This window comes from Lissotriton vulgaris, chromosome 4_1 (assembly GCF_964263255.1).
Source record: "Lissotriton vulgaris chromosome 4_1, aLisVul1.2, whole genome shotgun sequence".
In the NCBI taxonomy this organism is placed as follows: Eukaryota; Metazoa; Chordata; class Amphibia; order Caudata; family Salamandridae; genus Lissotriton; species Lissotriton vulgaris.
In genome coordinates this window covers 1904295417-1904439595 of record NC_141691.1, presented here as the reverse complement: position 1 = coordinate 1904439595, position 144179 = coordinate 1904295417, and the positions used below count along the sequence as shown (strand labels likewise).

Here is a 144179-nt window from a genome sequence, read left to right as displayed (position 1 = left end):
TACAGCCTATGTCATTGAATGGTTGTATTGTGAAAACTCTTGCTTATGCCGATGACGTGGCTATATTGACTCCGAATCCGGATATAGCTATGGTAGGAGTGGAGACAGAGGCACATGCCTTTGGGCTGGTTTCAGGATATAGCTTAAATAAGACAAAAACTCAGATAGTCTTGAATAGTTTTGCAAGTAGTGTGGATAACAGGGTGGTTAACAGTGCAACCTACTTAGGGATTGAAATCTCTACAAATTTGGAGGAGGTGGTCGAGTTAAATATGAGTCCATTGCTGGCGAAGGTTAAAAGGGATTTAGAAAGAATAAATAATTTACACTTGTCATTGGTTGGGTGCACTAATGTGTTGAAAATGGTGGTTTTGCCTAAATTTTTGTATTTATTTAGATCAATTCCTTTAATTTTTGAGAATAAATGGATTAATATGTTGGAGGGTATAGTAAATAGATTTATATGGGCTCATGGAAAGACCCGCAGGGCTTATACATTTATTACTCTGCCAAGGGATAGAGGGGGCTGGGGTGCACCAGATTTTAGATTATATTATCTTGCTGCTGCCCTCCAGTATATGCAGGGGCTAATAGGAGGGGGCGGTGGGTTACCGAAAATTACTACTATGTCAACTGAAGTCTACGCAGCTGTATTAGGCCAAGATGCAGAAAACTGCTTCCTGTACCATACGGACCTGGGTTATCTTAGAAGACAGTCATATAAGACCCTTAGTGCTGCGCTTAAAATCTGCAGTTCTTTTTTAAAAAAGACAGGTATGGGAAGATTCAATAGATATACCAAAATATATCAAAATAAATCCTTCCCTGCAGAGATCTTCGCTGATTCAGTAATGGCAGGCTTGGAAGATAAAGGGATACAACAAATTGGGGATTTAAGAAATTCAGTGGGGATAGTTCAATTTGAGGATTTGGTAAATAGATATAAAATAAGTAGAAGTGACTTTTTTAAATACCTTCAGGTTAGGAGTTTTTTGAGAAATAAGCAAGGGGGACCGGCGGGATTTGAATCTAATGATTTGATGGAAGGGATAACTACGGGGGAGGAACATTCCATTAGGTCGGTATATGCCCTTTTGTCAAAAAGCAGACCGGATGACTTGGATAAACACAGGGATAAATGGGTGGAGAAAGTAGGGATTACTTCTGAATCTTTCCATGAATCCCTGGAACTAGGTCGGTCCATTCTCTGTTCTGCTCCCTTGCAATCCCAACATTATAAAACCTTATTCTCACTATACCATACTCCAGCCAGGATTGCGAAATGGGGGGGTACCGAGGGTATTACTTGTCCCAGATGTAACTCGGTTGATGCGGATATTGTGCACATGTTTGCTACATGTCCTCAGTTATACACGTTAATCAAGGATATTGAGTACTTTTTGGATAACTCATTAAGGATAAAGATAACCCTTACAGCAAGCTTAATTATGCTGGGATTTGGTACTGAAAATACCTCAATGGATCCAAATGATGCAATGTTTTTGTTTACGGTGACTGCTGTTTTTAGACTAATGCTAGCTAGAGTATGGTTAGACAAGAGTCCTCCATCCATGCAAACATGGTTATCAAATCTAATTTCTATACACAATTTAGAGAAACATATCTATGCAAGAAAGGGTAGGATTGGGAGGTCTCGGGGTATTAAAATCTGGGGGCCCCTAGCGAGGTGGAGTGCAGGGATAGGTTGATGGGGGGTGGGGGGGGGGTTGCTATTTTTGCTATTAATATGGTTTTATGTTGACTCTCTAATGCTATTGAAATTCTATTATATTATACATTGTTGTAATGGATTTTCTTTTCTTTCTTATTGTGAGATGAACAAATGTAAGATGGAAATATGTTTATTCTTTCAAAATGTGTGCTTTGGTTGTAAAGTATAAAATAAAAATATATTTAAAAAAAAAAATTACAGAACATGATTACTTACAGGGTTTGTCGAATTATGAACAAATGTACTGTTACAATCACTTTGCACATCACTATTTACATAAATCTGCTCAACCTAGAAATGTTTTTAAGTATAATCAATGGGAACATTGTGCAACTTCACCTAAAAGCAGTTCGAAAACATTTTATGAGAAATTCCCATACTTCTCAGGGTTTAACACAAGTGATGCAGAACCGTTTTATTTTAAACTGTTAAATGAGACAGGGATAAAAACAATGGTAACAAATACTAAATTGATCTATTCTGAAACATTTTATGAAAAAATGATTACATTTGGTTTTGAATTCTGGAAAAACAACATTGAAACAAAAACAATCTGGGGTACAAAAGATTGGCAGGTACATGGTTTAGAAGCACTGTTTGGAGCCTGCATGATCCCAGAACAAATAATATTCTTGAATGACACCGTTCAACAGACTACTTGTCTTGGCCTAGCTAAGATTAAAGACTTAAACGAACCGTCTATTCCAAAGCCCATACCTGATAGTAATAGCACTACTGATATGGAGATAGACGTATCCCATATAAGTACATAAATTCCATAAGCCCAGTCCTTAATATCGAACAAGCCGTATCCGGGTCACTTTGGTGAAAAATAGAGAGTTCACTCCTGTCCTCCGAGTGCAGAGAAAAGAAACAGCATTCCAGTACAGCATTAAGGACTGGGCTTATGGAATTTATGTACTTATACGCTTGGAAAAAACTTGGAATTGATATATGAGCTGTTGCTGGCTATGGAATAAAGCATTCTTCTCATTATATCTACGTAATTCCTCCTTTTGACTTATATGCCCTGACGAAGTCTTTTGGTTATCACGACCTAGACGAAACACGTGTTGGCAGCGGTTATTAAATTCGTTATTGGTGAAGATTGGATTTTATTGAAAATGAAAATAAATGAAGATCAATGAAGATATTTTGAAGCCTTGGACTCGATATTTGTCTTTTGATATTGAGAACTTTTAGCTCAGGATTTACTGTTTGTCTTTTAAGATGGGTTAGTGTTTAAAGATGTTGGGGTATTTTAAGGAGTAAGGGTGGGTTATGATTATGGGGTGCAGGGGTATTTAAAGGGAGCAGGGTGGGATTAGCACACAATATGAGACATGACATGAAAGGCGGAAGGTACCACATGCCCCCAGCATTTGTCATGCCCCCAGCACACGCCCACAGCATAACGCAGACACGCCCACAAGGGACTACTTTGCTGGCACGGTTCGTTTACCTTTTAAATGTATATGGTGGGCGTCTGCATAGCCTATGTCCTTCTGCTGCAACTGCCCTTCCCAACGCTGTATTAAGTATTGTGATTGGTGCTGTGGTTCCTGAGATTACCCGCCTCAAAGGTTTGGGCTCTCTCTTTATTATATTAGTATATATATATATATACTACACGAACACTTACCCAGTCGAACAGCATTCTGGGAGCTGTAGTTGTGAGAGAGCTGCAGTCGAGTTCTACCATGTGACCTGTGGTCAGCGGATTTCCGCCAAAAGGCAGTGCTTCTGGACACTTGGAAGGTGAGGGTGGAGTCACTCTTTGCGCAGGCAGCAGCATCTGAAGAAGGCAGGAGCCGAAATGCATTATGCGCAGCTGTAATTGACTGAATACATTTCTTCCAAAGTTACCCCCTGAGTGGCCTTTCTCCTATTCTTCGCGGAGTGGGACCAGTTCTGATATTGTACGGGCCAGTCAGAGGCTCGTGAGAGGTCCCGTTACTAGAAGAGGCTGGAAACTTTACTGACTTTCGCTGCTTGCAGCGACCACACGTTTTCAAGGGATTGAATTTTTCCAGCTCACCCCGAGGTGCACGCCAGCATTTCTGTAACTACTGCACAGAGCAGCTTGTAACCTACAAGGAGACGGAGTCACTGTGCTACTGTCTCGATGTTCCAGCATGGCGCACACACACCCGAGGTTGAACGTTGAAGGGGACCGGAGGAAGATATTTCTTCACCTGATGCAAAAACTCTCAATTGAACACTCCGCACCTTTTCCAGAAATCATAAAACCCTTTAATTCTACAAGGATTGTAATTTGCAGCAACTGCCCACGAACACTTACCCAGTCGAACAGCATTCTGGGAGCTGTTGTTGTGAGAGAGCTGCAGTCGAGTTCTACCATGTGACCTGTGGTCAGCGGATTTCCGCCAAAAGGCAGTGCTTCTGGACACTTGGAAGGTGAGGGTGGAGTCACTCTTTGCGCAGGCAGCAGCATCTGAAGAAGGCAGGAGCCGAAATGCATTATGCGCAGCTGTAATTGACTGAATAAATTTCTTCCAAAGTTACCCCCTGAGTGGCCTTTCTCCTATTCTTCGCGGAGTGGGACCAGTTCTGATATTGTACGGGCCAGTTAGAGGCTCGTGAGAGGTCCCGTTACTAGAAGAGGCTGGAAACTTTACTGACTTTCGCTGCTTGCAGCGACCACACGTTTTCAAGGGATTGAATTTTTCCAGCTCACCCCGAGGTGCACGCCAGCATTTCTGTAACTACTGCACAGAGCAGCTTGTAACCTACAAGGAGACGGAGTCACTGTGCTACTGTCTCGATGTTCCAGCATGGCGCAAACACACCCGAGGTTGAACGTTGAAGGGGACCGGAGGAAGATATTTCTTCACCTGATGCAAAAACTCTCAATTAAACACTCCGCACCTTTTCCAGAAATCATAAAACCCTTTAATTCTACTGTAGAAAAAGGTAGGGCTAGGACCTTTCTCAAGATTTGCCCGGCGCTAACCGCCCTTGTACCATTCAAATTTACCAAGCAATGAGGCAGGCGCCGGAGACCAGAAGGCAGGAAACAGAAGTTTTATTCCGACGGAGCAGAACACATCAGATCAGACAACAAGGTATCGTCTCGAGGTGCTCTAACAGCCTCTCGGAGGCCTGGCCTCTTATACACTGGTTTATGGCATGTGACCTTCCTTTATTACAATCAGAACATTGTGAAGTAAGGAAAAAGACATCCCCGTAATCCTCGTGTCAATCCCACCCCCATATACCTTCACAATAGAGGTCCTCAACCTGCTGATAAGAGGAGGGGGTCATCACGCAGCTGAGTGTTTCGCCAAGTCTTAGGATGTGTGCGCCTGATCATATCCCAGGGGGTGGGGAGGCCCTGATCAACAGCGTGTCCTTTGAAGAGGGGCGACTCCATACAATGAGGGGCAGTAAATGGTATCTCCCAGCTTAGGCGATGGCCTCGGACTTGTGTGGACAGTCGGACACGGGGTAAGGGGTCATCAATGGAGTGGTATTCATGCCGCGTGGACAATTGAGCGCGGAGGGAAGGTTTATCAACAGAGGGGCATTCATGGGAGGAGAGGAGGTGCTGGTCAGGCGCTGGCGTGACTCCCAAGGACAGGGTCATGCAGAAGGGTTATGCTCATAAGGGGAAGGGAGGGGGAGCCAGGGTGCGCGGAGGATGCTTGCTGGGTCAGAGGGGCGCGCTGGCAGTCGATCGCGGACAGAGAGACCATGTTACCTAAAATGGCTGTTATGCATGTTGTACGTGGGTGACAAGCTGGCGCAGACGATGTTTAGCCCGCAAACTAAAATTCCACAGTCCTCCCTTTTAACATGTCTCGCCAACTTGTCAGTTTGGATTTATCCCCATAAGGCCACGTATTTCGACTTCGTAGAGGGGACTCATGTGCTCAGTTCGGAAGTCCAAAGTCTTTGGGCACATACAGTTAGAAATGAAGCTGCACAAGGAGGGTAGACATTGAATACCCAAGCAACACCCACATAATATCACAACAGGTATCAGCACAAAGGAAAACAACCTCCAACCCCAGTTCCTCAAGTTGTCCCAAAACCAGCTCCCAAGCGACCATCCTTCCTGCTCTTGGTGAACCTCCGAGGAAAGTCTGTGGAGGTGTTCAATGGCTTTGTAGACTGAAGGCGAATTATCTGGCACGTATGTGCAGCAGCTGGATCCGATGATGCGGCATGCTCCGCCTCGGTCGGCTAGGACCACGTCTAGGACAAGGCGGTTTTGAAGGGTCACAAGGCGGACCGCCTGAAGTTCCGCCGTGTTGTTGGCGAGGATGCCAGCCGTGATGTTGATCGTTGTTTCCACTGCCTGGGTCAGGTGTCGGATAGCGCGGCTGTTTGCCATGGGGCCCCACAGAGGAACAAGTCCCTTAGCTGCATCTAGGAACTGTGCTCCGGTGGAGTCGGCTTGTCCAATGTCATCTGCACGCCTCTGCCGGTGATGGTTGGCAGGGGCTATATATGTGGGTGGAAGAACGAAGGCAATATAACAGATACCCTTCCAACCTTTCGGGAGCCAGGTGTAAGCTTTGGTGCCGCACACAAAGTACATATTTGGAGAAGCAACAAAGGAAGGGGAATCAACTGAGTTCAGTGTTCTGGTGATCCGGCAGGAACTGCGACCCACCAGCTGTGTTCCCTGGCCTTCGAGACACACAAGACCTGTGACATTGATGACTGAAAGAGCCACGGTCAGAGTGGCGGTAGTTTGTTTCTGCAGATGAGAGAACGTGGACCTAGCCGGATTGTGGAGTACCTGTACTTCGACTCGTTCTTTGGCTGGAATGTCTTTAAGGAAGGTGGCGCCTGTGAGCGCAGGGCACAGGGCAGCAGAGGTCTTTCCAGTTCTGTTCAGCCAGAACCCAGAGTAGAAGTGCGACACTGTCTGGCTGGAAGTGGCGTTGTCCTTGTGGCTCTCTTGCATGAGGATCAACCAGGCGAGGCAGGAGCCGTGAACTGAGAAAGGAGAAGGGATGAAGGGGATGGAGTGTCCTGTGGCATGCGGGAGCAACCCACAGATCCAGCAGTTCGTAGCATTCGCAGCAAGGTTGTGTTGGTGCAACAGTTGCACGAAGGAATTGTTCCAGAACTCCTTCCGCCTTTCTCGGAGCTGAGGCGACAGAGAGATTAGGTGATGCTCTTTCAGGGGTGTTGGTTGTGCAGTAGGTAGCAATGCCTCATGAGCCGGTGCGCTTTCCTCCAGAATCCAGAAGGAGGTCATGAGGAGGAGGCAGAAGAGGAAGACAATGAAGAGTGCGATTGTCTTTGATTTGTGCAAGTTGTCAGTCTTTGGATTTCTATACTGGGTATTTCCCGTTGCTTCCATCATCTTCTTATCTGGCGCTTCCATCATCTTCTTATCTGGCGCTTCCATCACCTTCAAGGGGCTCGGTAGTGGGCAGAACCACAGACTTCGTTTAGCTTCTCTCCCGGTAACCCTTGATTGTGCTTAGGTCACCGTTCTGAGATTCAACTTGGTCCGTGGCCTACTTAGCCGAAACTCCCTCCTTTCGACGCAGGAAATACCCTTCCCTGGACGGCACAGTGGGATCAGAGAATTTTGCAAGTTCGAGTGCCTCAGTATCGGGATAACAGTCCAATATTGGTCGATCTTTGCTCAGGAGCTCTTCTTGGGTGCTGACACTTTCTGTCGTGGCCAGGTTCGCAGAGACCTTCCGGCAATGATGCGCGTGCAGCCAGTGCTTCTTCCCCTCCACTCGAAGCGCCGTTCGGGTGGTAATCAGCACCTGCCAGGGGCCCGTCCACCGAGGTTCCAGACTCTTGGTCCGCTGGAAATTTCGTATTAGGACGAAATCTCCCGGTTGGATGTCGTGGCCGGGGCCCCTGGAAGCATCGGGGATGGCCTGCTGCACCTGTTGATGAATGACAGACAATGTTTTAGTTAACTTGCACAAATAATCAGATAGTAGGACGTCTGGGACATCATGAATGGAGGTCGGTTTGGGAGCAGTCCAGAGATTCATCGGTCGCCCAAACACGACCTCGTAGGGGGTCAAATGGTGCTTGGTGGGAGTGGAACGCATCGATAACAAGGCCAGTGGGAGGGCATCCGGCCAGTTAAGTCCAGTGGTGGCCACTATTTTTGACAATTTCAGCTTCAGTGTGGCATTATGGCGTTCCACCAGACCGGCGGATTGGGGGTGGAAGACCGCATGAAACCTTTGCTTCACCCCCAACCCCTTTAGGATTAGTTGGATAACCTCAGATATGAAGTGGGGGCCATTGTCGCTCCATAAAATTCAACAAAGGCCATAGCGAGGGAAGAATTCCTTCAGTAGTACTTTGGCAGTAGTCATGGCAGTGTTGTCACGGGTTGATAGGCCTCTACCCATTTGCTGAAGGCACATACGATGACTAGTACATACTTCAGGCTTTGGCATCTCTCTAGTTGGATGTAGTCCATCTGAAGGACCTCAAAGGGGTGATTGGGGGTCCCAGACCCTCCCCGGGGTACCACAGTTCCTTTCCCGGGGTTGTGTTGCAGACAGATAAGGCACTGCTGAACTAGGCGTCTGGCTGAGTCAGGGATTTTGTCGTTGTGCCAGACTTTGGAAATGAGTTCGATCATGGGTGCAGATCCTATGTGTGCGGGGAAGTGTGCCATCGTCAGTATGGGGATCAGATATGAGTCGGGCAGCAACCACTTGTTTGCATCCTTCGTTCGCCAGCAGCCCTCTTCATCCTTCAAACCCACCCTTAGTCAGCTCGTGAGGGGTGCTGGCCGACTGTATGTCTCTGATCATTACCCTTGTGTCACTCCATTTTTCTGCTTGTGACCGGGTCACATACATGCGTGCCACCGTCCTATTCTCAGCTGTGGTTCGTGCAGTGATGTCGGCCAATGCATTCCCTTGTCCGACTAAGTCTGTCACCCTTTTGTGTGCCTGACATTTGATCACCGCTAATCGTTTGGGGAGGAGAACTGCTTCGATCAGAGCGGAGACTAGATCTCCGTGGAGGATCGGGGTGCCGTGGGACGTCAGGAATCCCCTCTCCCTCCACAGGAGTCCAAAATGGTGGACCACTCCGAAGGCATACTGGCTGTCTGTGTATATGTTCGCGGTGGTCCCCGTGGCTATGATGCAGGCTCGAGTGAGGGCTATCAGCTCTGCTGCCTGGGCGGATCGTTGTGTGATGCAGGCTGCCTCAACTACAGTTCGGGCTGTCGTTACTGCATAAGCAGCTGAAGTGGTGCCATCTGGGAGTTTGATGCATGAGCCGTCTACCCATAGCTCTCCATCGGGGTCAGTAAAAGCAGTGTCTCGGAGGTCAACCCTACTCCTAGTCTGTTCGTCCGGGAGGGTCACACAGTCGTGGATGGGAGGAACGTCGGGGTCATTTTCAGGCAGGGGCAACAATGTGGCAGGATTCAAAGTCGTGCATCTCTTTAGTGTGATGTGGGGTGCAAGTAGCGTCAGTTCGTACCCCGTCAGTCGTGCGCTAGTCAGGTGTTGAGTCTTGGTTTGGTTCAGGAGGGTGTCGACAGCATGGGGTACTAGCACGATGAGGGAGTTGGAAAGTACGATTCCCTCGCTCTGACGGATAGAGACAGCAGCGGCAGCTACCGCTCGAAGGCAGGCAGGCAAGGCTCTGGCTACAGGATCAAGAGTGGCAGAGAAGTAGGCACAAGGGCGCTGCTTAGGACCAATTGATTGAGTTAGGACAGACAATGCACACCCCTCCCTTTCGTGGGTGAAGAGGGAGAAGGGTTTGGAGTAATCCGGGGTTCCTAGGACAGGCGCTGAACAGAGGGCATCTCGTAATTCCTTAAAGGATGCTTGACACTCAGGGGTCCAAGGGAGCGGGAAGGAGGCATCTTTGGTTAATAGGGCAAGTAGAGGTTTTACAATGAGACTGAAGTTAGGTAACCACTGTCTACAGAAAGAGGTTAGGCCAACCAAAGAGCGGACTTGCTTTTGTATTTTTGGGATGGGGGTGTCTAGGATGGTTTGGATTCGGTCGGGTGTAAGTTTCCTCCCTTCTTTGGACAGGAGATGGCCTAGGTAAGTCACTTGTGGCTGGCAGAATTGTAACTTCTTTTTGGAGACTTTATGGCCATTTTCTGCAAGAAAGTGTAGGAGTTGGACGGTGGCTGTCGTTGCAAGCGGGGTGGTGTCGGCCGCCAAAAGGATATCATCGACATATTGGATCAACACCACTCCATCTGGTAGCTGGAAGGCATCCAGCTGCCTTTTGAGGGCCTGGCTGTAAATGCTGGGACTTTCAGTGTACCCCTGGGGAGCTCTACAAAATCGGTACGAGCGGGATTTTAAAGTGAAGCCGAAGAGATAACGGCTGTCTGGATGGATGGGGATAGAGAAAAACGCGTTCTTAAGGTCGATAACAGTGAAGGTGGTGGCAGTGGACGGGATGAGGGTCAGAATGGTGGTGATATCGGAGACTACAGGATATTGGGGTACAACCACTTTGTTAATCTCTCGCAAGTCTATGATGAAGCGGTACGCTTTCTCATCTCCTTCACCTTGCTTCTTAACAATAGGTAGGATTGGGCTGTTGCAGACGTTGCTAACCACCTCTTCAACCACTCCTGCATCTACCAGAGACTGAATGATCGCTACCAGTGCCTTCTCACCCTCTGGCGATATCCGATATTGCGGGAGTTTCGGGAGCATAGCGTCCTGTCGTACAGTTATGTGAATAGGATCAATCATCATTCGCCCCACATCAGAGTCATTTTTGGCCCACAGGTACGGAGGCAGGGTGTCAAGCAGGGACAGGTCAGCGTCAGTTATGGAGCACATGTGTCGTGGGGGACGGGATCTGGGCATGTCTGGGTTGTCGTACAGGATGACTCGTATTCCATCTGGGGAACACCTAATGGTAGCTCGAAAATGTTTCAGTAAGTCAATGCCCATAATGGCGTCAGGGGAGTTGGAGGAGAGCAGAAATGTTGCGTCAGTGGTGTTGTTTTCTAGGTCAAAGGTAATAGGTACGGACAGGGGGTTAGTGGAGGGCGTTCCATCGAAACCTATCGACGTTATGTGTGAGCCAGACAAGGGTGCCCTTGGAATCAGTCGTTTTGATAACACACTACGTGTCGCCCCAGTGTCTACCAAGAATGGAGACTCTGTACCCAGGACCTTAGCGGTGACATAAGGACCTTGCTGGTCAACACAGAGCTCGACTGGATCCCTCCCTTGCCCCTGGCAGTCCTATGCAAAGTCGGGGGTATTTTCACCTTCGGACAGCTGATATTGGTTCTGCCGAGGACGGTCAAATGTGTTCGATCTCCCTGATCTGTCATTGTTGGTGTCGTTAGTGTGCCCTCGTCCTTGTACTCTATTTCTCGGCCCTCCTGCCACATCCCTGGAGTCCCTATTTCTATTCATCTCTAGCAGAACCGGACACTGGGATTTCCAATGGCCGAACCCTTTGCAGAAGGCGCATTGGTCATTGCTAATGTCTCTACGTCCAGTGTGGGGTGTTGGGGTGTGATCTTTAGAAGGTAGATCTCTGGGGGTGGTTGATTGGTAGTTCCCCCTTTGGTGTTCTCGTCCTACCGTTATACCTTGTATCTGGGCTATCATTACCCTTTCTTTTAAATCTTTCTTCTTTTTCTCGGACGCCCTATCATTCTCATTCTTTTGGTGCTCGTAATACTGAGCCATCTGAAGGATAGCTGCGGGTTTGGAGGCCCCCCAACTTCTCTCGCTCGTCTGCAGCTTTTGGGAGACTTCTTGTGTTAGGCCTTTTACGTAATTTTGTACAAACAGGTGCTGTCCGGTTGCGGTGGTAATGTCTTGGCCACTGTAGTCGGAGAACACTGTCTCGAATTGGGAGAAGTATTCTGACACATCTTCCTGCGGTTTCTGTCGACAGGCCGTGACTATCGACCAATCTACCTTTCTTTCTGGGATCAGTGTCTTTAATTTCTGGACTAGTTTGTCTGGGAGTTCCAGTATGTCTTTTACTGGTTTCCTTCCAAGCTCCCGTTGTCTATCTAGTTTACCGAGTTGGTCCCAGGTATGTCCAAACAGATCCGTGTGGTCAGCCTTCCGGATTTGCTTCCACACGTCAGCTGGCAGGCATAACCCAAAGAACAAGTCAATGTCCGCTAAAGTCATTATTGTCGAACCCAAGGCTGTGCCTAATTCGGAATAAAATGCCGTCGGGTTCTTTCTTAAATCGGGCAGGGTTTGTTTGAAGGTTAGGATATCTTGTCGGTCCCATGGTTGGTAAACCCAATTGTACACAACCCTCCCTTTTGCATCTGCATCATTAATATCATCGCTCGTTCCCTTGCCACGTGGCGGGATCCAGTAAGGGGCCGCTTCTCTGATAGGCATCATAGTATTGGCTACTTCTACCGAGGTCGTTTCAGGGACTGTAACCTTGGCTTCTGGTTTTTGTTCCGTGAGGCGGCGGAAGACCTCAAGCATCTGCATGAAGAGCTCCGTCGCCTCACGCTCAGTCCCATCTCCAACATCAATCTTCCTATACAGCGTTGTTAGTTTAGCGGGACCCTTACTTTGATACCTATCTTCATATGCGTTCAGGGTGTAGTAGCTGAATCGCAAGATGAAATGCCGTCTGTGGCTGTCGGCATGTGAATTATATACGCTCATTGTATAATCTTCGCTCTCCCTTCGTTCTACTAATGCCTTTGCTATTTTGTCGATCCCATCCCGCTCATCTTTGCTCAACCTATTTGGTCTGGCTGGTGGTTGTTTGCTAGCCTCGGGATCGTCTGACGAAGTTGTTAATGTGGCTGGTGCGGAGGCCGTGAGGGCCGGTGCACTAGCGCCAAGGTCGTTCTCGTTTGCACTTAGGGCCTGCGGGTGTTGTTGGCAGGGGGCATACGGAGGGGGCATGTAGATGATTGGGGGACCTAGTAGTAACTCATCGTTCGCCCGCTGTTTGGAGGGCAATTCAGGGTAGAGCGCAGAGGGGGTCCTAACAGGACATTGGCCTGTCGACCCTGATTCTTGGTTTTGTGTAGCTTCCTTTCTTTCTTTTATTTCCTCTTCTAGTTGCTTTGCGGCCAGGTGGGCTGCCTTTCGTAATTCTTTCCCTATTTTTGCTTCTTCTCTTTTCTTTCGTTGTTCCGTTTCTTTGCGCCACATGCCGATACTGTCGAGCATAGTGGGCGTAGTTTTATTTTTCTGGAGCGCTATTTCTAATGCTTTTATTGTATGATCATCAAAGGAACCTATCAGTGGCCACTGACTTTCAGGGTTCTTCTTTGTATATTTATGCCATAGCTTAGTATAAGCTATAGCGACTAGTCCATGTTTAGTGAACATGTCCTTATTAGGGGTGCCCTCCAATGGGGCTGGATGGTTCATCTCTAATAAGCGGTCCGGGCTAAACAGGCTACCAACCAGTGGGGTGAAGATAGGCATGACGGATTACAACGGGGACAAAGGTCTGCACTACCTATCTTATCACGGCGGGCAAAGACTAGACAGAATATTTCTATTCTCTGTTGTTTGCCGGCGGTGAATACCTCAAACGAACCAATACCGAACAATCGGTCAATCAAACAATCAGTGGGGAGAATAAGTGGGCACGAAAAGTTATCGTTACCCACTCTTTCTCTACCTGCAAAGAGAGACCTTGTTCTTCCCTGTTTGCAGACAAAGAATCTCCAGACAATAATCCACGAACGACAGTTCGGGAAACAGTGGGGGAGGAAGATAGGCACGACGGATTACAACGGGGACAAAAGTCTGCGTTACCTATCCTTCACTGTTTGCAAAGAGAGAGCCTGTTGTTTTCTCCGTTTGCAGACAGCGAATCTCCAGAGTTTTCAACAAAGCGTAATACTAGTATTATCCAAACAAAACAATCTTTTCTCAATTCGTCGTGTTTACACGACCTTACCCGGACCGCATGGACGGTTTCCTGTCCTCTGGATCCAGCGCCCGATCGTCCTCTCTCCTTCGTGATGCCCGTGGCACTCCTGATGGTTCCCAGTCAGGACCGTAGATCACTCGAGAGAGGTCTGGTCAGAACTAGTGAAGGTCGGATGATCGGCTGTCAGACGAGGGTCTATCGGACACGAGCTCTTCCCGATCGTTGCAGTCGTTCACTCTGTCGTCAGGACCTCTCCCACTGGATCCACGTGTCGCTGATGGGCCCCACGCTTTGGGACGCCAATTGTAGAAAAAGGTAGGGCTAGGACCTTTCTCAAGATTTGCCCGGCGCTAACCGCCCTTGTACCATTCAAATTTACCAAGCAATGAGGCAGGCGCCGGAGACCAGAAGGCAGGAAACAGAAGTTTTATTCCGACGGAGCAGAACACATCAGATCAGACAACAAGGTATCGTCTCGAGGTGCTCTAACAGCCTCTCGGAGGCCTGGCCTCTTATACACTGGTTTATGGCATGTGACCTTCCTTTATTACAATCAGAACATTGTGAAGTAAGGAAAAAGACATCCCCGTAATCCTCGTGTCAATCCCACCCCCATATACCTTCACAATAGAGGTCCTCAACCTGCTGATAAGAGGAGGGGGTCATCACGCAGCTGAGTGTTTCGCCAAGTCTTAGGATGTGTGCGCCTGATCATATCCCAGGGGGTGGGGAGGCCCTGATCAACAGCGTGTCCTTTGAAGAGGGGCGACTCCATACAATGAGGGGCAGTAAATGGTATCTCCCAGCTTAGGCGATGGCCTCGGACTTGTGTGGACAGTCGGACACGGGGTAAGGGGTCATCAATGGAGTGGTATTCATGCCGCGTGGACAATTGAGCGCGGAGGGAAGGTTTATCAACAGAGGGGCATTCATGGGAGGAGAGGAGGTGCTGGTCAGGCGCTGGCGTGACTCCCAAGGACAGGGTCATGCAGAAGGGTTATGCTCATAAGGGGGAGGGAGGGGGAGCCAGGGTGCGCGGAGGATGCTTGCTGGGTCAGAGGGGCGCGCTGGCGGTCGATCGTGGACAGAGAGACCATGTTACCTAAAATGGCTGTTATGCATGTTGTACGTGGGTGACAAGCTGGCGCAGACGATGTTTAGCCCGCAAACTAAAATTCCACACTACAAGGATTGTAATTTGCAGCAACTGCCCAAGAACACTTACCCAGTCGAACAGCATTCTGGGAGCTGTAGTTGTGAGAGAGCTGCAGTCGAGTTCTACCATGTGACCTGTGGTCAGCGGATTTCCGCCAAAAGGCAATGCTTCTGGACACTTGGAAGGTGAGGGAGGAGTCACTCTTTGCGCAGGCAGCAGCATCTGAAGAAGGCAGGAGCCGAAATGCATTATGCGCAGCTGTAATTGACTGAATACATTTCTTCCAAAGTTACCCCCTGAGTGGCCTTTCTCCTATTCTTCGCGGAGTGGGACCAGTTCTGATATTGTACGGGCCAGTCAGAGGCTCGTGAGAGGTCCCGTTACTAGAAGAGGCTGGAAACTTTACTGACTTTCGCTGCTTGCAGCGACCACACGTTTTCAAGGGATTGAATTTTTCCAGCTCACCCCGAGGTGCACGCCAGCATTTCTGTAACTACTGCACAGAGCAGCTTGTAACCTACAAGGAGACGGAGTCACTGTGCTACTGTCTCGATGTTCCAGCATGGCGCACACACACCCGAGGTTGAACGTTGAAGGGGACCGGAGGAAGATATTTCTTCACCTGATGCAAAAACTCTCAATTGAACACTCTGCACCTTTTCCAGAAATCATAAAACCCTTTAATTTTACAAGGATTGTAATTTGCAGCAACTGCCCACGAACACTTACCCAGTCGAACAGCATTCTGGGAGCTGTAGTTGTGAGAGAGCTGCAGTCGAGTTCTACCATGTGACCTGTGGCCAGCGGATTTCCGCCAAAAGGCAGTGCTTCTGGACACTTGGAAGGTGAGGGTGGAGTCACTCTTTGCGCAGGCAGCAGCATCTGAAGAAGGCAGGAGCCGAAATGCATTATGCGCAGCTGTAATTGCCTGAATAAATTTCTTCCAAAGTTACCCCCTGAGTGGCCTTTCTCCTATTCTTCGCGGAGTGGGACCAGTTCTGATATTGTATGGGCCAGTCAGAGGCTCGTGAGATGTCCTGTTACTAGAAGAGGCTGGAAACTTTACTGACTTTCGCTGCTTGCAGCGACCACACGTTTTCAAGGGATTGAATTTTTCCAGCTCACCCCGAGGTGCACGCCAGCATTTCTGTAACTACTGCACAGAGCAGCTTGTAACCTACAAGGAGACGGAGTCACTGTGCTACTGTCTCGATGTTCCAGCATGGCGCACACACACCCGAGGTTGAACGTTGAAGGGGACCGGAGGAAGATATTTCTTCACCTGATGCAAAAACTCTCAATTGAACACTCTGCACCTTTTCCAGAAATCATAAAACCCTTTAATTCTACAAGGATTGTAATTTGCAGCAACTGCCCACGAACACTTACCCAGTCGAACAGCATTCTGGGAGCTGTAGTTGTGAGAGAGCTGCAGTCGAGTTCTACCATGTGACCTGTGGTCAGCGGATTTCCGCCAAAAGGCAGTGCTTCTGGACACTTGGAAGGTGAGGGTGGAGTCACTCTTTGCGCAGGCAGCAGCATCTGAAGAAGGCAGGAGCCGAAATGCATTATGCGCAGCTGTAATTGACTGAATAAATTTCTTCCAAAGTTACCCCCTGAGTGGCCTTTCTCCTATTCTTCGCGGAGTGGGACCAGTTCTGATATTGTGTGATCAAGCACTCTGTGGAGTGCGAAACGCGTCACGGAGAGATTTATGAAGCAATAAATCTTTTTTCTTGGTAACCCTGGAGTTTGCTGTGTGATCCTTATCCGAGTGCTCGAAAGGAACGCCGCTACGCTTTGCATATTGATTCCGGCTGCTCCGCCGGTTCGAGCCACACCCACGAAGGCGAAGGGTTGCAGCAGGAGCGCTGTCAAAGTGAAATATATATATATATATATATATATATATATATATATATATATATATATATATATATATATATATATAGATAGATAGATAGATAGATAGATAGATATATGTTTTTGTGTATGCATATGTTTGTATATAATCATCACTTAAACCTACTTGTGATCATGCTGATCAAACAGGTGTTTTTTCTTGTGTAGGATGTCGAGGCTAGCCATGGGTCAGCTGCTGCTGGGTATGTTGGATACCTGTGCTGTGGTGCACACACTGCCTCTTTCATCCCCAGAGCACCTGCTGCTCTTGTAGAGCATAACCCTTACTGGTGTTCTGCCTACTGCCAAGATGTGGGGGAGGTGGGGCTGCAACCGGACAATGGATTCCCCCATCTCCATCTCACTGAAGATGGGGCAGGGGAGCACCCCTGTCTGCCTGCGTCACCTACAGGGGGTGTTGGTGGTGCTGCCTTCTTCCGCATCGGCTTCTGCCAATATGAGGTTGTTGGACTGTGAATGGGAAGGACATAAACAGGAGGACAGACAGATAGGCAGGTCAGAAAAGGGAACAAAAACACACAGTAAAACGTACATACACAGAGGGAAAAGTCAAACAGTATTAAGGCAAAGGTGGGATTGGGAATTGGATGACCAGATGGGGTGGGTTGGGATGGATTGGAGTGGGATAGAATTACAGCAGGGTGAAAGGTAGGCAGGAGAAGGCAAAACAAAATGGGTGCATGCTTGAGCACTGGATAAATCAGTGTGCTAAATCACAGTCCGGGCACTGCAAGGTGCATTTTCCACCAAATTCCTAGAACTCCGCAGAATCTTGTGTATTTTCTTTTGTAACTCCAAGGAATCCAGTGGAGTGACATTTCTCAAGTTCCACCCACCCCTATGTTTAACAGCATTTGGCACTCACATCTACAAACCTTTAAAAACGTTATACATTGGAAGAAAAGCATACTACATTACCAAAACTACATGCAAAATAATGCGAATAGTTGTACATACTTGGATATAATTTTACAGACTGCGATAATCTGTTTGAATCCTAGATTTTCCTTTGTTATTCCATAAATAAGTTTTTGTCAAAATCAAATGATTCAATGTACAGTTCCATAAGTTGCAAAAAAGCTCAAAAAATCTCTTTGCCCATTCCCTAATATTTAAGTAGCATAAATGTGCAAAACTGATTCATTTTTGCACCAGTGCATTGAATATGTTATTGGATCCTCAATGACATGAGGATTTCTTAGGCCACAGTTACCAATATTACAAAAACAAGACTGGTCATCTTTTGAATAAAGATAGCTTACATTTTAAAACCAGGACGCTTAGAATACAAAAACAATGCAATTGTATGTTTGATTTCATGTTCTCCGTAGTTTCAGAGTGCGGTCCTATCGCTGGGTGCAGGCCGTGATCTTCGCCATTCATCAGATTAACCACAGCTCAGGGCTTTTGCCGAACACCACCCTGGGGTTCATGATCCATGATTCCTGTGGGGTCATCGTCCGGGCCCTGGAGGGCACCGCATGGATGCTGACCGGAGAGGGGGAGCCGGTGACAAACTACAGGTGCCACCACCAGACACAAATGGCTGCTGTGATCGGGGACGCATCCTCCCTGGCATCTATTCCCATGGCCAGAGTTCTGGGACTGCACAGATACCCACAGGTACCAATCACAAGTCAGTTGAATATGACCTTTATTAAGATAAATGAAGGGAATTGTAGAATGAAATAGAAGTAAAAGGCAAATGCAGATTTACTGACCACATGCACAAAACAAGACGGTAAGGCTGATAGCTCAGTCTTTCTAGAGCTCAGACCTGTTGGTTTTGCCAGTGCTTGTTACATGGTGCCCTCTGACTTCTTCAAAAATAGAATGCCTCTCCCATTTAAGTATGTTGTAGAATGATGTATCAACATACCCCACATTAAAATACATCATAAGGCTGTTCACTCAGAGTTTTCTACCTGCATAAATCACGTGGCCTGCAGATGTGTACCTAATGTGGCTTTGAACACCTCAGTGACTTTAAATAACCTTCCAGTTTACATCGGGCAGTGACATATTATAGATATCCATCTAGTAGTGCCATCACAACTCAACAATTATATTATAATCCATCAGTGTTGGCATCACATGATAAATAGTAAATCTCACACTTTCTGCATCTAAAATATACTTAACAGAGCACTTTACCCCTCATGGACACATCGATTATTGAAGTTCCACAGGATATTGTACCGACTGTAACTACCCCCAGAGGGGAGGACAATATAATTGACTTGCTGGACCCAGATGAAGTGCACTCGCAGAAAATAGGTGCCCTTGTCTCATCATTATTGCAGCCTCTAATGGAAAAATTGTCATTAATGCAAGTCAGATTAGAGAAATTGAGAGGAATGATAATGCCCACCGTAGGACGTACAGAGAAGGAAGTAGTAACTGGGGGTCGCACAGATGGGCTAGGAGGGGAGAGAAGTGACCCTGTTGCCTGCCCCAGCCTGGGAATAGCACCAGTAATGGGCCCGACTATCCATCCTATGGGCCCAGATAACTCAAGGGGAGGTTTAGCGAGTGAAGGATTCATAGCCAAGGCAAACGTACAAGGTACATCGCAGGGCAATGACAGTGTTAGGAATCAGCATGAGATGAAGAACCCATATCCCCACTTAGATTTACCCCCCGAATGTACCCCGTATGTGGTCGTTTTGACTGGTGTCCCAGAATTGGGAGAGGGTAAAACCGAATCCTATGAGCAACTTAAAAACAAGACAATACATTGGCTAAACCTGAACAAACCATTGCCCAATGATATAAGGTGTAAAATTCTATTAGTAAGAAGAGTGAACTGGGTAGGAGGCAGGTGAAAAAATATAGCAGGAGACTGCCTCTGCATCAATTTTAACGACCCCAGTGTGGTGGGGCATTTCTGTTGGGGGCCCTGGATAAACTCGATCATCTGTCCAAGCTCGGAATTTAAGACACTTTCACATCCCACCAGCTTGCACTCCGAATTATGAACGTCACAATGGTCAGGGGGTCAGTTTTGGTAAGCTATACAGATCTAGAGCGGGTGTGACAGGGGTGAGGAACGACCCCTGGGTTGGTACATCAGGCGGGGGAGATACATACGACCAGCAGAAAGTGATAGTAGGGGAGGGGGCTGGGTTGCCACTACCCCTGCACAATAGATATGCACCACTTGAATGGGGCAAACACCTCAGTGAGGTGCAGGGGGTGGATCAAGGTCAGGAGAATGCCCCGAGTACCGCCCGCTAACCTTAAAATCATAGGTGAAGGAACAGGGAAGGGAAGTTATGTTTAACATGCTTCGTCACGCACCGTGCAAAAAAAGGACAGTCGGAATGGAGACATCTCTAAGTAACGAGAAATCCAGTATAGGCTCCGGCCCTGTTATAGATATAATAGGGAACACCATTAACCTAGTATCCTGGAATGTTGCAGGCTTGGCAACAAAATTTCAGAACCAGGAGTGGCTGGAATATATCAGAAAGTTCTAAATAATGTGTTTCCAGGAAACTTGGGAGGTAGACCGCACTAATTTCCTTTTGATGGGGTCCAATCTTTCTGGATACCGGCAAGAAAACTGATGGCCGGAAGAGCGAAGGGAGGTCTTCTAATATTTATAGATGTATCCTTGGGGGGGAGCTGGGTTAACTTAAAATGGAACTCAGAAGATCTGTTAGGGCTTGAGTTTAACAATAGGGATTGTAATATAAATCTGGCGAATTTCTATAATTCAAAAGGCTCCAGAGCGAGAGAGCTTGAGGAGAGATTAAGCCAGCTGAAGGAGCCAAAGAAGGGTTCAATGGTACCAATGTTATTAGTTGTGGGGGATTTTAACTGCCATTTGTGCCCAAATCTGCTACCCATTAAACCATTAAAAAAGAGTGGACCTCCTGTAATCTTGAGGATGGCTCGCACTTTGAGCATAATTGGAGGGTAGGAGACTGAGTAGGCTGATGAGCAAATACACGCTCGAACACACAATGGATCAACTGGTTGTAGACCCCAATAGGCGGGTAACCCCCACTTTTAAAGGAAGGGGCTCTAGCCCCTTCATTGACTTTATTTTAGTGTCACAATTGCTAAAAAAAAGGTTACAGGGTTTTTCTATAGAAGCGAGTAGTTTCTGTGATCACAACCCCCAGCACTGTCCTTATTGGCACCAAATACAAGCAGGAAAACCAAGAGGGAGGGGGGGCTTAAACAAAGAAAAGATCACTGACCAGGGTAGGCATTTGAAATGGGTGAGAATTAACGGGGAAGATATTTATAGATCTTTTGTAAACAAGGGCGGACTCCTTATAGAGAAATGTTTAGACCTATTAGTGGAAGGGTCACATTTAGTGGTCGCTTTCGAAGAAATGTGCCAAATAATAGACACCCTCTTAAAAAAACAGGACAGGGAAAGTCTAAAAGGGACCCGAGATGGTTTGACAAAGCCTGCTCTCTCGCCCAAAGAAAGTGGAGGGCTGCCCTGAGGCGTGACCCAAGGGACAAACTAAGGGTTACGCAATGTAGGCTACACTATATAAAAAGGAACTAAATAGACGGAAAAGGACACTCCAAATTCAAACTTGGGAGGACTTAAGAGGAGCCGCGGAAAGGAAGGATTTAACTGCCTTTTGGAGTATAATCAACAATCCCTGTTTCCAAGAGGCCAATAGCCCACAGATTGGCTCCAATGTCCTTCCGGAGCAGTGGGTGGCGCACTTTTCCGGTCTTTACAATCGGAGGCACAAGGGGCATTTAGATAAGGGCGAGGGGGCCGGGCAATGGATCGTAACATTGGAATTCTCTTTAGAGGAGGTCATTGTGGGTATCAGGGCCGTACCAAAAATAAGGCACCAGGATCGGATGGGATCCCGCCAGACCTCTACCTAAGTAAAGTGGATTTGTGGGCTCCAATTTTAACAAGAATATTAAATGCGGCCATAGCTACAGGGCTCCCCCATTCGTGGTCTTCGGCCACAATAGTGCCCATTTTTAAAAAGGATAACAAAGATAATCCCCAATGTTACCGCCCAATCTCCCTCATAGATGTCACTGCCAAAATCCTGGGACGTGTAGTCCTTAACCGTTTGATGACTTGAGCTGAGGACCAGTATATTATTTCTGACGTCCAGTGTGGTTTTAGGGCCAACAGATCAACCACAGACCAATGTTTAAACCTTTATCTATTGGTGGCCAAATATACGATCGCTGGCACGGAAGCGGTCTATTTGGCCTTTATGGATCTCACCGCAGCATTTGATTGTGTCAATAGGGAGAAGTTGCGGGGTCTATTGAACAGTTTTGGGGCAGATCAGGATCTTATATAGATCCTAAAAGCCCTACATTGGAATACAACGCTAACCTAAGATATAACATGGAAGTGGTTGCACAGACCCTTTTGTTTGCATGAGTGGTGTACGACAAGGATGTATCCTGGCCCCATTCCTGTGCTCGGTGTATATAAATGGTCTAGAGGAAGCCTTATTAAGCCTAAACGTAGATTCACCAAGAGTGGGTAGAAGAGCAATCCCAGTTTTACTCTACACGGATGAAGAAGTATTGTTGGCTAGTTCTCCACGGGGATTACAGACACTAATAGATGGCTTTGTGGCTTTTATGAAGGACCTAGATTTATCAGCCAACCTAACCAAGTCATACGTCATGGAAGCAGGGCAAAAACCAAGAAAAAGTTTTAAATATAGAATAGGAGAACACAAATTGGATGCAATCCTTCTCTTATTGGGCATTTTATTGGATGGGTGCTTAATTTTTAAAGATTTACTTGAGGAGCGTTGCAATAGGTTAATGTCAAGCACAGGGGCAATGATGAATTTTGGCCATAGATTAGGCCGGTGGTCCCTGGAGCAAATGATGAACTTATATAACTCTATCTGCTACTCTAAGGTAGCATATGGAGCGGAGCTCTGAGGATTCGCCAACTTAGATAAATTGCAGGTCTAGGGGAACAAGTATATGAGAAGGCTCCTCAGGTTCCCAAAGGGTGTTCCCGCCTATATTGCTCACGAAGAGCTGGGGGGGGGGGCTTTATAGAGGATAGGATCCAATTTAGACCCCTGTTAGCATTGCTCAAGATTTGGGACAACCCGGAGGCTGAACTGACCAGACAAATTATTATGGACTGTCTTGGCAGGGACAAGGGAATGGACATCCCCTGGCTGAAGTCGCTCAAGGTTGTCTTCGAAATAATTAACTGTAAGAACCTCTTCCCAAACCCGGCCAGAGGTGTAGACCGGGATAAGGCCAGTGTGAAGAAGAGGATCTTTACTTATAGGATAGCCTCTAGAGAGGAGATGGAATGGGGCAAACAGTCAGTCAGAGCCTACAGCTTAGTGAGGTCTAGCGAAGGAATGGAACCATACCTCGCCCTTACATATAACGCTCAGGATAGATTTTTAATAACACGTTTTAGGTTCAACATTTTACATTATTTATTAGCTGAACCAGCAGGTTTTATTAACTATGGAGAGCCAAAGGGTCAATGCGGCTGCGATCATCGATCTCCGCAGGATACCCTTCATTTCGTATTTTTATTTATTGCCCAGGCGCCTATATTTAATAAACTGGCTGAAAAAAATGAAATTCGGACATGCCAAGGTTGCCCTTCTACATTTACAAATGGCGCAAGACCCCTTTACCCTGCTTGCCATTACAAGTTTCTTAAGGTTAGCATTGAAATTAAGACAGACAAGAGGATCAGGGAAAGGAGTGGGGAGTAGACAGGGGATCACTGAATTTTAATGAACTGTAATGAATACTCCTGTACCCATTTTAAACTATTTTTCTGTATAGATGTTAAGATTGTCTGTATCGTTAGTATTTTTAACTGAACTTTTATGGTGTTTTGAATAAGGCTGAATAATCTATCTATCTATCTACTTATATAGAGAAACTTACTGGCAAATGACTTCCGACACCTTGAGACAGCATTGGTTCTATTGGATGCTATATAAATGGCCTAACTAATTAACTAACCAAATATAGCCAACAAACCAAACTGGATGGGAAACATCTTATCCTTACCTGTTGTGGACACTTAGAGGCCACCACACTAAGGGCCAGATGTACGCCCTTTTTTAGCAGTTGCAAACGGGAAATCGGCCCGTTTGCGACCGCTAAATAGGTCTGTGCAATGTACAAACCCTATTTTGCAAGTCGGTAACCTGTTACCAACTCGCAAAAGAGAATTTGCGACTCGCTATTAGGAAGGAGCATGCCAAGTGCGTCCCTTCCTAATAGCGAGTAGCCCTTCTATGTACAATTGCTTTGCAACCACAATTGCGGGAGCAAAATACTCAGTTTACCGCCTACTTCGAGTAGGTGGTAAGCCACTCACAAATGGAAAGGGGCCCCCAGAGGACACCTCCCCCTTTGTGACGGTCATCGGAAATATTTTTTAAGAGCAGGCAGTGGTACCATGGACCACTGTCGACTCTTAAAAAATGAAACAGAAACGTTTAATTTTTCTATTTTAAGGGATGCATTTAAAAAAAAATGCTTTATTTAAAAATCATTCAGAAAAGGGGGTGGTGATGAACAGAGTGTCTGAATTAAGCAGACCACTCTTACCCAGTCCAAAGATCAGAGCTTGATCCATCACTGTTTTTTAGCTCAATGCACCATCCCAGCTCAGAACCTGGCTACATGCAAATTAGTCTGTTCCTGTCCCAGTGCATGATGGGAACAGGGCAAACCAAACTACCAAGCCAATTCTTATACTGGGAAGGAAACAAGCTACCGGTTGCACTGGGCCAGGGACAGACTGATTTGCATATAGCCAGGTTCTGAGCTGGGATGGTGCAGTGAGATAAATAACGGTGATGGATCAAGCCCTGATCTTTGGACTGGGTAAGAGTGGTCTAATTAAATTAGAAACTTTGTTCATCACCACCCCCTTTTCTGAATTATTTAAAAATCAGTCACAGACATGGTGGTCTGCTGACCCCAGCAGATCACCATCCCTGTGTGTGCTGGTCATTCCCAATGGGATCATAACCTGCGACCTGCCTCATGAATATTAATGCTACCCCATTGGGAATCGCAAATAGTGTCTGAGACAATGTTGTACATTCCGTTTTGCGAGTCTCAAAACTTCGCAATTTGGCCCATAGAGTGTCATACAGAGATCCCTGGTGCAGGGAGTGTTAATTTCCTAAGCCCAGTTTTAATGATCCTGGAGGCCCCATTAACTCAGGAGGTGTGGAATTAATAGGGATTACAGACTGAATCCTGAGCATCCCTTGTGCAATGAAGAACTACCAAAGGAATTGTTAATTCCGTATCTGATTCCTCTGGCATTTCCTTAATTTACCCCACTGTTTTTAGCAGCTGAATCCACTGTGGGAAACCTGACAGGACAGTGATGTTTCAACTGACCTTTTAGGAATTCTGGGAACTTGTCAAGCTAAGTTAAAATCCGCTAATGGGCTGACGTCCGTTTCACTGCCCACTTTGTCTGTTCAAGAAGCATGAAGCTCCATTGAGAGGTGCATAAAGCATATATCATTGTAGAGAACATTCCACCAAACCCCAGGAGTGGTGTCCAGCTGCAGACCACAATACTATCTTGAAAAGAAGTGTGAGGTGATGCCCTGTTAGAGCTCAATTTCTGCTGGTGGTTGCAGGTGGTGGCCACTAGCCATCACCTTTTGAGGAGTAGGAATTACTTATGTTATGTTATGTTAAATTGTATTTATAGAGCGCCAATCACCGGAAGGTCAGAATCCTTACACACAAACACACAACGGAGTGAGCTTATCCAAACGCCTCTGTAAACAGAAGGGTTTAAAGTCTCCTCCTAAATGGTAATAGCCTGATTTCCTTACGCATACCGTCAGGTAGTTTGTTCCAGATCTGGGGAATGATGACTGAGAATGCCCGGGCCCCAGGGTCGTTCTGTTAAACCGTGGACAGGCTAACAGACAGGAATCTGATGACCGGATGACCGGAGAGTGTGACCGGGCACATAAGGCCTCAGGCGATCTTTGATGTTTTTGGGTGCTTCTCCAAACTGGGACTTATGCGCAATGCACAGCCTCTTGAATTGAACCCTTTGCTTGATGGGAAGCCAGTGTAACTGCTGCAACAGAGGGGGTAGCATGGGCTTTTCTTGGCAACTTATAAATCAACCTTGCCGCATCATTCATAACCACTTGTAGCTTCCCCAGAAGTTTGTCGGAAAGCTCAATGTAGACTGCATTGCCATAATCTAAGCGTGACAAGATTAGTGCCGTCACGGCAGTCTGCATGGTGGAGAACGACAGCAAGATCACCAGTTTCCAAAGTTGCCGCATTAGGCCAATACAACTTCCCACAACAGCAGATACCTGGCTATATAGGGTTAATCCAATGTCCAACTTTATACCTAGGCTCTTCACTGCAGGCACCGGAGTTAGAGTGGTGCCCAGCTCTTAGGGCCAATAAAGACTGGACTAGGGCGAAAACCCCTGTCGTCAGAGCCAGTACTTCTGTTTTGTCTGGATTTACCTTCAGGGAATTAGAGGTCATCCAGTTCATAGTGAACCAGAGGATATTCTGGGCATTACCCTGTGAGGCGGAGAGTTATCAATACGCACAATTAGCTGGGTATCGTCAGCATAATTAAACACCTGACAGTCTGTTTTAGGTAGTGCGTCTATCAGAGGCTGTAGGTAAGTATTAAAAAGTAGAGGCGATAGCACAGAGCCCTGTGGGACCCCCCATTGTAGGCTGCCCTGCCTAGATGTACAGTATCCCACTTGGACTCTTTGGGACCGATCCATCCCAGTAACTCCCAGTTGGCGAACATGGGCTAACAACTGTACATGGTTCACTGTGTCAAATGCGGCTGAGTGGTCCCATAGGATTAAGGCTGAGGAGTTTTTTTTGTTGGCTGCAAGCCACTGGTCATCCAGCACTGAGAGCACCACCAACTCAGTGCTGTTATGCGCCCTGAAGCTAGCTTGCCGAGTGTGTAACAGCTGGTGTTGTTCAACTACCGAAAGTACTCTAAGTACGTATTGTTCAAGAACTGTAGCCAAAAAGGGGAGTCTGGAAATGGGTCTAAAGTTTTTAACGGTTTTGGTGTCCGCCCCTTCCTTCTTTAGCAATGGGATCACCAAGGCTTCCTTAAACTTGAGTGGTACCCTTCTTGTCGCCAGAGATAGATTTAATAACGACAACACCTCAGCCTCAATCACTGAAATGATGATTTTGAACACCTTCGGTGGGCACGGGTCCTCAGGTGACCCTGATTTTACTTGAACTGAGCTAAATCATGTGGTTTGAGCAAAGGGAACACCGAGAGAGCAGTGCCCTGAAAGCCAGGTGCGTCCTCCACTACCAGGGAGCATATCATTTGCCACAGAGCAGGGGAGAGAAAAGGCAGACAGGGTAGAGGAAAGGTGTTATGCATGCAGCAATACAAGTCAATAGGACAATATGGATGTAAGTGCATTAAGTGGGTGCTTTGTACCACTAAGCCATAATTCAGTTGCAGCAAGTTTCAAAGTTTTCACAACTAGAACCCTAGTTACAATCTAACATAGTGCCAAGTACCATAAATATCAGTCATTTACTTAAGTTTCTTTCTGAAGGAACTAAAACCTTCAACGGATCTATTGAATGTACAGCTATAAACATTGTGCATAAGTGAGTTCATGAGTGTACAATTCAAACCGTTCAGTGGTAATGATAGTAGAAAATATTGATTTACAATTTTTTCTTTTGTGGGAGCAAAACTGTAATCCAATATTTAGAACACCCCAGAATTCGAATTACACAAAAAATATCTCAGACAGTACTCTCAAAGGTTCATCGTGCACGAAAAGACACCCTCCCCAACATCAATTGAGCAGTGAGTGGGACCACTCAGTAATTGAGTAATTGAGTTCTACAAAAATGTATTTAGCTCAAACATCAGAGGAAAGTTAAAAGCTTTTATTACAAAAATCTTAAAATCAAGTGGTACAGAATAAATACCATGAAGGCTCAAATGCAAAAATATTCAGAGTATTTAGGGAGTAGATAAAGAAAGATGACCCAAATGAGCAACAAAATCAGAAAAGAATGGGACAACATCCCTAATAGGAGAGAAAAGTCTTCTTCTGGCTCACCGGCAAATTCATACACAATTCTTGATACTTTAATAACAAATTAGAGAAATAGAAGACTTATCATGGTATGATCTAAAGAACAACTCTCTTGGCAATTCAGAATATAGCACGTCTTTGCCTAAGTACATAAGCATTATTACATTGTAAGAAAGCATCCAGCAACTAACATGCTGCTACCATCCAGAGATGTTCAAACTAACATGAAATATTTCAACAGTGAAGCTTCACACAAATGAATAAGACTATGCCCATGAATGGAACAACAGAAGGGCCTTAAAAACTATAACAGTTAGGAACACTAGAAATGTAATTCAAAGCACATCAGTAAAAACTGATTACATCAGCTTGTTTTCTCTCTGTGAGGAGAGAAGAAGTGCAGTGAGACAAGATTTGAAGGGGTGATTTCAGGAGTGAATGACATAAGACCAGCATTCATTTTATCCAAGATGGCGTTTTCATATAAATGGCCATTAATAAACACACTTCTGTATATCATATTAAACATGTTTCCGCTGTAATCATGTTCATTTTATCATTTGCATATTGGATCCAACATAAAAATCATTATTCATTACTATTAATTATGGCAAAAATATAATATAATACCAGAAAAAAAAACTACCACAGTTTTATTGCATTCGTGAATACATCAAATTATGACGTTCGTGATCAGGAGAAAGCTGCTGATTAAATATGATGAATTGACTGTATCATGGTGTCATGCACAATACATTTAGCTACTGCATAGTGTGTGCGTTTATTTGCCTCTGCTCTCGTATGCTAATTAGTTTAAAGATAATTGTGGATATGTGTTCTATGTACATTTGGCAGTAGCTTTTTCTTTACTCCAATTTTGAATTTCTTTAGCTATAGGAGAACATAATTTTGTTTGTACTTTTGTCTAGTTCTTTGATAAATAAGATAAGGAAACATATCCTTTTAACTACATTCCACTTTGGTGCTCCAGGAATCCTCTTGTAGTGCTTATGTGACAGCCTAAATGTTCTTATTGATGAAGACCAGGCTATTCTCAGTGGTGTAACACCAAACAATGCAGTCTGTATGAAATCTCTAGTTGGCAATGGTTTGTACCTTTGTCCAAATAGGGACCTTTGCTTCTAGTCAGGGTAAGGGTGTTATGCCCTTAAACGACCCCTGCTCACTCCCTGGGCAGCTTGGCATAAGCAGGCAGACTTATCTCATAGGCTGTGTGTAAAGCATTTGTACAGACATACAGTAATACAGTGAAAACACTACAAATGGACTCCACACCATTTTAGACAAATAGGACAACTTTATCTAAACAAAACAAGACCAAAATCCACCATACATATATCAAGATATCCCCAAAAATAGGCCAACAGTGAGGTGCGCGGCGTTGGACGTGGAGTCACATGGACCTCGAATAACAGTACCGGGGCAAACAATGAAAACAAATATAGTGCATGGCTTCAGGGAGGTGATACTTAGTTGGCACTGTGCGGCGGTGGCTCCTTATGACCACAGGGGAGGTGAGGCATTGGTTCCTTACTGCGATGCAGGTGAGGTAAGGTGTTGGTTCCTTACTGTTGCTGGGAAGATGACGTCGCGGTGTGGGGGTCGATGGATTCGGGAGGTCACTCACATCAGTATCGTCATCGCGATAATGAAGCACCGGCAATGGTGAGTGGGGGCGGTGCATCGTGAGTGTCATGAGTGGTGCCCTCGGCTCCTGTGCAGGCAGCAGCCTCGGTGATGACGTCTAAGTTAGTGTGGCAGGCGTCGGGCTGCAGTGTAAGTCGGGGTGGTGCATCGTGCATTTTCACGAGTGGTGGCCACAGATTTGTGGCAGGTCGTGGCATTGCTTGCCAGTGTCATTGTTGCAGTTTCCCTCTGTGGCAGCTGAAACAGCAGTTCTAGATGCAGGTGGACAGAGGAAGATAAGTCTTTGTGTCCCTGAGACTTCAGAACGGGAGCCAAGCTCTACACCAAGACCTTGGAGACCTTCTTCAAGCAGGATACACAGCAAAGTTCAGTCTTTGTCCTCTTCTTGGCAGAAACAGCCACTGCAGGCCAACCCCACAAAGCCCACAGCACAGGAGGAGTACTTCTCCTTCCGCGTTCCCAGCTTCTCTGCTTGGCGAAGGTTCTTCTTGAGTCCAGAAGTATTTTAAAGTTCTGGGGTATGGACCCCAATATTTATACCACATTTCCCTTTATTCTCTTGTGGCAAAGTCTCTGTGATTAGTTCTGTCCTCTCTGGCCCAGCTTCCCAGCAGGAGGTGGAGACAGCATTGTGTAAGGCAGACGAGGCCTATTCAGGTGCAAGGAAATCTTCTCCCACCACTCTAAAAGCAGCCCAGGTCTATTCAGCCCATCCCAGCCTCATCCATGAATGGCAGGACATACTCACCCCTCCAGTGGCTGTCTACAGTGAATTCAGATCCACAGTTCCTGTCACTCCAAAGTCAGACAGTCAATCCACAACCCAGAAGAGGCGCACAGGATGGTTAAGCAAGAAAATGCCTACTTTCTAAAAGTTTTAATCCTATATAGGGTTCAGCCCTTAATCAGTAAGGCTAGGCCATGTGTACTTCAGGATGTACGATAGTACAACGCGATCATTTTGATGGCGGTACTTTACATCACGGTTTTCACAACGCAAGTTGTTACAACGACTTGCGTTGGAGGGCGCCGATTGAGGATTAATATGATTTTCTATTCCAACTCCAGCCCACGTAACAGTAGGGAAGGTGTTGGAATAGAAAATCACACTATTCCTTAAGCAAGAGCGTCATCCAGCGCAAGACGTAGTAATGACTTGCGTTGTAATAGCTGCGTGGTAAAGGTCGTGAGGTGTAAACACTGCGTTGTAAACGATGATTCCTGTACTTCATAATCAACACAACAAATGCTAGTATTGATAATCATTCAATCAACCTTTTATCTTGAAGATCACACACTCAAATTGCTATGATCATTTGTATTTACTCAAACAATATTTTTCAATTGTTGAAAATGAAAAATATTCAAGTCATCAATTTATACAAATCTCATTACGATCAATAACCTTACAATACACAGAAACAAACTAACTTACAATGCATACACCACTGAACAAATCACACTAACAATAGATATCATATATATATATAACAACATAATACAAATCGAATATTTGTATTTCTTTTTGGTTCTGTACAGATAAGGATTATTCAATACAAAAAATATATGTATCGCCCTTGTTGAATACCATCCAGAGAGTATTTGGCATATTTTTTACAAGGGCAAACCACCAAACAGTGACCCTACTGAGCTCATTCAAAAATGATTATGACTCTCTATAATTTAATTATACATGAGCAACAGTTGTATAACATGCACATGACACTTGCTTGGCTGAAAGAAAAACTGTTGACATGTTTCAAACCCTTCCAAGTGCCTTTAAGGGTTCTCTTCAGGACTCAGAACACAAAAGAGATGAAAAATAACAAACTACACTATTGTTAGCATATTTGCTATTCAAAACATTCACTCAAACTCCCCTCATTCACATCGCACTCACAATCCCTCTCTTTCTTCTCCCCGGGTAGTAACATCTACTTTGCCGAAATGTAGGAACGCAGGGGATCTTTTACAATGATCAACCAAAAGGATCACAATTCTGCAACTGCTGATGTCAATGAAAAGGGGACTTACACCAAACCAAGAAGCCTGTCGATGGCTATCTTTCTGTTTTTTCAAGATTCAAAATTATCTGTAAAATAAACCCAAAGAAAACAGCACTTAATTCCAATCCTTAATAGTATATTCAAACTTTAGCGATATGCATGAAGTCCTCTGGTACATCGAGTCCGTAACCAGAGCCGGTGTATCCAGCACCTTATTGCATTTGTTACTTAACCGATCCTCGTTCGTAAAAGGTGTCACTTCGTTGTGCCCGTTTGTTGATGAAAAATTAGTCGTTCGTATAATTATTTTCTGAGGGTTAACCACATCTTCTAAGGTTACACACATCTGTCTACCGTCCATCGTATTCATTACAATGAACTAAAGGTTCAAAACAACTTAAAACCCTGTGCACATGGCGACCTTTGACGGTATACTTCAAAGAGTATAGTTCTCTACAATCTCCATAATTGTGTCTCCCAAGGTCAGACCACAGCCTACCTATACTGCAGTTGTTTCTTCTGTAAACAGCAAAGCGTCCAATCTCTGTCTCAATCTAATTTTCAGAGACGGGTGCGATGACTCGCAAGGCTCGAGTGAAAAGCGGCTTGGGTTTTAATTTACTTCCGGTTTGGATTCCAAAATTCCAAAGTAGCTCCTATTCTATCCTATGGGACAAATAACCTTTCCATTGTGAAAAACAAAACACACTGTATTTCACTATCAGGACATGTCACACACCAGCACATGTCCTACCTTTCAAATATACAACACCTTGCCCTTGGGGTACCTTGGGCCTACCTGGTGGTGCCTTACACGTAAGCAAATGAAAGGTTTGGGGCCTGGCCAATGGGAGCACTAGCCAGGTCGACATGGCAGACACAACTGTGGCCAGATACTACTTTGCAAGGTCTGAGAACCCTTTAAAGGGCTGCTTGTGTGGGCGGCACAACCAGTGCTGCAAGCCCACTAGCAGCATTTGATTTACAAGCCCTGGGCACACACAGTGCACTGTACTAGGGTATTAGCAGTACATCAAATAAGCTAAGCATGGAAATTCTAATCTATGGACACAATTTATACAGGGAGCACTTGCACTTTAGGATTGATCAGCAGTGGCAAAGTGCCCAAAGCATCTAGACCAGCAAAAACGAAATTTAGCACATTGCAAAAATACAGGAGACAGAGGCAAAGGAGACAGGGAAATGACACCAAGGACGCCAGTTCTAACACAGCATTTCAAATTCTTGCTATGATGGCTCATATCAAATATGTAAATGCCTCAGGGTGAGTGGGGTACCTAGGGAAGTGGAGCCCTCTTGTGTGCCCTTGGCTGCTACTATCACAAGACACTGGGATGTTACAGATCTTTGACAGAGATATCATCAATGATGTCTTGAATTATGTGGGTAGCTAGCCCAGACAGCTATCATGGAGAGCTGCATTGGGCATCTGTGTTTTGGTTTTGTGGTGTCTAACATTAATACACATAATTCTGATTTTCTCCAAATGAATGTATGAAATGCAGACTGGAAGTATCGGATGCAGTGAGTGGGGATTGCTTCTCAGTGTGGTCATGGAATGGAACCTGGCTCAGGCTTTTGCTCTCTGTGCATTGCATCATGAGTGGGTAGTGCACATGATGGCTACACAGGGGATCCCTGGCCATATTACATATAAGGCCCATGTCCTACTCTGTACTGAAGTACACCCTGAACTAGGAGCACAGGGTGCAGACCAGGACACTTTGCACTATTACAATGAATTCTCTGGTCAGAGTGGAGGTGCAAACTCATGCCTGCACTCTAAATTGCTCACTAGTAAAAGGTGAGTAGGCTGTTTAAAGCAGCTGGTCTGCCATTCATTTGCAGCCGGAGGTCAGGCCTTAGTTTAAAGAGGGTTAGGGATCCTTCCGCCAGCCGGTGCCCCACCCTGCAGGAGAATGCCTGTGGGTGGGGCTACTCTGATCCCTGCAAGGCCCTCTGTGAGAAAACTCTCTGGGGCTTAGTAACTGTTCGCAGCATCTATATGCTGCACCGTTATTGCATTGTCTAACTGCTCATTTTTGTCTGCTCTCACATCTATAATATGGTGCAGATGCAAAGGCAAAGTGGTCCCTCATTTGCCTGGAGGCATGCCCCCAGGCGAATTAGAGAACATTCTCCATGATCGCGCTAGCACAATGTCTGAGCTGGCATTATCCATATTATGTACCCCTTCTATAATACTAAAGTGCCACATATGTGCAAGTGTTCATTACATCACCAGGGCATTTTTGTAATATGGCCTTCAGAGGGATGTAGACCCAGGGATGCCTGTGCTACCATCTTACCCTGGCTATCACATTCATAAATGAAACCTGTATCCTAACATGGTAATCTCCCATTGGCCACCAAGGGCCACCTACATAAAGGCCACTCTACTTCATTGTGAACTTGGGGCAGCTGTGGCTCCGAACTGATTATAATCTCTGAAGGGACACCTTTCTTTTACTGGTCTGAGCTTAGCCCAACTGGCATTACACCAACAGACGATGACTTCTCAATTGTTAATCATCATCATAAAAAACTATTTTATACCTGTTTGACTAATTCTTCATGGAACCAGACCCTTGTTAGAACCTGTTTTATATTATGTTGAATATATGAACACTTCTTTCATTCAAACTCCTCAATTAGTGTCTATTTGTAAGGGATTACATCTAAATATATTTGTTTTACTGCTGAGTGTGACCATAAACACATTTCTGTAATAGTTACATTTCACAACAAGATGGGAATCTGGAGAAAACCTGAATCTATGAAAAATGTCCTACAGTCAGCATCATAATTCTGGTATATTTAGAGATTACGTGCTGCTGTTATTTAAATACACGAATGATCTGAAGGTCAAGTACACTGATTTAAGAATTTCTGCAAGTAGCAGTTCATATCTAATCAGCAGTAACTCCTACCCGTTGACTACTTTGCTATTTTGTTTTTTTAAGGTCAGTTATGGAGCCACTGTACCGCTGTTGAAAGACAAACACAATTTTCCATCCTTCTTTCGTACAGTGCCTAATGATGAAGTCCAGTCCAGGGTTATAGCCTTGCTGGTGGCTCGTTACAAATGGAACTGGGTGGGAATCCTGGCAGAGGAGAATGACTATGGCCTACAGGGCAGCCAGATCCTGAAAGAAGCGTTTGAGAAAGCGGGAATCTGCACTGCGTTCTACGACACTCTACCTACCGTGTATTCCAGCCTGAAAAGTAAAAGCATCATCAACACCATCCAAACCACCACAGCCAAGGTGATAATCATATTTTCTTCTGATGATAGTCTCTTTCCATTTATGGAGGATTTTTCAAAGCAAAACATTGCAAGGAAGATTTGGATTGCTAGTGACGGGTGGTCTGTTTCTCCCATATTTGGCCGACAAGACTTATGGCGAACGATTGAAGGTACCATTGGTTTAGTAGCTTCAAGAGGAGAAATGCCTGGCTTCCGAGACCACGTGTATGGCATGCACCCTGATACTGTGGCAAGTGATGTCTTCATCCATGAGTTCTGGGAGGATGTCTTTGCGTGCAGGTGGCCAGAAGTGAATTATACAACTGATAAGTCAAGCAAGGGAGCCATTGCTTGCACAGGATCAGAAGACCTCAAGAATGCAAATAACTCTTTCTTTGATTTTCTGAATCTTAGAATTACATATGCCACCTACAATGCAGTGTTTGCTATTGCGTATGCCCTACAGGACCTGGACACTTGTCAGGATGGAAAAGGCCCTTTTGTCAATAGGACATGTGCCAGTCTTACTAAGTTCGAGCCCTGGCAGGTAAAGTCTATGGAATCAAGCTTAATATTTTAAGTCTCACACTTAAAGTTTACAAACACAAACCATTTTGCAAGCCTACAGTATGTCTATAATATTATATAGAAATGTAATTTACTCTATTAGAAACACTTGCAGTATTGTAGGACACAGTGTGTCTAATGCATATGTATATTATGCAACTACTGCTGTCAGAGAGCACATGCTACAAACATAATGACATATTGTAAGATCTACTTACAGTTCTGTCAATGATAATATGCATTTATTGATATTGTTTTTCTTTTTTTAAATGACACATAATTGTCAATCATAGCTCACAAAGGACATGCTCTTACAGGCACTCTATGACCTTGACATTAACCCTTTACTTGCATAATTCCTGGGCCAGTCAGATACTAGAACCTCCTGACTTGATGCTATATGATTGATCCAGGTCTGTTTGTGGTAAAAGAGAAAGTAAGAGCTTGCAATGATGAACAGCCTCTTCGTAGTGTCCAGAGGTTACTTGGATCTGATTCTGAATTCATAACCATGCCTGATAAAGGTTATGGCTATACAGAAAATGATGATTCTGAGGCAGGCAATCTGCTATTTCCTTTTAACTCCAGTATTGGCTGTTATTTTAACCTAAAACATGCTAGTGCTTTGGATACCTTACCAGAAGGGGACATCCTTTAGCTATCTTGCTCTGCCACAGAGGAAGAGTCTTAATTTACCACACTGTTGAGCAAGGCTAAAGGAGCTCTAGAGCTCACCTTTCTCTATGAGTAGCAAAGTCCAACACTCTGGTAGCAGATTTGCAGGCTGTCTCATCAGCTGTTAAGCCCTTGCTTCTTTTAAGCAAGCTATGTTTCGAACCTGTCTTGGTTGCCTAGGTGAAGCATTTCTTGGGAACAAGCAGGCCACTAAAGGTCTGGTCTGGATGATCCAAAGTTTTTGTCCTCACACCCATAGCTAGAGATTAGGTTGGTTCAGGTTTCATCCTTCAAGATGAACCCTAATGCATTATACTCTAACCAGCAAATGCTCCATGTTTACTGGGGTTTATGTCCATGGTTTGTTGGAACTAGCAAAGCAGGTAACTGGTAAGTCTACTGTAACAGATGAAGGAGCACTTTTCGGATTTGGTCAGTGACATCTTGTATGTTTCAAAGTAGATCCTGAAGTATGACACCGACTTGATGGATAAATAGCAAATAATTGGCCATGCCCAACATACCACCCTGCTTTGCCTGAATGTGTTCCACTGACATTTAGGGAGATGTTCAAGCCACAAAATCCATTACGCTTTCATCTTTTTTCACTCCTCCAAATCCAACCAAGGAGGGAGAGCAACTGCATAGAATGGACCCGCGTTGCACACTGTCCAACTACATCAACCACTCTCTTCAGGATAGAGTTGATGATCAGCTGTTTCTGCCTTCACCAGCGCTAAGGAGTAGAAGGCAGTGACCAAATACATTATTTTAAGTTGTGTCATTCCCCTGGCATTTATGCCCATTCTGGTAGAGCCAGGGCTGCCACCTTGGCTTCTTCTACAGGCCTCCTGAATGCAAACATCTACCGGGCAGCAACATAGTCATCACTAGTTAAGTTTACCAAGTCTTAGTGGAGGGAAGCTGAAGGCACACACCATAAGTGAATACTACTTCTGGTCGAAATCCCACACAGGTTAGCAGCCTAGCTGTTCTTCTCTCCCCCAACATAAAAGCCACATGCCGGTATCTACGGGCAGCGGACGCTCTGAGGGCTGGTGAAACACGCCGACTGCAATCTAACCGCAGCGCCTGGTAAAGGGCTCCCGCGACTGCTATCTTGCGACTTCACTATACTTAGTATTTGCTATTGCCACAAAATATTGTTTTTTAACTCGCACATCATTGCTTTAAAAATTTCTTTTAAAGACTGTTGTTTACCTTGACTTTGCCCGCGAACTTCCCTGATCCACTGATTTGTGTCAGATTGAGTGGAGGGAAGCTGGATGCACACACCGGAAGTGAACATTACTTCCGGTCGAAATCCCACACAGGTTAGCAGCCTAGCTGTTCTCCCCTCCACCATAAAACCCACATGCCGGTTGCTACACAGAGCGGGTGCGCTGCCGGCGCGCCAAAGACGCACTAAAGGCAAGCCCGTCTGCGCCCATCCAAGACTGGACCGGGCCCAGGGCCATGCTCCCAGGCCTTTTTGATATGGATCTTCACAGTAAGACAATACCCTACACCAGTAAACATCTCAAACATATACTCAACACCAGCAATCATGCACAGAGCTGCCCTGGAGTCCACAGCCACTCAGTTCACCACCCGCTGCCCAAACTGCCCATTCTCACTAGAGAACTTCTACTCACCCCCCGCCAACACACACCAACTCACAGCCCATACACCAAGGAAAAATTTGCTCAGCTCTCATAAACGCTCGCTCCCTTCCCAAACATGAATACGAAATACTGAACCTCCTAGAAGACTATAAGCTAGACATTCTTCTTATAACAGAAACCTGGGGTGACCCCTGTTGTGGTCCAGACTTCTCCACAGCAACCCCTGACAGCTACTCCTCCTGCAGATTCGACAGAACTCGCAAAAACGGAGGAGGCCTTGCACTCATCCACCTAGAAAATTACTCAGTTAGGACTGCATTAATCCCCACCAATATTTGTGAAGCTTTCACCTTCACGATCATGGTCACCCATTCCCTTCCGTTCAGAGGCCTCCTCTTTTACTGCCCGCCAGGCTCCGGAACAGAATTCCTCTCAGCCATGGGCTGCCTACTAGAGCTAGTAGCAGGAGAATGTAATTTGTCCATCCTTGGAGACTTACATTTTCATCTTGAAGCCCATGATGACCAAGGTACGTCAGCCCTTTTAGCCGAATTAGAGGCTGTAGGCCTCTCACAATTAGTAACTTCCCCCACACATTTCACCGGCCACACACTGGATGGACTGTTCTCCAACAATCAGCAAATCTCCCTAGTGAACGTCCACCCGTTGCCATGGACAGATCACTGTGCAGTCCTTTTTGACATCCAAACTAAAACGAATACCACCCCTCATACCAACTTTCTTACCCCCAGGCAGTTCAAAGCGTGGGGTAACATCACACCACTAGATTTTAAATCCCACCTGCTCTCCACTCAGCAAGACCTTCCACACGACCCTGAACACACAGCCAACAACTACACACAACGGCTCCAGAACGCTGTTAACATGGTGGTCCCCCTCAAAATTGTATTCAACAATAGAAAGACTCCATCCGCCCCTTGGTTCACAGAGACACTAAGACTTGAGAAACAAAGATGCAGGTAGAAAGAATTGGCGCCAAAACTATGATCCAGCCCATAAAATCCTCTATAGAGAGACACTAAACAAATACAAATGCCTCCTAATTACAGAGAAAAGCAAATACTACCTTAAACAAATTGAATTGGTGCAAGATTGTGCCAAACAGATGTTCCAGGTAGTTACCAAGGTATCAGGACAAGGATCCAACCCCCCCACATTCGCCTCCCAAACACCTTGTAACTCGCTGGCCAGCTATTTCCCAAGAAAAAGTCAGTCACATCTACGCCTACTTCACAGCCCACACTACGACCGACAACCCCACAGGAGTTCCCAGAAAAGTCAAAAACCCTCCCCACCCCTGCAAAATCACTCCAATCAACGAACGAACCTCTCACACACTAGATGAATTTAGTCAAGTCTCCCTAAAAAAGATCTCTCATCTAATTACCACAGTCAAATCCGGATTCCCCAATGATCCTTGCCCCCCTTCTGCTCTCAAACTGATCCCTGACATCATAGGCCTTACCCTTGCAAACATCTGCAACTTGATGTTCGGGACAGGTACATACCCTCCCATCTGCGAAAAACCAGTCATCAAGCCTCTATTAAAGAAGAACAACCTCGATCCCACAGATACTAAAAGCTACAGACCAATTGCCTGTCTTCCATTCCAAGCAAAAATCGCTGAAAAAATCATGAATACACAGTTAGCACTCTTTATTGATGAAAACAACATACTTGATGACACCCAATTTGGCTACAGAAAGGGCCATGGTACTGAAACAGCTCTCATCAAAGCATCCGACGAAATCAGGAAGATACTTGATGGGGGAGGTGCTGCGTTCCTCGTGCTTCTGGACCTCTCAGTGGCATTCGACACGGTCGACCACGTAACATTGATCGACAGTGTCGCAGTCATCGGCATTACACATAAAGCCAAGGCCCTCCTAGCCTCCTTCCTCTCCAATTGCACTTGATCAGTGACACTCAGTGACCATCATTTGCCCTCCCATTTGGTGTGCCCCAAGGATCCCCGCTAAGTCCGACCTTGTTTCATCAAATCTTACAACATGGGCCTAACGTCATATGCCGACGACACGCAACTGGTACTAGCGGTCCACAATGATGGAGGGGCAGTGGCGGCAAACTTCCAGAGGGAATGCTATCCATCATTGCCTGGATGGCAAACAATTGCCTCAAAGTAAACTCTGACAAGACAGAGATGATGATCTTCGGTAACCTCTCCCATGCCTGGTTTCCTTCTTGGTGGCCAGCTAAGTTAGGATCACCTCTGACCCCTGTCACAAAGGTAAGGAATCTAGATGTTATGTTTGACGACAAGCTGTCATTCATACACCATGCCAACGCAGCCGTCTCAGCATCCTTCTACATTATAAAAATGATAAAGAAACTTCTACCTTTCCTCCCACCCGCGCTGGTAGGACTCTCATTAGCACACTAGTCATGTCCAAGGTCGATTACTGTAATGGCTATTACATCAATGTCCACGAAAGAGTCCTAAACAAGCTACAACTAGTGCAGAATTCAGCCGCCGGACTTCTGACAGCCACCCCCAAATTCACACCAATATCCAACCTGGTACGACAGCTCCACTGGCTGCCCGTCAGGAGCAGATCCAAGTTCAAGGTGCTATGCATTGCCTACGAAGCAGTCCATGCCATCTGACCGAAGTTTCTAAGGAAAACTCTGTGCTCCTACATCCCCAGCAGTAAACCTCATGGTTGTTCCCGAACCAAAAAAGCCTCCTGGGATTACAGAACATTTATGTTCGCCACCACCAAACTATGGAACAAGCTTCCCCTCCCCATCAAGACCAGTCCCACTCTGCTAATAGCCTTCCATACCAGCCTTCCTCCGCCCAGTCCACAGCGCCGAGGCACCAAAGGGTATTTGAGCGCTTTATACGTTGCACAAATAAATAAATAAAATAAATAAATAAATAAATTAGTGTCTCATGTCTAAGGCACACAGTGATGGGCACTTTGCCTGAGATATGCTGCATAACTTCTTTGGTTAACTGGCACTACTGCGAGGAAGTGAGGAATTTGCTGGAAGATGTATCTTTCAGGAGAAAGTGTTACTTAGTCCCCTGTCCTGTTGTGTTAGTGCTGTACATTTTCAGATCTCAAGGTATATAAACATGGTGTGTGCTGTATTTTTGCTGTCCTTGCATGTCCTCTCTGAATGCCTCTTAGGGGCATATAAAACATCCAGGAACTGACATCAGTGCACCGGTTGATGCCCACTATACTCAAATATGGTCATTAGTGGAGGCAGAGTCGAGGCTGGCGTTACATGGCACTACAAGAGCCACTGGAGAGCTATTGCTGGGGAAAACCCGTTTTGGACAAACCTCAAACTTGATAGGATCATTCAGAAAGTGAAGATTCTGCAAAAAAAGTATGTATCCTCGAGAAATATTTTTAACAAAGGTTAGTAGCTATTTCTTTTGGTCAAACATGTGTCATATGTGCCTTCAGAACAGGCCTTTGGCGTTTCTGTTACATTTACAGATGTGATATACAAAGTGCATGAAGCGGACATAACTTTTACTTTCAGTTTGAGATGCCTCAGTGTCTATTGTGATTAATTCATGGATGAGTTAGCATAATGCTGTCTGCTCACTTTGTGAAAGAAATACCCATCCTTGTTGACATACTTGACAAAGGGCCTGTCCTCTTACAGTATCATTAGCTAATTGTTCCTGTTATCAGTCTTTTATGATTAGTTGCTGCGCAGACTGTGGTGAGGTACTTTCCTGAAGACTTTTGGAAGCGATAGAGGGATAAAACTCTAAGGGCTCGATTCACAGAATGAATTTAAGACTCAATCCTAAACTTACTACTATTTTGGTATTCACAGAATGCACCTACTACTTTTGGCATTCACAGAATCAACTTACTACTTATGGTATTCACAGAAGTTAGGATTTTGTCTTAAGTTTGTCTTAAGAAAAAGTTAAGACAGACTTGAGACAGATTTAAGACAAACTTAAGACAGACTTAAGACAGAGTTAAGACAGACTTAAGACAGACTTAAGACAAAATCCTAACTTAAGTCTGTCTTAAGTTTGTCTTATGTCTGTCTAACTTAAGACAAAATCCTAACTTCTGTGAATACCAAAAGTAGTAAGTTCATTCTGTGAATACCAAAAGTAGTAAGTGCATTCTGTGAATGCCAAAAGTAGTAAGTGCATTCTGTGAATACTAAAATCGTAGTAAGTTTAGGATTGAGTCTTAAATTCATTCTGTGAATCGGGCCCAAATTGTTGCAAGGAAACATAGTCCAACATGTCCCTGACACTAAATAGGGAATTGTTGTTTGGAATTCTTTATTTAACCCCATTGCACAATTTAAACTCCGTCCATGAAAATGAAAACCTCACATTTTATAATCGAGCACACTTCCTGAATCATCACACCTCTTTTGAATGTATCTTACATCAATCCTGATTGCCTTCATGGGTAGAAGACCAAATCATTAAATTATGTTCAGAGTCTTTGCATGGATCTTGTTCATGACTGGTCCTGTATAATCCAGGCCCTGGTCACAAAGAAATTAAATCTTTGCCAACATGTGCGTACTTTCAGCGATTTACTAAAATCCCAGGCATGCACGAAGCTTTACTTGCAAAGTTAGGAATATCCCCGCGCGAATGTATTCCCAGAACGTTTGTGTGTTTACTTCCTCTATGTGAAATGCCTAATTTGTAAAAATTATAATAGTAATAAGTGCCTGAGCCCAAACTATTGCTCGGGAGACCACTGCAGCTTGAACACCTAACACAGGAGCAAAAACGCCACTGCCACCGTTACCTACTGATCTTTACATGTCAACAAATGTGACAGTATGTATTTGTCAACTAAACATGTAAGAACGGCCTAGGCGAGGTATTATTATTTACATTTTTTGTGTTACATTTCTTTATTGAGTTTTCTAAAAAAACATGACAACATATAAATACAATATATTACACAGTAAGTGCCAGATAACCGATGAGTTCAGATGAGGTTGACATGACATAATAGTGGCCCTATTACATAAAGTGCCCTGATGGCGCAACTGGCATTTGGGTCCGATTTGCGCGCCACCGGGGCACTTTGGTATTATGCAGCCCCTTCTGTAATACCTATAGTGCTGGTGCACATAAAGCGCCAGTGCTATCTTCAAAGGGGCGTTCCCTTATTTGTATGGGGGAGTGCTCCAATCAAATGAGGGACTCCCTCATTGGTATTACCGACATGGACGCAGAGGCAATGAAGCCCTCAGAAGGTGCACTCACAGTGTCCCACCTGAGAGTAGTCCTCTGCAGGGGGGTAAAGAGAAGGGTCCTATGGACCCCCAGATGTCCCCTTGCAGGCGGGTAAAAGTCAGTCACTGACTGCGTCCGCCTGCAAGGGGATCTGTATTCCCCTTTAAAAGTGCAGTCAGTTTGCCGCCTGCACAGTGAAACTCGGAGCAGCTTTAAAGCGGCCGCTCCGTATTTCATGTGAATGTGCTACCCTCAAGGCAGCACGAGTTCATGGCTGTCCTGGGATGCAGCGCATTCCCCATAATGCAGCGCATTTTCCTTCATTGCACCCGGCACATCTTTTTAAAAGTACGCCCGCGCAATAAAGGTAAATGCGCGGCATGTGTAATGCAGCCCTAGAAATCTTCATCGCTAGCATACACAAGTAATACCCAGCCATATGTATATCCAAGTCAATTATTAACATCTTTCATGAAACAAATCTCATAAAACAACATTAATATTTGCTAGTTTTAGTGAACCCAAATTATTGCTTACACCCGTCCTTTTAGAGAATTACCTCCCACCATGTAGCCCGGATAATTATTAGAAGCACATCCTCGAGCCCCCACACTCCTTTTTTTAATACAAACGTTATACCATAAATGTTATCCACAAGGTGAGAGGTAAAGAAGTATTAGTAAAATGTATCATTCACAGATCAGTCTAGTAGAGGGGGGAGGTGAGGTGGACAAGTTATGTCCTATGGAGGGTTAAATTGAAAAATTGTATGAGTTATTGGTGCTCAGACTTTCTATCCCCTCCCTTCTCCTCTGTATTCTTCATCTGTTTGATCCCACCTGAGAGCGAGTGGCGGCCACTTCCATGGAGCTAAAATGTCTGGTGGACCTAATTCCAGGCCGTGTGTAGTACTAGTCTCTGTCAGTTAGGATGGGGATCCTCCATTAAACCTCCCCAGGTGCCCTCAAACTGTGACTGTCCGTCATTTATTTTGTATATTCATTTTTTGAATGCCCCCATTTCATGTACATTGCTCAACCAGGTGTGAAATGTCAGAGCTGTTGCCTTATTCCATAACTGTAGTCTCATAATTGTGCTAATGCCAAGGCTGTCGATATCCACCTCTTTCTGTGAAAAGACATTGAGGGCAAGTCCGTAGGGTCATATAGATTTGCCACCCAGGCAATAACATCTGTCTTCACGTCAAATTGTGGTCGTACAGCATTCCAGATTTGTCTCCAGTAGTCATGTTTTCAAAATTCCCACAATATATGAACAATGCCAGCATTCCCTTTTCCAGCAAGGAGAGCCCAAGCTCAATTTGGTCTTGTGCATTTTTGCTGGTGTCCAATGCCAATGATGGAGTATCCTAAAGTAGATATACTTCAGATGGACCTCCCTCAACCCCTTGTGATGTTCTTCCAGTATTTTATCCCAATCCCCTTCCTGAAATTGTATTTGTAAACGCTATTCCCGCCATAACTGAAGTGTTTCCAAGGTCTCCTGTGGGAACGCGCTGTCAGTTAGGATGGAGTACATGCCTGACATTGTCCTTCTATATTCTCTCAATGTGTACAGATAGATTAAGATTGTAGATTGTGGCAGGTCTATAGGTCTATAGGTGAAGTCCCTAGTACCTTCCGTAATGAATGAGACAGTTAGATGAGAATGTGGGATGATGTGAATACGGGCAAGGTTTGTAAATGGTGCTCTCAAACCGTCATACAATATGTTTCTACAGATACAATTTTGCAAACCTTCCAATTCCACCAGCAGGATTCTTCCCCATCTATTAGAATTGCACTGTTCTGCCACAACAGGGCCTTTAGATGTAGAAACTCAGATGTGTTTGTCAATTTCTATGCCGTTCATCACGCCTGTTGCTAGGATTGTATGGGAAGCATGGGATTTGTTTGCAAGGGAGATGCATGCTGTCTTGTATAGTAAATCACTGGTATTAAGTATGTCTTCCCTGTGAGTTTTGAGCATGTATGCAGAGTGTGCCAACTGGTTCAATCCCCAGTCCCACTCCACGTGTGGAACCCATAAGCCTCCAGATGTATTGGTTGCAGATAATGTTGACCCTTTCAGTCTCATCTCCCAATAAAGATGATGATGTCCATTTTCAGCTCCTAAAGATGGAGTTGGGGATCATTAATAGCAGCATTCTGAAGACATAACTAAAGGCCTGATTATAACTTTGACAGTCGTACCGCCACCAGCCAGTGCCTGTCCATAAGTCCACCCACCATATCAAGAGTACCGCAACATCAGCCTGATGACACACTGCCGCCACCGCCCGGATCATGGATCTCGACGGCACGGCAGTGAAGATGGTTGAGTGGCATGGCGGTAGTGCAGAGGAAGGCACGATGTGCAGATTATAAACTGCATTTTCGACATCTTTTCATGGCAGGGACCCCGCCATGTAAAGGATATTTGAAATGTGAAGAAGGTGCTCCAAAAAGCCACCCCAGGCAATTTCGGCCAGGGGGGCAGTGCATGGGGCACATGTTGTGCCTCCTCTTCATTCACTATAGTGCCTGCACTGTGTACCATGACCAACATGCTGTATAGTTACAGTGTGCGTACAACTGAGCAGACGCTGCACCACGGTGGCATCACCTTCAGTCTCACTACCATGCCACCGCTGACAGACCACCATGCCCACAGTGGTCATGTCATAATAGGGCCGTCGGGACAGCCAGCCAGCTTGACGGCGGTCTACTGACCGCCGACACTACAGCCTGGTGACCTGACCGCCAGGTTTGTAATTTGGCCCTAAGTTTGGAAAAATTGCAATTTTTTTAGCTGCCCTTTCCCCCATAATGAGAGTTGTAAACCATTCCATTTCTTAAAGTCCGATAAGTCCAATTGAGTTTTCTGCACCTGTGGCAGTAGATGCTCTTGGATCATGTTGTCAAGCCCCTACTTTATGAGGCTTTGCAATATATTATATTGAATCATGTTGCTAAGTTCCTGGTTTATGAGGATCCCTCAGTATTCCAGTTGTGATTGATTCCATTTGAAGGGCAAAGGGCCTAATGAAGCTTGTGTGGTGGATGGAGAAATTGGTAAGGCTATGCATTTGGGCCAATTTATTCGGTATCCTCAAAGAATTGAGAACACGTTCATCAGTGCCAAACCAAAGGATGGTGGATTAGACAGCATCAATAGAACGTCATCCACCTAATATATTCTTCTTATTATTATTATTATTTAGGCATTTATACAGTGCATGGCTATCCAAATAAGTGCAAATAAGTGCTAAGAAACCAAATCTCTCACCTGCAGCGCTCACTGCCAAATTAAAACAGACAAGACTACAGTTGTTTACTAAATAGTGCCTCCTGCAGACTGAAGAGGAGGCAGAACGGAATTCCAGTAAATAACATTATCAGTAATTTCACAGTTCTCAAGTCTCCTGAGCAGATGAAGGTGGGATACTGTGTCAAAAGTAGCCCTTAAATTCAAAAGGATGAGTGCTGCAGTCCCACCCCAATCCTATGAGCTAGTGGAGCACAGGATACGCACTGTGGCCTGGCCGCAAATCTGATTAAGACACAAGCTGAACACCTTAGAATGGGGTTTTGTATTTGCTTTGTTACATAAATATGACTGTGGTGATGTATTCCTGGGACTTGGTAAGTTATTATATACACTCCGAGGAGCCAATATTAAGACAGGGTTATATGTATCAGAACAGGTCCCTATTGAGTGCGGCACAAGACAGGGTTGCCCGCTCTCACCTTTACTATTCAGGCTAGCTGTGGAGCTACTGGCAGAAGTACAGCCCAACAACTTAAGACGAATGGGGTATCCCCTTGGGAGATGGCACACACGCGGTCTTGCTGTATGTCAATGATCTGTTGACATATCTTAGAGATGTTTCGCAGCCATGTGCAGCTATCGAGAACACGCTGCTCACATTTTCCCCAGTGTCAGGACTAAGAGTGAATTGGGATAAGTCATGCCTGTACCCCTTTGAGGAGTCTACACCGGGTCCACAATTGGTCATCAATGGTAAGCCACAACGCTGGCAACTAACAGCTTTCGGCTATTTAGGGATCCACATATATCGGGACCCGCAAGATCTCCTTGAGGGTAACCTGGGACACGCCATCACAGCAGTGGGGGCACAAATGACCTTCTGGAGCACCCTGCCGCTGGATTGCGATGCTAAAAATGGTGGTTCTACCGTGATTACTTTACCACTTCACGAACTTACCACTCCACCTCAGGACGCCACTATTCAGACACTTGGAGTCAGATATGCGACAATTCATCTGGCACGGGTTGAGAAGTGATTACTAAAATGTACCCACCGACTACGCAGGGAGGCCTCCCATTGCCCAACATGGAGCAATATTATTTGGCAGCACAGCTTCAGTGGGTGGCACGCTGGCTCAGTGCACGTCACCTTGAAAACACAGCAACACAGACTCCGGGATACACTCAGCACCAGATAGTGGTGCTGGTACACCCCAGTAAAAAGGGAGGCATGCTTGTGCAGCTATTGGTGCGAGGGGCGTATCAATGTTACCGCCATTGCCTACGCATCACACATCTGGTACCACCATATGCTCCGTCCCTTCCCATACTGGGCACTCCCAGGAGACATCAGGCAATATCGAGTGTAGAACTTACACACTGGGAGGAAGCGGGCATACTTACACTGGGCGATTTATAAAATGGTGGTCAGCTCATTCCCTTTAAAGACCTGGCTGAAAGTTTGGGTCTGCCACAAGGCCAGTGAGCAGAGCGCAGCGTAGGGGAGCGTGGCACAAGAACCTGATACTCATTTAACCATATAATATTTACATGAACTGGGGTTGGGCCGCCACCTCACTAGATGGTTAGCAGAATCCCTAAGAACCCCCATGTAGGAGAGTAGGGTCTGCTATCCTATGGTCACCCCTAATTTTTGCTTTTTGCTTCACTGGTTTATGAATTAATGTGGCTAAGGGCCTGCTAATCAGACCCACAGCCTGCTGTTCTCTCTCTAAATTACTGCCAATGCACTCTAGGTGCATTACGAATTGGAACTGGTTCACCTTATTGGCCCCTGTAACAGTGTACCCTAGGTACCCAGGGCATAGGTGTTTCCAAGGCCTACCCGGGGCTGCAGCATGTATTGTGCCACCCCTGGCCTGGCCTCCATATTTGACACAACTGGCTGATCACTCAGCTGGGGTAAGTTGGTGTAATCACCTCTTGCTTAGATATAGTATCCTTATATCTAACCTTAACTGGACACATGTTAACCTATAAGCCATTCCTATGGAAGGCCACTGCAATCCTGGGGGCAGAGTGCGTGGTTACATGTGAGATGGTGCTCTAGCATGAGCTGAGCCTGTCTGCAGCTGTCGGGAACAACTCCCTTAGCTGTTCCGGGATATTGCCATACCATATACTCTTAAGTGCATTATAATCCTCACGGTTATATGCTAACTTTGGTTTGGCTTTATCAAAACATGTCGAGTAAGGTGTTATACGATTTGGAATACTATCCCCTCGACAGTTCTGTCAACAGGGATAGCATTCCACCCTTCTAGAGGGACACGACATGTGTGTAGCCTTAACCCCGGTTAAAGTTAACCAGAGCCTCAGCATCACAAAATGGATGCTGCCACCACAGACACAAGTCTGACCTCCTGCTGCTGGGAGTCCTTCCAGCGAGGGAGGCTTGGACAAAGGGTTTCCTGCCTTGGGAGGTGCGAGCACCACCCCAGACAGGATTTTGTGTATTGGGTAGGACAGGGCTGAATAGATTGAGACATGCCCGGGGCACACAAGGTGTCCCCGTGCATAAGCTAGTCCAAACCGGTCCTGGGACTTTCCAGACCCAGGCCTGGCGAGGAGCTGGACAAAAGAAAGGGGGTGTAACCGCCCCCCTTCCTGGTCCCACCCAGAGGAGGGACCTAGCAGGTGATCCACCCCTCAGATTAGGAATAAGAGTGGGAGCAGTGCCATAGCACCTCAGATCATCCTGAAATCAACTTTAAACTAAGAAGACGACTGGACTTCGACATTCTGCTGCACAGAAGACTGAAGAGCATCTCCCTTGTGGCCTAGGAGTGGCCACCCTGTGAACACAGGCACCAACCAGCAACTCAATGTCTGCTTTGCCGCTGCCTCCCACCGGAGCCCGAGCCCAGAGCCTGACAAGACCCAGACTCCCAGACTTCTCACAGCCCGATCCACAGTCCCTGCAAAGAAGGGACCAGTGGAGGCACCGAGAGACGTGGGACTGGACCTCTTGGAAGACACTCGAAAAGCTGACTGCGCAGCATCAGAGGCATCCTCGATGTTGTGCTTTGGGGACTGAGAACCCCCACCACCGAGCAGCCCTTGCACCGAAGATCAGCCCCCCAACATCTCCACGATCTGCGTGGGGCCCTTTTGCATTGTGCCACTCGACGCGCCATCACGGCCACTAGCCACGTGGTCAGCGGCCATCTTGGCGATGAAACCGAAGAACTACACTGCGGGTCTGATTGCTCCAGACTTGCCCTCACTCCTGTAAAAGGGAGCACCCGCTCTGACCTTGCTGGTCCGAGTGATAAGCCTTTTTTGATTCCTGCATGACTTGCATTAGCCAAGGCCTGTTTGCTTCAATCAAGTTGCCAACACTGCCAACAGCGAGAAGCCTGCGTGGAACAGCTTGTGACCGACTCCTGGACATCCTCAACCCCCGGTGTCCACGTGGCTGCAGAGAGAAGCTACACCTCAACGCCTGTTTGCACCTGACATCGCCTGGTTCCAATCTGGTACCACGGTAGTCACTGGCTAGTGACTTTGAACATTGTCCCCTCTGCTTTCAGGTCTTCACAACTTCAGATCCACCCTTGGATCCACCGGAACTCTTCACATCGAGCTGCTGCAGCATCTTCAGCTCCAAGCACCATCGACCAGCGTGACGAAACCCGACACTACTTCGACCCCATGCACCCGCTTCCTGTGGGTGAGGTAACTCAGCAACGCCGGTGTTCCCACACTGGTACACACCTCTAGGGCCTGTGTCTCAAGTTTCAGCTTTCTAGGTCACTCGGAAGGTTCCTAACTAACTAACTTTCTAACTTTTACGCACCATAGACTTTGTATTGGTGAGTGCGTGCACTTTAAACACTGCACCCGAGTCCCGCGGGCCTTTCCCGACTAGCAGCCTGATTCATGCAAACCGGATTCTGTGATTCTCAATTAGCGATTAACTGCGAATTGCAATTGAGAAATCGCAGAACGGGATTCATGATGTTTTGCGATAAAAAAAAGCGGTTCGCACGCGGCCGCAAAAAACGTTTGCGATTATCGAAAATCGCAGAAAAATCGCAATTTCCGGCTACATCCGTGTCGGATTTGCGATATTGCAAATAGCGATATCGCTAATTGCGAGATCGCAAAAAGCGAGATCACAAAATCGCGAGATCGGGAAAACGGGAAGTCGCATTTCGAGCACAGTGATGACATCACAACCAGGAAGCAGCCAGTTCCCACCCCCATTCATCACAGTGAGGCAGACCTCGAGGCAGCCACAGAGAGAGCTCCTGCAAGTCAGCTTGGATTACCATTTCCCAACTACACTGCAGCTATGTCTGAGGAGGCAGTACCTGGGCCCAGCAACACCACAGGGCGCAAGAGAAAGCTAAAGTTCTCCGAGCAGGAGTTGGAGCACTTAATTGAAGGGGTGGTGGAGAACCACTCCAAACTGTTCGAGAAGGACTCAAGGAGGGTGCCCGAGCAGGAGAAACGCAGGATCTGGGTGGGCATAGCGTCCGCGGTGAACTCTGTGGGTGTGGCCGACAGGTCACTGGAGGAACTTAAGAAACGTTGGTACGACCTCCGAGGTGGTGCCAAAGAGAAGGTAGCTGAGAGGCTTGGAGAGTCCCTGGGCACTGGAGGGGGAGGACCTACAGTCCCTCCAAACACCCTCTTGGAGGATCGAGTAGAAGACACGCTGGAGGCTGAGGCGTGCATCGGAGTGACCCGTCTGGACTCATCCCGCCCCACCCAAGACATCCAAGGTAAGTGGCATGCGACTGCGACCCTGTCCCCTATGAATGGCCATGACCATATAGCCTCCCATAATGTTACATAGTCATGCCATCGGTGCACATCAGGTAATTCCCTAAAGCATTGTGGGACATGTAGTGTGGCCACAATGTAGAAGTACCCCAATGCAGCCAGACAGGTTCAAAAGTACGCAAAGCCATAGGCAGTCAGGGAATGTCACCCAGCATGCATGTAGCAACTGCACGTGTGACAGATACATGCAACTAATGAACGTCCACTTCCCCTCACAGGTGGCGCAGACAGCAGCGACAGGCTGCAAATAGATGAGGAAGCACAGGATGACGAGGAGGTGCCGTTACATACACAGCCTCCTGCGTCTGGTGCAGCAACAACTCCTGCAGCCAGGTCCACCACCAGTGTGCCTCCAGACCCTGCCGCAGCAACAACCCCTGCAGCCAGGTCCACCACCAGTGTGCCTCCAGCCTCTGCCGCTGCAACAACCCCTGCAGCCAGGTCCACCACCAGTGTGCCTCCAGCCTCTGCCGCTGCAACAACCCCTGCAGCCAGGTCCACCACCAGTGTGCCTCCAGCCTCTGCCGCTGCAACAACCCCTGCAGCCAGGTCCACCACCAGTGTGCCTCCAGCCCCTGCCGCACCAGCAATGCCTAGCTTCACTCCTCCATCAGCTGGAGCATCAACATCAGCTCCCACGACAGCGGCAACATAGCGGCCACCCACTGTGTCAGGCCGACAGAGCATGCGTGGCAGGTCTCGCCTGCAGACCAATGCTCCCAGCACCAGGAGGGGGAATGGACAGCGGCTGCCCAGCATGAGTGTGGAACGTCGCATGCTCAGGATACACCAGCTGCAGGCACGCCGGCAAGGGGCCATACAGCTCCACCTTTGCAACATTGGCCGCAATGTGGCAGGTGTGGGGGACCGGATGGACCGCATGACGGCAGCCATGGCAGGTGTGGGTGAGGGGATGGCCCGCATGACTGCAGCCATGGAGGCCAACACAGCTGCAATGATTGCGCAGCGCAGCACAGCCCGCCGCCGCCACCGTCAGCTACTGACCCGGCTGACGGCTTACACACGGTCAAATTATGTTGTGGGCAATGCAACCATGCAGCTATCGCGCCGGTCCCTGGCGCAGCAGCAGCAGCTCATACAGTGCTGCGAGGATGTGGCCAGGGTACTTGAGCACCTGACCACTGCCGTGACCGCACTTCACCCTGCTCTACTTGCCACTGTCGGGGGTTATGATGCCAGTGAAGGGACATCAAGTGTGAGCAGCCACTCTGCCTCACACGTAGGGGTGCTGAGGCGCAGCACCAGGCCCACTGCAGGGACACGTGCGGAGCCTGAGGTGGAGCCAGAGAGGCGCGCGGGTGCTTCGCGCCGGAGGCGCACCTGACTGAATGGTACTTGGACAGGCACAGGCTGAACATAAGCCTGCCCTGTGTATTGGACGCATCAGTATGCTGAAATACTGTTAGCATTTGCAGGATGGCAACAGGAACCTTTTTTGTGAATCAAACAATTATATTTTATTTAGCATCCCACATTGGCGTTGTGTCATTTTAAAATTTTGCATGCAATTGTGATTTGTTGGGTGAGGGGAGAGGGTGCACTAGAAACTGTTCATTGTGATGTGGTTGCGTCGTCTGTGGCCTTCACCTGGGTTCTCTCCGCGTGCATGGCGCGCATGTGCAGGTGGCCGGTCGTCCCCTTCCGATTCACTGCCAGAGATGTCGACAGGTATCCGGCACTTGGTAGCAATGTTGTGTAGTATAGCACACACAGCCACAATGCGGCAGCAAACTTCAGGACTGTAGTAAATGGCCCCACCTGTCTTGTGAAGTATACAGAATCTGCTCTTCAGTAGCCCAAATGTTCTCTCAATGCAATTCCTTGTGCGTATGTGTGCTACGGTGTAACGCCGTTGCTGTGGTGTAGCAGGGTTGAGGTATGGGGTGAGGAGGTATTCACGCAGGGCGTAGCCACTGTCACCTGAATGAGAGGAGCAGAGGGTGAGTGCCTGTGCAGCGCAGCTACTTCATCGCAGTGTGACATTGTGGGCAAAGTGTACTTACCAAGTAGGTGTCCTTCCCCGAAGTCTCCCCTGGCCAGTCGTGTGTGGAGGCCGCTGTGCCGGAATATGAATGATTCATGTGTACTCCCCGGGTACTGTGCCACTATGTCTGTGATGTATGTCTTTGCATTGCAGTTGTTGGAAAAAATGGGGACCCCTACATAATGTTTAGTTTGCTTTTAGTAGGGAAGAGAACAACATTTTTAGAGAAAAGAGACAAGTATAAAGCAAACTATTAATAATTAAAGCGCCCTTGTCTTGACCCACTATAACATATTAAATGCTAACACATAATAATTTTCTGAGACAGTGATATATCAAAATTATAAATTTTTTTATTATTTTATGTTTCTTGATTTTTTGTTCATTATTTTTTACCTCAGTTCATTTATAAAAGACATATATATTTCATATAAATTATCGGTCAGTAACACATAAAGTACATACAAATATAAACTACACACACTCAACAATAATGAAAAAAGAAAAAAGAAAAATAGACAAGTGTTATACGATATGATTGGTTGATGGATAAGTGAAGAAGGCAAATGCGGTAAGGTGGAGCACAACGCGTTTCGGCCAAGGGGCCTTCATCAGGTTACCGTCATTCGTATATGACATACAACATAACTTATATTTTTATTAGTAGAATACACGATTTTAAAATTCCACACACAAGTTGATTAGCTGTTGGGTATTGAAGAATGCTATATTGAAGCACTGATACTCTTTATTTTGGGCTCCCTTGTTGTCAAACAATTCTAGGGAAGCGGCGATTTTAGATAACTCACACAGACATTCTTCTTACAGATATCGACACGTGTTAGCCTTTAACATCTAATTCTGAGGCTCGTTTATAGTATCCATTCACAGTAGATATTCTGGCGTCCTATGTTTACCCCTTCTAATTAGCTGTTTGTAGTTTGCTGCATTGTTTTAAGGCAGTCCACTTCGTTCTTTAAATTTCTTGTTAACGGTAGTTCGAATCGTGATTTCTCTATGCAGTTTAGTATCGGTTGAATCTTTTGTTTGATGCCGGTGCTGCATAGCCTGGGGTTCTGCTCGTGTACGTGTCTTCCGTTACCGATGCGAGCATCTGGATGTTGAGGGAGTGGTAGGACTTGCGATTGCGGTACATCATACAATTTATGATGTATAAATGTAAACTGTTTTTATTTCTGTTACTTTAATAAATTGATGTGTACCTTATGTTTAGAATTGTATTCGTTCATGATTTTATCGTTGGTTGCTTTAAAGCTAAGTTTTAGCTTATCCTGTATATGTCTCAAGGGAACTAGTTTAATTTCGAGGATAGGGAGTAGCACACCCTGACTACAACTACTAGATAGGTTTAGTAGGTAAACACCAGTGTAGGTAGATTGCAACATATCCACCCACACTAGAGCAATGTCTGGAGCAGAGGGTTCCACTGGGAATGTCTCTGTTGAGAGTGACCCTCCAAGGGCATTATCCAAATTTGCTATATTTTCCTTTAAGGAACTAAGGCAGCTTTGTGCCTTAAGGGGTCGAAGACAGGGCCAACCCCTACTACAGACCACCTTAGAGAGATCTTAGACGAGTCTGAGGCTCTAAAGACCTCTAAAGTAGACCCCACAGGGAATGCTGAAGGAGGCTCTCCCACTGAAGATGACAATACTGATGTCCCTGTCCCTGTAATCCAGTTAGATGAGGATGACCAAGTCCCTGGAGGTACTCAGCCTGATGAGGAGGAGGAAGAGGAGACAGAAGGGGGGAGCAGTGATTCAGATGATGGAAGAAATAGCCAGCTGCTAGTCAGTAGGCTTAACCAGGCTAACTTAAGTGTATTTGGGACTGAAGCAAGGCTGACCTTGCCCAGACACCCAAGTGGACTTAACCAGGAGCGTAGGAGGAAGAGGAATCACTCAGGTGACTCCAATACCTCCCAGGCTTCTAGAGGCTCTCATGGTCACTCCAGAAGGGAGATGACTAGCCCTCAGAGAAGGGAACATGAGGCCAAAATGAGAGAGGCTGAACTTAGGATCCAGAGACAAGAATTAGAAGTTGCCCTGGCCCAAGAGAAACTTGCTAGAGAGAGTGGGGTAATAGAACCCACTGGTGGCAGCATTATCCACAAGGATAAAGACAGGTCTTTTGATAACAGAAACCTGAGTAAGATTGTGCCCCCTACAAAGCTGGGGATGATATCCACAAATGGATGACTGCACTTGAGAGAGCCTGCAAGGTACAGCGGATCCCTCAGGAGCAGTGAGCAGCAATCTTGTGGCTCTCCTTTGAAGGTAGAGGCCGAGACAGACTCCTCACAGTTAGTGATGGGGATTCTAGAAACTACCTGGTCCTGAAGAGTGCTCTGATTGATGGGTTAGGCTTAACCACTGAACAGTACAGGTTAATGTTCAGAGATACCCAGAAGACACAGACTCAGGACTGGTCTGAATTTGTTGAGTGTGCCACTAAGGCTCTGGAGGGATGGTTGCTGGGAAGCAAGGTTACAGACTATGAAGGATTGTATAATCTGCTGATGAGAGAACAAATTTTAAATAATTGTCAGAACCAGCAGTTGCATCAACATTTGGTTGACTCAGATTTTACCTCTCCCCAAGAATTGGGAAAGAGGGCAGATAAATGGGTTAGAACCAGAGTTAAGCAAAAGAACCAGAACCAGAAACAGGGTGGTGACCAGAAGAAAACAGACCAGAAGGGTGAGGAGCAGAAAGCTAAAGACCAGAAGTCTTCAACAGGGCCCCAAACTAATGCAGAGGGTGGGTCCCAAACTTCTAAGAAGAAGAAGAAAGAAGGTCAAAGAAAACCCTGGTGTAGTACTTGTAAAAACACCTCTCACTGGACAAGTGAGTGTAAAAAGGGTGGAGCCCCCAACACTGCGGCCCCTAAGGCACCTGCACCCACTAGTACAGCTGGCAGTGTTGGTCCACAAACCAAGGGGGTAGTGGGTATCACCTTGGGAACTGAAGGAGATTCTGACCTAGTCAGAACCCTTACACAGGCTGTTCTGATTTGTGAGGGGGACATAGATTTGGGCCCTACCATAAGTCCCAGTAACCTGGGCAAATACAGACAGACGCCTTTGATTAATGACAAAGTGGCTCAAGCATACAGGGACACATGTGCCAGTGTCACTATGGTGACACCTAACTTTGTGGACCCTGGACAATACATGCCAGGTGATAATTACCTGGTGACAAATGCCAGCAATGTCACCACTGCCCATAGTGTGGCAATTGTTAACTTTTCCTGGGGAGGGGTAACTGGCCTAAAAAGAGTTGTGGTTAGTACTGATCTCCCAGTTGAATGTTTGTTGGGCAATGACCTGGAGAGCTCTCTATTGTCAGAAGTTGAGTACAGGACTCATGCAGAGATGTTAGGGATATCATCACATGTCCTTGCTGTGACCAGGTCACAGGCCAAAAAGTGCCTCTCTGAACCTCAGGTCTTGGATCCTGGAACAATGGACCAAGCACCTTCCAAGAAGAAGAACAGGAGGGTAAAGGCTGTGCCTTCCCAACTGCCTACAAGTGAGGATCAGCCTTCACAGGAAGCTGGTCTTGAGACCCCTGAAGGAACTGTCTCTGAAGAACTTAAACCTGACCAGGCTGAGTTTCTGGGGACAGGGGGACCTTCTAGGGCAGACTTGGGGCAGGCTCAGTTAACCTGTCCTTCTCTTGAACCCCTCAGACAGCAAGCTGCTGCTGAGGCTGCTGGGAATGCTCATGGTGCCCATAAAGTATATTGGGATGATGGACTCCTTTATTCAGAGGGTAGAGACCCCAAGCCTGCTGCAACCAGGAGGTTGGTTATACCTCTGCAATTTAGGGGCTTCCTACTTACCTTGGCCCATGATATTCCTTAAGCAGGACACCTAGGCCAGAATAAGACTTGGGACACGCTTGTCCCTCACTTTCACTGGCCCCACATGTCTGAAGACACCAAGGAGTTTTGTCGCTCCTGTGTAACCTGCCAAGCCAGTGGTAAAGCAGGTAGCACCACAAAGGCCCCCTGATACCACTACCTGCGGTGGGGGTTCCCTTTGAGAGAGCGGGGATTGATATTGTAGGTCCAATGGATCCCCCTACAGCATCTGGGCACAGATTCATACTGGTGGTAGTGGACCATGCCACCAGGTACCCAGAGGCACTTCCACTTAGGACCACAACAGCTCCTGTTGTGGCCAGGGCCTTACTTGGAGTTTTCTCCAGAGTGGGGTTTCCTAAGGAGGTAGTATCTGATGGAGATGCCAACTTCATGTCAGGATACTTGACAGCTATGTGGAAGGAATGTGGTGTCAACTACAAGTTCACCACTCCTTATCATCCACAGTGTAATGGGCTTGTTGAAAGGTTTAACAAGACCCTAAAGGGTATGATCAAAGGATTACCAGAAAAGCTCAGGCGGAGATGGGACATCCTTCTACCCTGCCTTTTGTTTGCTTACAGAGAGGTCCCTCAAAAGGGGGTTGGCTTCAGCCCCTTTGAATTGTTGTTTGGGCACCCTGTAAGAGGACCCCTATGTCTGGGGAAGGAAGGATGGGAGTTACCTCTCAAAAAGCCTAAACAAGACATAGTGGACTATGTACTTGGTCTCCGCTCCAGGATGGCTGAGTATATGGAAAAGGCATCCAAAAACCTTGAGGCTATCCAAGAATTACAAAAAGCTTGGCATGACCAAAAGGCTGTCTTGATTGAGTGTCAGCCAGGACAGAAGGTATGGGTGTTGGAGCCAGTGGCCCCAGCAGCACTCCAAGACAAATGGTCTGGACCCCATACAAGTCTTGAGAAGAAGGGAGAGGTTACCTACTTGGTGGACCTAGGAACTCCCAGGAACCCCCACAGGGTGCTCCATGTCAACAGACTAAAGGCATATGTCAACAGGGAAGACATGGGCTTGCTCATGGCTACAGATGAGGGACAGGAGGAAGAGAGTGACCCTCTCCCAGACCTGCTCACTCTGAACCCTGAGGATGGCTCAGTTGATGGTGTGGCCTTGGATGGCAGCCTCACTGAACATCAGCAAAATGAATGTAGACAAGTTTTGCAGTCATTCAGGCATATGTTTTCCTTGACACCCAGTCAGACTAACTGGTGTACCCATGTGGTGGACACTGGTGACAGTCTTCCTGTAAAGAGCAAGATTTACAGGCAACCTGACCACGTCAGGGACTGTATAAAGACTGAGGTGCAAAAGATGCTGGAATTAGGTGTCATTGAGCCTTCAGAGAGCCCCTGGGCCAGCCCAGTGGTTCTGGTCCCCAAACCTCACACCAAAGATGGCAAGAGAGAGATGAGGTTCTGTGTGGATTACAGAGGACTCAATGCTGTCACCAGGACAGATGCACACCCTATTCCAAGGGCAGATGAGCTCATTGACAAGTTGGCTTCTGCCAAATATTTGAGCACATTTGACTTGACAGCTGGCTACTGGCAAATCAGGTTAGCTGAGGAGTCTAAAGCCAAGACAGCATTTTCTACCCCTAGTGGGCATTATCAATTTGTGGTGATGCCCTTTGGTTTTAAAAATGCACCTGCCACCTTCCAAAGGTTGGTGAATCAAGTCCTTACTGGGTTGGATGACTTTTGCGCAGCATATCTGGATGATATTGCTGTCTTTAGCTTCACCTGGGAGGATCACCTGGTCCACCTGAAGGAAGTGCTTGAGGCTCTGCAAAAGGCAGGCGTCACTATCAAGGCAACAAAGTGCCAGATAGGGCAGAGTAAGGTTGTATACCTGGGCCACCTTGTAGGTGGAGGCCAAGTTCAACCACTGGAGAGTAAGATCCAGACCATCAAGGACTGGTCCCCTCCAACTACCCAGACTCAGGTCAGAGCTTTCTTGGGCCTGACTGGGTACTACAGGAAGTTTGTTAAGAGCTATGGGTCCATTGTGACTCCTCTTAATGATCTGACATCGAAGAAGATGCCCAAAAAGGTTCAGTGGACAGTAAACTGTCAAAAGACTTTTGTTGACCTGAAGAAGGACATGTGCTCTGCACCTATCCTGAAGAGTCCTGACTACTCAAGAGAGTTCATTGTCCAAACAGATGCTTCTGAGTTGGGAGTGGGAGCAGTGCTTTCACAGCTTAATGTAGATGGCCAGGACCAGCCCATTGCTTTTATTAGCAGAAGGCTGACCCCCAGAGAAAAACGTTGGTCAGCCATTGAGAGGGAGGCCTTTGCTGTGGTGTGGACCCTGAAGAAGTTGAGACCATACTTGTTTGGCACTCACTTCAAGATTCAGACCGACCATAAGCCCCTCTTATGGCTTAATCAGAAGAAGAGTGAAAACCCTAAACTACTCAGGTGGTCCATTTCCCTACAGGGGATGGACTTTACAGTGGAGCACCGCCCAGGGACTGACCATGGCAACGCAGATGGTCTCTCCAGGTACTTCCACTTAGAACATGAAGATACAACTGGTCAAGGTTAGTCTAATGTCCCCGCGTTTGGGGGGGGGGGGGGGTTGTGTAGGAGAGTAGGGTCTGCTATCCTATGGTCACCCCAAATTTTTGCTTTTTGCTTCACTGGTTTATGACTTAATGTGGCTGTGGGCCTGCTAATCAGACCCACAGCCTGCTGTTCTCTCTCTAAATTACTGCCAATGCACTCTAGGTGCATTACGAATTGGAACTGGTTCACCTTATTGGCCCCTGTAACAGTGTACCCTAGGTACCCAGGGCATAGGTGTTTCCAAGGCCTACCAGGGGCTGCAGCATGTATTGTGCCACCCCTGGCCTGGCCTCCATATTTGACACAACTGGCTGATCACTCAGCTGGGGTAAGTTGGTGTAATCACCTCTTACTTAGATATAGTATCCTTATATCTACCCTTAACTGGACACATGTTAACCTATAAGCCATTTCAATGGAAGGTCCCTGAAATCCTGGGGGCAGAGTGCGTGGTTACATGTGAGATGGTGCTCTAGCATGAGCCGAGCCTGTCTGCAGCTGTCGGGAACAACTCCCTTAGCTGTTCCAGGATATTGCCATACCATATACTCTTAAGTGCATTATAATCCTCGCGGTTATATGCTAACTTTGGTTTGGCTTTATCAAAACATGTCGAGTAAGGTGTCATATACGATTTGCAATACTATCCCCTCGACAGTTCTGTTGACAGGGATAGCATTTCACCCTTCTAGAGGGACACGACATGTGTGTAGCCTTAACCCTGGTTAAAGTTAACCAGAGCCTCAGCATCACAAAATGGATGCTGCCACCACAGACACAAGTCTGACCTCCTGCTGCTGGGAGTCCTTCCAGCGAGGGAGGCTTGGACAAAGGGTTTCCTGCCTTGGGAGGTGCGAGCACCACCCCAGAAAGGATTTTGTGTATTGGGTAGGACAGGACTGAATAGATTGAGACATGCCCGGGGCACACAAGGTGTCCCCGTGCATAAGCCAGTCCAAACCGGTCCTGGGACTTTCCAGAGCCAGGCCTGGCGAGGAGCTGGACAAAGGAAAGGGGGTGTAACCGCCCCCCTTCCTGGTCCCACCCAGAGGAGGGACCTAGCAGGTGATCCACCCCTCAGATTGGGAATAAGAGTGGGAGCAGTGCCATAGCACCTCAGATCATCCTGAAATCAACTTTAAACTAAGAAGACGACTGGACTTCGACATTCTGCTGCACAGAAGACTGAAGAGCATCTCCCTTGTGGCCTAGGAGTGGCCACCCTGTGAACACAGGCACCAACCAGCAACTCGACGTCTGCTTTGCCGCCATCTCCCGCCGGAGCCCGAGCCCAGAGCCTGACAAGTCCCAGACTTCTCACAGCTCGATCCACAGTCCCTGCAAAGAAGGGACCCGTGGAGGCACCGAGAGACGTGGGACCGGACCTCTTGGAAGACACTCAAAAAGCTGACTGCGCAGCATCAGAGGCATCCTCGACGTTGTGCTTTGGGGACTGAGAACCCCCACCAACGATCAGCCCTTGCACAGAAGATCAGCCCCCCAGCATCTCCACGATCTGCGTGGGGCCCTTTTGCATTGTGCCACTCGATGCGCCATCCCGGCCACTAGCCACGTGGTCAGCGGCCATCTTGGCAACGAAACCGAAGAACTACACTGCGGGTCTGGTTGCTCCAGACTTGCCCTCGCTCCTGTAAAAGGGAGCACCCGCTCTGACCTTGCTGGTCCGAGTGATAAGCTTTTTTTGATTCCTGCGTGGCTTGCATTAGCCAAGGCCTGTTTGCTTCAATCAAGTTGGCCACACCGCCAACAGCGAGAAGCCTGCGTGGGACAGCTCGTGACCGACTCCTGGACGTCTTTGACTCCCGGTGTCCACGTGGCTGCAGAGAGAAGCTACACCTTAATGCCTGTTTGCACCCGACATCGCCTGGTTCCAATCTGGTTCCACAGTAGTCACTGGCTAGTGACTTTGAACATTGTCCCCTCTGCTTTCAGGTCTTCACAACTTCAGATCCACCCTTGGATCCACCGGAACTCTTCACATCGAGCCGCCTGCAGCATCTTCAGCTCCAAGCACCATCGACCAGCTTGACGAAACCCGACACTACTTCGACCCTATGCACCCGCTTCCTGTGGGTGAGGCAACTCAGCAACGCCAGTGTTCCCACACTGGTACACACCTCTAGGGCCTGTGTCTCAAGTTTCAGCTTTCTAGGTCACTCGGAAGGTTCCTAACTAACTAACTTTCTAACTTTTACGCACCATAGACTTTGCATTGGTGAGTGCGTGCACTTTAAACACTGCACCCGAGTCCCGCGGACTTTCCCGACTTAGTCACTGCTGTCTGGAGAAGGGAACCAACACCAGACAACATGACCACCTTCAAGATTGCCACCCGGAAGCACCACCAGCTGATCCGCGCTGCCAAGAAAACTGCATTCAAGGACCGGCTAGACAACAACGCACACAACTGCAAGGAACTCTTCAACATCGTGAAAGAGCTATCCAACCCCAGCGCTGGTAACAACGACATCACCCCATCGCAAGACCTCTGCAACTCCCTCCCCTCTTACTTCCACAACAAGATCGCGGACATACACAACAGCTTCAACAACCAACCAACGCACACCACGACCTAACAACCACCCCCCACCACCACCCTCCACGCCTGGACTCCGATCAGCACCGAAGACACCATCCGCACGATGAACTCCATCCACTCCGGATCTCCGACCGACCCCTGCCCTCACCACGTCTTCAACAAGGCCGACGCTGTCATCGCACCCCACCTGCGAGACATCATCAACACATCCTTCGACACCGCCACCTTCCCTGAGAGCTGGAAGCATGCCGAACTCAGCGCTCTACTCAAGAAACCCACAGCGGACCCCACCGAACTCAAGAATTACCGCCCCATCTCGCTCCTCCCGTTCCCAGCCAAAGTCATCGAGAAGACCGTCAACAAGCAGCTGGCCGCCTTCCTGGAGACGAATGGATCCCTCGACCCCTCACAGTCTGGCTTCCGTGCCAACCACAGCACCGAGACCGCCCTCATCGCCGCCACCGATGACATCCGAGCCCTGATGGACAACGGAGAAACAGCAGCCCTCATCCTCCTAGACCTCTCCGCAGCATTCGACACTGTCTGCCACCGCACCCTAGTGCAGCGCCTCAGCAACGTCGGTATCCAGGAGAAGGCTCTGGAATGGATCATCTCCTTCCTCGACGGAAGAACACAGAGAGTCTGCATACCACCGTACAAATCAGAGGCCACCGAAGTCATCTGCGGCGTCCCTCAAGGATCCTCGCTGAGCCCCACCCTCTTCAACGTCTACATGAGCCCCCTCGCGGCCATCGCACGCCAACACAACCTCAGCATAATCTCCTACGCCGACGACACCCAGCTGATCCTCTCCCTGACCAACGACCCCGCAGCCGCCAGAGCCAACCTGCACGAAGGGATGAAAGAGGTAGCCGAGTGGATGACGACCAGCCGCCTGAAACTGAACTCAGACAAGACGGAGGTCCTCATCCTGGGCTCTTCACCCTCCGCCTGGGACGACTCCTGGTGGCCTCCCGCCCTGGGCCCCGCACCCAAACCGACAGACTACGCACGAAACCTGGGCTTCATCCTGGACTCCTCCCTCTCCATGACCAGGCAAGTCAACAACGTCTCCTCGGCGTGCTTCAACATCCTACGCATGCTACGGAAGATCTTCCGGTGGATCCCCACCGAGACCAGGAAGACCGTCACCCAGGCCCTCGTCACTAGTCGACTGGACTACGGCAACGCCCTCTACGCCGGCACCACCGCCAAGCTTCAGAAGAGACTCCAGCGGATCCAGAATGCCTCAGCCAGACTCATCCTCGACATCCCACGAACCAGCCATATCTCCGGACATCTGAGAGACCTGCACTGGCTCCCCGTCAACAAAAGAATCACCTTCCGCCTCCTCACCCACGCACACAAAGCCCTACACGACCAAGGACCGAGCTACCTCAACAACCGAATCAACTTCTACGCTCCCAAACGCCACCTCCGATCGGCCAACCACGCCCTCGCCGCCGTCCCCCGCATCCGAAGAGCGACTTCAGGAGGAAGATCCTTCTCCTACCTGGCTGCCAAGACCTGGAACGCCCTCCCGACCGACCTGCGCCTGACCCAAGACCACCTCTCCTTCAGGAAGAAGCTGAAGACCTGGCTGTTCGAGCAGTAGCGGCACCCCCCTCCTCCAGCGCCTTGAGACCCTACGGGTAAGTAGTGCGCTCTATAAATGCCATTGATTGATTGATTGATTGATTGACTGCTAGTCCCGAACGGCTCCAGCGATTCCCAAGGCCCTAGGCCTGTTTCCCTATCGATTGGTATCTCTTATACCACTTTCTTAGTATATGGTTTAGGTGGCCCCTAGGGCTCATCCATATTGTGCAACTTTTGTGTATTTTAAACTGTGTTTTGTTTAACGCTTGTGCTTCTGTGCTCATAAAGAGTTCAGGGGATATTTGTAGTTAATAAATATATATATATTTTCAATATACATCTGTGTGTTTTCCGTTCATGTGGTATTCAAGGGGTTTGTGTATGGTAATACAGCTGGCTTCACATGCCTTTCAGAGTTTAGCCTAAGACTGCTTTGTCCACGTTACCACTAGGATAACTGGTCTATAAGGTTGACTTACAACCGATCATCATAAGGGTTGCTTGGCATGGTACAGGGTGATCACTAGAATTAGTGAGCATCACATACCAGGCCAACTTCTCACACCACACAGCACTGCAATTACTTTCTTTATGGACCCACTGGGACACAGATTTGCAGAGACCCACCACAGACCGGGAATGGGAACACATACTTGAAAGCCGCATTCAGATCCCCCGTAATGCTCCGTTTTGGCTTATTCAATTTTATATAATACACAGAACCTACCTGAAGTCGGGTAAATTAAACAAATATTTGTCCTTGCAGAAATGTGTGACATGTGGCGAGGTAGGGGCGGACTTACTGCATATGTTGTGGTCATATACAGCCACTCAAGCATATTGGGGGGTGGTCATGAGGTGATTAACCAAATGCACAGAACGAACAGTGGGTTGGACATGGGAAATGTTTATACTAGGACTGTACCAATGGCCCAAAAAATATAAGGTGACATCCAGATATATAGATTTGGGCCTTATGGTGGCTAAGCTTCTACTCATGCGCCACTGGAAGTCCTCTGACCCCCGGCAGCAAAGGCCTGGTATCAGTCCCTACTGTGCTGGGATGCAATCTTAACAGATTTCCGCACGGCCTGACAGAGACACCCAGAGGCACTAGAGGACACACTTGAGAGTGATGTGGAGCAGGCAATAGAACTGCACACAATTAGACCCTAGAGGACGCATTGTCAAGAAACCTGGACATTAAAAGACATATGAGTCTACCCATACATACTATATGAGAAAAATTGGGCGGCTGGAACAATTCGAAGATATATAGCAATATTGGACAGGGTACTTGAAGAGATGCCCAAATATAATGCAGATGATCTGAAGAGATGGGGTAAATGTTACTGTTATGTTGATTATAGTTAAGTTCTGAACGCCAAGGCATTATGCCAGCCGACTGCACACTGCACTTGAAACTTAATGTAATTGGCTGAGATGTAACATGTTACAACTACATTGATTTGTATGGCCTTACTCTGTTATTTATACTGTATTGCAGATCTACCAGATGTTATGAAAAAGCTGATAAACTATAATAAAAACAAATTTAAATTAAAAAAAAGTCACACACTGAAGGTTGCTTAAGTCTAGATAATATGACAATTGAGTTTTAAAATGATTTTCTAGGATTTTAGCCTGGAAAGGTAAAGGAGAAATGTGGCAATAGTTTTCCAACTGTGATTCCTCTAAGGTGTTCTTTTATGTTCTTTTAGCATCGGAATAACAGTTGCTTGTTTCCATACCTCGGGACTGAGGCGGACGTAACAGATAGATTGAGAAGGTTTACTAGCATAGGTCTTAGCACAAGTTCACCATTTATGGTCTCCAACTCTTTCTGCAGTGAGAGCTACTTCTAATCACAGAAAATCATTGTGTGCAACTGAAGGCTAAGCAACTCGCTCATTGTTACAAGACACACCCACACTTCATTGACTTTAGGCCTAATGTCCATAGAGCCAGATACTATGGGGTCATTAGGATGGTGGCGGTATTACCACCGTCAGCCCGGCGGTGGCAATCCGCCCGCCAACCCAACCATATTATAATGGCAGGGGTATTGCGGTAGACGCAAAGTGCATCCGCTGCTTTCTTGCCAGTCAGCATTGGCCACTAATTAGGATGTGTGCGGAAACTTGCCTTTCCATGGTGACGATGCCACCATGGAACGGCTGACGGGGATTGGCTACGGGTGCCCGTTACGGGCCCCCTCGGGGTTGGGCGGAGGGGTCACTTGTAGTTCCCTGCACCACGTGGCAGGCACCACATAGTGCCTGCCACGTGGTGCAGGGAAATGCTGTGCATGTCGTTTTACCATTGTAGATGGTGCTGCAGCCAGCAGCACCGTCTGCAATGGTAAAAGGCAGGATGCGCCCACATCCTAATTGGGCAGGTGGGACCGCTGCACGTCTGGCGGTTGCTCCCATCACCATTATGGTGGCAGGCGGACTGATGTCCGCCTGCCATCATAATGAGCTCCTATGATTTGAACAAAATACTTTGACTAGGGGCACTATGACAGGTTTGCCATGTGCGGTCCAGAGACAGACTAACGAATCGAAAACATAGAATTAAACAAATATCGAGGTAAAAATATTGTGGGTCAGAAATATCGACAGACTAACTCTTGTGGTCAAGAATACAGATTTTAGGTAAGTAATATCGATGTTTAAAATATCGAAGTGTTTAATATAATTTGCAAAGATATAGTTGTTAAAAATATCGATTTATTAATGTTATGCATTTTAGTTTATATTTTATATGTACGTGAATTATGTTTTTTTGTGTAAGAATTGTTAGTATTTTTATTATATGTGTTAAAATATTTGTAATTATTAATATTTTTTTCTTTGAATTTTGCCTTTTTAGTTCCGTAGCAGGTTGTGGGTTTATAGGGGAATAGGGTGGGAAGTAATTTAATTATATTAAATGTATTGATTTTTTTAGTAGTTATTATTATTTTTTATTTATTTATTTATTTATTTTGCTTGTTTAGTTCAGAAGCGGGTTGTGGGTTTATAGGGGAATAGGATGGGAAGTAATTTAATTATATTATATTTATTGAATATTTTTTATTTATAAACATTTGTTTAATTGAGATGGTATAGTGTTAATGTGTAAAGTAATCTATTAAGAATTACTTAACATGTTAATGTGTTAATTAATTTTAATTAATTAATTGGCCATTAATTATGGTAATTGTGTAATTAATTTTAGGCATGTGTTGTGGTGTTTATACGTGTAAATGGTGGGAAGGTTCGGTAGTAATTTATTTTTAATTGAGGAATTAATAATTAGCTGTTAATTAATTTTAAATAATTAATTAGTCATTAATTATGATATGTGTGTAATTAGCTTTAGGTGTGTGTTTTAGGTGTGTGTTGTGGTGTTTATAAGTGTAAATTGTGGGAAGGATGGGAAGTAATGTATTTTTAACTGATGAATTAATAATTAGTTGGTAATTGATTTTAAATAATTAATTGGCAATTAAGTATGTTAATTGTGTAATCAATTTTAGGTGTGTGTTGTGGTGTTTATATGTGTTAATGGTGGGAAGGGTGGGAAGTAATGTATTTTTAATTGATGATTTATTTATTAGTTGTTAATTAATTTAAAATAATTAATTAGAAATTAATTGTGTAATTAATTTTAGGTGTGTGTTGTGGCTATTACGGTGGTAAAGCTGGTGTATTCAATGAATGTTTTGTATTGATTTTATTAATAACATGTTTTAATTAACTGTTAATTATGTTAATTATAGAAATACATTTAAATACAACTTTTGACGTTTTTTTGATTGGTGTTGTGTTATTGGGTAGAAAATAAAATAAATACATTAATGTTTTAAATAATTTTTTTGTTTGTTAATATTTGCTCATTTTAAATATTTATTGCTAGAAATGTATTTGTCAATTTATTTTATATAATATTCGTAGCTTTTTTGATATGTAATTTATATCATAATATGTGTTCTTTTTAATATGTTTAATATATTTAATCATATTTTTTTAATATAGTTTGTTTGTTTTTATGATTTTTTAAATGTTTTGTATTGTTAAAATGTTATTAGTAAATTTTTTTCTTCGCTATCCAATACTTACCCTACTTTTGCACTCACTGGAGTGGGAATAGTAATTTTTGCCCCTCCGTTATCCAGCACTTACCCTGCTTTTTCACTCACTGGAGTGGGAATAGTAATTTTTGCCCCTCAGCTACCCAACACTTTCCCTACAGTTGCACTCACTGGAGTGGGAATAGTAATTTATTCCCCTCCGCTACCCAACATTTTCCTTACTGTTGTACCCACTGGAGTTGGAATAGTAAAGTTAATTCCTTTGCTAACCAACACTTACCCTACTTTTGCACTCACTGGAGTGAGAATAGGTATTTTTACACCTCCGTTACCCAACACTTTCCCTACTGTTGCACTTACTGGAGTGGGAATATTCATTTTTCCCCTCCGCTATCCAACCCTTTCCCTACTGTTGCACTCACTCGAGTTGGAATAGTAATTTTAATTATTCGGCTATCCAACAGTTTCCCAACTGTTCCATTTATTGTATTGCAAAATGTAAGTTTTAATTTTGTTAAATAAAGTAATGGTTTAATTTATTATAGAATGCTTATTTTTTATTTCAAATTATTGATATATATATATATATATGTATATATTATTTTTATATATTTTAAAGTTAAAAAATGTAATAAAGATAATAGTTAAATATGTATAAATTATTATGTTTGTGTGTTTATATTTTTCAAATTATGTTTATTTGTTATATTTAGTTAACATGTATATTACATTTACTTTATTTTATTAAAAATAATATTAATATTTAATATATTTTATTTTATTCTATATATTTTTTAAATCGATATTTTTTACATCTGTTTCTTACTTCGATATTTTTGATTTTATATTTTTGTACTTACCTGTTTAACTATGATGAGTTGATAATTTTGCATTCTATATTTTTTCATCAATATTTTTAACATCAATATTATGTCAGTGATCCGCCGTGTGCATCAGTGAATGCATGGTCTCTGGGGGATGTATCAACCAATATGAACGTGATATATGGTATTGGGTGACTAAGAACCTGTGTCATATGTACTTGTGACACAGTACGTACCATCCGCTATATGTTGCACAGTTACATGTATAACACAAACATGCAACCATTTTTTCATGAGAAAAATGTAAAGGGCTGATAAATGTACTGCAAAAATGTTCATAATATGGAAAAAATTTCCCCCACATAATGGTTGTATTGTTCAGTTATAAATATGACACTGTTTCTACCAGCCTCTGGGAGCAAGATGACTACTGTGTGTAAAAGGCGACACTTTAAAATGGGAGAAAATTAAACTGAAGAGTTAACTTTCATTTATTTGGATTCCATAAAACTCATGATTTAAAATGTTGCCCATTACATTGGCATCATCATATTTACAAACAGCAGGCGTCTTGCTTCTAGCGACCTGCAGACAGGGTGCCATATTTATAACAGAAAAATACAGTCATTTGTTTAAATGGGAGGAAGTTAAAGTGAGGAAACATGTTTCATAAAACACTAAGGGCATGATCCCGACACCCCCATTATAATGCACACATGATGCGGACACATACTCCCACTTCTCTATGGGAGCTTGTGCTGCAGCCGCAGGCCGTCCATAACACAAGCTCCAATAGAGAAATGGGAGTTTCTGGTAATTCCTGCACCGTGTGGCTGCCACACGGAGCAGGGATTAACAGGGATCCATGAAGTTTTCCGACAGGCTTTCTATGTCGGAAAGCCTGACATGGAAAGCCTGTCGGAAACTGACACCGTAATCTCGATGGCTCCTTGAGCCCATTGGAATCCAGCTGGGATGCCTGGATGGTTTCACTTTCGACCACCTGCATTGTAATGCATTAGTCAAAAGTGAAACCTACGATGAGACTCGGAAAGCCTCCGGTCATCGTAATGAGGCCATAAGATGTAATTAGCTTAATTGAAAGTAGAAAAAAACATTAAGACTTAGGGCCTGATTACAAATTTTGGTGGGGTGAGGGGGCGATACGCCACCGCTGTGCCCCCGCCCCCACGAGACTCGCCGCCATCCGCCCACCAGATTACACGTTTTTTGTAGTCTGGTGGGCTGGCAGCATGGCGGTCCCGTGACTGTGCTGTTTAAAAGGCTCATTGTGAGCCTGAAACAACACTGCAGTGGGACACCCAGTGCACATTCCTGCACAGGATGAAATGCACCATGTCGTGCATTTCTTCCTGTGCAGGAACTGGGGGTGCAGAAATACGGGGGAGCACAACATGCATGCATGCACCCCCATGCACAGGGTGGCCCTTCTGCCTCACTGTCAGCCTTTTCATGGAGAAGGAACCTCCATGACAGCGCTGGGGGTGAGGAAAGTCGTAATATGCTTGGTGGAGCCTCAGAACACCTTCAAGCATATTGTGGCCCTCATACCGCAGTGGGCCCGCAAGGGAATGGTGGTTCCCTGGCAGCTGCAGAGGTGCAATGTCAGTACAACTGCTGAAGTCCTGGTAGGGCGGTCAAACCGCTACGCCATGTACCTGCGAATCAGGCGGTCCGTGGAACGCCAGACTCGTAATTGAGCCCTCAATGTTTCATAGAAATATTTTTCCTCACTTTAAAGTTCTCTCATTTAAAAATTTATTAAATTTTTTCAGTGGGAAGGATATGCCCAGACATCGGGCCCATGCATGCTATGCCACCCGATTCAAGCTAGCGCGGCTGTTGAGGAGTGACTCCCCAAAACCGGTCTTAGGAAGCTTGTTTGTGGTCCAAGGAGGACCTGGCCTGGTAGTTTGGGGTGGACTGTTTCCATTGGGAGCAGGGTTGAGACCGATTTGCTTATGGCTGGGTCCAAACTGGAATGGCATGGTGAGCAATAAAACAATGATTTTAACCCAGATCGGTGACTGGAGGTGAATGTTCGATTTGTTCAGCATTCCGTTCATCATCTTTTCTTTTTACTTTTAGAAAGTTGGCATTTTTTTACTCCAGCCATTCTGTGCCTCCAATACACGTCTGGGGTGGTTGACAGCTGGACTTTGTGCATTCCCGCTAGACAGCCACACACAAGGGAGCTTGGTTGTGACTGATGGGCCAACCACATCCCGATGGGCCACGCTGGCCAGAATGAAAGGGAGGAACTGACACACCCGAAAAAGCTATGTTCTGTCCCCTCACAAAGGGCTGCATATTTCCCCTGTAGCGAGTCTGGAGGCAGGAACAGGAAGGGTGGACCTCTGTGTACTAGTCTTCCCCAGCTCAAAGGCACAATTGGGTATAAGTACTGAACCTCTAACACAATGACTTCAGAAACTGCTGGACCTGGCAGTAGTCCCATGAAATCTTGGCCATCTCAGCCAACCCTATTGACCATGGCCTCCTGTCTTGTACACATACCTAACCCATTGTAGATTGATAGTATTGTATACCCAGGTTCTGAGGGACACAGGGTAACATCATTATTATTAACATACAACCACAGTGGGTTCCTGTACCTGGAGGCTCTGCACCAGTTGGTTGCAGTATCAGTACATTTCCACAAATCACCTGGCGGGAACCTTGAATGCCATGGAGGACAAGCTCAGTCAATGGCATCTGTTGGATCACAAATGGAGTCCATATCCCGAGGTGGAAACATACAGAATGGTACCTTGGGAATCTTGGGAAACTATTTACTCCATTTATTCTCCAAAATAGGTCTAGTTTAATATACATAAAGCAAAACTTAGAGTATTATTCTTTGTCTATACAGCAGCAAGTTGATATATTATCTTGCCTACATTTTTGACTCTCTTTCACATTGGGTAATCCATCATACTGCCTGGGATCCTTGGCCCCACTTGACTCTCAACAGAAAGAGGCTTCTTCGGCTGGACCACAAAGGGCTTTGAGGTTTTACAATGATTGTACAAAGGACCAGCTTTTTGTGGGGTTCTCTGGGGCGAGAAAGGGGAAAATGTTGTCGAAAAGGACCCTGTCGAAGTGATAGTCCTCTGCATTAAGGGATGCCACACATTGGCCAAAAAGCAACCTCCAGAAGGTCTGAGAACTCACTCCACCTGGGCCAAGGCTGTTACCACTGCGTTAGCAGGCAGGCTGTGACATGGGAGATACTATTTTGTCATTTATTGCAAAGTATCCATTAGAAGATCAAGTCAATTTCTTATGATAACACTCTTTCTGGTGTATAGTCTAATCTCACATTCCTCACTGTCCTCCCACTTTCTGTGGATGTGCCTCCTTTTCACAACTAAATATAAACCAAGTTATGAATTGGCACACTGGTACCAACAATTGTTTCACGCTTCACGTCTGAGAGCGCCAAAAAGAGCCAAGCCAGTAATAAAGTAAGCTTGCAGGGGTGAGGCTTATATGTGACTCCACACTGTCACCTCTGTGTCTGAGTGGAGCCAGAGGAGAGCTGGATGGCACCTGAGGAGTATTTTAAGGTGAGGAATTTGTGGTTAGAGCATCCTCCAAAAAGAGCATTACCAGGTGTTAGTTATTTGTTCTTTAGGCTTTCTCCACCTAGGTGGAACCTACAGATACAAAACGTTTTGCATTTCCTGTTTTTCCCTCTTGTTAAACTCTAAAAAAATCAATGTCAAGGGCTTAGTCTTCGACACCTAACACCATTCCTTTTGTAATTGATGCTGTTAAACAGTAAGACCACCGTACATTTCTTTCATGAGTTGTAAGTATGGAAGAAATGTGAAAGGTGATTATACCTCTTCCTTCTTCAGCTTCTTCATTATATGAAGGGCGTGCACTTCCGGAATCCAGCTGGTGCTGAGGTCTTCTTTGATAAGTATGGCGACCCTCCAGGGCAGTATGACATTGTGAACTGGCAGCTGGACCCCCATGGAGATGCTAGGTACATCACAGTTGGGCGCTTTGATGCAAGTGCCTCCGACAGCAGTCTACTGGTGATGAATGACAGTCTTATGTTCAATGTTACCGAGCAAGGACAGGTAAGAGATTATTCCTTGAAGTTTCAATTAACAAATCACCCTTTTCTGCATGGAGCATTGAGTACAATAGGTATTCAAGACAGTGTAAGCCTTACATTGCTACATTATATTCACCTGAACACACAAATATAGGAAATAGTCATGGGTGGGAGTCAAATGAGCAATAGCAACTAGTGAATGTTCAATTTACCAAAAATCTCATATGGTGATTCTTTGCAACAATTGGTTTGTTCAATAGCTGTCTTTGACCTTTACTGAATAGTGCCACATCCCGCTTTATGTTGCTCTGCTAAGACTACTTTATTTAGATGCTTCATAGTGGAGAGATATGGATTTCCTCTGGACTGTTGGTGGTGCCATTTGTGTGCTTTATGATGTGTTTTAGTTGCTGTAGTTGATTTTGCTTAGGTTTTGTTACACTGTTGGCGTAGCTGGGTTAGTTGATTGGTTACATCCAACAGAGGCAGCCCTATTTCCCGAACCTGGGTCAAATAAATATTATGACAGCTACAACAGTTCGAGAAAACAATTACATAGAAGCAACAACAATCTGTCACAGTTGCACATAAATACAGAAAAGGCATTAAATAACAATGTATTTATAAACCACAACAAAGATCATACAAAATTGAGAAAATCATGAAAAGGTACCGATAATACACAAAAAAACTATTATTGCTGCAAAAACATCTTTTACTGAAAGGTAAATTATACAAAATAATAATTGAAAAATACACAAAATGTAACAATTCTGCATAGGGTTTTAAGTAAACAGGAAAGTGGCGCTCAAAGCAGTAAGCGCTAGGGAAGGAAAAGTCCGAAATAAATATTGTGCTAACAAGGTCAGGGGGAACCTCACAACCCCTAAAAGCAAGGGCAAGGGCCTACACTATATAAATTGAACAAAGTCCTGGGCACACAATAAAGATAAAGTACTAGAGTGTCAATTCACTCCACAGGTATAGAATGCAAATAGTTACAAAAGGTCGGCACCAGTGTATACTTTTTTTCTGTTTGTATTTAGCAACATTTCTTCAAATAGTAACATCATAGGAAAAACCATCCGACACGTGTTTCATCACCAGGGTATTCACCCGTGACTCTTCAGGGCTGAATTACGAGTGAGCTGCAGATTCGCAGGACCAGTGATAATTCCAACCCGGTGTGTACGGGTGCAAGGTGAAAATGAGGAAAAGCGTGGCGTGCCAATGAACAACGCAGGAGTGGGCAGGAAAGGTAGGTCTCCAGCCCGTAGGAGACCAGACCAAGTTCAGGCGGGCAGGTACGTCTGTATTACAGTCCGGTATGCGGCATGCTGTGATGGTGAGCCCGAAGTCCGTCTCTCTTTCCGAAATGCGGCATGCCACGCTTTCCCTCATTTTCACTTTGCCCCCGTATACACCAGGTTGGAATTATCACTGGTCCTGCGAATCTGCATTGCAATTTGTATTTAGCGAAATCGCAGAAATTATGCTAAATTCAAACAGAAAAAAAGTATCCACTAGTGTTGACCTTTTGTGATTATTTGCATTCTATACCTGTGGAGTGGATTGACACTCTTGTACTTTATCTCTATTGTGTGCCCAGGAATTTGTTCAATTAATACACAAAATGTGCATGCACAGTTACACAATAAATATCAAAAGAAGACACAATGTACAGTGTGCAGAGGAGTAATGGCAGAGGAAAGAATGTTAAAACAAAGACAAGTCTGACAAGTCACAGGAACAACAATTGCAATAAATGCTTCCTCTTCAATATATGCCAAGAACAGGCATTGACCGCGTTTTCGACCTATATACGTTATAAGGTCATCATCAGGACAGACAACAATATTTCTGAGAATGATCGAAAAAGAAAAAGTGGAGGGAAAAAGATCTACTTTGAATGGGTACCAAAACCAAGCAAACTGATTAAATCAGTATCAGCGTAGCACAAGACACAATAGCCAATTGTCAGGCATTTCAGACAGATAGATGACGTGATAATCAAGGAAATCCTTATTGGTCAAGATACGGGGGAAGGGAAAACTTTTTACTGATTTCAAGTGAGCAGGGGGCCAAGGTAAATTCCCAGTGTCATGAATATTATAGAAACTGTGAATGGAATAATTCGAAAGGACCATCACCACCGTGAGCAAACCCTGGATGCCAACATTGCACCCCACGAGTCACAAACTCAAGAAGAAATCAAAATACCTACTTGTGCAGTCTGAATTGAACGTATTCAGATGTAGTCAAAACATGGAAGCCACAAAAATAATAATGCGAGATCAGGAATTCTAAACAACAAACAAAAAAAGAATAATCAATACAGAAACAAAATTACAACTATGTCAATTAGAATGCTGATACAAAGGATGACGAATAACTCACCAGCTGTATCAATTCAGGCACACATGTATAAATCAACAGTGCCCTACGAGGACCTAGTACAACCTTCAAGCCGGCACCCTCGAAATTCACGAAGTATGAAAGTTAACGCTATTTGAACAAAATAAAAATAAAAACAAATTTAACATCGGAAAGTAATTTCAACAATTCCAAAGATAAGATAAAGGGAGAACGTGCATATCTTATCTTACTTGCTGAATAAATTAGGCAGGCAGACACGTCATCCCCATCAAAGCGGTGAGGACGTGATGGACGCAGTGTTTAGATAAGCACTGCTCACCATAATAGAAAATAAAAGAAGGACTTAATCTAATCAAATGCTTGATAACACAAACACTTACAAAAAAGGAGTATATAATAAGATATGCCAATTAAACTATCCAAAGTTTTACTTATACCACTGTCCGATTTTGTTGTCACAACAATAAATCAAAATATTATGTTTAAGAATGGGATTGCCAGTAGTACACACTGCATGCATGCGCAACAAAGGCTAAGCTAATCCATGTTGATAATTGATGCATGAAATAAGCAAAAGGATATCAGTGATTGTGCTATATCAGTGGCAGTCACTCAAATTTTACAAAAAAACAAAGCAAAATATAAAGGCAAAGCTGATTCAACCACTATGTACTCAAATAGCGCCACACCTCTCAGTTAAATTAGAGCCTTAGATCCAATATCCATATGGGAATGGATAAAAAGCAACCACCATATAACACATAATAAAATCTCAAAGCAAACCAAAGTGCACAAAATTAAATATTTAAACACCACAAAGTGTTGGCTAATTTTGTATTGTGCTTGGCTCGTCTTGAATATAATCAAAACATCAAAAGAGTATAATCAGACAGGGAGTAATCTCAAGAGAGAAGGATTGAAAAAATCTCAATTACATAAGTATATGTCAATGTGCTGTAAAAAGCCGTACATGATTTCTACAAAGATACAGGTATAGAGCAATATAATTCTTCAAATAAACACCAAATATATATATATATATATATATATATATATATATATATATATATATATATATATATATATATATATATATATATATATATATATATATATATATATATATATATATATATGTTTTAAGAATAGTTGCAAAACTACATGCAATAATGGCATGCCCAGAGAAAGGATTTCAAACATGTCAAGTGCATATGTGTACAACAGTATGTTGTCAGAAACAATACAGGATATCATAAAAAGTATAGATGCAACATCAATGCAGTATTATAGAATTACATTCCTCAATTCTGTTTAACCCCTTATTGATGCTATTGAGCTCAAGATCCAGCGACATTCCGCTCTGTGAAATGTCTGCTGGATATCACCACCATGCAGGTGCTTCCATATCAATTCGATCACCTGCCATTTTATTTAATCTGGCGAATGGTTTAGCTCAAGACTCTTGTGTTGTGAGAGTTGGGTTTTTAATTTTTGAGTTGTTTGGCCCACATAGTTGAAATTCCACGGGCACCACAAGGCATAAACAACGTTTTGAGAATTACTGTTTGTATGGTCCTCAAATTATACACTATATGTCATGTAAGAACTGTTTGGTGTCGACTGTAGACTCACACATTACACAATTGGCACATCTGGAATGGCTCGCAATCTTATTAAGGCCCCACGTAGACGCCAGATCAGGAAACTTGATCTTGATCTTGGGCAAAGAAGAACGTACTAAATTCATATCTATTACTTTCCCATTTGAACGAAAAAAGAGTGCCTTGGACGGCAATGGTGAAACCCATCTAGGATCTGTGCTCCGTCATACCCTGGAAGCAAAATAAGAAAATATGCCAGAGCTGCCGAACCGATCCGAGAAATAAGCACCGAGGAGAGCGCCTCACAGTCAGGCTGCAAGAAAGGAGACCCGGCGGCGCAACAAAAAAGAGAAATCACTGGAAGAAGCTTGAGCAAAAAAAGACAAGAGGATCCCCAAAGATGGCAGCCGTCTGGTAAAGGTGATTCCGAGTGACGGCTACCCCCAGACAAGGAGGAAAAGACGAGAAGCAGTTTAGGACGTAAGCGGAGTTACTCGCTCTCCCCGGTAAGCGCAAACGGCGAACGAAAAAAAAATACAGAGCACATAGACCGGGGCGCAGTAAAGCAAAACCGCAACTGCACAGGAGGCTGCCATTTTAAAAAAAAATAAAAAAGTAAGACGCTGCGAGCCAGCGCGACAACAGCACTCAAGTGAATACAACGTGGATGCACAGAGAAGCACAAGAGGTGTGAGGATAGGCGGGGAGGTGCAGGGCTGATGGCACCGAGGGCTGAGTGCATCGAGAGGGAGCCCGATTTCTAATGAGGGGGGGATTCTCACCCAGGACCCCTGCAGAGAGAAAACAAAACTGCAACAACCAGAGGCAGCCGCCATTTTAAAGAGATTGAGAGAGGCAGACACCAACACATCGATACATAACAGTGCTGAGGCAGGCGTGCGAAGGTAGCACTGGGAGGGCAACGGGCTGCTGGCTGCGGTGAAACAAAAGCGAAAAGAGTAAAAAACTGGCCGATCATGCCCAGCACTAAAGGGAAACAAAACTGAAAGCAGAAGTGGGCCTGCATTTTGCTACGGAAAATGAGAAAAAAACAAAAAAAACAAAGCGAGGCGGTACCGTGCAGCACGGGAGAGACAGTCACCCACCACGATCTTCCAAAAGAGGCAGAGTTGAAGTGACTGAACCAACTCCTGCTAGTATTAGTGAACAAAGCCGGAAAAAACATTTTTTTTTTAAGCGCCAGAAAAATGCCAGGATACCGCAACCGTAGGGTTCTGTTTGAACGCCCTGCCTTACAGACAGGGCGGTCAAACAGAACCATCCGGTACTTGCCAATCAGGGGGAATTCCACCAAAAGACCAAATGAGAGATAGCGAGCTCCAGACCTGCAAGCCCACTAATTGAGCAAAGAGGCTGGATCATCGCAGGAGTGCACTCTCAGTGAACAGTCCGAGAGATCTCACATCAGCAACAGCAGTGGCAACATCCCGCAAATAGCCCAGAAAGAGAAAAGCACTGCTCAACTAAGAGCTAAGTATCAAATATGTATGTATGTGTATGTAGGCATACTTGTATAGCGCAGCTGTCACCCAAAGGGCATCCTGGCGCTTTGACCACAGAGCATTCCTACCGATGTCAGTTACACTGCCTTCGGAAAAAGATAAGTTTTGAGGTCCTTTCTAAAGGACATGAGATCAATACCGCCAACACACTGAGAAGTTATATCCAGCAGGATATATAGCAAGGACAAATGCAGACAGTACACAGCACTTGGATCTGAGTCAAGTAAGGGGTGGGATAGGACTATACACCAGAGAGGCAGAGACCTAAGGAAAGAAAAAAAAGACTGTACTCAACAGCAAGTACCGCATTCAGAACAATGGAGGTGGCTACCACAAGAGCGGCACCGAGGACCCAAGAGCAGAGGAAAGAGCAAGAGACAAGAGTCTTGTCTCAGGGAGGCTCCGCAGAAACTCAGAGCGTGAGCATATCCCTACCACAACCACTGCCCCCACCGCTGCCCCTGCCACCTCCCCTGCTATCCCTGACACTGCGTAGACAACTAATCATAGAGCAGAAGGAGGATAAGAGATACAAGCTCCACTTAACCAGAAGAGGTCTAACAGCCATGGCCGGCACGGAGGGGAAATTCCAGCAGTAAGAAATGAAAAATAAGGGAGACATGCAAATAGACCCCCCATTAAACAAAAGCAAGATATTAACGCCACACTAGACATGATCCTAAGGAAACTGGCCGAGGTCCATGACCTAGCCAAAACAACAAAGCAGACCACAGATCCAATTCAGCTGGAACTGGCAGCCGTGAGAGCTGATATCCATGCCGCAAACAACAGGCTGTCAGTAGTTGAGCAGCGAGTCAGCGATATTGAGGATGGGTACCAACAAACAAAACAAAACCCTCAATGCACTATCCAAAACCACGCAAATGCTACAAAGCCAGACTGCTGAGCTGGAGGACAAACACAGGAAAGGCAACAAAAGAATCCTAGGTGTTCCGGAGGGGGATGAGGACAAAGCAAGGTCGTGTAGGAGCTGATCCCAAAAATAACAGGAATCAAATTCAGCCTCTTACTTGAGCTTGACAAAGCATATAGAATGCCAGCTATCAAATCGACAAACCGGGAAGGACCGCGCCCAATAATATGCAAACCGATACGCTCTATGCACACTATAGCTATCTTCCGGGCAGCGAGAAAGTCACAGAACATGCAATGGAATGGACACAAAATAATCCTCACACAGGACTATTCCAAGACAAAGGTAGACACAAGGACCAACACTACAAGAAATGGAAACAGCACAGGCAGGAACAAGTAAAAGAAGAGCATCGCCAGAGCTGAGAGCTGAGTAACGACATAACAAAGCTTCAGGAAACACAAGATATAACCGCATCTACCTCAGGAAGACAGCAGACGACTACCTCGGACTACCTAGGACCAAAAAGAAGAAACAACACATCTACCTCAAAAAAGAAACAAACCAGCTACCTCCGAACGTCCACTACAATGCAAGAAGAACCAACGTGGCAGAACATCGTAGAGGCCAAAGATTGAACTTATTGCCCAACCAGAGGCACCTATGGACAAAAACCTCAGGGAACAATATATCCTTTTCCTTCTATAGAATTAGCGCTAAGGGGAAACGATTTGACAGGAGAAGGGGGAAGGGCGGAAGGGCAGGAGGGGACCCCAATATATAAGAGAAACTCACAACAGTACATCCCAAATTTCTGAGACGCGAGTAGGCTGTCCACTCAGAGACGCTCACTTCAGAGACGCTTAAGCAGATAAACTATGTTGGACATTAAAAATTCCCCTACTAACTGGGGTCCCTAAGTTAAGTTAACCAGTAATATGTTGGTCCACAATGCAGCAGGAAAAGAGGGGGGATGGCAACAACAGAAATCAAGAGTATAATCTCCTGGGAGGGACGGAGTTGGGATATTGCGTCGCATGCCCAGTGTACGAGTTTTGGCCAGCGGGGAGAAGGGGGGGAGGGGGTTTTAAGGAGGGGGACAGAGTTGTTTGTACTGGGTTGTTTGTACTGTCTGTCTCGTCCATATGCTTAGATGATATCCATTGTCCTCTACTCTATCACTTTACTATCCACTTTTCCTACACTTACAAGAAGGAACATGGAATCGGACCCTGGGGGGGAGGGAGTGGGCCCGGCACAACACTGTTAATAAAAGTGAAACACGATCTAACCACTCCCAGACACCACGGGAAAAAGGCGATTGACCCCAAGCACCAATGACTCACACCAGCAGTTACTCACCATCGACAAGCCTAAAAATAGTGTCTCTAAATGTTAAAGGCCTCAACCACCCTGTAAAAAGGAAAAAGACCCTAGACTATCTAGCAAAGACCAAAGGGGATGTTCTACTACTGCAGGAAACCAGACTCACATTAGAAGACTCACAAAGATTAATAGCGAGGTGGATCTGGCAGATGGCCTGCTACCCAGCATCTGGGAAGAAACAGGGGGTGATCACGCTGGTGGCTAGGAACTCCAACATTAACATAGTTGACCAACAAAGCGACGAGAAAGGGAGGATACTTATCACACAGCTGAAGAGAGGGGAAGAAACCTTTCATATCGCTAATTTATACAGGCCGAACAAAGATGACCCAGAATTTTGGGAGGGGGTCTCGAGGAGACTGGTGACAATCCCCAACAATGAGTTGCTAGTTCTGGCAGGTGATTTCAATCTAGCATTAGACCATACACTAGACAGACAGTTACATTTCCATTCTCTACCGCCCAAAGTGCAAGTCACCTTAAAGAACATCTGCAACAAATACAATCTCATAGACCCTTGGCGATTACAACACCCAGTAACCAGAGACTACACATCCTACTCCAACCCACACAACTCCTACAGTAGAATAGATTACATTTTAATATCAAACACCCACAGGCACTTAATAGACCATTCAGATATAGCAGCTAGGACTATCTCAGACCACTCGTGCATCAGCCTACTGCTGAGCGGATGTCACAACGAGGATCTACCGCGTAGATGGAGGTTCAGCGGCGATGTCCTGATAGATGAGAGTAACAAAAGTAAAATAGAAGAAGACATTAAAGAATACGTATGACTCAACGACACATCGGACATGGACCCTAGGTCCGTATGGCACGCACTTAAGGCTTCAATCAGGGGCACAATAATAGAGATGAAGGGAAAAATGAATAAGAGAGCAAAAACACAACTAGATCAGCTGGAAGAAGAGATAAGAGGACTAGAAACAGTCCACATCACAGATCCCAAGAACAGCTCTACCTTAGCAAACCTCACAAGGAGGAAATACGAACACAATAAAATCCTGAGCGAAAGGGCAGGACTGTGGGTAAACAAGTATAAGGCAATCAGCCTCTGTGAAGTGTCATGTAGTTTGGTTTTGCCTTCGCACTGTGTTATGTTAGCATGAACTTATTAGAAGTTTAAACACCATTTTCCTTTTCTGCAGCCTCTGCACATAACACATTTTGTTATTAAAGCTTTTCGCCTAGTAGAATACTTTGTTTTACACAAAAATAATATGTTTGCTTATAATATCACCCTTGCTTGGTAAGCTATGTCTGTACAGTGAGTGCCGAGGCCTTCAAGGTTATTTCAACACAGCGCTTGTGTTTCGGTTTGATCAGCGCACGGTCTAGACATAATACATATGCAGCTGTGGCCAACTCTGGGTTTTAGGCACGATTAATAATGCACTGCACAGAGCATGAAACACACACTTGATGAATATTCGCATGCAGAGAGTTGGTGCAGGAGATGATGTGATCCATTTCTGCTAAGACCAGAGGTATGGGCCAGCCCTTCCTAACCCAAAGAGACCTTCTGTAGATATAATATAATATACAAGCAAGGGAGGGTGAATTGAGGCTCTACTTAGACCTTTTCCCTTTAGCATTTTAACATGCTTTCTCCCTTTGTATTTTATGGCACAGTAACTATGCTGCTAACCTTGTTCCTTATAATATGTTTGCTTGTTCAGCTAAGATACTGCGCTTGAGAACACTGCATTAGAAATAAATATTTCAAACTTGCACGTGTCATCATTTACTCCTCGTTCTGGACTGATATGTTCGTATAATGAAAGAGTGTTCATGTGTTCCATGTTACCTGAGGTGTTATAAGTCCATGTTCTGGGTTGTCTAATCATTGGGGGGGGTGTAAGAACCAATGAGACACTGATTGCTAGTCTGGTAGGGGATTTTGGATACTAAGGTGAGTTTTGGCACACTCTAATTCACTGAGGTTCCAAGTCTCTATGCACAGTTCTGTGTAAGAGCAGGATCCCTGCGACAGAAGCAAACAAGGCAGGTAGGATTCTAGCCTCTCACCTAAAGCACAAGCAAAAGCAACACACCATATAATCAATCACTGACTCGAAAAACATCACACACACGAGGCATAAAGTGATACTAAAAACATTCAGCAAATTTTATCAGGACCTATACAATAAATAACAGTCATTGGATGAGGAAGGAAGTACAGGGTACCTGGAAAGACTAAGCCTACCAAAGATAACAGACGAGGAAGCATACACCCTAGGGCAAGAGATAAGCGAAGCAGAAATTGAGGGGGCAGTGAAGTCTCTTAAAGACAACAAGGCCCCGGGCCTGGATGGTTACACAGCCACATTTTATAAAACATTTCTAGGCCTATTGACCCCTACCATGAAGAAAACTTTCAACCACCAAGACAAGGTAGGAGCGGTGACCCTGACCATGTCGGAAGCAAACATAGTAGTAATCCCAAAGGAAGGCAAAAACACACAGCTACCCCAAAACTATAGGCCTATCTTACTAATCGATGTTGATTGTAAACTCTATGCAAAAATACTGGCCTCAAGACTGAACAGGATACTACCAAAGTTAATAAGCAATGCACAAGTAGGATTCCTAAAGACGCGCATGTCGCACGACAAGGAGCGGTCTGAGAATCGTTCAACCTGCAGCGGGGGACAAGACAGGGCTGTCCTCTGTCGCCCTCACTGTTCCTGCTGGCCCTAGAGCGTCTGATCAGACATATCAGGCCAATGAAGAGATTAGGGGTTTTACCATCAATGATGTGACAGTTAAACTAGCCACATATGCGGATGACATTGTCATAATCACAGAGAATCCCCAACCATTTATCAATGCCCTAATGGAGACCATAGGAAGGTATTCTATCTACTCTGGGTACAATCTAAACAAAGACAAATCAGAGTGTAAACCCCTTAATATCCACACCACCAAAGAAAACAAACCTGGGGGATTCGGCCTTGCCTTGCTTGGCAGACTGGATTCATTAAATACCTGGGTATACATTTCGGAATGGACCTCAGGAGCACACTTGACAAGAATGAGAGTCAATTGGTTGCAAAATAAAGGGGCTCCTGGAGGCATGGTCACCCAGATACATAACATGGTGGGGGAGGATAGAGACAATAAAAATGATCATCACACCAATGTCCAACTACTTAGCCAATATGCTTCCCCTATATGCTTGAAGCAGCACCCGCGGCAAGGTTAAAAATGCATGCTTTACATTTACATGCACAAAGCGTCAGGCACCGCACGGTGCCTGCCGCTTTGTGCATGTAAATGCTGGGGGGTACCATAGGTACCCCCCATGTGCACCCCCCACCCCGACACCCTGGGGGCCCGCAACAAGCCCCCAAACACCAAAGACCACATGCTTTTCCACGGCGGAAAAGCCACTGTGGAAAAGCATGTTACAATGCACATCTTAATTTGGCTGACGGTGTCTTGCATACACCGCCACCAAATAGCCCTCCACACCCCGCGGATCAGCGGCGGACTGACCTGCCATTTGCCGCTGGTCCCACCGCAATCCCACCGCCATCCTAATCTGGCGGTGGGTATTTTCTGTGGCCGCGGCGGTGAATCCCCATCCTCCGGGCCAGTGGTGGCTTCCACCGGCCCGGAGGTTGTGGAATCACCGCCATCCTAATGAGGCCCTATGTTAGAGATTAAAGGACCTGTGAGGTGACATCTAAATCAAATCAAATCAAATATCTTTATTTAGATATAACACAGATATCTTTAAAAGAAGAATACATATTTGCGTTGTGTGCAAAAAGTAAATAAAAAAAGGCGGCCGGTTATTATTACAATCATGATAAAAATAGGGATCATCCACATCTTCAGCCTCCTTCTTCCATAACATTTTTAAAATAATAGATAAAAACACAGATATAAATAAACCAAGGGAAGGTAGATTAACACACGATATGCAAAACTGTTCACCCCATTTGTGTTATTCTCACAGACTGTGGTATCATGCATGTGAAAACAACCCAACATTCTTAAGGATGCCACTCATGTTCTTTTCGTTTTGTCCTCCTTGGGTGTTTGGGGTATATTATAAGGTGTGTTAAATGATTAAAAAAGGATAAAAGGGAAGCTTAACAGGGTCTCTTTTGCTTAAAATTGCGGTATGCTTGCTGAATGAGGTTTACTAGTCTTATATTTAGGGCTGTATTTTCAGGGTTTAAAGCCGCGATGATTGCTTGCTTACAGGTACGGACGCCCAACTTGTTCAATTCTGCTTTTAATTTGCACCTGCGTTGGAAGTTGAAGAGTGGGCAAAGGCAGACCACATGCAACAGAGTTTCAGCCGGTTTACCACACCCTCTACAGGTTATATCTTCCACCGTACGACACCAGGCAGGCAGATCTTGCAAAAATCGCCAGTCACCCAATCTAATGGCTATGAGGCTGCGTTTTAGGTACAGTGAGTATGTACAAGACAGGTAGATGGCTGAGGCTAGCCGTCTGTACAAATTTATGAGAGCCCATGCATGGCTACGTTTCGCAAAAAGTGCTTTATCCATGGTGAGTGATCTCATTCTCACCCCTTTTTTATTGCCCATTTTAAATGCTGTCTGACTGGGATTAAGGACCCATAGGTCGCTCGCTGACAGTTGGAAAATGGCGTTCTTAAAAAGGCGACCAGACGTTCCACCCGGGTTTTTCTTGGAAATTTCTAACCAGACTTAGGATTCTAATGTGCCTGGGTCCGCTTGTCTCAGTTTATGACAGAGGTTTAGGTAAGTGCTATCGTTGGAGGCCTCATAGTTTAATAACCCCATCTCTAATCTTATCTGTGCTGCGGATGCAGAATTTGGCAGCTGGAGAACTCTTTTATATATTCTGGTTGTATGTTTGTTTAAGACAGTGTTCAGTTTCCCCCTACATATCTCTATACCATATGATTGGGTGGGGCCAATTTTCGCTCTCATGACCTCCAAAAGAGGCATTAGTGTTGGGCCTGAGAGGTTTTTGGAGAGCTTACCTAGTGACACCGCAAGGGTCGTAGCTTTGGCCGAGATTTCATTGCGCTGATTCATGAGATTGCATCTGGAGTCCAGATGAACACCTAGATATTTGGATGACTGGCCAATGGCGAGGATTATGTTGTTAAATGACCACCCCACCACCTGCGTGTCGTTTTTTACCAAAGAGGACAACTTGCGTTTTCTTAAGGTTAACCTCTAGTTGGTTTGTAGTTGTATAACTAAACACTTTATCAAGGAGCCTTTGCAGACCGACCCTAGTGAGGCTAAAGAGGACCAGGTCATCGGCATACAGAAGGTTACTTAAGGCCATGCCTCCCATCTTTAGGGGGTGACTGTTTGTATCGTCCAGGGTTCTTGACAGATCTGATATAAACAGGTTAAAGAGAAGTGGAGCCAGCACACATCCCTGCTTCACACATCTAGTTGTCATAATTTTCCGCGAGAGGTGTGTGCCGGGTCCAAACTTCACCCGAACCCAGGTGCGGTAGTGTAATTAAATGATTGCCTCTAGTAGTTTATCGGGAATCCCCCAGTTTCTTAGTTTTTCCCATAAAGCCGCCCCGGGGACCCTGTCAAATGCTGCTTTGAAATCGATAAAGCAACAAAACACTGACCGAGATGTTAAAAGTGCTTTGTCAACGATGGCTGACACTGCTAATAGATTAGTTGTTGTCCCTGAGTTGGCAACAAACCCTGTCTGGTTCATCGGTATCAAGTTGTGTTCCTTTGCCCATATCCTCAGGTCCTCTAGGAGGAGACCTGCGTAATGCTTAGCCTCGATGTCCAGAAGGGCTATGAGTCTATAGTTGTTCGGCGCGGCGCGGAATCCTGATTTATAAATTGGATGGATTATGGCTCCCCGCCATGAATCAGGGATTATGGCAGTGCTCAAAGCATAATTAAAAAGGGTTGTTAGGATTCCTGACCAGAAGATTGTCAGATTTAAAGAGGCTCTGTGGCAGGCCATTTGGGCCCGGCGCTCTGTCTGATCTTGCCTTTGTCACTGCTGTAGTAACCCTTTCTTGGGTCACCTCAAGGACCTTGTTGACTGGGTATAAACACTCAATCTTTCTTGGAGGGCTGTATCCTGTTGGTCCTTGGTGTTCTGAGGCCCTGAAGTGATCAGTGAGGAATGTTACCCAGTCCGATTCTTGAATATTATCTGTTCCAAAGCTCGGTGTGCTCGAGTTTGTGTGCTTAATTAAAGCCCAGAATTTTCTTGAGTTTTTGTTCTTGCTCTCCCACACCAATCTGCACCAGAATTGGTTTTCGTGCGACTGTTTGTCTTTAATCACTGCCAGCCTAAAGTACTTTTGAGCAGCTTGATATTGGTTTAAGCATTCTAAGTTCCCCGGGTTTTTAGCAGTTAGCCGCAGAGCGTCATTTCTGGCTCTCTTGAGTAGCTTCGCCTGTGATGACAATGAGAACTTGCGATGCTGGATTGGCCTTTGGGCCTGCTGATTTACTGGAAAAAGGTTGGTCAGGTGAGAGCAGAGCATTGATCATGTCACAATCGGTGAGGCATCTTGGTCAATTCCATCTCTAATGATGACCATGCTTTCATGTAGGATGTTCGGACTAATGTCTTCACTCCACTTGAGGCACTTTAAATTCTCGGTGTATGCTCCCCGACAGGTTAAAGGAGCAGGTTTGTGATTCAACGATTTTGAGGTGAAGGATATAACCTGAGGCCTATGGTCGCTTTCGGTTCGTGGATGGATACGAAAGCTGACCAGACAGTGTAGCAGGGCTGAGTTACAGATGGTATAGTCCAAATAGGATTGATTGCTGCCATTTGTCCAAGACCAGTTTGGAGGGGTGTTACCCGCTGACCTGCCATTGATTATCAAAAAACCTGAAAATCGCATCACACAGAGTTCCCCCAGTCCGCAGTAAGGTTGACTGGGCGGTTTGGTCTGTGTCACGGCCTCTGTGATCGGAAATAAAAAAGGACCTTCAGCGTCTGCTAGTTTACCTTGGAATAGGTTGGTGTTAAAGTCTCCCGTAACTATACAGTCAGAGTTAGGGTGTTCCGCTGCTATGTCACTCATAATTTCCGTTAGACGAGCCAGATGATCTCTTTTTGTGCGCGTGCTTGGGTTGATGTACACATTTAGAAGGAAAAGAGAACGCAGTTTCCGCCATGAACTGATTTTTGCCCCAAGTAGCCAGTCTTCCTCGATGGATAGTCGTGAGATTGGGCCCTATGTATATTGACAGGCCCCCTTTAGCGTGACCGTAACGACTATCCCTGAGTGCGGGTTTCCATAATTCAGTGAAGTCAATTACGGGGCATCTTTGTAAGGCCCAGGTTTCCTGCATGGCTATTACTGCGTGCTCACATAGAAAGGAAAAAGTTTCAGGGTTGAGCTGCCTCTTTGGTTTTTGTTGGCCACTGTTGTAGGGATAGTAATTGTGGGGGGGGGTGTACTTATTGTGGCCTGTTGGTCCGATGCTACAGGGTTGGTTGACTCCTGGGGCTGGTGCTTTAAAAGAACGTTGGACGTAGTTGGTATTTTTTTAAAGTAATCCAGCAAATCCGAAGGTTTTAGGGCATTTTGCGTGTCCATACTCCTGCTTTTAAGGCTGGAGTTACAGCCTCTGTCTGGTGGAGATTTTGCTACAATCGCTGTTTCCTGAAAGGCCTAAGAGGGCTTGTGATTACTCAGGTGGGGCTCTTCCTTGGGTGCTGGCTGTTTTGATTTCCGTCGTTTTGGCGCCGCTATGGTCTTTCTTACTTTCCCGGATCTCATAGCTTTGGTTAATTAATTGATTGATTTATTGAGGCCGATACTCTGCTGTGCTATACTGTGCTGGAGTGGCTGTGGTAGCTAGAGTCCCAGAGGTGGCACTACCAGAGCTGTTATAGGCTATTGAGAATCTGAGAAGAGTTGCAGTGCCTTAGGGCTCCGATTAGTTCAATTAGTGTAATGGCTCAATGGCTTTGAAGGCCTTGTAAAGCTGGAAATATTGCCAGTACTGACGTCGCTGGATGGTTAGGTAGTGTTATTCTGTTGATTTGAGCTCTGGACTGTCAATAGGTGTTAAGATGTCCTGCCTTCAAGGGACTGCTGATTAGTTGATGGCTGACGGCTGACGGCTGTCTAAGGTGTACTTTTGGCTCATTTTCTCTTGTGTGGGTGTACGCTGCGTAAGCCTCGTCGTTCACTGAGATGTGGCACCCCCCCCCCGCACTTTGACTGTTCCCGACCCCTAACAGCTTGATCACGACAGCTCGCACACACCGCCCCGCTCGAGCCTGTGTTGACCCCGCCTGATGGGGTCGCCCAGATTGTGGAGGGTCAGTCGACTCAACCAATCTGCCAGTCGGCCTGAGGCAGGCTGCCACTCAGCAAGCACGGTGGGGGGGGGGGGGGGGGGGGCAGGGGAGCAGCCCCAGAGCTGGAAAGTGCAGACGGCTGCACCGCACGGCTGGCTGGCTAAACAGGCAGGCAAGGGCAGCGCGAGAGTGGACGCCGACCGGACATCTAGTGCTAATGCAGAATTCATACATTTCACAAAGCGGGCTGCTATATGTGATTCGCCTCCCAGGCAGGCTTCCACAGCACCTCAACAAGTCCTGACATTTAAGGTGAGCCATGTAGGTCAAAGCCAAAATTGTATTAATGAGAGCACCTTTTCGCAGATGCAGAGAATATGTGTCTATGATTCCAATTTTTTTTGCACAAAAACGGCATTGTCTGTCGGAGTCATCCAGATTCCTTCAGCCCTACTAATATGATTTTAGAAGAATTAAACCGAATCGTAGGTTCATTAGCTGTTGTTCCATGCCCTTGCTAAGGGTCAAGGAGAATTAAAATGGGATGGCCTCACAGTGCTGAAGTCCAGCTGCTGTGTGCCTATTTCTTCACAGCTTGTGCATCTTGTTCCTTTGACTTGAGTCTTGTTTGCTTGGCCAGCCCTTTGGCAGCTAGGGGCACCGGCAGGCCCCTAGACAACATTTCTCTTGCCTCCAGGGCCTCCAGGTTGTGGTTTAAATACTTGTACTAGTTTGTCTGAGGATTTTTTTATGACTTCCCACATTATGTTTTTTTAACATATTGTCCTTGTACGTTTAGCTTTCAAGCTAAGCTGTAGGCTACAAACTTCGCCTTTAATATCCAATGCTGTGAGGACAGGCTAACTTCTTGTCGAATTTGGGCATGCCATGTACAATTCCGGTGGAGAATACTCTTCTGTAGCAGATGGACTACACCCTGTCAAGCTAATTAGCCATTTTATCCGTAAATGTCGTTGCCCTATATGGGATGGTAGAAAGTATTTTGCAGCCATTACCTTTGGGAGGGGCCACAGGTCTTTGACCACTAGTGATTTTCGCAACTTACTGAAAGTTTATTCAAGGAAATTTGCCTGCACGAGCTGAACGTGGTTGTGCGGTGCCATGAGGCCCCTGTGGTCCAGCCATATCACCATGTATTTCTGTGCATCAACCACCTCAATGGCATTCCCCTCTATGGACCATGCCCCCATTTTTTCAATTTGCGGGAGATTATCATAGCCTTGATTTTTGCCACATTTATCTTTAGGGTGTTGGTGCTGCAGTAACAGGTGAGTGTATTAAAAAGTCTCTGCAGATCAATCAGTGTTGAATCGAGGAGCACTCTGGCATCTGTGTACTGGAGTAGTTGGACTCTGATGCCAGCTGTTTTTGGTGGAAATGCCCTCACCTTCTCAAGATGAATATACAGGCCAGCCAAGTATAGATTAAAAAATAACGGCACGATTATGTAGCCTTGCTTTAGGCCTTTGTTTGTCACGATTTTATCCGTGGTGACCTGTCCGGCGCTGATTTTTATTTTTACCCAGGTACTAGAGTATAAAGCTGTAATGGCTTTCAGTAGATTGGGGGAATGCCTCAGGATTTCATTTGTGCCCAGAGTTTTGATCTTGTGACACTGCCAAATGATGTTTGAAAGCCTATAAACCAATTTTAGAGGGTATTGCCCATAGTGGCCATAATTACTTCACTCAGGTGGGAAATGCAAGAAAGCTGGTCTTCGATATGGCAGCCCTTGAAAGCCTGTTTGGGTGGGGGGAGTCAGCTTTTTTTCTCTGCCCTGGTTTTGAAGTTCCTGTTCAAAATGCTGGCAAAGCACTTCCATTACATGTCGAGCAGCGTGATCAGGGGATAGTTTTCCAGACACGGTTGGCAGCCTTTTTTATTTATATGCGGGAACAAAGTGAGCCCCTCCACAATCTAGCCATATTTTATATACCACTGTGTCAGAATTTCTATCAATATCTGAAAGTGCAATATGGTATGGGGCAGATTTACAAGCCCCTTGCGCCACTGGTGCGTTAATTTGTGTGTCGTACAGGTGGCGCATTTTACTGCTCCATATTTACAAGGTCAGGAAAAGACACCCTGCATGACTTTTCCAGTCCTTGTAAACACGGCCCCTTTACATGCAACACTTTGCGTGAAAGGGGCGTTCCATGGGTGTTGCTGTGATTGCTCCCACACAACAACCATGGAACCACACACATTTCCAGATTTAAGAGGAATCGTAAACCTGGAAATGCATCAAAATGCTACGCCACCCTAGCGAGGGGCAACAAGGATAAATGTTTTTATTTCTCCTTGTGTTTTTCCTCTTTCAATGTGTGCTGCATTCTACAGCACACATTGAAAGAGGAAAATGCCTGTAGTGATTGTTTTTGTCCAGGAAGGGGCCCCTTCCTGCACAAAAACAATCTCCCCATGACGCAGTCATCCTTGCAGCATAGTGCAAAGGTGCCTGCGCCGGCGCATGGCAGCTGTTTGTGCGCCATCTCAGGGGAGAGCACAGGTATGCGGCATACCATTGTAAATATGTTGCATTCCTGTGCTTTGAAAGTGCTGCATCGTGGCGCAGTCAAAGGGCTTGCATTGCCGCTCTGCAGCACTTTCTTGTAAATCTGCTCCAATATTCTTCCCCGCCACTACAGTATTGAAGAGAGGGATATAATGAAGGAAGGGTGTACACAGCATCAGCAAACTCCCAGAGTATCTTAACATTAGATGATTACAAACAAAACCACAGTATCATCTCCTCCTATGCTGTGAAAGGTATCATGCTATCAGACATACAGTTGATACCCACCTCATGGAAGAGCACTCTCACTGTAAAAATATTAACAAGTAGAAACGTGACCACCCTGGCTGGAGCCCCCTCTATACTGTCTTATAGAAAGTTTTCTGCTGCCTCTGGCTGGGCTGGAGGTCACCCCAGGGCTGACGACTAGAAAGTTTACAGGGATCAAAAATGCAACAGATTTTCAAAATGGACTATATTTGTATGTCTGTAAACTCTTGTTTTCTATTTTGTGTGGCTTGACACAGGTCTGGAAGTGGGTAAAGTCTGTTGCCTCATAGTGTCTGTTCCTCCTCATTGCCACCATGGTCAAGGCTTACCTCTTGTGTTCACAACCATAGGGTTTCTTCCTCCATTTTGTGACTTTCATTACTATTCAGTAGGAAGCTGGATCATTTAGTTATTGTCAAATGGGGCTGAGGCTCTCTTGGAAAACCTCTCTGTTGAAAACATTCAAAAGGACCCACCTCGTGTCCTCCCCTTCCAATAAGGGTAGGAACTCTAGCGCTCTCTCTCTTGACGGGTTCTGTTAAAATGTTCAAAATACTGCATATTAGAACAATAGTGAGATCTTAAATTTTTTTTATCCTGTTCCATCAACTGTGCTCAAGGAATTTCACATCCATTGTCAGCCCCATATCTTTTGTTTTATGGCTTGAACTCCAGAATGCATTTGTTGCACCAAAAAGACATTCTCTAAGACATCTCTAGCAGTTTTCTAATAGTACAGTAAGAGGTGAAATAGCACTGACTCTCTTTGAGATCATGTGTGTTGATCCACAGATGCCCTAGAGTTGACATTTACTGTGGATGTGAAGGATCTAGGACTAGAACACTCCTTTTTGACTATGAGGGTTACCATTTGCTCTCTGTGGGTGGCATGACAAGACCCAATTGACAAAGTTGAAACAGTAGAAAACACTGAAGATTCGCACCCATTCCAGCTAAAGGTCTCCATTGGCACTCAATCTAGCACACTGGAGACACATACCCGCTCGTCTGCAGGGGTCCCAGACGATGGGATTAGCTCTAGGGTCTTATGCAATAAAGATATTCACAACATTACTCTACCAAGTGCTTCCGAACCTGCTCCAAATGGCTGGCACCAGTGGAAACATATTGAGGAATACAAAGCACATTCAAAGGGTAACATGTGCCCACATCTTTCCAAGCATCAAAAATAGTTGCAATCGCTGTAGATACAACAGAAATAAACAAGAATGACAACATAGCACTGCTTAATGTGTGCCCGTGTTTGCCGGAGCTCGGCACCAGCACTTATTTCTAAACAAGGGCACATTTTTATCCACTACATGGTGGCGCTGTCTGTCTATTTTATGGCATAATTAAAGATTGAACGATTTAATATTCTAATATACTTTTTAAAAACTGATAAAACTACCACATAGGTCCTGCTGTCACCGATATTTGGCAGCAGTGGCAGGACCTGTGGGCGATGCCACCCGCACTGGACTCCAGAAAAAGACTTTGGGGACCGGCACTTAATCATTATGTAAATTAAGCACTGCAATTTAGATAGGCTCCCCACAGTGGTAACAATATTCAAACTCCACAGAGAAAATAAGCTTGGTACAGTGCAAATATTATCCATGTCATAACATGTTTAGACAATGTAACCCAATCTCGAGACATAACTCTTGCTAAATCACAATGACCACACAGAGGAAATGGGTGTTGATGGGGCAATCTTTGGAGTAGTATTGACTAGAAAAACACACTGAAATAATATGGTATTATATTTAAATCTCAACTCCCGTACTCTGATTATTGAACAGCTTTCCTGCAACTAAGAAAAATAACCATGCCCTAATCATGGCTTGAAAGAAAAACATTTTTAGCTATCTTTTTCCTTCAACAGTGTGCCTTCATACTATCAGGGAGGCATGCAGAGGCCTAATCTTTGCCTGAAGAAGTGCTGTTGTAGTGAGATAAACTTACAGGTTATTTCACGTTATCATTTGTTATGTGATTTTTGCACCTTAGAAACTATATGGATCTTGGGAATCTTACTTTGTTTTATGTATAGGTGTGAATGATCACTTTGAAGCCAAAGGTGTAGCTTTTCCCTATGGTTGCTGGCAGTGTTTATCTGTTGTATTTCGAGTAACATCCTGCTGTTTTCGACTCTCATAAGTTCAAACAGTTACACAAGAAAGGTGAATCTGAAAAAGGTTCCAGTTTTATCGGAAACTTTGAAAGTGGAAGAAGACAATTTTGGTAGGCAAGCAGTACCTTGAGAAGCCAAGCAGTACCGCCATGCCAAATGTATGCTCAGAGAATCTCCATCTAAACCCTTCAAAGGAGGCCTGAATTCAAGCTGAAGAAGAAAAATAGACGTAGATCATTATTTCGAAGTGGGAAGAAATGTGAATCTCTGGATGTCACCCACCTCGTGGTTTCCCTCTTCGTTTAGTTAGAGGGAAAGTTCTGTTTCTGAGACCGAAGTTTCACCTCTCTTGGAAACAGCCCATCTTTCACAGGACTGCCCGCTTTTCAGTGCTTGAAGCTGTGCCTTTGTTGGAGGTAACACTCTCTAAGAAGGGTGGAGGGCTTCCCATCAGGCCAGTAGAGAAGAGGCATCCTCTTCCCCAGTGGTTTTGCAAACCATCCTCCATACTTCAAATGAAGCCCACAATATTGTGCTTAGTTTGTTTGCAGAAGCAAGTGATTCTGCATTACAACTTTGTGCATTGCAGACACTCTCCTTGACAGGTCTCTTTGTCATGCCTTCTGGCTTTGACTCCACACTCTTTTCAAGCTTCTCCTTGACAAACCCATGTGCCATCAATGTAATGTGAATCTACTGAAACTGAGAGTAGTAATGATGGCTATGGCTCTGAACGTATTCTGATGCCCTTATGTTGTTCCTATTGGCAATTACTGCTGTGTTGCATCTCCCTTACAGGTGTCATTCAAAGATAACGCTTGGTGAGTGATGTGCGATGAAAGAGAAGAATGAGACCTGCAGCCATGGTCGATAATGGTCATGGTCGATAATGGCATGAACATCTGGCGGGTTCCATTACTACTGGCATGTCTACATTGACAATTTTGAACACACCTACTCTACTTTAGATACTGGTTCTTGAAGTAAACCAAGAGGGTGCATTCAGAGAATTGTATAAAAGCTACTTTTAAAGATCTTTTAAGGAATGATACAACAACAAATTAAACAGATCAGGATAATTGAAAGCGTTGTCTTTTATTACCTTTTATATCATGTAGAAAATAATGCTTTATTTCTGAGTTTTCATTGTGCCAAAGATGTTTTCTAGATCCCACAGTCGAAATGCAGCGACCCATGCCTCCCAGGACATAGAAGGGTGACGCGGCCTGGACTGCCAGTTTGCTGTTTTGATTGTGTCATGTGCTCTGAGGGCGAGATCTCCAATCAAACTGGTAGGTGCATTGGAAGACATACATGAGATAGGCCATCAAGTATGGCAGAGCAAGCCTGAGGGAATCAAGGGAGAACCAAGAAAGTATCTGGCATGCTGAGCTTAAATCTTCAAATTCAGCAACTCTGCAACGTCATTAATCGGCCAGATTTACAAAGGGCCTCCGTACTCATCATAGAAGCCCCGCAGTCATGTCAGGATCTCCGCCCTGTAGTGTTTTTCCTTGCAGAGGCCCCACCACAAGTGCGTCCCGCTACGACTGCAGAGGCCCTTTGTGAATCTATTCTATTCAAATGTCATATAGAGCGCATGGCTACCCGGGACAGGCTTTCCAGCACTATTGCGCCCTGTATGTCTTCGGTCAGACCTGATTATGACTTACCCGGTAATCAAGATTGACCTATACAGTTACTCAATGAATCCAATAGACTATGATCAATTTTCAAAGTATCCTAATCAAAATATTAAAGTAATAATGCATGAAAATGATGCCAATTGTGCACTTCTTTCAAATCAAAGACATATTTACCTGGTGATTTACTATGTTAAATGCTCCACAAAACATCTCGCAACTAAGTGCAGTCAACACATCCACTGCTTATATCATAATATTAATAATTTTTCACACACTGTGGAGCATATGTACAAGGATTTAACACCACCGTAACATCAGTTTTTTGATGTTACAGCAGCTTTTTTTTAGCACGTTATTTACAAGTTGCCACTAACTGGAGTCACCAGCACTTTTCCGTCGAAAACTTGAATTTTAAAGATCGCCACTTTTGTTAGCGAGAGTTAAAATGAGATGCAATGTAGGCGTTCCTGTGAAAAAACTGCTGCTAACCCCACTTCGCGATATTTACAAGGAATTCCATGTATGGTACAAAACCCAAAACCCAAAAAACTGCCTCTAAATTCAGTTAGAGGCATTTTTTTAGACCAGAAAATAGCTGGTCTTAAAATTAGTGCCAACACTTGGGGCCTCATTTCAGAGGTTTTGGTGCAGGACAGCACAGCAAAGAATATTGCTGAGCTGCCCTGTGCAAAACAAAAGCTCAGGAATGCGCCCCACAATAAGATAGGGTGCAGTCGTGTGCCTCATGCATGAAAAGTGTTGCATAGCCGCAGCAAAACAGCGTTGGCACAATTTTCACTGGGCCCTCCTTGCGACACCATGGATGCACCGTATTTACTGTATGGCGCTCCATGTCACAAGAATTTACAGATAAGTCAGTATTTCTGATGTATCTGTTGGGGCTAATGTCACGCATTGCTGCAATTTTGTCACAAGCATGATGCAACTCCAGCAATGCATAGGGCAGGCCTATCCCTATGGCACTGCATCACCCTTACGCCCACCATGTGTCAGGTGCAAGGTTTTGACGCAGTGGCGTCCTAAAATTGTCGCCTTGAAATCTCAAAGATTTCACTGCGGCACTCCTATAAGGCTTTATTGCGTGGGAACGCCCACCCTGCTTACATCCTACCTGACAAAGGTATGTTATGGCATAGGGGTTCACAAGGTCACGCATATGCCTAGATACGTCCATTTGTACAGAGTCTAGTTTGGCATCCAGGGTGTCTGCTGTCACCTTCCCTGGCGGCCAGCAACCCCCAGATGCTCAGTACACTGACAAAGAGAAGCTGCCAGGGTGTTAGCGCAGTTGGAGCTCCATCAGTGGAGTTTTCACGCTACGGTGTTGGTGTCCATAAGCGCTGGCGGTGTGGTGGTGCTGAGAAAATTGATGAAAAGTTCTATGACAGACTTGATCCAGCAGTGGCTGATGGCCATGTTGTACGATGAGCGAGGTGAAGGCGTGATGTATACTATGATGGCCGGTCCAGGAGAGTTCAGTTGTGTGACTGTAGTTGAAGCTGGAGAACGTGCTTCCAACCTAAATTAGATGCATCCCCCTGGGGACACCTTGTTTCCTCAAAGAAAATCGGACTCCAAATTGTTTTTGTAGTTTCAATATGCGTTTTATTATTCCAACATTTGTTGCTTTTCTATGAAATTCTTTTCATTTCATTTATACCCAAAATTTTCTTTGCACATCATATCCTTTAAACATAGCCTTTTTTGTCTCCTATGCATTTTGGGCTGGAAGCCCTTCTTCAGGGAGCATCACTACAAAACGAAATCATAGCACAAATGTTTATGTAATATGTACATTATCCTACATAAGATGTTTTCAATGCATTTCTAAACCTTATAAACCATAGAAATGAAGTGTCTTGTGTATTTATGGACTAAGAAATATGCTGGCTTCAATGTGTTTTAGACCAATGTGCATCAGTTATTAAATGTGCTCCCCTCCCGTTTCCCATGTTCCCTAGTGTGAACTAGAAAACCAAAAATAAACTCACGGCGTTCTGTTTTAAAAGCGTCTTGTGTTTGTCTATTTGCGGAAAAACGAAAAGATTGTCATTAGCTAAGCACTCGCGATGCTCAAATATTTAGTACAACATCTCGCCGTGATGCGGCCGAACACTTACTGGATGTGTTGTTCGTTTTGTTAGTTCGTCAATTTCGCCGATGCGCTCATCGGTCGTGCCGAATGCCAATGTCGGGCGGCACTTCCGCATACAATTGCTGATTGTCTGCGTTTGGTTAAATGAGTTAGTCATGTGCTCACATGAGCAGAAGAAATAAACAACAGGGGCCTCATTTATGAGGCCTTGCGTCAGTTTTGCGCTTCCGATGCGTCACTTTTTGTGACGCATCGGCGGCGTAAAACATGCCTCCTGTTGCGCACTATTTACAAAGTGACGCATCTAAGCAGATGCGTCACTTTGTAAACCCCTGCGCTGCATTATACCTGCGTCAGGTATAATGTATGCAGAAGGGGCGTTCCCCCGCAAAAAGCCTCGTAATAGTGACGCAGTGAAATCTATGAGATTTCACTGCGTCACTTTTAGGACGCTGTTGCGTCAAAATCTTGCGCCTGCCTCACAGCAGGCGTAAGACTGACGCAAGTCCTTTCACATGGAGCTTTCACCATGTGAAAGGACGCATTGCTGTAGTTGCGTCACTTTTGTGACACACTCCAGCAATGCGTCACTTTTGCGCTTACAGATACGTCAGAAATACTGACGTATCTGTAAGTCCTTGCGCAATGATGCGTCATATTGTAAATATGACGCATCATTGGGGTCGCAAGGAGGGCGGAATGAAAAGTGACGCATCGCTGTTTTCTCGCAGCGATGCGTCACTTTTCATAAATGAGACCCCAGATTCTCCAGTTTACCGCAATCGTTTTGGGGAATGTAATACGCGTGAAATACGGAAAAAATGACAAGAAAAAATGTAAAGTGATAAAAAACGATATTAATAAAAATAGTGACATAGTTATGTTCTATCTCGACAACCCAGCCTGTGTATGTGCCACGTGTGACTTTGTTTCCATTGTATTAATTGCATTGCTATTGGATCTACACAAATGTAGAAAAGCTGTGTGTGTATAATGTACCTAATGTCTTACATTACTAAACAAAGGTTAAAATAAACCACCATTCAATGTACCAAGGTAACAGAAAACTATGCAGCATAGCTGTTCCCAAATCATAACCTAAAGATAACATGCAAATTCTATATGGTCAATTAAACCATTCGGTTTACTTGAGTTCAATTTACTGATCCAAAAATATTCACGACGCAGTAGCTTGTTGTTGTCCCTTCCTTCCATTCTATCAATCGTTTCCAAAACCAGAAATTTCAATTGTGAGATATTGTGGTGTTCTTCCCAAAAATGTGTAGCAATTACGGATTTCATGTTTTTTGTTCTGATATTGGATTTGTGTTCGTTAATCCATATCTTGATTTACATTCAGTTTTTCCCACATAGACCTTCTAACATGGGCATTTTAGTAAATATACCACATTGGATGTATCACATGTTGCAGAACTTTTAGTCTGATATTAAATCCCTTCATGGGGTGTGTTATATTGTTCCCCCTTATTATGTTGTTGCAATTATTGCAGTTCATGCGCGGCTTGGTTCCTTTTGCCACTGTCGTTTCGATTTTCTTTTGATTGAGTATCTCGCCCATGTTCTTATTCCCAGTATGAGCAAATAACGGTGGTTTTGAAAACAGTTAATTGAAGTTGGGTTCCATACCTATTATATACCAGTGTTTTTTTTATTATTTTCTTGAAGTTAATGCTCAAAGTTGAAAATTTCGAGATAACTACCATTCTGGTATTTTTCGCTTTTATTGTTTCTTAATAGGTCAGTTCTATTCATTGAGTATGTGAGTTGTTTTGCTTTTTCTATAACTGGTTGTAGGTAGCCTCTATCCATAAATCTTTGGCCCATTTCCTCAATCCTATGGTTAGATTTAACAGGGTCCGATGTGATCCGTTTGACTCTAATCATCTGGGAAATTGGTACGTGTTGTTTTAGGGACATCTGGTGAAAGCTGGTATAGTGCAAAGTATTATTTTTGTCTGTCGGTTTCCGAAATATGTCTGTTTCCAAACCCTTTTGGGTGAGCGTAACTTCTACATCCAAAAATGTGACTCTTTCATTTGAAATTTCCCAGGTGAATTGTATTCATTCGTCTATTTGGTTCAATGCTGATAATGCTTCCTCTAGTTTATCATGTGTGTTTTTCCACAATATGAAGACATCATCAATATATCTCACTAGCAATATGATATTGTTATACCATTCGGGTTTTGATAGAATGTGCTCTTCCTCGTACTGCTTCATGAACAAATTTGCATATATCGGTGCGGCGCAATTGCCCATGGAAGTGCCCGCTAATTGGGGATACCACTCTTCTTTATATTTAAAGTAACTCTGATGTAAGGTGAAGTACATGAGTTCCCTCAAGAATACTTGCATCGGTAGCTCCAAGTCTGTGTTCATTACTGCTTGCTCCATCGCTTCAATACCTTGAAGGTGCAGGATTGAGGTATAGAGGGATTTTACATTGCCCGTGCACATTAGTAATTTCTCATCCTCTCTGATTTCAATCGCTTATGTGGGATAATGTACATATTACATAAACATTTGTGCTATGATTTCGGTTTGTAGTGATGTTCCCTGAAGAAAGGCTTCCAGCCCAAAATGCATAGGAGCCAAAAAAGGTTATGTTTAAAGGATATGATGTGCAAAGAAGATTTTGGGAAAAAACGAAAGGAAAAGAATTCCATAGAAAAGCAACAAATGTTGGAATAATAAAATGCATATTAAAACTACAAAAACAATTTGGAGTCCAATTTTCTTTGAGGAACGAAGGTGTGCCCAGGGGGATGCATCTAATTTAGGTTGGAAGCACGTTATTCAAGTTATACATTTGGATGTCTAACGGACGGAAGACACCACCCGTGGAGCACCCAAAAATTTGGATGAACCTAATGAAATTAAGTAGAATTAATTAATCTACTGGTTGTGCACCAGCAATAATTTTTTTAACACTGTAGTTGAAGTTCCCATTGGCAGAGAAGATGGGGTCGAGCATGTGTCTTGCTATGTGGGTTGGTGCGGGGATTAGCTGCTTGAGTCCGATGTTGGCGAGGTTAGCCAGGAGGGTGGTGGTGTTCTGGTCACTGGGGTTGTCCAGGTGGAAGTTGAGGTGTCCAAGTAGGATGTAGTCAGTTGTTGGGAGATCCTGGGGTGCAATGAGGTGTACAATGGCATCAGTGAATGGGGGTTCATGGGCCAGGGGGCCTGTAGACAACGGTGCCTGGGAGGGTGGGGTTGGTCCGGATCTTGATGTGGAGGTGTTCCATGGTTGCCATCGGGTTATCAGGGTGTGTGGTCAGTCGAAATGTGAGACAATGGCAATGCCTCCTCCTGGGTTCTCAGGGTGGTCTGTTTGGGTGAATTTGTAGCCGTCGTGGATGGTGATGGCGATGTCCAGTCCGGAGCAGAGGTTGGTGCAGTTTTCCATGAACAAGGTAAAGTCTGAAGAAGTGGCGTTGAGGGGGTCCCAGATTTCTGTTGCCTGTTTGTGGAGGGACCGCACATTGAGGAGGATGCATTTGAGCCGATCAGTTGCGCTGTTGGTCTGGGCAGAAGGAGGCGTTAGTGTGCTGATGTGGCAGAATGTGTGTTTGCAGTTTTGGCAGGCGCAGGATGAAAGGGAATTTCACAGTGATGCTAAATGGCAGGCGGTGTGTCGTCCAGGGCTGAGAGGAGTGTGTTGGCATCGTTGCGGTGAAGTGTCCGAGGGGAAGGGTCCTTGGTGCTGGGTGCGGTCCTGGGGTGGACGGACACAGATGGGCTTGCCTTTGGCGCATCAGTGGTACGCCCGCTCTGCATGTCCGCACAGCGGCCGCTATTAAGTAGTGCTGTGGGGGGACTGGACAGCTGCGAGGCGAGAAACGCAGGAAAGGACACTGGAAGGGGCGGGGACATGGGTTAGTGGGGGTTGTATATGTATATATTTTTTTATATTACCTCATAGCCTGGTCCCGTGTCTTCTTTGCTCCTGCTCTACTAAGTCTGCTTCCAGGAACAGGAGGCAGGCAGGCAGGCTCCCGCCCCTAAGCCAATCACAACGCTGCAATGCGGCATTGCGATTGTTCTTGAGTGCCGTGACAAGGCGTTCAACCAGGGGCTGGAGGGGTGGGCATGTTCTCCATGCAGGGTATAATGCAGCCTGCATTGTGGCAAGGGAAGTGCACATGTCTGCTTTGGGTGGCCTGGGAGGACCGACCAAACAGTCATTGCACACTTGAGTGGGCATACCACTTCTCCCCTGCCCTGCTTTGTGATTAGAGCAGCCCCAGCCGCCCGCAAAGGAAATATAGCATGAGAATATCAGAAAGTTATCATCATGTTATGGTTCTTCTTCTTGTACTGCTTGAAAGCAGTGGGGCAACGCTCTTCCGCTAAAGTGATGGAGCCGCCACTTCGGGGTGCATAACCCACAGGCGCTAGGCCTGGACCCGACTCGACCCGCAGGCCCCCTCCGCTACGCGCCCCAGATTCTCCTCACCTGGACATTGACACTGTGGCGCAATCCCCTGCACTCTCTCCAAATCTGTGACCTAGCCAGCTGGAGCCTCAGCCAGGTGGGATTTTACAAGCCTGGGTACATTAGTCACCTCCTTGTCCGCTGGGAAACCTCCAGTTGCAGGTGATGCATCAGGGCCCCCTTATGCGTGAAGTTGCAGCGTTCCCACCACACAAGTTCGGCGCAGCTCAGGGGCCTCACCCTCCACAGCATCCGGCGAGTGCAACATCCTCCGTGCTGTGATGCAGAGAGGCGCAGCCCACCATTGATAATATCCTTCATGCTCCCTGGTGTAGTGGTGGCACATAGTATGCGATGCAGACCTCCCTACACTGGTGCTCCAAGGGGCACCAGGCAGTCTTCTCACATATGTAAGCAATATGTCTCCATGTGACCTGGAAGACTTCACCACCAGGTAAGGGCGATCGCCGACGCCTCAAGTCTACCGCCACGGCCCAACAACTCCACAGTGCCTCCGCTTCCCACTCCGGGTCCCAGACGCAGGAACAGTGAGGACTCTGGGCCCTGGGGATGGCCATGCTTTCAAGGTTTTGGCTGCCATGGTGTAGCATGGAGGGCGCTATGAAAAGTGATGCATCACAGGTTTTTTCCCAGCGATGCGCCTCTGTTCATATATGTAGCCCTGATTCTACATTTCCTCTTCCCCTGGGACTCTGGATGGTCATCCTGGCTCTTGGGGGTTTGGGGAGGTTGATGATCTGTGCTGCACTTGTCCCTGGCTGCTCCATTCTGTATTCCATTGTTTTTCTTTTATTATTGTCATTAGAGGTGGACTTTTTGGCTATTTTTGCCTGTAGAGACAAAAAAGGTGAAGTTCTGCTGACTAACGTGAGTTTTTTGCCCACAAATTGGCCTTTCGTCAGGTTTCAGCCACTAACTTCAGAATTTTATAGCCTTCACGCTAATGTTAGCGGCAGTTTTCACCGCGGCTACCTGAAACTATCGCCATGTAGTGACGTATTATAAATACATCGCTAACAGGGCAATAGTTTTTGGGGATAGGCCCAGTTAAGAAAACTGCAGCTAACTAACGCTAATGCTAGTTAGCAGCAGTTCTTGTACATAAACTAGTGTTTTTTATTAATCTTGCTTAGTAGCACTGCTGAAAACAGCTGTTACTTTCACCTAACTCAGGGCAATTCAATAGTTTTTGGCCTTGGCTTTTTATATTTTGAACAATTTTATTAGGTTCAGAAGCTTTACATATGTGAGAACACAATTAATATTTATTAAAATGCAAGTATATATAAAATGCACTGGGAGTAGAAGTTAACTACTTCTCAAAATCCTATCTCCTAAAAGTGTGAGCAAAACGTGCTATAAGTTAAACTGTTACCTAGGTGTTTAGGGCCTTATTATGAGTGATGAGTGTTTAGGGCCTTATTATGAGTATTAAGATCTGACTTCTTTCAAGAAGGATCTTAAAACCCACCTCTTTCCAAGAGCAATGTAGTGTATTACATCCGATGGATTGGTATGGTCACAGCACCAGGATACCCTTTGGATGACAGTCGCGCTTAACAAGTACTCATACAATACAATACAATACAATACAGTATGGCAGTCTTAAGACTGCCATACTCACGGTGGCAGTCCGACTGAGGGTCTGCCCACAGTATTACAAGTATAGAGGTCAGACCGCCTCATGACCACCCCGTCTTCCGGGATCCAGGATCCCTAAGTGGAGGACCAGCGGTGAGGGGCAGGAATATGCTGGCGGTGATATTTCGAGTTGCTTTTCCACTGCTCATTTCATGGCGGTGAGCACGCCATGAAAAGGGTGGCAGAAATGCAACTTTCGGGGCCACTCTTCTGGGCTGGATGTGCATGCGGAGAGACACATGTTGTGCCCCCCTGGAATTGCACCTCCATTCCTGCACGGTGTGGCAGGCATGACGTGATGCATGCCACACCATGCAGGAACGTGCTGAAGGTGCTGTCTCTGCAGTGGTCTGCTATTAAGGCTTTCCTAAGCGCCTAAAATAGTCGTGAGACTGCAGCAGCACCGCCTGCCCAATCTGGATTAAACTCAGAAGCCAGCGGAGGTGCACACCACAGGCTTGGCAGACCTCCTGCAAGCACAGCAGTGGGGGTGCTTGAGGAGGACCACTAAACTCGTAATAAGGCCATTAGGGTTGTTTTTGACATCTCATATACCCACTAACTGATTGATCTCACTCCCTTCGAATCCTGTCCCATATGGATCACAGTGTCCTGTTCATCTTCTCTGGGACTATAATTGCTTATCCTTCCTGGGTTGCCTAAATTACTTTTAAGATGAGAGAACACTGGCTTAACTGCAGAAACCCAAACAATAGCTGTTTTTTTTATTATGCTGCTGTTCTTATCTCCATAATGATCAAAGGATAATTGATGCACTTTGCGTGTTACCTGAATATTTGCATGCTTGCTACAACACCTGTACTGTACTTGGTCTTCACGTGTCTACATACCATTACACTATGATTGTCTCCTGGTGTCTCATGTGGATGTATGATGGAACAATGCATACCATTACCACACATGCTTTGACAGCGCAGACATTACAACACACCTACCAGTACCACACATGTTTTAACAACGCATGTCACTACCACGCATGTCCCTAGAGGTACATTATAAGTATCTTTACATCGCATACCATTACCACACATACCAATACAACTTATATCAATACAATGCACAAATAAAACCCCATTATAAATACTGTTTATTAGCCAAAAAAATAATAATGTATAAAAATAGTTAAGATTCAGGTGACTGAAATGAAAAGGGACAGTACAATCCCTGAAATATATATGTTCTACACTAAGAGCCAGATTACGAGTTCGGCGGTCCATGACTGTCATATTACAAAATTGTTGGATTGCCTAGGCAAGGACCGCGAGCACTGCTATAAACTCGTAATGCGGAAGTCAGAAGACTGCCAGGACTTCGGTCTTTTAGAGGACGTGGCGGTCGGGCGATCGGACCACCAAACTTGTACTCAGGCCGTAAGACGGAAGCAGAAAACACAGTATTGATAAAGGCAACACAAGCGTATACATTACATAGACAACAGTTTTGGTGTCCTTCCTCTATTTTCACTCTATGTGTGCTGCAAATGTGTAATCAAAATGGCTGTTGTTCCAAAAAGGAACTAAAAGAACCATCTATTTTTACAGAACTAAATACATGTACATTCTGTCAGAATCTGTACCACGAGAAAAAATAAATTCCACAGCATATTTTCTTTCAAATTATGGAATGCACCTTAAAAACATTTAAATTCAGCCGTCCACCATTTTGTGCACAGTGGTACACTGACTTTGGTGGTGACCACACGCTGCTGAGGTAGAAGGCGTCAAACTGACAGTTCGCTGTCCAGACAGTACCACCTATCTGTTCACGTAAGTACAACAGTTATAATAATCACATTTAGAAATATTCAAAATAATGCCAAGTCAAAGAATAACTATTTTTATCTTAAAAGTGTGCAGATTTATCAGAGAGTGTCTGAAGCCTTGCAAAGTATCAAATTAGCCTGCAGGAGAACCACTGTAAGTTTAAGTTTAAAACATTTTGAAACCTAATATTTATTTTTAACAAAATAAAAAGTACTTTTACATTGGGGAAGCAGCATGGATAGTGGTTGGGGTCATAATTAATATCACTACACCGACTACACCAACAGGTGCAGACCTCAGGGAAGGTGCTGGACAGTGGTGGGGTTCAAAATTACATGTGAATTAAATTCAGAAAAAAGGCAGCACTGCCTTATATGATTATGGTTAACATAGTTAGTAATACAGTTGACTTTGCATTATACATGGGTGGCGAATTAGGACACAGTCAAATAAACAGTACACTGCACCAACTTCTTACAGGAGTTTTCCTTCCTCGTGTATATTTGATCGCAAGCTAGGAAGCGTTTCTTTCATTTATCCTTTTTATTTTATAAGTCCCTAGTAAAGTGTTGCCACATGCACCCAGGGTCTGTAAACTAAATGCTACTAGTGGGCCTCCAGCATTGGTTGTGCCACACACTTAAGTAGCATTTCAAACTCGTCCCAGCCCTGACATTGCAGACTGTGTACACAGTTTTAAACTGGCAAAATGATAAATTGCCAGGCTTAAGCCTGCCTTCCGAGGTAGTTTTTGTCAAAACAGCTGTCCACATAATAAACAAGTGACTTTCTTTTCACAGGCGCTAACTTCTAACACAATTTTCTCAATAGGAGTATACCAATAGAAATAAAACCATGGTTTTCAAAAACTCGGTAGGCAGGCAAATAATAATACAATTTAGATTTTACTTTGCAGATTGCAATTTTTAAAGCAAACCATTTACACAAATGTCTACTTTTTTTCTGTTTCTACAGAGATATACAGAATGGCATTGTTAGAACTGGGGGTCTCTAGTTGGCTGAGGTAGATACCACTGTCAAAATAGGGACCCTTGCTTCTAGTCAGGGTAAGAAGAATGCACTCTTTAGATAACCCCTGCTCACCCCGTTGGTAGCTTGGCACGAGCAGACAGGCTTATCAGAGGCAATGTGTAAAGTATTAGTACCAACACTCAGAGCAACACAGTGAAAACGCCACAAATGGACTCCACAACAGTTTAGAATACTAGAAGTATTTAATCTAAACTAAACAAGACCAAAACAACAGAAATCCAACAAACACAGTTCAAGATATGGTTTTTAAAGAGTTCTTAGTGGTTCTGTCAAAATAATCCACAGTTGCTTTACGTTTAGTCAACAGTACCTTTAGATGCGACAAAGTTCCAAAACAGAAGCTGATGGGGTGGAAAACAAGCAATGCGTCACTCCTGAGACCCTGGGGAGGTGATGCGACAGCCCCGCTGGACACAGCGGGCGTGTTGTGATGAATCCGGTCTGTATGGGGAGGGAAGCAATACCTTGTATGGAATCCGGTGCGTAGGTTCCGTAGGGAGCGTCTCGCAAAGGCACGATGCGACGATCTTCGGTGCGGCGATGATCTCAGGTGCGGCGGGGATGTGCAGCATCGATCTTCTCCTATTGCAGCCCCTTGATGCAATGGCTCTGCGACGATGTTCGCAGCGACGTGATGCGGTCTGCAAGCAAGCGGTGTGGCAATCTCACCCTGCAGCGACAGGCTCTGTGATGATACTCGCAGCGATGGTACTTTTCCTGCCCCGAAGCGATGCGTTCCGCAAGCAAAGGATGCGTTTGTTCTTGCAGCGGCAACACGCACTGCAACGATCTCGATCTTCGCGGCGGCGGGAATTTCCTCGCACTGACGGGGACGTGCTCCACAAGTGAGCGATGCGTGAAAATTTTCAGATAGTCTTAGTTTCTGTTCCCCAGCTTTCCAAACAGCAGGCCACAACTTTCAGATGCCCCTCAGTCCGATTCAGCACTCAGGAAGGGCAAAACTCTCTCAGCAGAGTTCAGGAAAAGCTGGGGGTGAAGTCCTTTTGTTCCTGGGACTTCTTAACAGGAGGTCAGCTCACAACAGGCCCTTGGAGATCTCTTTGAGCAAGGGCACAAAGCACCAACAAAGTCCTTCCCCTCTCCTTGGCAGCAAAGCAACTGATGGTCAGTCCAGCAAAGCAACAGCTTGGTCGTCAACCGCCCAGCAAGAGGTGGAGCCAGCATTTTCGAAGGCAGGCACAGCCCTAAACAGGCCCAGGTGTTATCCCCTCCCACCACTCTAGATGCAGATGGAGCTATTCAGCCCAGGGATGGCCCACTCAGCCTCTGGGAGCCACCCAGCCCCTTTCACTCGCAAACCAGACAGTCAATTCACAAACAGGCCAAGGCACACAGAAAGCTCAGACAAGAGAACAGCCACTTTCTAAAAGTGCTGATCTTAAACACAGGATTTAAAAACAACCTTTCCTAAAAGATGTGTTATTAAATTCTGAGTTCATGGATACCAGACGTTTATGTCCTATCTTGCTCCTATGGGAAAATATGCTGGTATGTCACTCACAAAAAAGGGGAGAGGGTCCAAATAATTCTCCACTACCCCAAACCCCCTAGTATAGCATGTAAACACAGAAAGGGGTAGAGAGGACAACACCCAACACAAGTAAACAGACAAGCAGCGACACAAATCGTGACTTTTGAAAGACCCGACTGAGGAGATTACAGTGGAGTTTGCTACAGTGGTGGAGGAAGCACGATCTAATGATTAAACAATGAGCTTGAGGGAAGAATCACTGAATGAGTACCTTTTTCAACACTAAGAATGTGGAGATTCACAAAGATAAGCATTAATTATCCTGACTAAGGTATGGGGGGAGAATAGACTGGGACTGATAGATGTCCTGACCGCGTGACCTGTTCAGTGGGGGCACTATAAGACGGTCGAAACATGTTGGCTTTTGCAGTCTAAGGAGGGGTGTTTTGGGAACTTGATTTTCTCTATAAACAGTTTTAATAGCACTTTCTATCCGCTGCACCTTTTTCTATCACTATACCCAGTCTTAGGATAACACTTACCTGGTTATCACTGTCTTGTCACTTTTGTGTTGTTCTGTGTTCTGTTCCCCCCTCCCTATGCTCCGCCCTGTGCGTGGCTACGCCAGCGTGTTTTGTAAGCAGACCCGATGATGGAGCATGTCACACACATTTGTGTGTGAGTGAGGACAGTTTTTCAAAACACACGATTTGTGTCACTGCTTGTCTGTTTACTTGTGTTGGGTGTTGTCCTCCCTACTCTTTCTGTGTTTACAGGATATGCTGGTAGCCACTGCAGCCAGCATTCCCCATGATAGCCTATGTGCAAGATAGCCTTACAATAGAGAAAAACGAAAATGGCTGTTATTCACTACCAGAGCATGTCATTTGCATTAGTACATGCTCTACCTTTCACATACACTGCACCCTGCCCAAGGGGGTACCTTAGGCCTTCCATAGGGGTGACCAATGTGTACAGAAAGGGAAGGGTTAGGGCTGGTCCGTGGGGACACTGACCAGGAGGACATGGCAATTCACAGACTGCACACAGGCACTGCGATTACAGGCCTGAGACACCATTTTAGGGCTACTCATGTGGGTGTCACAATCAGTGCTGCAGGCCCACTAGTAGCATTTGGATCACCAGCCCAGGCACACCCTGTGCACTTTACTTGGGACTTCTCGGTGATACAAATATGCTACTCATGGATAACCAATTACTGTAACAATGTACACAGGGAGCACTTGCACTTTGACAGCAGTGGCAAAGTGCCCAAAGCATCTAACCAGCAAAAATGAAATCCAGCACAGCATCAAAAATACAGGAGGCAGAGGCAAAAAGACAGGGGAAATCACGCCAAAGATGCCAGTTCTAACAGACATCAAGAAATCAGGCCAGTTATGTGCAATCCATAAGGGGAAACTGACCTCTTAGGAACTGTGGTTACCTTTATTGTAAGGAGGGACTAACTTAGCCCAGGAGTCATTGGAACTGTGTGCATTATTTTTCATCCCAACAGGCAGCGCGGTTACTCTTGGTGACACTGTTGAAAGAAAGACCAGAGAGATAACCACTCTGTCTCTGCAATGGAGATTGAATTTTGACAGAACATCCAACAATTTAAAAAAAATGCATCAACCTCTAATGAACCCTGTGGCTCAGTGTTGATGGAGGTATCCCAAAATACTCCTGTGCATGTAGCTAGTTGTATGCCAACAATTCCTTAACTCCGTAGATTTTCAGAGACAAAAACAGCCAAGTAACCCCTAACATGTAACACCCTAGATCTGCTCAGATATTACCATCCCACCTTGACTAACTGTCACCTTCAACGAAAACCCTCCAAAAAGAATACTAGTCTTTTGCATACCCCATAAACTTGTAAAACTGGAGAATAGTGACATTTGGATGATAGATGGCACTTTTAAGTGAAACCCCACCCATTCACACATATATACACTATTCACTATAACATCAATAACACCATAGTTTCTTTAGTGTACAGTTTACTGCCTGATAAGCCAACCTCAACCTACACTGAATTTTTGACAGATGTAAAATCCAAAACACTGAATAAAAGTTCTTGAAAAGTTATTATTGATTTTGAGTTAACCACGATTAATAACACTATTAGATGTTATCCCAATACCCAAATTCAATGATTTTTTTTTTACGTTTCTCAGTCATATTGGCAAAACATTTAAAATAAATCCTTAATTGAGGATTACACATCAGACAGTAAACTACAGTTTGCATTAAAGAAACTAACTGTGTTATGCTTCATACCTTCTGACACTGTGGATGAATTCTACACTTAAGTTGTTCAATCAGATTATTTTACAGAAAACAAAGATAAATTGGCACTATTACTAAATTATTGGGAGGACACATGGACTGGCCATCTAAGCAGGTAGAGTCACAGGAGGAAGCTGAGGTTCCCTAATAACTGGTGGAACAGATACATGACCTGCTTAGAGGGAGGTGCCAAGACTAAGAATGCCATTGACATTCAACAAATCTATTGGTAGACCACACCCTAATTTCTATCCTTTTTTAAAAAAAATGTTCAAGAATGAGCAAAGTTTCCAAGAAATGAGACTAGCACAATCATTGACAGGTAGTCTGAACCCACATGTTTAAAAAAAAAACTAAAGAAATGTCTTGTGTGACTATTGGGCCATATTTAACAGGTTTCGTTCATGGGGGCTTCAGACTGCCTGGATAATCTTGAACACATACTACATTTCTAAAAGATACTAACACCTATCCTAACTTACTTGCTTGTTTTGACTTTGTCTTTGAAAATTAAAGGAACTTTGTTGTTCCTACCTGAAGATGTCTTCTTTCTTCAACTCTTTGATGTCGGTGGGACCGCCACCAAGAGTCTTTTGAACTCCAAATATCCAAACAATAAAACACATATTCTAAGGTACAGCCCAACTCTCATGCCAAGAACAACCCACAAATTGGCTAATACACTGTTTCCAACAAGTTACCAGTTGGATAAACTCATCTGCTCAAACAACGAAAAACCCCTAAAAAAACCATAACCTACTGTGTTTGTCAAAAAATGCAACAACCAATCCCTTTTCCAAATACAGAATCCAATAAAAAATACAGTCATCCAAGTTCTTTTTGAAGTTGATGAGCCAATGAAAAATAGAGCCATCCAAGTCCTTGTTGGCGAGGATGCAATAGCCATATATCTGAAAAATTTGTAGGAAATTTATGCTGGTAACTCAAAACTCCAAAATAGGTAAAATTAACAAGCTTCTCCGAAAAAAAACTTACGGGCACCCAAACAGGGAATCTATTTTCTTCTTGACGCCACGTGGTCTGTGTGCCGTCAGTACTCCACGCTCCATACTAAAACTCGAAGCAAAAATAAAATGAAATATTGCCTTTAATTAAAATTTGGTTATAAAAAGTGTTTTAAAACTGAATTCGAAAGAAAAACAATCATCCCGACGTGGGCCTACAACAGTTAACTGTATTGGAATGAAAATATGGTTAAATCATCCAAAAACATACATTTCACTGCTAACTTACATCTAACTACCTCCCCCTTCTCTCCTTACAATAAACTGTACCACCTGCAACCTTAGACTAGTAAATTAAATTGTTCTCACCTGACTGCTGCTCTCCCTTGCATCCAACCTTGATCGTTACGCTCTCCTGATCGTAGAAACATAGGCACAATCACAAACGTTCAGCCTCAAAGTAGAAAGTAAAAAAGGAGAATTTTACCAATTGACTTCATTGGGAAAGTGTCTGAAAATAGTGTAAACAATGTTTTTAAAAATGTTTCAAAGGTTATAAAATTTGTTTATTTTTTTAAAACATGCACTTAAATATGTATTGTATTAGTGATGAATTATTAAACAATGTTTGATATTTTTGTATTTGAAAAACATGACTTTTGCACTTTTGAAGTATTAATAAGATTTGGAACCAAAACTGCGTTAGTTACTGGGTGATGGTTGTATGTTGCATTTAATTTCATGTTACATTTCATTATGTTGGGGGGGGGGATTTTATGTAACCATCTAATGTCTTTATAAATAATTAACTTTATTTTTATTTATGATGTAATGTTTTTAAAGCAATACACAAATATTAAAAAAATTCCTGCATATTAATACACTTCCCCACCCAAAATCCCTCACATCCCATGCCTAAAGGTGTGTATTACACCCCTCAAAAATGTATTTTTATTTAATTTACTTTTTTTAAAAATATTTCAAAATTAATACTTTGGGTTTTGAAAAGGTTTTCCTTTATTTATAATCTTATTTTAAATCAATACTCAGGTTGTAATAAATAATACCTGAGTATAAACACACTTCCCACCAGTTACCCATTTATCCCTCCCTTCCCATACCTACAGATGTATGTTTAGCCCTTTTATTTTTTAATGAATTTCTATAAATAAACATCAATATTATAATATTTGTTTTCTATTTTCAAACAATAATAATATTTAAAAATAAGGAAAAGAACCAAAAACTCACCAAAATACCAACCCACAAATGACAATGCGTGGTAATGCCTTTTTTGTTATAAAGGAATGTGTGGTAACACTTTCACGTCTCATGCATGTTTGATTTAATAGGGTTTTTTGTTTCACTACTTTAACATGAAGGAGGGCCAGGCATTATCACCCTTTAGGTAAAAAGTAGCCTATGATATTCCTGAAACTTGTCTCTCACTATAGTGATCCAGTAGCTGAAATATACATATCTCCTCTCCATGGCCAGAGGACTCAGGCTACACCTCACTGATGAAGCCCAGTAAGGCGTAACACAGTGCCGGACTGGTCGTTGCGGGCACTGGGCAATCCCCTGGAGCGCCGCAAGCGTGGGGGCCGGTTTTGGGCCCCTGGGGGCCGTTTTTGTTACAGGACCGTTTTTGCAGCATAGCTGCAAAATCGGCCCTGTAACAAAATTGGCCGAAAACCAGCCCCGGCAAAGAGCTCGGCCGCACCCCCAACGGGGGGGTTAAGCGCTTTGCCAGGGGCGGTTTTCAGTCCCAGTCCGGCCCTGGCGTAACATGTCAAAAGTTGCTTGTGATTCATTGCAGAGGGTATGTAGCTTTGCATGTGAGGTTAGACTGCCCATTGTAGGGTAGCATCAAGATAGATTTGGTCTATAGCTACCTTGTATCTATAGTGCCACCTTATATCTATAGTGGCACAAACAAAAAAATAAAGATGGTTTACAATGTGGCCCAGAATAAGTACCAGGTCCTTAGATCAATTCATGCAATTCAGCCAGTTTTTCTTGGTTTTCTCACCTCCTGTCATTTGGTTATTTACGTTAATGCCTTCATTCATATCGCAGATTTGTTTTCTCTGTGCATATCTCCCCTAGCTCCTCTGTTCACATGTATACTCACCTTTGTCTATCTATCTATCTATCTATCTATCTATCTATCTATCTATCTATCTATCTATCTATCTATCTATCTATCTATCTATCTATCTATCTATCTATCTATCTATCTATCTATCTATCTATCTATCTATTTTGTTCTTTTCATATGATCGTTGCTGAACATCTTGCCCCATCTTGGTAGCTGTCTTTTGTCTAACTGAATTGTACTCATCATGAGAGCTGGCCATATGTCAGAAGAGCTACTTCTCTTTCTGAAAAGTTCATCACCCTTTAACTTGATCACAGTAATATTTATATGAGAATTTGTTGTAAATGTTTTTTCATTGTACAAAGATAGTTATACTATTGCCTTACTTTAGTTTCTTTTTGGAGTGCATGTTTATCGACAGTTAAGATGCTTGTGGGAGAGACTGTGCACAGTTCTCCCTACGGAGCACCCATTGCTAATATGTTTATTAGGATGTGCAGTACAGTCAGTCTCAGGCATACCTCCTGATCTGATAAAAGTACTCTAGATGATTTTTTGCTGCGGTTTTACACAAAGATACACAACTTCCTTTTATGTTGGTTATATTGCACCACCCTTCAATCAGGATGAGTAGCAGTTCTACCGACCTGCTTATCTGGCCAATCCAAGTGTCTTCAAAGTAATTTAGTGAGGGTGCAAATTTGTTGTCATTTTGGGTCTCATTATGATGGCGGTCAGACCAGTGTCCGACAGTTATCGTAGCGTGATGGAGACCGGTTGACAAGTAGTCAGCGGCACCTCTTGCTAGATCATTCCTTTTATTATTGTGGTTTGTGCTGTGGCCCAGAAAAGGGCTGCAGCACAAGCAGCAATTGAAAAAGGGAGGGTACCACATTTGCCCCCCTGGCCACATATCGGAGGCCCCCAGGGGATGAGGGCCCTCATGAGGGCCCTCTAAGTTTATTTCTGACAGCCCTTCCTTGGTGGTGAGACCACAATGAAGAGGCTCTGGGTAATGGAAATCGTAACCCCTATGGCAGTACCTGTGCAGGCACTGCCCCATTGTAGGAATTATGGTCGGACCGCCACCCCGACAAGCTCCTTGAGCCAGTCTGAGGCATTGGTCTCACCCTCCGCACTCCAGCATTGTAATTAGGCAGTTGCCTAGATGTCAGGCGGAACGCCACCGACAGCCTGTCAGTGGCAGTCTGCCCGACATCATAATGAGGGCCCTTGTGTAAAATAGTATGATGCAGAAATAGATGTGTAGAACTTGTCTACATATTCAGATGGTATGAAGTAGAAGGCAGGACGTTTTCATACTTCAAATTGCGCTTTGCTGTCAGACATATAATCCTCAACTAGGGATGTTTTTTTTATTATTTGCCAACATGTCTGAGACAGTTGAAAAAACATCCTTAAATTTGTGTGGTGGGATATAATTTAGAAATGGTGTTAATCATTGATATTTCAAAGTCAATAATCACTTTTCTAGGACTTTTATTTTAGGTTTTGGATTTTTTCACAGACACAAATTCAGACTATGTTGAGGATTATTTGTCTGGGAGTAAACCATATACCAATGGTACAGTTATATTTTTTATTTTGCCTTGAATAGTGTATATTTGGGTGAATGAATGGGGTGTGGATTTAAATGTGCCTTCCTTTGTCCAAACATCACTATTCTCAAGAGTTTCACCAGGTTATGGGATGTTGTAAACATTAGCATTTTTTTTACAATAAATGTTATTGAAATTTAACAACCAACAGGGAGTTCTCCCGGCAAATAACGGTCATGCAAGTCACGAATTACAGATATAGAAACTGCTGATGTGGGTAGCATTTGAGGAGCAGTATCACAGTTAAACCAACAACCCCCACCACCCGCCACCCCCTCCATTGCACCTCATAACATTATCATTTTTGAGAGTTTTTGTTATCATGCAGTAGGAAAGGTTTATTAGTGAAAGTAGCTATTAGTTCTTGGGGAATATTAATATCAGAAATAGTCTGTCAGGCCACCCTTTGGGGTTTACTTGCCTGTTTTTGTCTCTGGATCATCCTTCTAAGGTTGGGTATTGTGGGCATACTACTATGGGAATGTTTTGTGATACCTCTCTAATGACGGCGCCACAGGGTTCATTGGAGGAGGATGCAAGATTTTTTATTTGTTGAACATTCTCTCCAACTTCTGTCTCCCTTGCAGAGACAGAGTGGTTATGCTCAGAGGTACTTTCAATGCAGTGACCTAGAGTAACCACTCTGCCTTTGCAATGAGATAAAAAATATTGCACATACCTCCACTGACTTCTCGGCTCACTCAATCTATCCTTCAATAAAAATAGCCACTATATTTCAGCAGTTGGTTAACACTTCTTGAGTCACATACATAGATTGTCTAGTTGCAGCCATGATAAAACAGAAAGAGAAAAAAGTATTAGCTATTGTGTTTTTCCATAGTTTAGAAATTGTGCCCACTGCTTCTCTGCCTGTTTGGAAAAAAATCCAAATGGTTTAGTTTATTTTATCGACCTCTGGAAAAAATGAACAGTTTAGATACTCTTTTGAAAATGTAAAATTTCATTGTTAATTAGCATATTTTAACCTAGAAAAAATATTGTTTGTTAAAGAAGGAGAAATGGAAAGGTGAGATTTGTTTACCTGAAGTATGGTGTGTTTTAGGGGCTGATTACGAGTGTGGCAGTCTTCTGACTGCCACACTCACAGTGACACACCAGAGGCAGTCCACCATCTGCCAGATTATGACTTTCAAAGTTGTACCGGCGGTGGACCGCTGCCTGCATCAGGGAGCCCTGGTGGTAACGTGGCTGAGGCCCAATGTAACGTGCTGGTGCAGTTCCGCTGAGCATACTGCGAGTTCATTAAACCCCAGCCATTTCATGGCGGGCTCCCTGCCATGAAAAGGCTGGCGGTGGAGGAGCAAAGGGGGCCTATAGGGCCCTTATGCCCCCAGCAATGGAGATGCATTCAGGGAGGCACAAAATGTGCCCCCTTGAACGCTTGCATTCCCAGTTCCAGCCCGGCATGGACGTCACTGCCCATGCCGTGCTGGAACATGTTTGCTGTTCCCATTGCAGTGCCTGTTTTCCTGTTTTCCTGGCACTGGCATGGAAAAGGCAAAAGGATCGTCCACCTGCACAAGTTGAACTCATAATCAGGTCGGCGGTCCTTGGCCGGCTTTGGTGCAAAAGCTGTAAACAGCCAACGGTTGTTGGTTTTCAAGTTGTAGAGATAATAACAAATAACAAGTTATTAGCTTGACAAACTTTGCCATACTTAAGTTTGGGTTTGTTGTTGACGTCTTTTTTTTATATTGATTTACATCCAAAATGTGAGATGCCTCCTGTTGTTCATTGGTTTGAAAGGTGGAAATTTACAGAGTCTCCACCCCACTTGGAGTATATGTCTGGCACTAAAAGAAAAGAAAACAACAACATGTTTTGGTCTTACCACAAAACTTTGATTCACCCATTCTCTCACTGACGAAAACTTGGCCTGAGTAAACCCCTAGCAGAGAGAGAAAAGTAGATTTGTTCCTAATATCCTGAGGAACGCCCCAGTGAAGTTAGATTATTAAACTCACCCGCAGGTACTGCCCATCACCTGCCCTGTGGGACTCCCCGAGTGGAGCTAGAATAATTAATTTGCTTCCCGTCACTGTCCAGCACCTGCTTCGAGGGTCACCCCTGACAGAGTTAGAATATCAAATTTACTATTAATCACTCCCCACTACCTAGCCAGAGAGACAACCCCAGCGGATTTAGATTATTACACTTGCCTCATACACTGTCCAGCACCTGCCCAAAGGGTCACCCAATTGGAGTTCACATATTAAATTTGCCCCTAATCAATGCCCATGCACCTATCCAAAGGGACACCCTCCAGGGATGCTGGAATATTACATTTGCCTCTAACAAAAGAGAGGGACCCAAACAAACCCAAAGGGGTAGGGTACCAGAACACAAACTGTCAATAAAGTTTCCCCTTTGGGTGAACTTAAAAATAAACCACAGTTTTACACTAAGCATACATAAATTACATACACTCCAATAGACTAGGAGCAGCTAATGATCAACATGAAACAGTCATACAAAAATGTACATTTTATTTTGGTAAATTTAAAAGCATAAATTAAAAACAGAACATTGTGACACATCAGAAATTCATTATACAAAACATGGGACAACACACTAGGAAAATAATTCCAATTAAAAAGGGGGGAAGAAATCACTAGTATGAATTGATTGGTGATTCCTACTCCAGATTATACAATCAATTTCACAGTTACAGGAGTATCTTTTCTCAATGGCTTAGTGTTTCTCCACCCAAATAATTGCATCGATGCGTTTCGGTTAAGGCATGTAAATGTTCAAAGCCAAAAACCTTCTTCAGGATTAAAATAATAGTGTCCCACTAATAAACAATATCTGAAATAAAAATACACAATATAAGATATACATTGCATGACTGAAAGGAATACAATCATAAAACATGTTATACAACACTGCTCCTACAAGCACACAACATTTACTACATTTATCTGTGGGTTTTAGGAAAATAAGATTTCATTGTTTACTAGAAACAGCAACAATCACATAAGCAAGACCTTGTCACATGGTAGTCCACAACTTATTTGTAGTACTAGAAAGAGATTGGCAGTTAATCATACTCTAATATAACAACTATAACCAACACAGATCGTATTTAGTATCAGTTAGTGGTTACTAATGGCTCAAAACTGGGATTTTAGCCCTTGCCATCTTGGCACAAAGGTACACACACAGTATTTACCTTATAGATCAGCGAATGGATATTTTCAGCGGTACTGCTAAAGTCAGCTACCTTCAAAAAGTACCTACAATAGTTGATTGGTAGTTAGTAATATCCTAGGTATATATATTATTATGGTAATTACAATACAAGCATGCCATGAAGATACAGGGCATTATATAAGGGTAAGACAGAACTATGTCCACTTAGATGTTAATGGTTGATAGTAAGTCTTCACAGCGAATGTTATAGCATGTGCACAAGACTTATCTTTGAAGTGTTAGTGCAAATACGGTTGCTAACAGGTATTATTTGTTTAATAAGAGGCAGCATTCTGTAAGTCACGTTTCTGCTGCTAAAATGTTTACATTTAAGAATCGATGCGGTATGGCTAATCACCCACCACATATGCTATAGAGCCTGCGCAGTTTGACAGTAAGCCCATCGCACAATAAATCAATAATAGTGTCTCCTAGACCACATAGTTCAAACTGACTACTATTGTTTGTAAGTCCCATTGATTTATAGAAGGATAAAAATACCTCAAAATTCGTTTCCAGTGTGCGTATAAAAATATACTGCACTTTGTCTTCAATGACGGCTAGGTTGCGTCTCTGGTTATTATGGACAGAAGAAATTCTTCTGTTCTCTTCTGAGCCAGACCGCCCGCAGCCTAAGGGGTATTTATAAAAACACGGGATCAGGAAAAGCTAATCAGCATATGCCTTCATATGCCCAATCCCTCAATCAATGCGCATACCTGCTCGTGTAAACTTCTAGCCACGACGTGGGGTTCTGTGTCCTGTCCACTCCGCTGTCAGCGAGGCGAGTGAGGACCAATGCTTTTATTTGTAAATAGCGCGCGAAACAGATGCGTGTTGTTAGTCACTCTGCCCCGTCGGCTTCCGGTAAAGGAAGTATTTCCGGGTCGTGGAGGATCGTAAACAAACGTTTCTAGATGACGGACTAACTTCATCTAGCGATTCTAGATGACGGACTGGCTTCACCTAGCCTTCTATTATTTCTTACAGTGACACATGGCAGCTTTCATAAAATCACAAAATTATTACGAAAGTTGCGCAGCATGCGTTTTTACATTTATTAAACTATATTCATTTCTCACGATTTTTTAAAAATTGCCACAACGAAAAGGTTATTGATGTGTGAAAGGCGACGAGGGACATATATCACATTCTGGGAAATTCCTGTGATTACAACTTAGATGGTTATTTCCTACTCTATGTCAGATGACTATAATATAGTAAAATGTTGTTAATAAATATGCAAATATGGCCCAACATATGGTGTATTGCATACGCATACTTTTGAAATATACATTTGGTACAGCTATACAGGCACATATATATATACATATACAAATATTTATGCAAGTGCAACATATATACCAATTTTTTATGCAAGTGCAACTTATATACCAATTTTTAGGAACTGCAGATGCAAAAAAAGCATAAACGGCCAGGGTTGTACATACAGTGTGAAATCGATGAAAAACATCACATTTACCATCACACGGTCTTTACAGACCAGTCTTATCTTTACCATCAGTGTGAGCAGTCTTGTAAGCAAGTTTATAGCAATATATTATTCGTGTATGCATTTATAATCAACTGAAACAATTGAAAATGCATTACAGACATATAAAAAGTCCTGAAAATGTGCTTTAGGATCAATAGTACAAACATATGCATATATATACCATAATCTTTTGGGAAATATCAGTACAGAAAAAATACACAAAAGACATATGTCCATATATGATGTATACATAAAGGGGACATCACAATCTAAGGACAATATAATTTTATAATAGCAAAATCTTTACTAACTATTCCTATCTAAACAGTGATTATACAGGTTATTCTCAAAGAGTTCATAGCATTCCATTAATTGTGTATTCCTTCTGGTCTACTTATTTGTAGACCAACAGCTCTTATATCTTTAACTCTTTAGCAATCTTAGTTTTTATAGAAAATAGGTACCACGTAGTTCTTATTACATCAAGAGTACCTTAAAACAGGTATTACTCAACACGTGAATACATATATAAAGGTAGTCTCGTAAGTCTAATTGATGAGAGTTAGATGGGTCTGATAAGGCGCTCCCATTCTTCTTTGGGGTTCAAGCCCTTTCTAACAGTATTTAAAAACGAGATATACCATTGTTCACGTGCCTTACGTTTTGATTGCATATTCCCTCCTCTTTTGCCAATGACAATTTTCTCGAGGATAAACCATGTGAAATCATTTTCACCATGGCCTGCCTCCAGAAAATGTTCAACTAGGGGTGCAGTTATTTTTCTCGTTTTTATAGCCGACCTGTGTTCCTGGAACCTGGTTCTAGCTTCTCTGCCAGTCTCTCCAACATAGCCCAATCTACATGGGCATTGCAGTAAATAGACTATATTTTTGCTCTTACAATTCGTGAAATTTTTAGATTTTAACACGTGATTGTTGAAATTAAGCTCCTTAGCTTGTATACATTGCGGGCAAACATTGCATGTGCCACACTTATAATTTCCTAACACTACAGTGTTGTCTAAGGTTCTTTGACTAGAGTGTGGTTCTTCTCTGTACGTATGTACTAAAAAGTCTCGTAGATTTTTGTTTCTCTTGAATGCAAACATGGGTCTCTCAAGCTTATTAGGTTCATCGTGATTTAGAATGTGCCAGTTCTTATTCACGGCATTTTTAATTTGATTACTTAGACTTGAGAACTGACTCACAAACACCATCTTTTTAAGGGGCTCCTTTTTTTCTTTTTTGTTTCTTACAAGTGCCTCCCGATCGTAAAATCTGGCCCTTTTCATCGAGTGTGTAAGGAGCCTTTTTGGGTAGCCCCTATCTCTGAATTTCATTTTTAGGATTTCAGAGTGTCTATAAAAATCCTCTAACTCAGAGCAGTTCCGTCTCAGTCTAAGGAACTGGCTAAATATAGCCTCAGTCACGATCCAGCACCTGCTCATATGGACACCCCCAGTGGAATTAGAATATTCAATTTGCCCCCAGTCACTGTCCAGTCCCTGCCCAGAGGGACAACCCCAGTGGAGTTGGAATAATAATTTCACCCCAAGCCCTGTCCAACACCTACCCTGAGGGACACTCTCAGCAGAGTTTGAATATTAAATATGCCCCTGTCATTGCCCAGTGCCTACTGAGAGGGACACCCCCAGTGGAGATATATTATTAAATTCCCCCCTCAACTATGTCCAGCACCTGCCTAGAGGGATACCCCCATTTAAGTTAGACTATTTTATTTCAACCCCCAGTTACTGTCCAGCACCTGCCCAGAGGGATACTCCCAGTGGAGTAGGAATATTACATTTGCCACCAGTCACTGTCCAGACCCTGCCAAGAGGGACATCCCCTGTGGAGTTACACTAGTAAATTTGGCTTCAGGCACTGCTCACCACCTGGCCAGAGGGACACCCCCAGCCTAGCCAGATTATTAAATTTGCCCCCAGTCACTGTCCAACACGTGCCCAGAGTGACACCCTCAGTGACACCCTCAGTGGAGTTAGAAAATTACATTTGACCCCAGTCACTGTTCAGTACCTGCCCTGAAGGACGCCCCCTGTGGAGATAGAATAACAGATTTGCCCCTAGCCACTGTCCAGCACCTACCCTGAGGGATGCCCCTAGTGGAGTTGAAACTGAAATGTTTTAATAATTGTAAAAACTAAATCCACATTTTTTAAATTATTTTATTATTATTTTTAGTAAAAATGTAATACATTATTACTCAAATTTCAGCAATTCAATAGTTAGGCAGGCAACATATTTTTTCAATGAGATGTCAAAATTTGAAAAAATATGTTGCCTGCCTAACTATTGAATTGCTGAAATTTGAGTAACAATGTATTACATTTTTACTAAAAATAATAAAATAAAAAAATAAAAATGAGATGTCAAAATTTGCTCCGAGATCCAAGATGGCGGAGTGAGGATCTGTGCTGAGCAGCTCACCTGGAGGCTCCTCTCTTTCCCTCTTTTGGAGAAACATTCGCGATGGAGACGCTGCATTAAACACAGCGCTTAACCTCAGAAAGACAGCGGGGGCTTTTTGAGAAAAAAAGAAAGAAACTGAAGCGGTTTCTGGAGCTTTAGCGTGGCGGTGGTGGTGGCGTTCCTTACCGATGCTCAGACTCCCGGACACGGCTTGGCTTTTCCAGAGGACGATCCGAGGTCTGCTTGGGAGCTCGGGGCTCGGCTGGCTAAGCCTCAATCTTCGTGCTGCTTCACACACCTGGTGGTCAAGGAGGATGTCTCCAAAGAATCCGCCACGAACAACGCGGAACAGCAAACAAACGACAGGAGCAGCGGTGCCTCCTCCTCTCCCCCCTCCGGCTGTAATCTTACAAGCCGCGGCGGCAGCAGCAGCGCTTCCCCCAATCACTGTGGTTACCGGAGCTGCCGGAATCCCCACACTAGAGAATGATGGACCTCCTGCCATGGAAGGGGAGAAGACGGGAAAAGAAGCAACTACGGAGCCTAACGAGATGGGAGGCTTGCATCAGGAGAGAGGAAATACCGGCAAACAGGTACAGAGACCACCTAATTTATTAGCGGGCTCGCACATTAAGAAATCCGGTCAAAACGTAACCAAGACGGCGGCTAAACCACCGGCAGGAAGGGGGGGCCGACCGGGGGTGAAGCAGACTGTGCGTTTTATGCTTCAGAGGCTACTCCCTTTAAAACTATCCCTGGTTCTAAGGAGGCGCTCTTGAGTAATGAAAAAATATGTGACACACCGGGGCACAAACAATTAAACTCACTTACCTGCAACATTCTTGCAGATTCTGAAGGGATACTTAGTAGCCCCGCAACGGAACAGACACTGACAGATGAGCCAATCACTGCTGAAAGAGTTGAAATGGCTGAAAACCCATGTTCTGGCTTAAATTTAGGTGCACAGATCTCGGCAGGAGGGGTGAGCGCTGCCATCTCGGGTTCAATATCTCTCGCTGAACCCGCTATTCCTTGCCTCGCAGCCGGGACAGGTGGGCTAGCAGAGGAAAGGGTGGTGCCTATCGAACCCACCGAACATACGGAGCACACTGAGCCTATTGAACTTATTGAACAAGGCTCCTTTGAGGATTATGACGCAGAGACAGAGGATGAGTTGGGGGAGAAGGGGGAGAAGGACGACCACAAGATAACATGGCAAAATCTCGTGTGAGAAGAGGACGTAAACACAAAAGCAAGCCCAGGGTAAAGAGAGGTGGCAAGGTTGGTGCCATATTAAATCGGCCCATCACAAATAATAATCAAACCTCAAAGAAGATTCTTCCGGACAAAAGCCCTTTAAGAAAATGGATTGAAGCAAAGGGTTTGGTTAAAAATATGACGCTGAAACTATCAGGGGCAAGCCCTACAGAATCTATGCCTACTATAGAGGTGCCCTGCATCACCGGCAGCCCTATTACATTGGAAAATAGTGCCCTAACCGTCCCACTTAACCCGTCATTGGACGGGTCAACTGGTCAAGAACAGCTCTCGATGCAGGAACACGTGGTTGATTCACCAGTATTGGAAGATGAAACCTCACAACTTAATGCAATCGTAGCCACCTCAATGACGGGTGGTGCCACCCTCCCCTCCCCCGGGGATTCTTCTTTTGTAACGACATTTCCTTTAGCCAACCCAGAGATGGGCAAATATCTGAGCGCCTCCAAAGAGGGACAAAGGCAAGAAGCGACTGACTCCTCTCCATTAGACATAATACTCCAGATACTGAGTAATCAACGGGCTGAAGCGCAGGAACACTATCTTCAACTGAGGGAGGACAACAGCAAAGTGCAATCTTCCCTACATGAGCTTACTACCAAATTCGGGGGATCTCACAGGATATTGTCGAACTTCAACAACGGGTGGTCGAGATTGAGGAAACAAGCACAAATACGACGGCTGCAGTCGACAAACATGATGCTCAGCTGTCAGTGCTCCAACTGAAGGTCGAAGATTTAGAAAACCGACAGACGATCCAACCAGAGACTTTTTGGGATACCGGAGAGGTCAGAGGGCTCTGATCCGAGGGCCTATTTAGTGGGGTTGCTTCAGAAAGCTTTTCCAGACCTAGCAGACTGGGACTGGAACTCACAAATCCAGCGAGCTCATCGCCTGCCTCTGGTTCAGAGAAACAGGGAGAATCAGTTTCCACGTCCCTTTCTAATTTTTTTTTCTAATTTCTTATTGCGCCAGGCTGTTTGGCAGAGAGCTCGTCCCAACACCCCTATAGCTATAGGTGAGCTCTCAATTTTTGCTCGCTCTGATTTAAGCAAGGAAACAATGGACAGACGGTGGATGCTCCGCAAACTGATCGATCCTATTAAGTCTAGCGGAGGTCAGGCGTTTCTTCAGGAACCCGCCCCTCTCACGGTTATTAAAAACGGACGCACTCACTTCTTTACTGATGCAAAGGAAACTGAAGCATATCTATCTAGCATCAGTGCGGGCAAGAGCAAGACTTAAAATTAATCTGAAGAATTAGCTCTAATTATATGCGCAAAGTATAACTCACAATTGGAGGTCTTGGTCCTTAGAAACACTGGTTGTACGGGGGTTTTTTGACGCATCACTGAGAATATGAAAAGTGCTTATTTTGTTTTTTGATTTATTTGGTAAATTGCTCAAAGAGGAGGGACGGCGGGGGCCTCTTAAGGTGACTTGTTACACATGCTGCCTTTCCAGCAGCAGCTGTTGCTGAAGGGTGGCTCTTCCCCGGCTGGGGTGAGAGCTAGGGGGGAGGGGGGAGGGGGGATTTCTTTCTCCGCAGGATGGGGGGTTGGGGGGGGGAAATTTAGTAACATTTGTTTTCAGGCTGATGGGGCAGAATGTTGCGATGACATTTCAGTTTTTTTTGTCTGGTTTACTATTGGTATGAGGAATAGGAAACTCATTAGGACACCTGGAGATGGGTTTAAGGTTTCGAAGATACTGGCCGAATGGCAAGTTGTCCCGTAGGTTCCTTGGGTGATTGGAGTCAACCATATATCGATATGGAAACGTTATATCGATGATGTGATTATGATTTGGACTGGCTCAGAATCTACCTTAAAGGACTTCTTTCTCTGGCTCAATGCAAGGTGCCAAGACATACAATTCACCATAAGCTACGACAGAAGAAGTATTGCATTCTTGGACCTTCTTTTCAAATCAGAAGATGGTGTTACAATCTGTGATCTCTTTAGGAAGCCCATGGATAGAAACACCCTGCTGAAATATGACTCCAATCACCCAAGGAACCTACGGGACAACTTGCCATTCGGCCAGTATCTTCGGATCAGACGAAATTGTACTAAGAAAACAGCCTTCTTTGAAGAATGTGAAACTCTCACTAAACGCCTACGTGAACGAGGTTATCCACTAGGACTCTTGAAACGGGCTAAGGAAAGAGCCTGGTACTGTCCGAGAGAAGAACTAATGATCCCAAAAGAAAAAAACTCTGACACCGTTGGCCTAGTTTGTGTAACCACTTTCAATTCAAGGAGCAATGTGGTGAAAAAAACCATTAAGAAATATTGGAATCTGGTGGCATCGGAACTTAATACTGACAAAACTCCCCTCTTTGCATTAAAGAGAGGAAGGAACATAAAGGACAATGTGGTCAGAGCCTTTTTCGAACCACCGAAACCAGTAACCCTAAGAGACCATCTAGGTCTACCACCTATAAAAGGACATTTCAGGTGCGGAACCTGCAAAGCATGCCCATGTGCATAGATGGGCCATCTCTTGCTTTCAACAACAAGACATATACTCTGCCTACTTTGACAAACTGCAATACTGCCAATGTCATTTATATCATCTTATGTCCATGCAACAAACCCTATGTGGGACAGACGACACAAAAAGCAAAATCCCGCATATTGCAACACATGAGCAGAATTCGCTGTAAGGTGCAGGGTGCACCCATGGTTGACCATTTCCTTACGCAAGATCATGATCCGGCAAATCTGCGCTGGCGCATCCTAGAGTAGATCGATGCTAACCCAAGAGGTGGTTCCATGTCCACTACACTGAACAGAAAAGAGTGCAAGTGGATTCACACTCTGAACTCTGTGAGCAAGGGATTAAATGAACATGAGGAGATTTCAAAACAGATGGCTTTATTATAACCTGTTTCTGGTCATCTAGTAATGCATTTCCTTACTTGACATTGGTTTCTCATAGGATAACACATGAAATTGGTCACTTAATCATAATGCGCAGGGTTCACGCAATGTATAAATATTTGTATGGTACTGCGTTTGTAATAATGACCTTTTTCCCTCTGTGTTGTTTCCAGATGGTAATACATAAATGTGGGTTAGTTTTGTATAAACACAGACAATACGTAATGTATACCACAGGTCTGATTCCCTGGAGTGTTTATCAATATATCCCGTATCTTTTTATCCCAACTGCCAGATAGATCTCAGTAATTTATATCGGACGTCTATCGTAACGTCCCACGCCCCCTTACTGATTGGGCCCAGCTCACTTGGGAATGTTACCTAGCAACTGACACACCGAGCGTCCTCGAGGAGATGGGCCTTACGTTGTCTCCGCACACGCCTCCAATTTGATTGGCTAGGCTGTCACTTGCCTCGTTTCCGGCAGGGGTTGCCTGGTTACGATTGCATTTAACACTCCGGTCTAGAGCCATTGAGTCGAGCGTTTTCTACGGACAGCTCGGTTTGGCGTTCACATCGGGACCGCTGAATTTCTCTGTGGACTAACACCACATCGAGGGTAAGGAACTTCGCTCTCTGTCCCCTGCTAGTTGGTTGGACTGTATAACTGGGACACCACTCTGGCACCTTAGATCGGACGCTCATTGAAGTCTCCCACTCCCTCACTGACCATGGAATAGTTCACTAGTCACTGTTGTAATTTACAACTGAGACACCATTCTGTCATTATAGATCAGACGCTCGTCGGAGCTTCCTACTTCCTCACTTAAGTTCACTCGGTAATGTTACTTAGTGGTCACGCAGAAGTTTTTTAATCACTTAAGCAACTTCCATTAGAACACCTTTTTAAATAAGTCCACCGCACTGATTAACTTCGCTTTTTAACCAATTACCATAATGCTAAGCAATCCAATTACTGTCCTATGACCGATGTGTGAAAGAAATGTGGACTCACACTACTTGGTCCTAATAGCCTGTTTTTTATTTAGGTTGACCAACGGGCTACTCTTTGGATATAATCACCACTTGACCATCCCCTTGTAAGTAACCATGAGCGACTCCCGTCATTGTTTGACGCCAATTGCAGAACGCCTCTCTGACACCTATCCCCTTTCCTTTCAGCCCCCACCCCCCTTGTCTTGATAAAGACCCGCCGCGACCACCAACTGGGGCGCAAACAGGGTCGAAACATCGACGCTCTTTTCTGGCCAAGATAACTCCAGGAACTTGGACATCAACCATTTGCTTTCCTTGGAACATTTACGTTTATAATACTGGCCTCATAACGACAAAGAACATTTCGTTTTGTCCTGCCCCTTCTTCCCCCCTTGTGATTTTACTGTATATATATTCTGTATATAAGTGTCACTATATGCTTTGCACTAGTCACTTTAATCACCACAGTCACTATTCACGAATTTGAAATACCTATCATGAATTTAGTGGAATGAAGTAATTCCAATGTATGGTTTTTCCTTGGTTTTTTTAAATATATAAAAACTTTGCTTCAGAGAGGTCTGTTTGTTTTTGAGCTGTTTCAGCCTTACTTAAAGCAATTTTGTTATCACCCAACAGAACCAATTGTTTGTTATTCGCTAACTCATATACAGCTGGAAAGGCGGAATCTACTTTTGAGGAGTACACAACTAAATCGTCTGCATATAATCCCACTTTTTTCTCCCACCCTTGAAATTTAAAAGAAGGGATATTCTCATGTCTCCTAATCTTTGCTGCTTAGGGCTCAATATATAAATTGAAAAGAAGAGGAGATAAGGGGCACCCTTGCCTAGTTCCCCTAACGATTTTAAATGATTTTAACAAATTTCTGTTTACTATATTTCTAGTTATAGGCTTTCTATATATTAGATCAATTGCAGTACAAAAACTCTCACCAAGATTAGATCATTTCAAGATTTTCAGCAGATTGGACCAATTAACCCTATCGAAGGCTTTAGTAGCGTCAACTGTTATCACTGCCAGCGGTAGCTTATATTAAGTAGCAACATTTATGGAACCAATTAAACTATAAGTAAGATTCCCGATATCCAAAGAGTAGCTATTAATAGCTCAATTGAAGTTGTAGAAATAAGGAAATCTATAAGAATAGGGAAATCTAATAAAGCAGCGGGTCTTGATGGTCTCCCTATCGAGTTGTATAAGAAATTAGAGGATTGTTTGGTTCTTGTAATGTTTAAATTATTTTTAGCCATGTTTGAGAAAGGTAGTGAGATTCCACCATCCTGGTGACGTTGATATTAAAACCTGACAAACCCCCAACTTCCTGTGATTCCTACAGGCTGATTTTGTTACTCAATTCAAACTATAAAAAATGTTCAAAAGTTTTGGCAGATAGATTCAGTGGAGTGGTTGGGTACTTATTGCATGAAGACCAGATAGGGTTTGTCCGGGGAAGGGGGCTCAACGATCTTACATATAGTTTAATTGGTGCCATAAATGTTGCTACTTCATATAAGCTACCGCTGGTTAAGCTTACCTTTTATCAGTGTATGTATATTATTCTTAAATTTTGTTCCTTAAATATATTAGCATTATAGTAAATAATGATATGACTACATATAAGTAATAATGTCTTGTTTTTACACAGGGCATCTTAAAACTCACAATTTTTCAGCTCAGTAACATCTGTTACTACTACCCAGCAGCCACCATTCAGAAGTGGACACTGTCCCATGGGAAAGCTTCCACTTTGCAAAGCTGTTACCATCCCATTTCAGGTCTCAGTAACTGGTCAATGGTTTGAGACTGCAATTATATTTGCAGAAAATTGATACTTTGTTTACCAACATGTAAATGAAAGCCAGATTTCTAATACAGTCCCATTTTGTATATAAGTCGCAAATGGTACTTTGCAAGCCAGAAAGACATTTATGACGCACAACGTGTTCAGTACTTTGCAACATACTGCATATCCTGAGATTTCTCAAATGGTAGGCTTTGCAACAGGACTGTAGTTTTGAATATTTACCCCCAAGTTCTTAAAAAGAATTTCTCTCAATGATTCATTCATTGTAACCTCACTAGATATCAGTCAGCCTAGACCTTTGTAACAAAGCAGGTGTTTCGTTTCTTGACTCATCAATGTATGAGTGAAACTGTTTTATCTGCATGGACGTCCTAAGTAAAGGCTTTGAAAGCAGGCAATGGCTGTCATTGTCGCTGTAATACCACTAATGACAATGGAATTGTTTTGCGAATAACTATCCACAGAGAAAATGTAATCAACTTACTGATCATATTTGTACATGGTTTCTATTCTTATTTATCTAGATGCCACTGAGTGCTTGAAGTGTCCAGATGATCAATGGGCTAATGGTAGACATGATGCATGCATTCCGAAAACTATCGAGTTCCTCTCCTACCACGATGGTCTGGGTTCCACCTTGGCTGCTCTTTCAATCATCAGTGGAAGCCTTCCTGTAGCCATCTTTGCTGTCTTCATCAAGAACCGTGATACACCTGTGGTGAAGGCCAACAACCGTGATCTCAGCTTCCTACTCCTCATCGCTCTCAGCTTGTGCTTCCTTTGTTCTTTGATCTTCATTGGCCAGCCCCAACGCATTACCTGTATTTTGCGGCAAACTGCCTTTGGGGTCACTTTTGCATTCTGCGTGTCTTGCGTGTTAGCAAAAACTATATTGGTGGTTGTTGCTTTTAAATCCACCATTCCAAATAGCTCTTTACGGAAATGGATTGGCCATCGACTTCCTAATGCAATCATAATGATCTCCACCTTCATCCAGGTCCTTATTTGTTCGGTTTGGTTAGCCATTGCTTCTCCGTTTCCCCAAACTGACATGACATCTCGCACTGGTGTAATAAGCATTCATTGCCACGAAGGGCTGAATGTGGCCTTTTGGCTCATGCTTGGATACCTTGGGTTCCTTGCCACTATAAGTTTCTTGGTAGCCTTCTTGGCTCGAAAGTTGCCTGACAGCTTCAATGAAGCCAAGTATATCACCTTCAGCATGCTGGTGTTTGTTTCTGTGTGGCTGTCCTTCATCCCATCATATGTCAGTACAAAGGGGAAATACATGGTCGCTGTGGAGATATTTGCCATTCTTTCTTCAACCCATGGATTGCTCTGTTGTATATTTATGCCTAAATGTTATATTATACTGTTCAGGGCAGATATGAACAGCAAGGACTATGTCTCAGGAAAAAGGAACACTACTGTGAAGAAAAATGCTTGATGTTTGCTTTGAGAGCTAGTCTGACAAATTAGACAATAAACTGATAGGGCTATTTTACATTACCAAACATTTAGCTAAGTCTACTGGACTTGAAGAGTGATGTATACTGAATGCTCATTGCTATCATGCCTACTTTTCGTGAAAGTGGGTATGCGTAATATTTGAAGCATTTCTTCATCATCATTTTCATATTCTGTGAAGTATTTGAGCAAGGATGGCTATTATTAAACGTTATTCACTTTTTTGAAATGTTATTTTCTTGCTAATTTAACTTTGTGAATTCAATAATATGATTTCAACTTTGAATAGAAATTGCATGCAGCAGAAAGCAGATATTATAAGCCCTTATTACAAGTGCAGGGCTAAATTCCGAACGCTGTGCAAATGTATTTGAAGAAGGATAATAGTTACAAGTAAGGATATATGACGTTACAACGTATACTTTACAACGCATGCCTTTACAACGCATTTTTTACAACGCAACATCCTTTACAACGCATTCCATTACAACGCATGCCATTACAAGGAATTTCCTAAAACTACAATTACAACGCATTCTATTACAACGCATACTACCTTTACAAGGCATACCATTACAACGCATACCATTACATTGTATGTATGGTAAGTATTGGATAGTATAGGGGTACAAAATACTATTCGAACTCCAGGGGGTGCAACAGTAGGGTTGGATAGTGTAGGGGTAATGTAATGTAATGTATAGGCATTTATATAGCGCACTACTTACCCGGAGGGTCCCAAGGCGCTTCGACCGCTGCGAAACCCTTCCTGGCTTCCCTGAGAGATGGTCCCTTAATGGGTATCTCCAGGGTGAGACCAGGCATCCCCGGCGGTCTGGTGGGGCCGTTAGTGAAGATGAGGCAAGCTAATGCCCAGAGTTGCCGAGTGTGATCGCTGATCAGAGTGGGCACCGAGGCGAGAGAATTATCGAGTCCGCTGACCCTGGTCCAGAAACCTGCCGCGCCGGGAATCGAACCCTGGTCCCGGGCCGTCCTCTGCTCTCGGGTCTGCCGCCTCTAACCAGTGAGCCACACTACTTCACTGGGTAAAAATTATTATTCTAACTCCAGGGGGTGCAACAGTAGGGTAAGTGTTGGATAGTGTAGGGGTAAAAATTACTATTCTAACTCCAGGGGGTGCAACAGTAGGGTAAGTTTTGGATAGTGTAAGGGTACTATGCGTTATGATGGTATGCGTTGTAATGGTATGCGTTGTAATGACTGCGTTGCAATGACATGCGTTGTGATGGTATGCATTGTAATGGTATGCGTTGTAATGACTGCGTTGTAATGACATGCATTGTAATGGATCTTGCATTGTACAAGTTTCGTTGTAATGGTAGTGCGTTGTAAAAGTTGTGTTGTAAAGGTTGTTTCCCTACAAGTAATGTGATAATTATCACACCCTCTGAGTTTTTCCTTAATAAATTTCTGCAGGTTAAACCTGCCAATTTTTCGTAGGAAAGGGCCACCAAAACAGGCATTACATGCAGTATTTGATGCATTAACTACTGTCTTTTCATGTTATGTGAAAATACTAAGAGGGTAACTGTTCCTAAGAAAGTGTCCTTTAGGTTGGATAATCGCAAGTGGGAGAGTTCTTCCTAATTGGAAGTTAGGGCCTGATTACAACGGTGGTGAACCCGCCACTGGAAGGCTGCCGGTGGCGGTTTCGCTGCCACCCTAAGGCCTTTTTCTGCCTGCCAGATCAGGATGGCGGGCAGTGTGCCTGGTGCACGGAAAGCCCGTCCGGCACGGGTCTGACAGAGGGAATCGTCACGATTGCCTGTTGGACCCGCCCCGCATCCACAGAATGGTGGCGGTGCCTGGCAGGCAACGCCCAAAAGATTTGGATGCTGGATCCCCGCCAGCCTGTCCATGGGGGTTTCCCCACCATGGAAAGGCTGGCGGCCCATTGCGGATCCCGGGGCAGTTTGGATTTGCACTTGGGGGGGCACCTATGGTGCCACCCTACATTTCCCAGCACTGTGTGGCAGGCACCGCGTGGTGCCTGCCACGTAGTGCAGAGAAATGTAAACAGTGCATATTTAACATTGCAGCTGGTGCTGCATATAACAGCACCCGCTGCAATGTTAAAGATAGCAGATGCAACTGCCACAGTGGCGGTGGCATCGTAATACCTTGTAGGTGGGAGGTCCCACTCCCCGACACGATGGCGGATGGACTGAAGTCCGACTGCCATCCTAATCACCCCCTTAGTGCCCACACACACCTGTGAAGGTATCATGCTTCATCATTGGGCTTAGCTCCGTGCTTGGGTGGTACTCCAATACCCCACAGGCACTGCGAGAGTGCTCTTTGGCGGAGATCTTTTCAATATGGCTGTGATGAGTGTGGTTATGTGGGGTGAGTGAAATAGTGAATTTAAAAATAGCTTATGGTGCGGTGAGTAATATTTAATAAGGGGTACCTTTGGTATGGATAAAAAATTATGTGTGGATTGTTAACGTCTAATTATGAAAAATGGCAATCTTTCAATATGTGAAGTTCAACATGTTTCATTCTTCAGAGGTCTAGGAGTGATGAAAAATGGAGTCCAACAGCCGATGTACAAAGGACTCCTCTATCAGGAACTAAGATACATCTGTGGTGAAGGCCAACATCTGTGATCTCACATTCTTCATTAGTCTTACTCTGGGCTTCAATTTTTTCTTTGATCTTCATTAGTTAGCCACAGTGTATTTCCTGCATTTTCCGTCTTTTGTGTAATTTTCACAGACTGTGTGTAATGCGTGTTAGCAAAAACTGTTTGGTGGTTGTTGCTTTTAATTCCACAAATCCAAATAGCTCAAGTTGGAAATGAATGGGCCACTGGTTACCTAATGAAATCATATTAATCTGCACCTTGGTACAAATTCTTATTTATTTGGTCCGGTTGGCCATTTCTTCTCCATTCACTCAAAATTACATGACATCTCACACTAGTGTTATAAGCATTCAGTTCCATGTAAATGCCAAAATGCCCCAAGGCATTAGAGCACTGTATATAAAATTAAAATAAAATTAAATCACATCATGAAGAGCTAAACATGACCTTTTGGGTTATGCTCAGATACCCTCACTTCCTTTCAAGAGTGAGTTTTTATCAGCCTTCCTGGCTTCAAAGTCACATGGCAGCTTTAGTGAAGCCAATTGTATGTAATACCATCTGCATTCTGGCATTTTTGTGTGGCTGTCCTGCATCCCTCCTATGCCAGTACAAAGAGGACATACATGGTCAAGGTGGAGATATTCGCCCTCTTCTCCACCTTTCATGGATTGCTCTGTGGTATGTTTATGCCTACATGTTATGTTATGTTATATTGTTAGGGCCAAACATGAACATTGATGTCTTCAGCTATAACTAAATGAAAAGAAGTCAGAACTAGGGGCCTGGTTATGATAGCAGTGAATTTGTCACCGGCAGCCGGATTCACCGCCAACTTGCGGCCATTCTCCGATAGGCAAATCAGGATGGCGGGTGGTTTGCTGGTGGACAAGAAGTCTGTCCGCCACAAGTCTGCCACGGTCAATCGTTCCGATTGCCTGGTGGACCCGCAAAGCATACCTAGAATGGTGGCAGTGCCTCGCAGGCACCGTCCGCCATATTAGGAGGCTTCATCTCTGCTAGCCTTGAATGGCGGTTCACCATTCAGGAAGATTGACTTTGGGGGTCGGTTGCCCGCCCCCCTTCAGCAGGGGCACTTTCCTACTGCACTTGGGGGCACCTATGGTGCCCCCCTATGTTTCCCTGCACCATATGGTGCATGCCACGTAGTTCAGGGAAATGCAAAATCTGCATTTTTACCATTGCGGTGGGTGCTGCAGCCTGCAGCACCTGCAGCAATGGTAAACATGCCCAATGCAACCGCCACGGTGGCGGTCGAATTGTAATTCCATGAGCGAGACCACCGCCATATAGGCTGCTGGTCCCACTCTCCAACACGATGGTGGACGGACTGAAGTCCGACTGCCATCGTAATCAGGCCCTAAATTACTTGACTGGTGTACTGAGAAAAGCTTACAAACCTTTGAAAATAAACAGTTAAGCTTTTTATGCAGCACCAAACTTTAGATAAGTTTGCAGGCCTCACAAAGGAACTTTTCCTTTTACTCAAATTTCTTCAATAACAAATGGCAAAGTCACAGGGTCTGGGTTTGATGGGCTAACAAATACAACACAGGCCTGCAAAAATGCTGTTTGCATGCTTTAGCACATTAAAGCCAGTCATATTGGCTTAGCCAGTGCATTTTGTCCTGAAAGAGACAGCGATTTTTAGTGTTCCAAGACAGTAAAAGATATTTTTCCATTTGGTCATCCCCTTTGCAGTAGCAGAAAGTCCTTATTTGGACGATTTCTGAAATGTGGGGTCCTTTGCGCTAACAGCCGTAGACACCTATCCTAAATGGCCTGAATATAGCACCAGCACTGGCTGGCTCTGTGCTGATTAAGATCAGTGCAGCAGGTGCAGCCCTCCCTGAAGGAAAACCTCCACCTGTGTGATAATTAGCAGGTGTGTGTGGCCACCACCGCCTTGTCTCACGCCTACATACACCCTGGGGTACCATCCACAGAGGTCTACCCTCCAGAGATGCTGAGTGAGCTTTATGACCGAGACAGACAGACCCTGGTTGCTTGCTTTGTTTCCCTTCACTTTTACAATATTGTACTAGGTTTTTTGAAGCCTTCACTTCTTTTTGTGTGTATGTATGTGGGTGCATTTGTGTGTTTGTGTGCGTGTCTGTATGAAGCTTCTATTTGCTGAAATTATGCTTTCTGCAGCAGTGAAAAAACAAAACAAAATAAAAATTATTGTGTGATGCATACAATGATTGTATTAGATAAAGAATCCAATGTGTGATAATTCAGTATGCTTTTAACATGTAAAATAGTTTCTCAAGCATTGCAATGCACGCACTTCAGAATTGAAATATAAACACCCCACACAACTCAGAACTCTACAACAAAGAGACAAAAGCATGAACCAGATCTCTAAGTGGTGTCAAAGCCCACTCAATATATATGTTAAATAATTGGTCACAATACATGGAGTATGTAGCTCAGTTGTTAAATCAGCCTTAAAAATGGTGTGCTATTTCGTGAGTCCCTTGCTCACTTTGCCACTGGATTCAAGCAAGCCTGGCTGAAGACGGCTGTAATGCCAGAAACCGGTCCTAGGAAGCTTGAATCCGGTCCAGGGAAGGCATGGCTTCGCAGTTCGGGCTGGACTGTTTCCATGAGGCACAGGGTCAGACTGATTTGCATATGGCCATGTCTGAACTGGGGTGGCAGAGTGGGCTAAAGAACGGTGATGGATTAAACCCAGATCTGTTGACTGGGTGTGAGTGTTTGATTGGTTCAGATGCTCCGTCCATCACCACCACCTTTTGTACCGCTTTGTTCGCCATAAGTTGGCAGGGTATGCTCAGACGTGAGCCCCTTGCTCACTTTGCCACTGGATTCAAGCAAGCCTGGCTGAAGACGGCTGAAATGCCAGAAACCGGTCCTAGGAAGCTTGTTTCCGGTCCAGGGAAGGCATGGCTTGGCAGTTCGGGTTGGACTGTTCCCATGAGGCACAGGCTCAGACTAATTTGCATATGGCCATGTCTGAACTGGGGTGGCAGAGTGGGCTAAAGAACGGTGATGGATTAAACCCAGATCTGTTGACTGGGTGTGAGTGTTTGATTGGTTCAGATGCTCCGTCCATCACCACCCCCTTTTGTACCGCTATGAGTGGGCCTGCAGCATTGCTTGTTCTACCCATATAAGCAGCCCTTAACCATGTCTCAGGCCTGCCACTGCAGGGCCTGTGTGTGCAGTTTACCTAAAACTACTTGCCAAGGCTTAAACTCCCTTTTTATTATACAAAGGTCACCCTTAAGGTAAGCTCCAGGGTGCCATATGGGCATGGTGCTGTGTAAGTAAAAGGTAATACATGTACCTTTATGTTTTGCATGTCCTGGTAGTGACAAACAGCCTTATTTGTTTTTCACTCTGTGAGGCCTACTCTTGTTATAGGCTAGCATTGGGAATTCCCTTATATACTTTTGAGTGGAAATTCCTGATCAGTTTGGTATGTTTAAAATCGTAATGATAAATCCTCCTTACCGGTGAAGTTAGATTTCACATTACATTTTAGAAATGCCACTTTTAGAGAGTGGACCTTTCTTTGTGCTTATAACTCTTTGTGCATGACAGTCATTCTCCAATACAGTCAGTCAAGTAATCTTTATTTCTGTCAAAGACCTTAAAAGATGAAAAAATACATAGAACACTCAATATAGAAGCAACACAACACAGATATCAATAAGATAAAAGTACACAGATTACTTTCCATAAAAGCTACAAAGAGGTTTAAAAAGATAAAAAGAATTATATACAGGTTAACATTTATACGTAATCAGATCAAAGGCATTACATAACCAGGACAGAATTATTGCACAGTAATCAGGCCTGGGAGATACATTAGATATAGGACTAATTCTTGATATATAGCCAGCGCCTTCTCCACAAGGCGTTTAGGAAACGAGAAACAGAAAATACAACTGGTTGGGAAGTGTCATATTTTAAAATCCTAAGTGCCTAAGTGGTATTGCTTCGTCCCCAGATTTCTACAAAGTTGGATAAGCCAACGTTGTCGGATTTTCTTATAAGAAGGACAGAAAAAGAAGACATGGGGCACAGACTCCTCCTTTGCCCCACACGCAGGGCATTGGAGTAGTTTGTTATCTGACCATTTGTGCGAGAAAGCCCTGAGAGGCAGTATGCCATGCCTGAATTGGGTGTAGAATTTCCTAGCTTAGCTTGGTGCAATCTCATCCAAGAAAGGCTCAAGCTTGTACTCATCTTTGAGAGTCAGAAAGTCTAGAGTTATGGGACGCAACGCAGAGTTGGTGGTAACAACCTGCAGTTGTTTGTTACGATGGAATTTCACCAAGTCTGCTCGAGACATCTTCAAGCACGCCGTCTCAGGCTCACTCCAGAGATCGGGAAGTCCCAGCCTCTTACTCTCCTTTCTTATGTGGGCAAACCATTGAATTTTGGCTGCTCCGGGGAGTTTCATGAGTTCCTTTACTTCCTCCTTGAAATACCTTAGTTAAGGAGTCACCCATAGTCTGCCCCAATATACCAGGGGGCGGAGACTGATTACTTCATCTATGGGTCTAATATCGAGGTCCATTCTTAGAGGGATAAGGGGTGTGCTGGCTGGAAGGGAAGCAGAGATCTCAGAAAACAATTTTCCGCCTTAAGGATATCTTCTGGCCGGCAGTGTCCCCACAGTTCTGCCCCGTATAAAATGGCTCCTCTGGCTTGGGCTTTGTAAATTTCCAGGACAGAAGCGACCAGTTTAGCTGAGGATTCCCGGTGCAGTTTTAAAACACCCCCTGTCGACTGCACCAACCTAAGTTTGGCCTCAGCTAACTGCAGTCCCCACTCCATGTTATCACTAAGGGTGATGACCAGATACTCGAATACAGTGACTCTATCTAGTACAATGCCATTTAAGGAGGGATTTGCACGAATGGTCTTTGAAGGGTTACAGACCATATACTTTGTTTTTGAGATATTTATCCCCAACCCCCTTTTTTGGCAAAAGCTGGCAAAGCTGTCTAAAGCACGCTGAATTCCCATCGGGAATTTTGACAGGAGAAAAGTGTTGTCAGCAAACATGAGTGCCACTGCCTGTTCTCCACGTATCTTGGGTGCATCAATATCTTTGACCCCTTAAAGATGGGCAATCAGGGCGTTAACAAAGAGACAGAAGAGGGTGGGCGCCAGGATGCATCCTTGTCTCACACCTCTGTTGACCACAAACCTAGGGGTCAAGGTACCCCTCTTACCACTTCTGACCTGCGCAAAATTGTTTGAGTGGAGTCTCTTAAGAATTTTAAAGAGATAAGTTGGAATTCCCATATCCGCCAGGACCTCCCACAGAATATCCCGGGGTACCAGATCGAATGCTGTTTTGAGGTCAACGAAAATTTAATAGAGACTGCCACCCTCTCTTTTAACCGTTTTCCAATATAATAATTGCAATCTTAAAAGTTGGTCAACGGTAGATGTTTTTTCCCTAAATCCAGCTTGGTAGGGACTCAGTATATCCGCTTCCTGCATCCAGTTCTGGAGGCGGTCAAGAATAATCTGTGCAAATAGTTTTTGGCTCACATCGATCAACCTGATCGGGCGGTAGTTTACAGGGTTTAATGGGCAGCCTTTCTTAAATATTGGGACTATTTCTGCCCCCAACCAAGTGTCCGGTATTGGGGAGTCCTGAATTTTGTCAATTCCAGGGGCTTTGCCTGTTGGTAGTCTTTTTATCGCACCCTCGACCTCCAGCAGTGTGATCTTTGTGTCTAGGACTAGGTTGGGGGTGCTCAATACAGAGTCAGCTTCTGAACAAGATTGTATATCCTTGGGAGTGTTCTGAGGGGGTCTCTTGATTTGCGAGGGAGCCTATTTCCATCGAATATAGCACCCGAAGTGCTCCATCCATCTCTCAGGTGATATTCGCAGTCTGCGACGTAACCATAACTGCTGCCTGTTCTCACAATTGCCCAAAACTCGCGCATATTCCTATTGCCAAAGGCACTTTTTATGTTGTCCCTCCTTCTATTTTCCCATTGCTGTTTAGCGTCTGCAATGGCCTTTTTATATTCCTGCCTCCTCAATTTAACTAGACTCCCAAAAGGAGCTTCGATTGACTCAATGAGAAGAGTCTTCGCCTTTTTAAAGTTATCATTAAACCATGACTGGGTCTTCTGGGTCGTCCTTTACCTTTGAACTGCCGGGTTAAGTATGTCAGCCAATGCAGCCACCAGCCCCGGGTGTAGTTTTGCAACTTTATGTGCCACCACTTCTTGTCCCAGCTCAATACAGCCACTAATCTCCATAAAGGTCGCACTGACAAGTGAATATAAGGCCCTCATTTTATCTAGGGATTGTTTAACCACCGGCCATTTAAGCCTTCTCCTATTATTTGAGAGATTCAATTCACTGTTCTGGGTTGATTTGCTCCCATCAGAGATGCCAGTATCGGGTAGTCTCAAGTTTAAGACCAGAGCGTTATGGTCACTGTCGTGACGGGGAATAATCTCGAAATCAGTGACCCTAGGCCATGATCTTGTCTCAACTAGCTTTAATCTATCGGAGATGTTTGGCCAGTACGATTAAACGTGGCCTTGCCCTCACAATCGGACTGTGTTCGGCCATTACAAGCTCTCATTGAGTGGGCCATAGTTATCGAATTGAGTTGGACAGCCAGTGGTGACCAAGCCTTTATTGGAGCAATTTGGAGCTCAGGTATGGACTATTGCTCGTCTTCTTCTGTATTAATAGAATTTCCAATGCCAGGTAGGGGCTCATATTGGCAATTGAAGTCCCCAGCAGTGATCAGTTGACTACTTCCAGAAACTGTGGGAATGAAGGTATCGAGCAAGGCCAGTGTTATATATTCTTTCCCAAGGCTGATAGGGCGGGAATATACGTTAACAAAGGTTACCCTAAGATTGGTCAGGAAGGAACTTAAATGTGACACATAGCAGATCTACAGATGGAGTGGGCACTTGTGTCACCGCGCAGCCCAGGTGTGATGCTACCAATATAGATATAAAGATAAAACAATATCCCAAAAGGTATAAATGTAGAGACAATTTATATTGTATGCACCAGGCATTACATGGATCAGAAAAAGGAGACACTTATTCAAATGATTTTGAAAAAATAAAATGTTTTGGTAGTTTTGATATTCAAGCAAAGAAGGCAATTTTCAAGTAGACATAGTTATGTACAGCACACAATCAGATAATTAAGGTGACAACCGAAAAAAACTTGGTGCACAGTATATACAAGTGAGGTGTGGCAACTCAAGTGAAGGAGTGAACAGCGGCGAACGGCGCAAGGTGAGCAAAGTGCAATATTTACAGTGAATAGCTCAAAAAGTGACATAAAATCAGTGACTTTCTATAGTACAATTTGTAATTTCAATTGGAGTCACAACAGAATGCGCCTGAAATTTGCGCTGTGAGGTCGACGACGTTTCGGTCCTTAACCAATGCGGACCATCTTCAGGACGAGGTTGTCTTGTTACAGGTGCTGAAAGCGGGAGGGTCTCGGCCTAGATTGGAGGGATCCGGCGGAGTACGTGTAACTGCCCAAGGACTGAATCAATTGTCTGGTAGTAAAAGGACGTCACAGAGCAATCATGGTGTTTTTCGAATAATTTCGGCAGCCAGGGACCTGAGTGGTATGTAGAATCAAGGTCAGCGCCTCAAAGGGATCGCGGCAATTAGGAAGATCGGTAACCAGGGGCCTGAATTTAATGCAGAGTCCCGAAAAGCGTTGCGGAACGATCGCGTGGGTTGATTCTTTCGGCGGCCAGGGACCTGATTAGTTGTGAGGTACAAGGGTGCAGTAAATGCAGTCGGGCGTGCCAGCCAAGGGTCCGGGAGCCTTCTGTTAACGCATGAGTCGCTTTCAGAGTGAAACACCGATTAAGGAATAACTCCCCATTCATGTAGGAATCGCTAAATAAATTGCGATTCCTACACATTCCTCATTTGCGATTAGCAAATTGCTAATCGCAAATAAGGAATAACTCCCCATTCATTCCTATGGGCCTAAAGGCCCATAGGAATGAATGGGGAGTTATTCCTTATTTACGATTAGCAATTCCTTATTTGCGATTAGCAAATTGCTAATCGCAAATAATGTGTAGGAATCGCAATTTATTTAGCGATTCCTACATGAATCCCGTTTTGCAAGTCCTTAATATCGATTCCTTAATAATCGCTATTAAGGACTCTCAAAACGGCACTATGATGAATCTAGCTGATAGAGACCATTGTTTGCATTTCCCAAGTAGTGCTCAATGGCCTGGTCAAGTTAATCAATTTCATGGGTGGAACTTTGATCGAAATTATTGTGATGGAACCTGATCAGTGTAATATAATTAGGTTCTAGAAAACTTCACAGACAACAAGTAAAAAAAAAAGGGGTACACATAATTTGTTCAATCACAAGGTCAACTAGCTTGACCAGATAATTGTTGGTACTCCCCCTTTAGCTCTACCCATAGTATATAGAGCTGCAGGATTGCATTGAGTATAATACACATCAATACAAAAATCAACCACCACCCAAGTTTCTTTGCAACAGAATATATTGTATTCATTGATAAATACCAACCAGTCAGAGTTAGACAATGCAAATCGATATTACTTTGCTATTTGATGGGAGCAATGTAGTGCCTCAGTTAAAAGGTGGTGGTTTAACTGTATTATCGAGAGGATATTGTAATTCTTTCAGACTAGTTTGCCATTGGCTGGGCAAATTTTGGGTTGTCTTTTGGGATGTCTATATCCAAAAGTTAGTCAATTTGATTGCATGACTCAAGAATTTCATACTGTTCCTTATCTCAGCACTGTATGGGGCTCAGTAATTTCCCTCCTCAGTAACGTTTGGAACAAAGTTCAGTACATTTCAGTGGGCTTATTAGGTGGTGTATAATAATAACCCAGACGTTGAGCCTGGATTCCACTAGATAGGGTAACCATAGAATGCAGACATTGTAGCAGATTTCTCACCATAGATTGACTTTTGAAGTTAATCACCATAAAATCGCTGAAAGTTTGTTTAGGTCTGTTGTGGAGAGAATTTCCCCAAATAGATCCTCTGCCCACCCCAAATGTTTTTTCAGGCAATGGACCATTTTGTTATAGGACAAACCATCCCTCTCTCATAAATATTGATAGAGTGGGCACATCCTCTAGATCAATGACATAGGGAGTGCAATCTTGGGGCAAATGAAGATTGGTCTTATGTCCTGTATAATTTGCTGCTGTTCTATTGATTTTCAGATAGGCGCGAGCTGTTGCTTCCCCAGGTTTCCCCATGACAAAGTTTAGTTTAATCTCAGATGGAGACACATACAAACTAATTGATACACTTCTGACTTGAGGTACAGGCTTGACTATCTGAGGTTCTAATGACTGAATTATTCTTCAATCATGTACTTTTATTTGGTGAGTTAATTGTTATCTTTAATTAGTCTAGAATTACTGAACAGATGCCTTTGATTGACTGTAGGAATCTAATAATTTAGCCAACGATATTAACTTTGAGACAATAATTTAAATTTCTGTATGGGATAAAGAGGATGAATACCTACAGAAATGTTTGTGGATGAAACAGGAGAACATCAATTTGTGCCATGCTCAGTTTGAAATAATATGAAGGTAAATATGTCAAAAATCGGTGATAGAGGTACTCTCAGTCTGCCCCGGGCAGCACTAATTTTTGGGGCGGCAGCCTCCCTTGTTCTTACCTACTATCTCGGGCAGCAATACCACCCCTCTTTAATCTGTTTGGCAAACTGGGAAATCTCTTGCCAGGCACCCTCCCCCTGCTCCTTACTGCGTCCGCCGCAGGGCAGGGAAACACAGAAACTGCGATGGGTGACCAGGGGGCTAGCTATGCCTCTGAATGTACATCAAGGAGGAATGGCTTGCATTAATCCAAAAACATCAGTACGGTATTGTTAGAGGTAGTCCTTCAAGATAAGGCATCTACTGGTTAAACAACAATCGGTGGATACCCCTAACCAATCTGACTCTGATGTCAGCCCTCCCTCATGTGATGATCTGGCTGCTTTCTTTACAGAGAAATCTAGACTCATTAACATGGATCTGAAAACCAGGCGGGCTCTATTGCTACCCAATCGGTCTGCACCCCACCTACCCCCCCGCCTTACGAGACAAGTTCAAACCGAGTAGCCAGGGTATCAAAACCAGTGCATCCTGGGACACCTTTCCCCCCTCAATGAAAGTGACATCAAAAAAGTTCCTCAGAGTATCAACCCATCTAATCTCTTCAATGACCCGTTACCACCCTCCATCTTCAAAGAAATTAAGGATGCCGTTTCTCCCATCTGGACAAAGATCGTCAATGCATCTTTGTCACAAAGCACGATCCCATATTGCCTAAAAGCTGCTCAGGTAACACCTATATTAAAAACAACTACAGCAGACAGCGCTGATCTTAACAACTTCCGCCCTATCTTCAGCATTCCCACACTTGCCAAACTCCTAGAAAAACGCATCCAGTCACAACTCTGTGTGCACATTGAAAATTTCCATCTCTTGGACCAACATCAATCTGGCTTTTGGAGAGGGCACAGCACTAAATCGCTCTCACTCACGTGATGGATGACATTTTAACAGTGCTTGACCAAAATAAATCTTGCCTCCTCATCCTCCTTGACCTTTTCTCTGCATTTGACACTGTCAATCACGACAGCCTCCTAATCATTCTGGAGCACAGGATGGGCCTAACTGGCCAGGTGCTCCAGCACAGATCCCAAAGAGTTAAGGCAAACCTCCTGTGATTATGGGCAAATCACTTAATCTCCCCGTGCCTAAAATGAATGTGTGTCCTCATGTAACGTAACTGGTGATATGTGAAGCGCTCTGATACCTGATTCGGTTCGGGTCTAGTTCGCGCTATATAAAACTCTGCAAAAACAAAAACAAAAAAAAAAACACTCTCTCTCCCAACCATCACTAGTTTCCAATGGAGTTCCCCAAGGGTCCACTTTATCTCCCATACTCTTCAACATGTTCCTGGAACGATTAGCTAATGAACTAAAATCCATGGACATTCTCTTCCATATGTATGCAGATGACACCCAACTATATCTGAAAATCTCTTCCCCGGATAACATCACTTCACTCAGCTCCACCCTATTGACTACTCGAAACTGGTTAACTGAGAACCACCTCCTGCTAAACACCTCCAAAACAGAACTCCTCCTCATTTCTCCCCCAAAACACACTCCTAAAATTCACCTCTGGATGAATCAACTCACCGCCTTCAACTGCTCCCCCCGCATTATTGACTCAGCTAAATCTCTATGAATCCTCC

At 44.7% G+C, this 144179-nt stretch overlaps 1 protein-coding gene across 1 annotated transcript; it reads left to right on the top strand.

Annotated features, from left to right (window-relative positions):
* Positions 1-39957: 39957 nt before the first annotated feature.
* Positions 39958-130241, top strand: LOC147724694 (vomeronasal type-2 receptor 26-like). The gene is made up of 5 exons (XM_086918089.1): positions 39958-40092; positions 72275-72502; positions 82422-82658; positions 94650-94773; positions 129319-130241. Exons 1-5 carry the CDS (start codon positions 39958-39960, stop codon positions 130239-130241), a joined length of 1647 nt encoding a protein of 548 aa, XP_086774215.1.
* The last annotated feature ends 13938 nt before the right edge of the window (positions 130242-144179 follow it).

Coding starts and splice junctions, on each gene's coding strand:
- LOC147724694 (XM_086918089.1), top strand. CDS start 39,958: ATGTCCAAGGTCGATTACTGTAATGGCTATTACATCAATGTCCACGAA. Junction 40,093..72,274: donor TCACACCAATATCCAACCTG/GTACGACAGCTC, acceptor TTCCTTCTTCAG/CTTCTTCATTATATGAAGGG. Junction 82,659..94,649: donor CTTTCAACCACCAAGACAAG/GTAGGAGCGGTG, acceptor GATGTTTTCTAG/ATCCCACAGTCGAAATGCAG.